The sequence below is a fragment of the Cervus elaphus genome, chromosome 7 (genome assembly GCF_910594005.1).
Source record: "Cervus elaphus chromosome 7, mCerEla1.1, whole genome shotgun sequence".
Taxonomy (NCBI): domain Eukaryota; kingdom Metazoa; phylum Chordata; class Mammalia; order Artiodactyla; family Cervidae; genus Cervus; species Cervus elaphus.
In genome coordinates, this window is record NC_057821.1 from 21,274,735 (window position 1) to 21,418,913 (window position 144,179).

The window sequence follows — 144,179 nt, forward strand, 5'->3', positions numbered from 1 at the left end:
TGAAATGGGATATGGAGGTCTCACAACAGTGCCAGGAGACTTCCCTGGTGGTCCAGTGGCTAAGACTCACACTCCCAATGCAGGGGCCCAGGTTCCATCCGTGGTTAGGGAACTAGATCCCACATGCTGCAACTAAGACCCAATGCAGGTAAATAAATAAACAGGGCCAGAAGACAGCTTGCTTAGTCAGGAACTATAGCATCTACTGGCATGGGTCAAAAATAGAGCAGAAAGAAAGGTGGAAGAGTAAGAGTGGGAAACAAGAATCAGATAACAAGGGTTGGAGAGGGGTCACACACTGAACCATGCATGCCTTAGAATCATTGAATTTCAGAACTGAAAGTGACCTTAGAACCTGTCTAATTTAACCAGCTCACTTTACAGTTAGGAAAATTTAGCTCACAGGGGTGAATGGATTTGTCCAAGGTCTTAGAGCTGTCAGTTGATGGAAACTCCACTTGCAGGAAATCAAATTTTTTTCTTTATATCAAGAAGTTTATGATAACATGCAAAAATGCTTGATATATTGAAAGTTACAATAGCATGATAATGTACTATGATAAGATCATAATAAAATAAAATTAACCAAGAGTCAGTGTTGTTCCCCTGGTCAAGATACCATTATTACTATATGTAGGCTTTTTATCATTAATGGCAGTTTTCTCTGGTACAAGGAATTAAAGGTACTTTTTTTCCTTCTAGTCTTCTGTGTTTTCATTATAATCACTTATTTCTTTCACAATCATTAAAAAATGGTTTACCCGTTTGATTTACAGTTATTGGTCCCTGTTGAGTTTTTCAGAGGGAAACAGTAAATTAGATAGTCTAAAATCTCATTTTGCAATGTGGAAAACTTGGCAAATTTCTTTTGGCTGCTATTCTTAGGGAAGTCCATTTTAACATTATGTTTCACAAAGATTCTCGGATACCTTTTCTGCTCTCCAGTTCCCAAAGCACTAATACACAGTGACCAATGAGACAGAACAAATTCCTGTGAGAGAAGTGTCCTTTCCATGTCAGTCATATTACAAACACAAACTTGGAGGGCAGGGATAAACTGGGGATTTGGGATTAACAGATACACACTGCTGTTTCGGCTGCGTGGTCACTTCAGTCGTGTTCGACTCTGTGTGACCCCATAGCCTGCAGCCTGCCAGGTTCCTCTGTCCATGGGATTCTCTAGGCAAGAATACTGGAGTGCATTGCCATTCTCTTCTCCAGAGGATCTTCCCAACCCAAGAATCAAACCCAGGTCTCCTGCATTGCAGGCAAATTCTTTACCACTGAGCCACCAGGGAAGCCCCACTGTATATAAAATAGATAAACAACAAGGACCTTCTGCATAGTACAGCAAATTATTGGAGAAGGAAATGGCAACCCAGTCCAGGATTCTTGCCTGGGAAATCCCATGGACAGAAGAGCCTGGCAGGCTACAGTCTATGGGGTTGCAAAAGACTCAAGACACAACTTAGCAGCTAAACAACAACACAGGGAACTATATTCAATATCTTGTAATAAACTATAATTGAAAATAATATGAAAAAGAGTAATATATATATATATATGTGTATATATATATATGTATCTTATTCACTTTACTCTACACCTGAAACTAACACAACATTGTAAATCAGCTATACTTCAAATTAAAAAAATATTTTTAAAAACACAAACCTAGGAGGATTCTGGGCTTCCCTGGTGGCTCAGATGGTAAAGAATCCGCCTGTGATGTGGGAGACTTGGGTTCGATTCCTGGGTTGGAAAGAACCCCTGGAGGAGTTCATGGCAACCCACTCCAGTATTCTTGCCTGGAGAATCCCCATAGACAGAGGAGTCTGGTAGGCTACAGTCCATGGGGTCACAAAGAGTCAGACGTGACTGAACGACTAAGCACAGCATAGTACAGGAAGATTCTAGAAAGGTAGTGTGTTCAGTTCCAGACCACCATCATAGAATGAGTTACATGGAAATGTTACATAGAAAAGTTACTTTTACACTATACTGTAGTCTATTGAGCGTACAATAGTATTATGTCTAAAAAAAAGCACATAGCTTAATTTAAAAATGTTATTGCTAAAAAAATACTAATCATCATGTGAGCATTCAAGTTGCAATCTTTTTGCAAATGTAACATCAGAGATGACTGATCACAGATCACCATTGCAAATATAATATTGAAAAAGTCTGAAACATTGAGGGAATTACCAAAATGTGACACAGACATGACATGAGCAAATGCTCTTGGAAAAACACCACCAGTAAACTGGCTTGATGGAGAGTTGCCACAAATGTTTGGTTTGTTAAAAAAAAATAAAAATCTGTGAAGCACAATAAAGTAAAGTGCAGGAAAATGAGGTATGCTTGTAACAAAATATATATACTCTCTACATATTATGTAGGATATAATACATTCTATATAATAGAGCATAGTGTATATAGGATAGTATGGAGCTTCCCAGATGGCACAGTGGTAAAGAATCTGCCTGCTAATGCAAGAGACACAAGAGACTTGGATTTGATCCCTGGGTCAGGAAGATCCCCTAGAGTAGGAAATGGCAACCCCCTCCAGAATTCTTGCCTGGAAAATCCCATGGATAGAGAAGCCAGGCAGGCTACAATCCATGAGTCGCAAAGAGTCAGACATGACTGAGCGACTGAGTGCAACATACAGAATATAGTATAATATGATACAGTCTATATTATGTAGTATATAACACAAGAATTACATATATATTTTCTAGTTTTACTGAGATGTTGACATGTAACAACTTTCAATTATGTAGCACGATATTATCATTTGTAGTCACTCTGCTGTATATAACATCTCCAGGATTTATTTATCCTGTAACTGGAAGTTTGTAACTTCTGACCGCCTTCATTCATTTCCCCCACACCTCATCCCCCGAGGCTGGCAAGCACCAACCTGTCCTCTGTTTCCATGAGTTTGGTTTTTTTCAGATTCCACATACAAGCGAGATCATACGGTAGTAATCTTCCTCTGTCTGACTTATTTCACTTAGCACAGTGCTCTCAAGGACAACAACCATCACAGTGCTCTTCCCCTCCCTTCCTTCTACCTGTTGCTACAATGCTCATTGTCCTTTTGATCCATCCAGTTGAAGGTGAGATCTAACTCCGGCTTTCGAGACAATCACGAAGCCTGTCAATGGAGTCTGTCTACCCACACTGACCCCTTCTTACCCAGGAGGTGTCATGGTGATCCACCCTCTCTTCTCCGATAGAACCCTCCTCCTGTTCTGTGCTGCCCATCAACTTCTCCAGCATCAGGATTTGACTCTCTTAACTTCCCCCAAACCAAGGATTTCATACATCACAGCAGACCATTCTGCATCTCTCCACTCCAACCCATGAGCATGTCCATGGCAAGGTCCTGATAAGAGAACTTTTTTTGTTGTCATTTTATCATTTGTTACACTGAGGCTACTGTTAACATGTGGGGACAAAAAGAGCCATGATAAGTCACTAAAGACATTTAGGGGCAAATTACCCTGTTTTAGGTTTCCCAGGTGGCGCCAGTGGTAAAGAACCTGCCTACCAATGCCAGAGACACAAGAGATGTGAGTTCAGTCCCTGGTTTGGGAAGATCCCCTGGAGAAGGAAATGGCAACCCACTCCAGTATTCTTGTCTGGAAAATCCTATAGACAGAGGAGGCTGGTGGATTACAGTCCGTGCGGTCACAAAGAGTCGGACACGACTGAACTGCACACACATATACTGTGTTTAGCAGAGTTACCCTGGATGTCAGACCAGGGAGTAGGTGTTAGGGCAGAAGGACTTAGTTTTCTGTTTTTCTTCAGGTTCTTGCTGATGATGTGTGATTATTCCTTTCATGTGGCTCTGGGCTATACCTGCTTGGTAGGGAAGAAAGAGTTGAGTTTGGAGGGAGAACTAAATTCATTGCTAACTCACTCTGTGGCCCTGGACCCAGTTCTTAATGTTTCTCACTGTGCCTCAGTTTCCTCATTTGCAAAATGGGAAAGGCAATATCTACTCTATGAAATTGTTGTTTAAAGCACCTGGCATTTAATAGAGGCTCAGAATATGATGACTCATGGCCGGTCTCCTTGTTCTGAAACTCCATCCTTGCTGCCTCCTTCTGAAGCATGAGGGAGACATGAACACACACGTTTGGGGGACCTTGGGCAGACCAGGCATGGTGTCCACATTCAGAGGAACACCCTAGGGTGTGGTGACCCTCTTGTTTTCCTTTCCCCAAATCACTTCCCCCTCTGGCTTCCTGCCACTCACTCCACCCCAGGGTCACCACACAGCTTCCTGCCAGCATCCTTGCCCCTCCCTGAGTCCTCTCAGGGCAAATATGTCAGTGCTCTGTGTTGAGAAATAGGACTTTGAAGCCCATCGGGTGCAGCCAATAGCCATAAAAAGCGCTTGGTCTGGATCCATGTGGCAAACAAGGGGCACCAGAGTGTTATGCAGGCAAAGAAACCTCCATTCTCCCTTTCCTTTTTAATGTGTTCTATTTGCAGAGTGCCATCCATAATTGCTTAATAGTTATCGTCATGGACCAATCTCTTCCTGCCCCAGACTTCCTCACACTCAGGCTTTCAACTCTTGAGACTCCAGAACAATGAAGATTGATGTCTCCCGCCCCATACATCAAAGTTAAGAAGGCAAGTCCTCTGGCTTCCAATATGCCTCTGGGGACATTTGAGCTGTTCATCTGGTTTTATTTATGGACGCAGAAAAACAGCCTCCCTTCAGTTGGGAGGCCCAGCACTGCCCAACTGAGTCTTCATTGGCCTCCCTCCTTCAATCCCCTCATGTTCCCCCTCTGCCGTGGTCCGTTCTGCCTGGGTGATACTCAACTGACCCTTCAGGCTGACTGAGGGTCTCTCGTGTAGATGCCTCTACAGTGGAGGTCGGCAACCTTTTTTTGTAAAGGGCCAGTTAGTGAATATCTTAGGCTTTGTGAACCAAGAGACAAAAATCAAAGAAATCATGTAGGTACTTATGCAGTCCTTTCAAAGGTAACTATATTTTGCTTTTATGAATTTCAGTTTTGATTTCTGAAAGTTTTGAGCCTCCCTCCTACCCCCTTTGCTCACAATAATCTCTTTCCTCATCTATTTGATTGCATCTTTTCTTTGGTAAGCATACTAAATATACTTCAATTTATTCTCTAATCAATAACCGAATAGTTGAAGTAGACGTCAGCCCATGTCTGTTGTCTGTTTTTCCTGCTTGTCTCATGGGGCCTTGTTTCCTCAAGTGCCCTGTGATTCTTTTTTAATTGTGAATTCCACTTTCACGGAATTTTAGATCTGGGCATCGGAATGGTCTGTGATAAAGGTGATTCCTTCAGTGAGGATTTGATTTGTTTCCAGACTGAAAACCTTGGCCCACATTAAAACTATAAACCGGGGTTTTTCAAACCACAGGGAAAGTGTGAATTTGGCTGCAAGCCTGCATAAAGGTTAACTGGTTATAAATTCTCAGCTTTTTCCTCCTGTTATCCAGCAGCTGTTAAGGCAGGCAAATTTCTTTTCTATCCTCTTCAGTGGGCAAATGGAGTTGCAGAAATTCCAGGTTTCAATTGTCACCGAGGAGATATCCTTTGAGGACAAGGTACTTTATAAGAGGGTCTAAGCATATTATAAAGCAGAGACATCACTTTGCCAACAAAGGTCTGTCTAGTCAAAGGTATGGTTTTTTCCAGGGACTTCTCAGAGTCCCTGGTCTTTGTCTCATGTAGGCTGTGCAGATATTAAAACCAATTAAAACCTGGGTCACTTGAAGATAGAAAGATGCCCCCAGGGGAGCCTTCAGCTTAGCCACTCACTTATCTCTCTGCTTCCTCATTTATTTGTTCATTTTGCCTCTTACTTTCCAATCAGCATATGGATGACTTTTGAAATATTTTTAAAAATATTTATTCAGAAATTATAGGCATTTTAAATAAGAACATTTTTTAATATCCAGGCCCCCATGACCTCTGGTACATATCTTGAAAACTGTGTTGTGCTGTGCTTCGTCACTCAATCACGTCTGGCTCTTTGCAACTCTATGGACTGTAGCCTGCCAGGCTCCTCTACCCACGGGGATTCTCCAGGCAAGAATGCTGGAGCAGGTAGCCTATCCCTTCTCCAGGAGATCTTCCCGACCCAGGAATCGAACCAGCATCTCCTGTATTGCAGGCGGATTCTTTACCAGCTTAGCTACCAGGTAACCCCCTTTGAAAGCTCTAATCTCCCCAAAATATGATTTCAGTGGTACCAGCATTTCAGATGGTCTCTAGTGATGCTACCTGCTGGTATAATTCCCTTCCATGTTGTATCAAGGATGGTCTGCATTACCAGCAAAAAACTGCAGAGGTGATGCTTTCAGAAACTCAGTCATAAAAAGCACCAAGCTTCCTATTCATGCCTTCTTTCTTCCATCACTTATTCCAAGGGAAATCAGCTGTTTTGTTGTGAGAACATGTGGAGAGATCCTCAAAGCAGGCCTCTTGCCCACAGCCACGTGAGTGAGCTTAGAATCAGACCCTTCAGCCCCAGTCGAGGCTTCAGATGATAGTACCTGGCAAATATCTTGATTACAAACTCATCCCATCAGTTCATGCCAAATAGATGGGGAAACAATGGAAACAGTGACAAATTTTACTTTCTTGGGCTCCAAAATCACTACAGATGGTGACTGCATCCACGAAATTAAAAGATACTTTCTCCTTCAAAGAAAAGCTATGACCAACCTAGAAAGCATGTTATAAAGCAGAGACATCACTTTGCCAACAAAGGTCTGTCTAGTCAAAGGTATGGTTTTTTCCAGTAGTCATGTATGGATGTGACAGTTGGACTATAAAGAAAGCTGAGTGCCAAAAAATTGATACTTTCGAACTGTCATGCTAGAGAAGACTCTTGAGAGTCCCTTGGACTGTAAGGAAATCAAACGAGTCCATCCTAAAGGAAATCAGTCCTGAATATTCATTGGAAGGACTGATGCTGAAATGGAAGCTCTAATACTTTGGCCACCTGATGTGAAGAGCCAACTCATTAGAAAAGACCATGATGCTTGGAAAGGCTGAAGTCAAAAGGAGAAGACAGTGGCAGAGGATGAGATGGTTAGATGGCATCACTGACTCAATGGACATGAATTTGACCAAACTCAGGGAGATAGTAAAGGACAGGAAGCCTGGTGTGCTGTAGTCCTTGGGGCTGCAAAAAGTTGGACACAACTTAGAGACTGAACAACAACAACAACAAAAAGCCTCCAGCCAAACCTACCCAGCAAAAGCAGCGCCTGAATTCCTGACCCTGAGGAGCTATGTGAGATACAAGTTTATTGCTTAAAGCTGCAAAGTTTTAGGAGAATTTACTGCCTAGTAACAGATACCATGAGTTCTGTCCTACCTGTAATTCCAAAAGTTTAGAAATAGATTATAGCAATATGTCCAGAAATTCTTCATTTCAATGTACCTCAGTTATGTGGGTGGGTTCATATAGTAATGGGCTTCCTTTGTGGCTCAGCTGGTAAAGAATCCACCTGCAGTGAAGGAGACCTGGCTTCGATCCTTGGGTGGGAAAGATCCCCTGCAAAAGGGAAAAGATACCCACTCCAGTATTCTGGCCTGGAGAATTCCATGGACTGTGTGGTCCATGGGGTTGCAAAGTCAGACATGACTGAGAGACTTTCACTTTCACTGCATTTTCATATAGCCTGGAGAATTCCATGAACTGTATAGTCCATGGGGTCGCAAAGTCGGACATGACTGAGAGACTTTCACTTTCACTGCATTTTCACATAGTAATACCTAACCCCAGATTCTCTTATGTAGCTAACTAGTGCCCACTGGATGTTACATGCATGAGATGTAGGATGGGGAAGTTCTGCGGAAGAGAACCTTGTGCTCTGGAGTGAAGACTATGCTTCAGAAGGGCTCGTTGTGTTTGGGGAACTAGTATGGGTGATGCTATCGAGCTACTGAGGTTGCTGAGGTACAGCCTCTCCACACACCATCGCTCACACTATGTTCTCTGCTTGCAATCCTGCCTGGTCTTCTCTGGTTTCCCCAGCCCTACCCAATCTTCACTCATCTCAAGTCTTATATGGTATAATCTTCCGTAGCTGTACCAGAAAAGGGTGATTGTCCACTCTCTCGGGAGCCCCTGCTACTCTCACAGTCCACAGCACTTGGGCAGAACGGAGCTTGAACTGCCTACCTTCAAAGCTACATTTGAAATGTGCAACCGTTTACGTAGCCCGTACCCTAGAACCTGGAAGAGTAATCTGCACATTGTAGGTGCTCTATACAATGAGGCTGATGGAGGTCCACTTTGGGAATGGTGTACCTCCCAAGAAAAGTCTGTGACTATTGAGCTGGTCAATGCATGTTTTATTCTCAGATTTCCCTTGTGGCCCAGTAGTTAGAATCTGCCTGCCAGTGCAGGGGACCCAGGTTTGATCCCTGGTCCAGGAAGATTCCACATGCCGCAGGGCAACAGAATCCATGAACCTCAATTTTTGAGCCTATACTCTAGGGCCCATGCTCCAAAACAAGAGAAACCATTGCAGTGAGAAGCCCAAGCACTGCAACTAGAGAGCAGCCCCCAGTCACTGCAACTGGAGAAAGCTTGCAGGCAGCAGTGAAGACTGAGCGTAACCAAAAAAAAAATAAATAAAAAGAGATTTTATTCTGCTAGCTTTCTCACTGGTGAAAGGGGGACACACTTACAGAAAAGTAAAGAACTTTTCAAAGCCACAGTGAGCGGTCAGAGTGTGCCATGCCCAGTCGCTCAGTCGTGTCTGACTCTTTGCGACCCCATGGACTGTAGCCCACCAGGCTCCTCTGTCCATGGATTTTTCCAGCCAAGAATATTGGAGTGGGTTGCCATTTCCTACTCCAGGAGATCTTCCCAGTCCAGGGATGGAACCCTCATCTCCCGCATCTCCAGCAGACAGATTCTTTACCACTGAGTGTGGTAAAGAGTGTGGTAATGTAAGCCCATTACAGGATGTAGGGTCCCTCTACTAAGGGACCCAGCTGAGGGGGCTGGGGGCTTAAATCCAGCATCCAGTGCCCTCCCCAAACCCTTGTGCCAGCCCCAAGGAAGAGGCACATTTTTGTAATTCATCCACCTACAAGGTTCCTTTGGTAACGTACACAGGGTGTTCAGTGGATAGCAGGGCCCTGAGCACTCCACAGTACAGAGTGGCATGGTCATGCCAACCGTATCCTGCCCTTAAGTATAAGCCCAAGGGCTCTACCCTTAGAAATCCCAGGATCGGCAAAGAGGCATCAAAGAACCAGTCCAAGCAGGAAGCTGGTTCTGTTCCTTGCACAAACGGTAAAGAAGTGAGTGTTATTTGCTCTCTTCCCATTGTGAGTAGCAACTAACATTTGGCTCAGATGGTAAAGAATCCACCTGCAATGCCAGAGACCTGGGTTTGATCCCGGGGTCGGGAAGATTCCCTGGAGAAGGAAATGGCAACCTACTCCAGTATTCTTGCCTGGGAAATCCCATAAACAGAGGACCCTGGCAGGCAACAGTCCATAGGGTCGAAAAGCGTCGACATGACTTAGCGAGTGACACTGTGACTGACCATACCTGGCTATGACCTTCATTTAGGTGCCTTTTCCCCGGCTAGCATTCTTGTAAGTTGTCACATTACTCTCTCATGACTCCTGTTTATTCTCTCTTTTCTGTTTGTTTTTAGTGCTCATTTGTTTCCCAGTTAAACCAGTTTTGAGTGTTGATATTTAATACATCTGCTTTTAATAAACCCTCGGGGGTATTTCTATTTGTGCCAAGAGAAGAAAGTCAAATAAATGGGCCTTACAACTACCACTTGAATGAGCTGCTGATGATCCCAGGGACCTCTGGTTCCATAGCGTGGGTGCTCCTTTCCACCTTCTTTTTAAAATCTTCCTGAATCCTGGTACTTCCCTGATGGTCCAGTGGCTAAGACTTGCACTCCCAGTGCAGGGGGCTGGGGTTCAATCCTTGGTCAGGGAATTAGATTTCACATGCTGCAATGAAGACCCAGCAAAGCCAAATAAATAATTAAATATTTTTGAAAGTCTTCCTGCATCCCATCAGCAGTGTCCTATGGCCAAGAGAAGATACTTCTTATTGTTTAGTCATTGTTGTACCCAGCTGTTTTGTGACTCCGTGGACAGTATCCCACCAGGTTCTTCTGTCCATGGGATTCTTCTAGCAAGAATACTGGAATGAATTGCCATTTCCTTCTCCAGGGGATCTTCCCAACCAGGAATCAAACCTACATCTCCTGCATTAGCAGGTGGATCCTTTACCACTGAGCCACCTGGGAAGCCCTGAGAAGATACTTATACTCCCTTAAATTACCAGAGTATGTTCTGGTTTACTTATATATAAATGAACTGACTCAACTTGTTCATTTTCTTCTTGAGTAAAAACTCATTTCAGGATGAATATATTATATATATGAAAAGGCAAGTGGACAAACTTTCGTTTCATTTATCTCATTGGAGCTAAATAGCTATTCTTTTTTGAAGTAAGTAGCTCTTAAATTTTGGAATATATTTCTGCTGCCCAACAATATTATTGTGAAAATCAATATTTCTCAACAACACCATCATCCTCATTAGCACATACAAGGAAATTCTATGTACCAGGCACTGAAATGATTTCTCTATATGCATATATCTTTCAGTTTTTGCAACCACCATATGAAGTTTATTGCTATTATTACAATTACTACTAGTACTGTTCTGTGCTTAGTCCTTCAGTCATGTCTGACTCTCTGTGACTTCTTGGACTATAGCCCGACAGGCTCCTCTGTACATGGGAATTCTCCAGGCAAGAATATTATTATTTTACAAATGTAGAAATGAAGCTTCAGAGAAGTTAACTTGCTCAAGGTCACAAACACACAGCTTGTAAGTGGTACAGCCGGCACTCAGAACCCAGCAAGCCCACTCAATAGTCAACATTCCAGCAACATTTACCGAACACCTGCTAAACCCACCATGATTCTAGGCACCAGGTACCCAGTGGTGATCAAAACAGGCCTGGTGCCTAGAAGAGCTTACAGTTGAGTGGAGGAGACATATTAAGCAAATAAACATGCCAATTTTGCTTACAGAATGAATTTTCATGGAAATCATGAGTGCGAGATTGTGTTACGCCTCATTTAGCAATCTAAAAAGCCCTGAAATTCTCCAAAATGAAACTGGCCAAAGATCACAGTCCAAATAAGTAGGCCAATGGTATTGAAAGAAAGATCAACTTCAAATTGTAGATCATTAATGGCACATGATAATTTTCTTGGCAGGGAAGTCTTCCTAAGGTGCCCTGAAGTCACGAGAAAAGGGAGAAGTGAATATAATCAGGGAAATCTTTAGACTAAAATGGAAAGAAAAAGAAGACAAACTCAATGGAGCACAAAAAAATGAATTGTATAGCCTCAGCCAGCTCCCATTCTGGCCTGGAGAAAGATGGAGTGAAAGAGTGAAGATCAACAGAGAAGAAACAAGTCTCTGAAAAATGGGGTAACTTGCTGTGGAAGATTAAAAAAGAAAGCAGTGTAAAGTGAACTTAAGTGGGGGAAGAATCACCAAAATACCTTTTTAAGAACTCTTTTCACACTGCAGGAGAGCAAGACATGTTACTGCTTCCACCTCGGCACTTCTGAGCAGTTGTGTCCACATTTCCACAGAATGTACTTATAGCTAGGATTGATCCCAGCAACTGAGACAAATAATCCTTGACTACAAATCATAGAAAACGGGCTTCCCTGGTGGTTCAGTGGTAAAGAATCCACTTGCCAATGCAGAAGTCACAGGTTCGATCCCTGGTCCAGGAAGATTCCACGTGCCAAGTGGCAAATCAGCCTGTGTGCCACAATTACTGAGCCCGTGAGCCCTAGAGTCTGTGTTCCACGAGAAGAGAAACCACCACAAGGAGAATCCCAGGCACCACAAGTAGAGAGTAGCCCCCGTTTATCACAACTAGAGAACGCCTGTGTAGTGACAAAGATCCTTGCACAGCCAAAAATAAATAAATAAATAAACACTTTTTAATGTGCAAAACTTCCAGGCACAAATACAAAATGTTTCTAAAAATCATTAAAAAGTTTAAGGGCCCAAGTTCCACCAGTGGGGACAATGGGAGGTGGAGGTCAAATTAGTCCATGTTTGATCCTTTTGTCTTATGACCTAATAAACAGGCCGAGAGGACAGCAGTACAATTGCAATGGCTGTCAAAAGCAATTAAATTAGAATCTCTGGGAATGGGGTCCAGCCATCAGTCCATTGTACATATGGGTTGATTTAAAACGTGCAGCCAGAGTGAAGAACTACTGGCTTTGGAGAAAGAGCCTGAGGCTTAGAGTCAAGAAAATGGGTTTGAATTGCAGCTAATAGTTACCAGCCTTGAGGCCTTAGAGTGAGTTACTAACCTCTTTCATTCTCTTTCCTCATCCACAAATTTGAGATAAGCACAGAAATCTATGAGCGCTTGTGAATATTCAATGGGACACTCTAAGTCAAGCATCTCAGGGTGCCTGGTAGAGGGGCCAGTAAAGTCAGGGAGAGTGGGTTTTGCACTTAGCCTAGTAGCGCTAAATACCTGTCAGACTTGAGTGATTTTGCTATTGGCCCCTCATCCAACTGTGCCTGGGTAATTAGGAGAAACCAGAACGACTTATTTCTTCTCCCATCACACATACACACACACACACACACACACACACAAACACCACATTACACACAGTTAACACTTTACACACACACAAAAGGCAATAGTATCTAAAGAAAGCTGCAAATAATTTCTAGCTAGGGAACAAAGCACCTAGGATCTGGGGAAAGTGAGAAGGAAGTAAAATATGGTCATAATGGGCTGGATAAGAGCCTATAGTATCTTGGGGAGCTATAGAAGAGTCTTAGAATAAGAGACAAAGAACTGACATATTAAAAAGCCAGACAAGTACATTAGCCTGAGAGACAGACATACTTTTGACTTCAGATACTGGAAAGAAAAGCCAAATAAGTTAAGATGTCTCTTTAAAGGATGACTGGGATCCTTTCTGCATTTTTCTGATTTGCAACCAATATATGTGTGCTAAGCCATTTTAGTCGTGTCCAACTCTTGGTGACCCCAAGGGCTATAGCCTGCCAGACTCCTTCATCCATGGGATTTTCCAGGCAAAAATATTGGAGTGGGTTGCCACTTCCTCCTCCAGGCTATCTTCCTGACCCAGGGATCAAATCCATGTCTCCTCCTGTGTTGGCAGGCAGGTTCTTTACCACTAGCGCCCCCTGTGCAGCCCCTAAACGAAATATAATTGTTTCCTTTATATAGCCCTTATCATCTATGATAAAGCAGTAAAATGGTTGCTGCTAAACTCAAGCTATCAACTCTGAATATGTTTCAACATTAACAGTAATAGCAACTAACAATTATTGAACATTTCCTATGGATTGAATACCTGCTAGGCCCTTTACATACATTCAGAGCACAGAAGGTAGGTAGGAGCTAAATAAAGTATCCTGTCTTCTTCCCATTTTACAGACATGAGTGGGTAGCTTGCTAAGGCACACATAGTTAGTCTAGTGATAGGAACACAACACATTCTGGCCCTCTGATTCCAAAGCTAAGGCTCTTAGGAACCGTACTCATAACTGCTGGTGGGACAGTCCCTTTACTTACCAACAAGGATTTACCAAGCAACTCCTTGGAGGAAGAAACGGGAGGATGCAAAGATGAATGAGACGAGCTTGCTACTGTCACATCTTGTGACATTCAGTGAAGGATCCAGAAAAGTCTACACCTATCTGTTAAAAAGAGTCAGGGGTGAGGGGCTTCCAGATACACACACACAATACAGAGTGCTCAGTTAAATTTTAATTTCAGATAAATGACAGAAAAATTTTAATGTAAGTTTTCCCCCTTATAATATTTGGGCCATATTTATACTGAACAAATGGACTCTTTGTTTATCTGAAATTCAATCTTCACTGAGCATCCTGTATTATACCTGGCAACCCTGCTGTGTAATAAGTTCAATGGCAGAGATTCAAAGCAGAAATGCAGGAGAGAAAGAGCTCTGGGAACAATTAAACCCAAGATATGAAAATTGACAAAGAGATGGGACACTGAGATAACCCCGAAGATCACACCTCTTTGTGCGGTTAAGAAGGGCTCACAGTGGTATTTGCACTTGACCTTAGAGGTGACCTTAGAGTCTGTCTTCCTTGATGGTTCAGTCCATAAAAAGTATGCCTGAAATATGGGAGACCTGGGTTCAATCCCTGGGTCAGAAAGATCCCCTGGAGAAGGAAATGGCAACCCACTCCAATATTCTTGCCTGGAGAATCCCATGGACAGAGGAGCCCCTCCAGTTCATGGGGTCACAAGAAGTCAGACATTACTGAGTGACTAACACTTGCACTTTCACTTAGATGTGAATATGGTTTGCCTTGTGTGAAGGAGCAGAGATACCATTTCAGGCCAAGATAATGGTATGAGCAAGGGGGGGGGGGGGGCTGGGAAAGGTCAAGTTATAGACCTATCTAGTTCAGAAAAATGGATTGAGCTGGATCAGAAGCCGGGTTTTTCTGTTTCCAGAGCCCATGCCTAGGACATTCTATCAAGTGAGAAAAGACACAGGTCTCATGGGGCAGAAGCCAGTGACAACAGTTGGCTGGGAACAGACTGTCCAGGGACTAGACTGCCAAGCTGAGTCCTATAGGCTTAATTAAGAATAACTCAGTGTGAGGAAAGATGCAACCATCCAAGGACACTCCGTGCCCAAGCTCTAGCAAACAGACGGATGCCAGAACCTTTGGGACTGGGGGCCAGGAGAGAGGCAGGGCCACAAAGCTGGTAGCTGGCCAGAAGCTGTCTGTCCCCACCACTCCAAACTCATACGCTCTGTGGACATCCTCAGGACCTCTAACGTGGTGTGACTGGGGACCTCAAGCAGGCCTATGCCATTTTATTGGCCAAAAATACTTTTGGCTCCAGCTGAATATCAGTATTCCAGGTACCGCATTCATTTAGCACTTATTTTCAAAAAAAAAAAAAACTACCACAGTGGCCTCTCTGTTGTAAATCAAACAAAAAGACAAAAGCAGTTTAACGAGCTCATCCATGATTGTGCAGCCTTTGCAAACGCTTTTCTGATGAGTAGCAGGTCAAGAAGCAACAGTTAGAACTGGACATGGAACATCAGACTGGTTCCAAATCGGGAAAGGAGTACATCAAGGCTATATTTTGTCATTCTGCTTATTTAACTTATATGCAGAGTATATCATGAGAAATGCTGGCCTGGCTGAAGCACAAGCTAGAATCAAGATTGCTGGGAGAAATATCAATAACTTCAGACATGCAGATGACACCACCTTTATGGCAGAAAGCAAAGAAGATCTAAAGAGTGTTTTGATGAAAGTGAAAGAGGAGAGTGGAAAAGCTGGTTAAAATTCAGAAAACTAAGATCATGGCATCCAGTCTCATCACTTCATGGCAAATAGACAGGAAAACAATGGAAACAGTGAGAGACTTTATTTTCTTGGACTCTAAATGCAGATGGTGACTACAGCCATGAAATTAAAAGACTCTTGCTTCTTATAAGAAAAGTTATGACCAACCTAGATAGCATATTAAAAAGCAGAGACATTACTTTGCCAACAAAGGTCCATCTAGTCAAAGCTGTGGTTTTCCAGTAGTCATGTATGGATGTGAGAGTTGGACTATAAAGAAAGCTGAGGGCCAAAGAAGGATGCTTTTGAACTGTGGTGTTCGAGAAGACCCTTGAGAGTCCCTTGGACTGCAAGGAGACCCAACCAGTCCATCCGAAAGGAAATCAGTCCTGAATATTCACTGGAAGGACTGATGCTGAAGCTGAAACTCCAATACTTTGGCCACCTGATTCGAAGAACTGACTCACTAGTAAAGACCCTGATGCTGGGAAAGATTGAAGGTGGGAGGAGAAAGGGAAGACAGAGGATGAGATCATTGGATGGCATCACCAACTCAATGGACATGAGTTTGAATAAGCTCCGGGAGTTGGTGATAGACAGGGAAGCCTGGCATGCTGCAGTCCATGGGGTTACAAAGAGTTGGACAAGACTGAACTGAACTGAACTGAACTGAACTGAAGCTGGTCATGCTAACAGTCATTCTAACCTTATCTCGGCCACAAAAAAATGCATCTTTTCACCCAATTGTTCTACCTGCGGGGGTGAAGGAGGCCAGGAAGGGCAGGGGAGATTTTGGAGAGGGGGTGGAAGGGGCCCGGGGCAGGAAACATGGACAATTGTGCCTTGTGTTTTGTCTACTCATTACCAATGACTCATCTGAGAGCACCTGATCGTTGGGGCCTGCATGCTGACCAGGTTTCTCATCCTAAAGAACAAACTCACTGACCACACAGACATTCACAGGATACTTATGCCTCTGAAGCTCTGGAAAGTTAGAGAATTCACCCATGATAATCATACCCACGATCTCAATGTTGAGGAGATTTGTGCATAAAGTGCCTGGGGGTGGGGAGGTGGGAGGGTGGTGGAAAAAAAGGATGGGAGGGATGAGGGATGGAGGGTCCTTAAGGAAATCGGATTTTGCAGGCAGGGATGTTAAACCTTTCTTTAATTCTGATGTCAAACTCACTTTAAATGTTTTTACCCTGACCACTGTGCAGCTCAAAGACACCTGTTTAGCAAAACTTATGGGTACAGCCTTGTAGACGGTGCCACCCTGGAGCCTCCCACGCTGTTCAGCCATGGTCAACCCCACCCTGTTTTTTGACATTGCCGACAATGGCAAGACCTTGGGCCCCATCTCCTTTGAGTTTTTGCAGACAAAGTTCCAAAGACAGCAGAAAATTGTCATGCTCTGAGCACTGGGAAGGAAAGATTTGGTATAAAGGTTCCTGCTTTCGTAGAATAATTCCAGGATTTGTGTGCTAAGGTGGTGATTTTGCACTCCATAAAGGTGCCAGTGGCAAGTCCATCTATGGTGAGAAATTTGATGAGAATTTCACTCTGAAGCATGCAGGTTCTGGCATCTTGTCCATGGCAAAGGCTGGCCCCAACACAAATGGCTCCCAGTTTTTCATCTGCACTGCCAAGACTGAATGGTTGGATGGTAAGCACAGGGTCTTTGACAGGGTGAAGGGGGGCATGAATATTGTGGAAGCCATGGAGCACTTTGGCTTCAGGAATGGCAAGACCAGCAAGAAGATCACCACTGGTGACTGTGGACACAGATCTAATAAATTTGACTTACATTTTACTTTAAAGCAAACAAACAAACTTATGGGCACAGAAACCAGAGAGTACAGCATATCTAAGGACAGAGCCTCTGGGGACTGAATTTAGAGTTTTAAGAGCCCTCCTAGGCCCAGTCTTCCCCAAACCAAACATTCTTAATTTTCCTTTCCAGCATCCCTGGGAGACTTGGGTCGTTGAGGTACAGTGACCTAAAGTCCCTAAGAGCTGGGTTTTCTAAGTGTGGGAAGAGATATTACAGAGGACTTGCCAAGACACATGGAGACATTTCTTCCACCCACTCTTGAGCCATTCATCAGTCTGATTAACCCCTTTGCTTTCTGGGTCTTTAGCCTCCAGCCTCATGACTCATCCATCAATCCCTACTCTCTCCTCTACAGACACCACCACCTCCTTAAGTTGTGAAATAGTGGGTAAATAAGGAAAATGACTAAGATATCAGAGCACCAAGGACGTCTATACTACTCAAACTGATTAGAAGGTGATGGCCTTGGGAATTCACTGAAAGAAGGAGTAGAGCCCTTGCCTGCTCCTCGTGCTCTATGGCAAGAGAAGGCAGATGCTGAATTAGGAAAACGGTGTCCTTATTCACACTCCTCTTCCAATTTGTCATGTGACCTTGGGCGAGTCACTTCTGGTGGGCCTCCATTTCTTCATCTAGACTGATATACAAGGCACCTCATTCTGTGAAGTTCTAACATCACCCAAGAGAGCCAGATATAGCATCACACAGCCTGAATGCATCACCCTGGTTCCACCACTTATTAGGGAGATGAGTCTGGGTAAAAGAATTAGCTTCTCTGGGTCTCATTGTTCTTATAACTAAAATAAGGACGCTAATAAGGTCTCTATCCATAGGCTTATTGTAATGATTAAATGACCTAATATGAATTATACCCTTAGCACAGTGCCTGTCACATAATTAGCACTTAATAAATATTAGTTATTGTTGTGGCAGGTTAGTGATTCTCAAAGTGTGGTCCCTGGACCAGCAACATCAGCTTCACCTGGGAACTTGTTAGAAGGCTCAAGAAAATACTCAAGGCTTCCTTGGTGGTCTTCTGGCTAAGAACCCACTTGCCAATGCAGGGCACATGGATGGATCCCTCGTCCAGGAAGATCCCACATACCAAGGAGCAGCTAAGCCCATGTGCCACAACACCTGAAGCCCACGTGCCTAGAGCTCATGCTCCACAAAAGAAGCCACCACAAGAAGCCTTCACACCGCAACTGGAGAGTAGCCCCCACTCACCACAACCAGAGAAAGCCTGAGTGCAGCAAGGAAGATCCAGCACAGCCAAAACACAAATCATAAATATAAATCTTCTTAAAAAAGAAATGACAGTGCTCAAGTCCATCCCAGACTTTGTGTCCCAAGAACTCTGGGGGTCTGGAACACAGCAATCTGCGCTTTAACAAACTCTCCAGAGGATTCTGATGCCATACGTTAATGTTTGAAGAACCATGGGTGTAGATGGTTCTAAGATCTCTTCCAGTTCTAGAATTCCATTATTTTCTTCAAGTGTAAAAACATTTATCCAAGGCCCAAGGAAATCATTATTATTCACCCATGTTTTTCCACAAACATTTGTTAAATCTCTCTTTAAACTGGGGCCTGGGGATGAAACAAAAAATAAGACATAGCTGACCCCCTAAAGTCATTTATAGTTAATCTCATGACACTTAATTTATAACTTTATACTTTACAAATTTATTTGTGAAATTCCCTTCATTTGTTCATGGATACCTGAGTTTCACTATATAAAGATATACAGTGTCATTTTTTCATTAACAATCTTTTATCATTATCCTCAATTTACAAATGACGCAGAGAAGTTGTAATTATCTAAAAATTGTGTGGTCAGAAGTTTATAGAACAAACAAGGGACTGTGGCACAGAACAAAGAATGTGTTCTTCAGGATTAAGAGCTTAACTTCAATCTATGTCCATCAGTTACTAGCTCTGCAGGCTATAAAGGCAAATAATATCTTTTTAAAAATGATTTTCTTGTGGTTATCATTTGAGGAAGATGTTAGCTAAGTGACCTTGAATCTCTTTAATTTCTTCATTCTAGAACAAGATTAACAATATGTTAATAATAGTGACAGAATTAATAATTAACTTGTCATGAAGATTAATATGATTACATGTGATGAGATGTTTGAAATGGCATAGCATATGCCGTTGAAATGGCATATAGATGTCCAATAATAGATCTCAGTCTGAACCTAGTTCATAATTAAGTATCATTGATGAGCATAGATTTGCCTTTGTGGTGTTCAGTTCATTTCAGTTCAGTCACTCAGTTGTGTCGGACTCTTTTCGACCCCATGGACTGCAGCACGCCAGGCCTCCCTGTCCATCACCAACTCCTGGAGTTTACCCAAACTCATGTCCAGTGAGTCGGTGATGAAACCATCTCTTCCTCTGTTGTCCGCTTCTCCTCACGCCTTTAATCTTTCCCAGCATCAGGGTCTTTTCAAACGAGTCAGCCCTTCGCATCAGGTGGCCAAAGTATTGGAGTTTCAGCTTCAGCATCAGTCCTTCCAATGAACACCCAGGACTGATCTCCTTTAGGATGGACTGGTTGGATCTCCTTGCAGTCCAAGGGACTCTCTAGCCTTGACTAGATGGACCTTTTTTGACAAAGTAATGTCTCTGCTTTTTGATATGCTGTCTAGGTTGGTCGTAACTTTCCTTCCAAAGAAGAAGCGTCTTTTAATTTCATGGCTGCAATCTGATATACAAAATAAATGGTAAATCAGTAGTTCCAGAAAGCTACAAAGAGTGTCTCATTTCCACTTTGTCTTTTCTAGAATTCAAGTGATCAAGATATTCAGAAGGCACTTTGTACTTCAGAGATAAGTCGGAGAAGTAGCTGGTGTTTATCCAAAAGGTTTTCTGATTAACCAGACAGACTACAGATTCCGGAGAAATTTCACCCCTTTTGTTTAAAATCCAGAACCTTCCCTCAGCTTAAATTGCAAATGAGATTCCTTGCAGTTTCCTAAATTCAGTTCAACATGTATCAAAGACCATGACGGACTGCCTTTGAAGTTCACAACTTCTTCAATGAAGAGGGCTCACTTGGAGCCTAGAAACATTCTACACCTGGTGAGAAAGATAGCAACAATCAATTCGTTGATATGTAGCATTGTGTCTGCTTTTTGTTTAACCACTAGAGCTATTGAAGAATTTTTCTTGAATCTCTTCAGGTTGAGATTTCAAATGTGAACCAAGATTTCACTGCTTCGGTAAGTCCCAAACAGGGAGGAAAGGATTACTAAAAGTCTGGTCTGTCATTTTACATCTTATCAACAGATGGGGACATTCCTTTTACTTACTGAATCATACTTCTCCAGGCACTAACTCTCTGTCCTGTTCCTTATCCTTTCCCAGCCCAAATCTAAGAGACTTCGCAGTTCCTGAATCAGGTAAGCTTGGAGTTCTAACAAAGCAGTATTGTCCCTGGTCTTATGATATGAGATAGCAAATCGAAGTAAGAATGCTGTGAGCACTTTGGTGTTGAAAATGTCAGCTAAAGGCAAATGCATAACCTAAAAGTTGCAAGTGAAATTTTATTTGGTAACCTTATTGAGAACCCAGCCCAGGACTCAGCCTCTCTGTAATTGGCATATGGTAAGTGCTCCATAATTTTCCTGGAATGAAGACTGAAGGTAGTATATGACAGGTGACAAGTAGGTTGTTCAAAAAATAAGACAAGAAGAGTTAAGAGTTTGAGAGAAGGAGGCAATCATAGTGGACCAGAGCATCCAAACATCCTCAATTTATGTAAGAGAAAACCAAGGCACAGAGAGATTAAGTATGTTGCCCAAGGTCACACAGCTAGTAAGTGGTAGAGATAAGATTTGAATCAAATTGTCAGGTACCAGACCCCAGGCGCTACCTGTATATACATTTTGTATTTTAACTGTTACATATTTAATTTGCAGAACATAAAAATACAAATATGAACCAGTGATTTCATTGATATTGCTGTTTAGAATGAGGATAAGAAAGCAATGAGTCCATTTAAGGCAGAATATTGAAACAGACATTTCTCCAAAAAAGACATACAGATGGCTAATAAACCCATGAAAAAATGCTCACCATCACTTATTATTAGAGAAATGCATATCAAAACTACAATGAAGTATCATCTCATACCAATCAGAGTTGCCATCATCAAAAAAATCTACAAACAATGAATGCTGGAGAGAATGTGGAGAAAAGTGAACTCTCTTGCACAGTTGGTGGGAATGCAAATTGTTACACTCACTATCAAAAACAGTATGGAGATTTCTTTAAAAACTAGGAAAACTACCATATGAACCAGCAATCCCACTACTGGACATATAGCCTGAGAAAATCACAATTCTGAAAGATACATGTACCCCAGTGTTCATTGCAGCACCACTTACAACAGCTAGGACGTGGAAGCAACCTAGATGTCCATTGATGATGAATGGCTAAAGTCGTGACATATATACATAATGTAATATTACTTAGGCATAAAAAAGAACAAATTTGAGTCAGTTCTACTGAGATGGATGAACCTAGAGTCTGTTATATAGAATGAATAAGTCAGAAAAAGAAAAATAAGTATCATGTATTAATACATATACGGAATCTAGAAAAATGGTACTGATGAACTTATTTGCAGAATGGCAATAGAGACACAGTGCCTGTGGACGTAGCAGGGGGAGGAGAGGGTGGGATGAATTGAGAGAGTAGCACTGAAATATATACCATATGTAAAATAGAGAGCCAGTGGGAATTTGCTATATGACACGGGAAGCTCAAGTCGGTGCTCAGTGATGACCTGAAGTGGTGGGTGGGGTGGGGTGGGGATGGGAAAGGAGTGGGAGGGAAGGCCAAGAGGGAGGGGACATATGCATACCTACAGCTGATTCACGTTGATATATGGCAGAATTAATGTATGTATAGCAGATATAAAGTGATTATCTTCCAACTAAAAATCAATAAAATTTTTAAAAAGAAAGCATGAGTCCATTTAAAGAAAATAATAGGAGAAGGGTGGTTGTCTGAAAGATCAAAAATCAGCAAGGGGGAATGCTAATGATTAATGAATGATTATTTTTATGAAATGTAATTAACTATGATAGAAGGTAACAGAGCTGTAAGTTACATATCTGTGCAGATAGTTGATGAAATGCTCTATATCTTCAGGTTGACCTGACTCAGTGAAAATGTACTGACTGGGTAAACCTTGTTAACTGTAATCTTAAAACCTTTCATTCCACTGTCAGTGAATTCATTTACACTTTGGACCTTGGGCTTAAACACTCACCTATTTCTTTCCTTTTTATTTCTTTGCACTTAACTTTCTCTTTAACCTAGTTATTTACCCTCTCAAGTATAATTTGAGATTATACCTAATTTCTCCTACATCTCAATCAAGAAAGCTCACATTCTGATTACCTTCCACTCCACTGTTGCTTCTGGATCATCTTTGCACAACTTTCTACCTTCTGAGCTCAATAAACTCTTCTCCCTTGAAATTCATGTCAGATTATCACTTTCTCTCCATCTTTGTCCTGCTATCTACCAACTTCCAAGTTATTTTTCCACATTCTGAAGACTATAACCACAGCAATATTTGAGTGTGACTGCCTTTTCCTTCTGGAAAAATCTCTTCGTCTGCTCTTTGCTGACTTTATGTTCCTCCACTGAAAAGGGGAGATTTCTTCAAGGCCCTTCTCCATTTACTTTCTCTTCTCTCCCTGGGGACTTTCGAATCTTCAGCCATTACCTCTTTTCAAAATGTCTCTCAACTCCACATTTCTTTTCAAACCTTTTCTGAGCTACAGGCTGGAATTTCCAACTGTCTCTTAGCAATGCCTCCAAAGTATCCTTCCTATCAACTCAAACCATATAGAAAATGATCTCACTCTCTTTCTTCTAATCCTGGCTCTCCCTCCGCACTCCTTGTCCCAGTGAATGGTAGTGACATACAAGAGAAAGAATCCTCTCTGTAATCATCCCTTAGCATACTTTGATCACTGTGCATCGTAAGTGGATGATCATCTTACTGTCCTTACAGTTGCTCGACCAGATTATCTTGTGTTTCACTTCTCTAGTCACACTGCTGCTGCTGCTGCTAAGTCACTTCAGTCGTGTCAGACCCTGTGTGACCCCATAGATGGCAGCCCACCAGGCTCCCCCGTCCCTGGGATTCTCAAGGCAAGAACACTGGAGTAGGTTGCCACTTCCTTCTCCAATGTATGAAAGTGAAAAGTGAAAGTGAAGTCACTCAGTCGTGTCCGACTCATAGCGACCTGATGGACTGCAGCCTACCAGGCTCCTCCGTCCATGGAGTTTTCCAGGCAAGAGTACTGGAGTGGGGTGCCATTGCCTTCTACACCCGTTTATAGGACAGACTACTAGACTAATGCTAAACAGGGCATTCTCTAGCCCAGGTTTTTTTCAAGGGTCAATTTTGTCCATAGAGTGGAGTTAAAACTTTTTTCTTTGAAAGCCAAGAATCTCCCCCAATCTATTTTTCCCCTCATCTCTTTCTATATGCACCCTATTTTAACCAATGCAGATTTCTTGATGTCACCTGAATAAACCATTCATTCATTCATTTAAGAAGCATTTATTAAGAGCTTGGTATTAGCCCACCACTCTCCTAAGTGTTAGGAATATAATGGTGAACATGACTTCTGTATTTAGATTTAAATGATACAATTATTGAAAATACAGTGTTGCAGTACTGATCTAGGAGGATATCTGAGTACTATGGGCATTCATCTAGAGGCTGCTGACTATATAGGGGCAAGATTTGGGGAGGAGGTGGGTAGGGAAGATTTCCTAAAGGAAGTAATAATTGAGCTGAGGGACTTCCCTGGTGGCCCAGCGGCTAAGACTCCAAGCTCCCAATGCAGGGGACCTGGGTTCTATTCCTGGTTGAGGAATTAGATCCCGCATATGGTAACTAAGAGTTTGCAGGTCACAACTAAATATCCCTCATGTGTCAATGAATATCAAAGATCCCAAGTGTACCAACTAAGACCCAGTGCAGCCAAATAAGTAAAAAATATTTTTTAAAAATAATTGAGCTGAGATCTGAAAAGTAAGTAAGAATTATTTGGGGAACTTCTTTGGTGGTCCAATGGCTAAGAATCTGCCTTTCAATGCAGGGGACTCAGGTTAGATCCTAGACTGAGAAACTAAGATCCCTCATGCCACAGGGCAACTAAACCCATGTGCCACAAGTAGAGAGACGCCCGAGCACTGCAACTAAGACCCAACACAGCCAAAAATAAATAGATAAATATTTTAAGAAAGAATGATTTGGATATAATATGAGAAAGGAGTGTCTATTGCAAGAGAAGAAAATGTATATATAAAGAATTGAGGCAAGAAGGGATGGCCAGAGAAAGGGAACTGAGAATAGAGTTTAGGGAAAAGACAGAAACATATAATGTTGTAGAAACCAAAGGAGGGGTGAAAAGGCAAGAATGGGCAATGGCAGCCATGTTACCAAGTGGTCAAATGAGATGAGGATTAAAGAATATCCATTGGATTTGTTTGTTTGTTTGTTTGTTTGTTTGAAATTTGACCAACATTTGTACTTTAGTTAATAACACTGTATCACTTGTTAATTTCTTTTTTTTAAAACAATATTTCTTTATATTCTCAATATTGGATTAGAAGTTTAAAGCCTCACGCAGATTTTTTTCAAAAAAATCACTAAGATAATCAGTTTTCTAGGCTTTCAGCAGTAATATGCTATGCTAAATCACTTTAGTCACGTCCGACTCTTTGAGACCTTATAGACTATAGCCCAACAGGCTTCTCTGTCCATGGGATTCTTCAGGTGAGAATACTGGAATGGGTTGCCATTTCCTGCTCCAAGGGATCTTCCTGACCCAGGGATCGAACCCGAGCCTCCTACAACTCCTGCATTACAGGCAGATTCTTTACCACTGAGCCACCAGGGAAGCCAAGATGCCAGAATAAATGTACCATATCAAAGTTTTGAGTGGATACAAATTAGAAATCTACCTTTCTATTCATGCTTAGTCAAACAAGTTGCATGAAAATTTCATAAATTTTTTAGTGAGGCAGAAATTCATAAGTTTTCTAAAATATATACATTATACACACTGTTTATATATATGTATACAGAAGCTTTTCTACTACACTTGATAAAGGCTTGAGAAAGAACAACCAAAAATGAGAAATAGAGAAATTAGAAAACATAAACTAAATGAAATGGAAGCACTGAATATGAAATAGAAAAAGTGAAAAAAGTTAGATAAAAGTAAAAGATCATCATATAGTCCAGTTGTTTTTATTTTTTTTTATTTTATTATTATTTTTTTTTAATTTTTTTATTAGTTGGAGGCTAATTACTTCACAACATTTCAGTGGGTTTTGTCATACATTGATATGAATCAGCCATAGATTTACACTTATTCCCCATCCCGATCCCCCCTCCCATCTCCCTCTCCACCCAATTCCTCTGGGTCTTCCCAGTGTACCAGGCCCGAGCACTTGTCTCATGCATCCCACCTGGGCTGGTGATCTGTTTCACCATAGATAGTATACATGCTGTTCTTTTGAAACATCCCACCCTCACCTTCTCCCACAGAGTTCAAAAGTCTGTTCTGTATTTCTGTGTCTCTTTTTCTGTTTTGCATATAGGGTTATCGTTACCATCTTTCTAAATTCCATATATATGTGTTAGTATGCTGTAATGTTCTTTATCTTTCTGGCTTACTTCACTCTGTATAAGGGGCTCCAGTTTCATCCATCTCATTAGGACTGGTTCAAATGAATTCTTTTTGACGGCTGAGTAAAATTCCATGGTGTATATGTACCACAGCTTCCTTATCCATTCATCTGCTGATGGGCATCTAGGTTGCTTCCATGTCCTGGCTATTATAAACAGTGCTGCGATGAACATTGGGGTGCATGTGTCTCTTTCAGATCTGGTTTCCTCAGTGTGTATGCCCAGAAGTGGTATTGCTGGGTAGTCCAGTTGTTTTTAAACATGGCTGCTCATCAGAATCATATCTGGGGCTTTGGAGAAAAAAACGATACCTGGGTATGGTATTTTTCAAAAAATTCCGAGATAATTCTAATGTGCATCAGGGTTTTAAAAAGTGATTATAGGTTTTTCTATTAAATGATAGTTTTAGTCATAAGGGCTTCCCTAGTGGCTCAGACAATAAAGAATCTGCCTGCAATTCAGGAGTCCTGGATTCGTTCCCTGAGTTGGGAAGATCCCCTGGAGAGAAAAATGGCAACCTATTCCTGTATTCTTGCCTGGAGAATTCTATGGACAGAGAAGCCTGGTGGCTAGAGTCCATGGGATCACAGTCAGACACAACTGAGAGACAAACACTTTCACTTTTACTTTAGTGATATAGAATTCTATTATTTTCTGTTAACCAATGATAATACAATTATTGAAATGAATAGTAGTTGCATAATCACAATAGTAAAAAATGTTTGTCAGTTTTCACAATCAATAGTCAGTCAAAAATAAAAGATAATTACAATTGCAAGCCATAATGGGGACATGATTAACCTAACAATATAAAATAATTACATACAATTTCAGGGATCAAGCAAAGTGACCTAGTGAGTGGACGTGCATACATACACGTTTTCATCCACCCAGCCAGTCTATGTCTTTTGGTTGGTGCATTTAAACCATTTGCATTTAAAGTAATTATCAATGTGTATGATCCTATTACAATTTTCTTAATTGTTTGGGATTTATTTTCTGTAGGTCTTTTCCTTCTCTTGTGTTTCATGCCTAGAGAAGTTCCTTTAGCATTTGTCATAAATCTTGTTTGGTAGTAATGAGTTTTAACTTTTGCTTGTCTGTAAAGCATTTGATTTCTCAATCCAATTTGAATAAAAATCTTGCTGAGTAGAGTATTTTTGATTCTAATTTCTTCTCTTTTATCACTTTAAATATATCATGCCATTCCCTTCTGGCTTGTAGAGTTTCTGTTGAGAAATAAGCTGATAACCTTATGGGAGTTCTCTTAAATGTTGTTTGTTGTTTTTCCCTTGTTGTTTTTAATATTTTACCTTTAATTTTCTCAGTTTGACTATTATGTGTCTCGGTGTGTTCCTCCTTGGATTTATTCTGCCTGAGACTAAAAGTGTCCATTGGATTTGAAGTGGAGAAATCACTGATGACCTGGCCAGAAGCCCTCAGAGCAAGTGATGCTGACAAAAGTTCGATGACAGTGGAGAAAGTGAAAGGGTTAGTCGCTCAGTTGTGTCTGACTCTTTGCAAACTCATGGCCTGTCCATGGAATTCTCCAGGTAAGAACACTGGAGTGGGTTCCCTTCTCCAAGGGATCTTCCTGACCCAGGGATCAAACCTAGGTGTCCTGCATTGCAGGAAGATTCTTTACCATCTGAGCTACCAGAGAAAAATAAATTAAAGGTGAGGCATTGTAATTACAGACAAATCTGAGGGAATTCAAAACCCACTACATCTTTATGTTGTATACTCCTTTATACCAGTTTTCTCCTCTCCTGATTCTTTCCCTATTTTACCTATACTGTCATCCCCAATTCTCTTCCTGTTGAAAGCTTAGCCATTTTTTTTTTTTTTTTTAAGATCAAACATCAACTTATCTTGAGCTGCTCTGTACTCCTGGCAATTAAGACAGATTGCTCAGTACTTGCTACATAAATCTTTGCTGAATTAGCCAACTGTCCCCATCTCATCACATGGAATTCCCCTTGTATGTCTGTTACAGCACTGGCTTTTTATTACCTCATAATCTATTTAGTCATATGTGCTTGCCTATATAACCTGACTATACATCTTGATGACCAACTAGCTATGCATCAGTCATCTTTAAGCCTCTCATAGTTTCCAAGCGTGTTGGGCGGTGTCATCATCCAAAGTGAACTCTACTGACTGCTTTCTATATTGCGTTGATATAAGCACATGCTATGTTTGGCATGATCTTTGTCCTTGAAGACAATGATTTTTAATGGTACCTATAACCTGAGGATTTGCTAGACTTATCCTTAATCTCTCAAAATCTTTCCACTATTATTCACATGTTTTACATATTCTAAATTCTGTAAAGTTTTGTCAAATTGGTTCTCTGTATGAATTAATACAAGCCAACTTTTCAATTCGAGGAAAACAGCCCATTCAGCTCTTAAGCTCAGAAGACTCAAATAGCAGCTCATTAATGAAGTTAATACTCACCTATATCTCTCATTCCAAAGAACAACATAGGAAAAATTAACCCAAGTCAAAATAAAAAAATGACATTGAACTTTTGAATTTCTAAGCACTGAAACCAAAAGAATAAGTCATATTCTTAAATTCTACTTACCTCATGAGTATGAGTATTTGAATTTGGCTAAGTTGAAGAGGGCAAGGACCACAGAGTGATAAATGGATTTATTATGCTGTAGACAGAAAGATTTTCAAAAACTTTCCCCAAAAAACTTAGTAGTTGGGGAAATTAACAGCTACTTAAACTCTGTTAAATTCATACAATTGACAAACTATAGTTTTAAAATATTTTAAAATTTCTATTAGGCGTATTTCATAATTCTTCTAAAATAAAATTTGGAACTTTTGTCCCTCTCAAAGCTACACCTTTCACCTCATTTTAAAGACAAAGCACAGAATAGCCAACTCATCTCTAGGTCACTTAATAGAATTGGGATTAAAGTCCAAAGCTCTATTCCATTTTTTTTTCTTTTTATTGTAGCATAGTTGCTTTAATGCAATGTTAGTTTCTGCTGTACAGAAAAGTGAATCAGCCATACATATAGCCCCTTGTTTTGGGATTTCCAAAGCTCCATTTATTTAGGAAATGAATTTCAGAAGTAGTGATGGCTAAATGTTAGTGTCTGACATAACTAGGTAGTGAGAATCCAGGGGACTGCAGTATTACTCTTGGTTCTTTTCTCTTGGTGTGAAATGATTCATACCTTTAAAATGAGAAGGAAGGAGAATTCCCTGGTGGTCCAGTGGATAGGACTTGGTGCTTTCATTACCACGAACCCAGCTTAGATCCTTAGTCTGGGAACTAAGATCCTGCAAGTCGTGTGGAGTGACTGGGGAAAAAAAAAAATGAGAAGGAAAATATCCATGTTGTCCAAAATTCCTGGAAGACTCAATAACTGGAAGAATTTCTTGTACTGATTCTTAGTTACCCAATTTCTACTTGCCCCCAGAGTGCTTAGGTCAGAGCTATTTTTTCAGTTTCCAGAGGCAGAAACAAAAATAGTTCGGAGAAGCCATGTGATTCTGGAGTAAAGACAGGTAAAAGTTCAAGTCAGAGTCAAAATTCCTGGAGTATCAAAGGAAGAGACTGCCTCCAAATACTGAAGGTTGACTAGACATCCAATTAGTAGAGATTTGATTAACTGATTGCTTGTTTAGCAGAAGCGAGACCTCAGTTCCCTGGGAAAGACGGCAGGTATCACCTGCCATTTATCATTGGCCGTGGCAGTGCTGGCCCAAACTCAGGAGATCTTCACATCACTTCAGGAACAGTGAGAGTTTAATGTGGAACCAATCGCAGTCTCAAGGGGCTGTGCATTTATAAGGTGACTGACCTAGAGTTACGGGTACTATTAATAGCCTCAGAATGGAGCAAAGTTAATAAATCCAATGCTAGAAAGAACTACAGAGCCTAAGAAAGAGCAAAAACATCCCCAAGGAATTGACATCCAATCTCCCTTATTGTGCAGCATTTCTGTTACATCGAGGTGACTAGATGGTGCTGATTTATTTGGTCGAAGAGTCCATCAAACAGGTAAGGCAATGCGTGGTGGCTCCAATCCAGCTCTTTAATTCTGCCTTGTCCTCCAGCTTAATACAACAGCATTTATTAAGCATGAACTTTTACTGAGCACCAATAGTAAGACACTAGACTGTCTTTTTCTCCCTTGCCTCTTCATTGAGTCATCTCTCTATCCATCCTCTATCAATCTCTTTCTCTCTCTCTGTCTCTCTGTATGTGTTTCTGTCTCTCTCTCTCTCTCTCACACACACATACACACAGTATGGCTAGCAATTTTTTCTGCCCACAAGAAAACCATGTTCAGAGTCTGTGAGGCATTGCTTGAAGCAGTTGTAGGGAGTAGAACGAACAAAAGAACCTCAGCTCTCAGGAAAGGTATTGGCTGCAAAAACAAACTAAGCTCTTGTCAGTGCTCATTTCCTCGTGGCTGTCTTAGGATTCCTGGGCAGTGCTAACTCATAAGTAAGTCACTACAAGGAGCTCACCTTCCTCAGCAGCTACAGATACAACCTGGACCCGCCATTCCGGGTGCCAGCTGTTGAGCTCATCCCCAGCATCCTTGACTGATGCCTCCTTCTCTCTCCTACATCATCTCCCACTGCCCATGAACTCTGCCTTAGACAGGCAAGCCCAGGCTCATCTGAGACCCCATCTTTCTCACATGCATCTTGGCCTGTGTTCTCCTGGGAAATCTCCCTGAGTCCATTCCATGTACCAAAGCCTCCAGTCCTTGCATCCGTGCATCCAGAATCACCTCTACAAAGCTCCCCTGAGCCTATCAACTCCTATAAAGGAGGACCCTTGTACCACTGACAGCCTGGCCCCTCTCTGGGTAGTTATCACATAAACCTCTCTGCTGGGCCAGTCACCTGTCTGTCTTAGCCAGACTGATACCTTCCTTCAAGCTAAAACTCTGGCCTGCCCTGGTCTGGGACAGCATCGTGGGTCATGCCGGAGTCTTGAGGACCTGGGATACCCATCTCCTACTGCGGGTGAAGAATAGCGGAGAAGAGGATCTGGCTATTCAAGGAAAAGGGGTAGATCCAAGGGTTTGGTAGACTCTCTGACTTAGGGACCACATGAGCCCATTAAACATATAAAATTTCCCTTAGCTTTGTCTCAACCTAGGGCCATTACATGATGCAGAAGGATCCCAGTGATAAGGGCATGGATGGTACCTTCATAGAAGCTTCTGGGGAGAAGTGTGGTTGAAATGCATCCTCTTGGAGAGAAATGAGTCAGAATCACAAGAAGCAGAGATGTGTGTGTGTCTATGTGTGTGAGCACATGTGTGACTCCTGTTTGCAGAGGTGGTTCCTACACAAAAGTGGCATTCATGTGCCCTCCCGGGGCAGCCACAGCCTTGGTTGGAGCCAGGACTCTGCCTTCACCAGGGAAGACGATGGAATGGTCCTCAGGGGATCCAGAAGGATGGAGCTGGAAAGCATTTAGCAAGACTTGCCCACAACCATTGCCTAATGAATTAGGACCTGGGGATGATGCTTCCCAGGTGGCACTAGTGATAAAGAACTCATCTTTCAATGCAGGAGACAAAAGAGACACCGGTTCGATCCCTGGGTCAGGAAGATCCCCCTGGAGAAAGAAATGGTAACCTACTCCAGTATTCTTGCCTAGAGAATCCCATGGACAGAGGGGCCTGGCGAGCTATAGTCCATGGGGTGTCAAAGACTGAACGACTTAGCAGGCAGGCACAATGATGCTGAGCCGGGACCAGACTCTGACTGAGTGAGGCCGTCAGCTCAGACTCTGTTCCTGACTTTCATGGGGTGGGGTAGAGATGCCCACTAGGGCCCTTCTTTGTCATCTGTAAGACACCACCAATGACTGACAGGAGGAGGCATGAGACTCATGCTCTCGTTAAGTCACCCTCCCAGGCTTGGCAGCACACAGCATCTTTCCAAACCTTGCCCCTGGAAGCTGGCAGTGGAATTTCTTCCCTGTGGCACCATGTGAAGGAGCCAGAGACAGTTAGAGATGGTTCCAAGGAGGGCAGTGAAAGAAGAGGCGGGCGTAAGGGCTGCACAGAGAGAAGGGGTGTGAGACGAGCCACAAGGAAGCTGAGGTTCAACCCTGGGCACGTGATGGCAGGGGCCAAGTTGACCGATGCCTTGTCCCCTCTCTGCAGGGGCAGAGAGCCGGACCAGGCAAGGTCTGGGAATGGCCTCTGAACACTCCAGCCTGCTGAATCCTTTGGTTCCTGGGACCTGGAAGTGGCGGGTGAAGGGATGGAGTGGAGGCAAAGCTGGCAAGTAGGATGAGTCCCAGACACACCCAGGCAGAGTCTGGGTGTGTCCCACACACACCCAGGGAAGACCATCCTTCCTAAGGAGGCTGCTGTCACTGCACCTGGGGGACCAGCGCTGGGCCAGACATCATACTAGGACCCCTCCTTTGGGACTTCTCATCAACCTTTGGCCTGAACTTGCCTAAGACTGAGACATCCTGTGCCTCAGCCAGCCTAATCCTCCTGAAAAATGCTTTCATCTCACCCCTCCCTGGATCAGATCACTCTCCTGGCTCCTGACTGCCTCCTGTTTCAAGTCTCAACTGCTCTGGACCCTGGCAGGTACCCGCAGTCCACCCCCTGCCTCCTTGCCATCCTCAGATGCCTCCCCTCCCTGCACACTACTCTGCTTGCTCATTCCTGACTGCCCTTCCCCGTCTTCTCTTACCCAGGACATTCTGTCTTCTTTTCTCCCTGCCTAAAAATAATCGGCTTATCCATCCCAGGGTGTCTTGGACTGACTTCTCCCATGCGTCTGGCTTCTTTACCGATTCACATGGATCTCGCTCTTCTCAAAATGTCATTGTAACAATCCAGCACACACCCCGGAATGTAGATTCTGTGCTCTGGGAAAAGCCCACGTTGACTCCTGGGAAGTGAGAAGAAGAGTCAGTGGTCTGACTCCCAAGTCTTTTGGGCAGGTTCACTGGGGGCATCCAATAGTCCAAATGATACCTTTATGCCCATTAGAAAGGGGTGCCCCCAGACTTCCTGGTGGTCCAGTGATTGAGACTCCGCCTGCCAAGGCTGTTTCGATCCCTGGTCCAGGAAGATCCCACATGCTGCAGGGCACATAAGCCTGTGTGCCACAGATACAGGAGTCCACAGGCCCTAGAGCCCGCGCTCCACAACAGGAGAAGTCACCGCGATGAGGAGCCCTCACACCACAACCCGGGAGTGGCCTCTGCTCACCACAGCCAGAGAAAGCTCATGCAGCAATGGAAACCCAGAACTGCCAAAAAGAAAGAAAGAAAGTGGTGGCCCCGTTTGTACAGTGGTACACAGAAGGCCTGGTGCCAATCCCTGGTCTGCCGCCCTGGCAGTGTACCCTGAGGCAAGTCCTCAATTTCTATCAGTCTCAGTTCCCCGTCTGTAAAAAGGAGACAATCGTGCCTATCCCACTGGGCGGTTCTAAGAGTTAAGTAAGAAAACTGATACAAAGTGCTCAGCATTTGCAAGCATGGATCCCTCCTGTCAGCTGTTACTGTCAGGAGCCTTCACTGCCTCTTTGATGAGCTGCCTCCAGAAAGAGGAAAGGGCATCAGTCATTGCTCAAGACAGCCACTGTTATATCTGCCTCCCTTTCTTCTTTTTCCTTTGCGGTTATATCACCGCATTTTGTAATGGGCAACTTCAAAGACCCTGGAGCCAAAAATAGTATATGTGAGGAGTTAGAGGATCAGATTTAGCCTAAGGTAATCCAGCCTTCAGGTATACAAGAGAGAGAAAAAGGTAACCTCTAAAATGGGAGAAAGGGAGGGAGAATGTTGTCCCTAAAGCCAGTATTTGAGAACAGGAAGGTAGGAACACAAATGAAGTGGGTGTGGAAAGCTAGGCAGTGTAGGGTTGACTCAGGCACTTCTTAATGATTAAATGAATCGGCTTTGAGGTCTGACACCATAAGGCTCAGATCTTCAATTTACCCCTAACTCGCTGTGTGATACTGAATAAGTTCCTTAACTTCTCTGTGCATTAAATGCCCTGTCTTGGGATAGTAGATGAATGGATTGATATAAGGGAGATAGCGTGGTAAGTGTCCCCACGTTCGGTGGATAATTAGTACATAAGAGGCCCTTTGTGGACTCCCCTCAGAGAAGATATCTATGCCCACTTCTCAGTTGTGAGACCATCTCCTCCAGAATAAACCATCCACGAACTGAGCCAGGGTTCAGGACAACCAGGATTCAGACTGAGGAGGAAGAAGGAAACACAGAGACAGTTGCACTGATCACAGTAAATACGTGATGTCTTGTCAAGTATCCGACACATTAACTTTTGCTGAAGACATGTATACATATGCAGTTAGTGCATCATTCAGCTTGGTAAGCTACTTAACCAGAGCAGAACTCACATTCTCCATGAGGATTTATTTTGTATTGTTTATTATGAATAAACAAGAGCATAAAAGTTTCATAAACCCCAGGGTGTTCATTTCCCAGATTCAACAATAGTCCACTCATGACCAGACTTCTTTCATGGATAGTCCACCCTCTCCCTTCCCAAACCCACATTATTTTGAGGCAAATCCAGAAGCAGCATATCATTTCTGATGAGATTTTCTTTTTTTAAGGAAAGGAAGAAGGGACATATACCATTTACAAACATTTCATTTTTCCTAAATCAAGGCATGCATGGCACTGAAGAGGCAGGTTGAGCACAAAGTGACTAGTTGTAGTCCTTTTAAACTGATTTTCCGCTTTATATTTACACCCTGTATTTATTTACTAACTTTTTTTTTTTTTTTGTCCATGCCTCTTGACTTGCTGGATCTTAGCTCCCCAGCCAGAGATTGAATCTGGGCCACAGGAGTGAAAATGCCAGGACCCAGTCTGGGGCTGAGTGTGGCTGAGTTTTGAAGAGTAAGAATGAATTAGCCAATAAAGCAGATGGAAGGCAGTGGAGAATGCAGGAGGATTATTTTAGGCAGAAGAAACACCCTGACAGGGGTCTATGAAGAAAATTTGGGATCTATTTGGGAAACTGCAAAATGTACCATGTAGCTGGACCAATAAATTTGAGTGGCGAGAGGGGGAGAACAATAAGGATTATAAATGTCGAATTAAACACAGTACAGTCGTTGGAGGATAGTACGGATTGGTTGGGGTGGGGACTGGTTAGCTTAGAGCTTGTGGGAGAAAGGAGACCTGCTATGGTGGAGACACAGCTAAGATGCACTCTGCAAGCATCTGGAAGTCTTTTCAACTTCCACAGCATCTCCTGGGAAAACATGCTCCCAAGACTAGCATATCTCTTTGCTGGTTTACTAAAGACTTCCTCCCACAAAGATTTTTCCTTGATTAAGAACCTACTTGTTAAAGTAGCCATGATACCCAAGCAGACACATTTATTTTGTTTGCAAACATTTGTTTTCCCTGAAAACATTTTCAAAACAGAAGCTAGACTAGATCTTATTATTTTTATCTATTTCTTCCACTTGGAGCAATAAAACAGATGTTAATTAGGATGTGTGCTCAGCTGCTTCAGTTGTGTCCGACTCTTGGCGACCCTATGAACTGTAGCCCACCAGGCTCCTCTGTCCATGGGATTCTCCAGGCAAGAAAACTCGAGTGGGTTGCCATGCCCTTCTCCCGGGAATCTTCCCGACCCAGGGGCCAAATCTGCGTCTCATATGCCTCCTGCATTGGCAGGTGGGTTTTCTACCATTAGTGGAAAGGCAATAATGTAGATAAATCACCTTTGTGGTGGTTGTTTTGATTAGATTGACTGTATCTGCATTGCACCTGTGGAAATATATTTGGAAATAATCACTTTGTAGTCTAAGAATTGTTTAATCATGCAGCTGAGGCTTTCCGTTAGATTTGTAGAACTTGAAATCTAGAGTTGTCAGTTGACTGCTGGATTGGAGTGCGTAGATAATTATTTGCCGTGGAATCATCTATTCTGTCATTACTGCCCCAATTTGCTTGGCAGTTAAAAATTCCACACTTTGCACTTGAGTTGTTGCACTTGACTGCTTTTAGAGCTCAAGGGCTGGATGGATGTTTTTAAGTTTCAAGGGTCATGAATCTGAATGCCGTGAAGTATGCAGTAGAGTGTTTTGGAGTGAGAAATGTGATTAAATGACCTCTAATGTTCCTTCTATTTATGTAATACTCTAGTACTTGGACCATACAGATCTAGAGCTATGAAATTTAACCATATATACGTTGTTTTTTTAAATTATCACTTTTACTGTTCCTTAAAAAGGAAAAGGTTAATTTCTACCTAAGAATCCTAGTATGGTCAAAGGGAGACCATATACCATGAGACAAGTGGTGTTTAAATGGACCCCCTCCCCTTGGGGAGCTGGCAAGGAGAGTCAGAAGTGGGTTGGAGTTAGAATTAAACTAAATTTCAGAAAGATGACTCAATGACCAGTTAGGTGGAAGTAAGAGTGGCCACATTGAGTTCGAGTTTCATATTTTATGAACTGTGGATTCAGGGACCACCAAGAATCTTGTTCCAGGACAGTTCCACTTCCCCTGCATCCAGCTGTAACTTCATCTGCACTCATTTGCTCCCCCTTTGAATCAGAGGCTCACTCCCCCATCTTCCTCATTTCTCATGATTTTTATGCTCTGATTGTATTGTCTTGCTTGGTTCTGTGAGTATCTGTTCACTCACCTCTCACCTTCATCCATAATGCAACTGTGCTCCCAACTTCAGGGATAAATCCGATCTTGGAAGAAGTAGGTCTATTTGGGGAGTACTTAGGGCTTTCCTGATGACTCAGCAAGTAAAGAGTCCATCTGCAATGCAGGAGACACAGGAGATGCGGGTTTGATCCCTAGGTCAGGAAGTTCCCCTGACAGAGGAAATGGCAACCCACTCCAGTATTCTTGCCTGAAAAATTCCAAGGACAGAGGAACCTGGCAGGCTACAGTCCAAAGGTTGCGAAGCGCTGGACATGACTGAGCGACTAACCACACATGCAAGGCACACGCTGAGCTTAAAATCCCTATCTTTAAATCTCCCCACTCTCAAATCATCATGAGGGGGGTTTCTACTCCTATTTCCAATCTTTGAAGGGCTGTGTGCCCCATCCATGTTGCTGGCCTTCTAGGTACTAACATCCTGCCCTCTGGACATTGACTCACCACCCACTGTGCTCCTGCTGGTGGCCACCACTTGATTTTAAACTGGTCGGCCTTGAAAATTGTCCTTGACCCACAAGTTCTATTTTAGATCCCTGGGACACAAACCCTCTGGGACCTGCCTCCAACTATTTCTCCCAGCTGGGCTCCTACGTGAACTTTCAGATTCTGTCTTGACTCAAGCTAGGCTCATAATCCATAGTCCATAATTCCCTAGTCTATCCCACCCACTGCCAGGCCTACGACCCCGGACTTGGTTTCAGGCCAGGGAGAAAGTAAAGGTGAAATGTCTGGCTCTGCTAAAACCTTTCCTCAGTTATCAGCTCCACATGGTCACTTTCTAATTGCTATTCTCTCATCTCAATTTTCTTTCTAGTATGTCTGAATCCTGGTCTCTGATCCAGAGCTTGACCTGACCATGGTAACAGTGTCTGTCTTATGTCTCTTGCTTCCTTGGAACTCTCAGAGCCTCCTTAGCCCTGGGATACGACCTTACTCTGATAGATAGCTCAGATGTGCTCAGACCTTCCTGGTCATTTTTTCCCTTTGCCAGGTCTTAGTTGTGGCAAGCAGGATCTTTGATCTTCATTGCAACACACAGAAATCTTTTAGTGGTGGGGCCTTCATTATGGCATGAGGGATCTTTAGTTGTGGCACGTGGGATCTAGTTCCTGGATCAGGGATCGAACCCAGGTCCCCTGCATTGGGAGTGCGGAGTCTTAGCCACTGGACTACCAGGGAAGTCCCAGACCTTTCTGGTCTTAACCAACAGCAGCTATAGGTTAAGGACTTCTGACCCCAAACCCAGTGTTCTTTCCGGGATGCCACAATGTTATGATTATATCAGTGCCCTAACTTCCCACCTGAAAACCACAGGCTCCCTGGATGATGTCCAAGGTTCCGTACAAAGGTAAGGGCTACAGTTTTGCTAAAAAAAAGATTGAATTTACTTGAGATCAGGGTAGGTTAGCTGCTGCATCTACAGGACTAGACAATGAGATTGATACCCTAGTGGCCCAGGTGTTGCAAAAGTCTGAGATTCTATGATTAAATCAGTGCAGCTTTATGCCTCATGATATCTTATTTCATTTCTTTGAAAATTGGTAAACCTTCAATCAAATATATATAGAAACATAAATCAGAATAATATCACTTCCCAAGTGTTCTTGTTTAATTATACATTCATAACATCCCTTCCCAAATATTCTTGATTAACCATACCTTATATATTATGCTCAAAGCCACAAGAATTGATTAGTTGCACGTGGGTTCATCAGAGCAATTAAGTCATAAATTGTTGCCCCAACTGGACCTGATAGTGTATACATTCCTAACAGTTATATAACATGTTAAAGCAGGCTTATGGGTCCTAAAGGGCTTCCTAGGTGGCTAGTAGGTAAAGGATCTGCCTGTCAATGCAGGAAATGCAGATATGGGTTCAATCCCTGAGTCAGAAAGACCCCCTGGACGAGGAAATGGCAACACACTCCAGTATTCTTGCTTGGAAAATTCCATGGACAGAGGAGCCTGTCTACAGTCCATGGGGTCACAAAGAGTCAGACATGATTGAGCATGCACGCTATGGGGCCTAAAGCAAGTCTGCAGAGTTGAGTGGGCCTGGCGATAGCAAGATTCCCAGGTTACCTCCCTGTAAGATTTACCCATCAGATCTGGGGTAGGGCTTTAGAAGCACACTCTTCATTCAGTCTTATATCAGCAATTGTCCAAGCTGACAGCATCGGCATCTCCTGGGGAGCTTTCAAAAACACTCATGTCTGGGTCCCATTCCTGAGATTCTGACTTAACTGGTCTGGAATTTAGCCTGGGCGTTCGATTTCTCAAAGCTCCCCTGGCTGATTCCACTTGCTGTAGGTTCTGACCAGGATTGCCTGACTCTGGAAATCTCTTTGGATCATCTCTCCTGTGGAGTGGGTATAATCTTCTCGCATATCAGTGCTACTCTTTGTAAGCCTCCTTGAATCCAAAGCTTAATCTCAGACTGCTCAATGTGATCTGGTGACCAGCAGCATCCAAGTCCAGGAATCTACCCCCACCCCCAACAGCTGAAACAAAACCTGCACTCTAACAAGATCTCCAAGTGTTTCATTGCTTATTAATGTTTAAGGAACACAGCAAAGTGGCCTCAAACGATGCATTTCTAAAAGCTCCCAGATGGTGTAGTTGGCTGGTCTCCGGTCCACAGAGTCAAGAATCTAAACTACTTTTGTCAATGTGGCCCAATGAGGGTGTCCAGAAAAATTGTGGGGGAAGCTCATTTCCCATGTCACCACAAATCTCCTGAATCAAACTCTCTGGAAATCTGCCTTGTTAACAACCTGGTTCATTCCCAGACAATGCTTACTTACACAAAGAGGAGCACTGAGGCATGTCCAACATCTCCCCAGAGTGGGAATCATTCTCTCCTTTGAAAACCAGCCCTCTCTAATTGTTCCAAAGCTCCCCTGCATTTAGCCTAAATTGGCCTCCAGCAAACAGTATGACTCTCTAAAGAAAAACAAACTGTCCCTTCCTTAGCCTTTCAGATTACCTAAGACAGTGTTTCTCTTACCTTCATGGATCTTCATCATCAAGTGTAGATTTCCCAACAATTGCTCCCTTTCCTGTTTCTTACTCTCCTGGTTGTTCCCTCCACCCTACACTGGAGACCTTCCGGTTTCCCAGACCCCTCAAAGTAAGGCAGCTCCAACCAGAGAGAAAAGCTCCAAGGTGAGCAACATAGTATATGAATCAGATTATCGTTAACTCTGACCAGAACATGCTGTGGTTTTTTATGCTGTTTTTTAATAGTGCAACTAGCCTTTGCTTTTTTTTAAGAATAGCTATATATATATTAATTCAATATTAAGCTTCTGAAATCCCAAAAAGATGGGGTATAGCTTATTCACTTTGCTGTACAGTAGAAACTAACAACATTGTAAAGCAACTATACTCAAATAAAAATTAATTTTTAAAAGATGTTAAGCTTCTGTTTAACCACAATTCCTATGTTCCTTTCCCCTTGCGTCACCAACAGCTGCCAGGCCATTCCTATATTTTCACAATTATTTATTCACCTTAAGTATAGCATTTTTCCCTACAGTGAAAAAGTGAAAGTGTTAGTCATTCAGTTGTGTCTGACTCTTTGCAACCCCATGGACTGTAGCCCGCCAGGTTCCTCTGTCCATGTAACTCTCCAGGCAAGAATACTGGAGAGGGTAGCCATTCCTTTCTCCAGGGGAACTTCCCAAACCAGGGATCCAACTCGGGTATCCTGCACTGCAGGCATATTTTTTACCATCTGAGCCACCTTATTTATTCAACTTAAATATAGCATTTTCCCTATAACCCAGTTCCATTTCATCACCATGATCTCTGACAAACGAGTTCTGGTTCTAGTACTGAATAAACAGTCTCAGATTCAAGTTGAAGTCTGATTGCTACAGCTCTTCTGTTGGTCCTTAAGCAAGTTCCTTAGCCTTTACAATAAAGCCTATTTTTAATCTATAAAATGGGCATAATATTTCCTATCTTATAGGATAAATGTGAAAAGTCAATAAAGCTGTGTAAATAATAAGCAAAAGCATCCCCAAGATATGAAGAATTTACACATTTAATAACCACAATGCTGACTCATTCATTCATGTTTTCCACCCCCACATAAAATAAACAGTGCTCCTGAAATCTTCTGAGAAACAAACAAAAATCTGTCTCTACCACCATCCAGGACCCATTCTGGTTTAGCTTTTCCTTTTGTGAAGAGTGTCTGTGCTGTTGACAAAAGAGGAAGGGAAACCTGGCCCAAGAGCCATGAAACCAAATCCCAGGATGGCTCTCTAGAAACCAGCCACATGGAAGTACACAAAAGCGGAAAACCCCTTTCATGTCACTGACACGGGTGTCAAAGTGTTCAGACTGGGCATCTACTTCCAATTTCTTACTGAAAGAGGAACTCAAAGTTGCTGAGGCTTCTGACTGTGGGAGTTCCGTAGAGCCAGGGTTCCCAAGCTAAGGGGGATATGCAGTGAAACATAAAATATAACATAATAGATAAAATGTAAAGTAATATGTACCCCCCCCCCCCCCACATAAGATGTTACCCTGCCATACTTCCCAGAAAGTTGCCCATAGTTATTCAGGGGCAACGGGGCTTCATATAGAAGTTTATGAACTTATATAGACTCGCCCATCAGCATTAGTTTCCTAGATGGAAATGAGTAAGAAGCATGTAGTCCAAGGCCTAGTCAGCAGTTAAACCTCTCCACCTCCAAATCCTCACTTCTTAAAACAGAGACAATCTCAAAAGCAGAAGCCTCAGATTCACCCCTGCAAAATCAGGAAACGCTTGGTCACCTTCAATGCTTGGAAGTCTTTCTCTCTGAATTTCCGTGTACTTTTTCAAACACAAATCTTTGCTAATATACATGATTCACAAAATAGAAAGGCTAAAGTTTTAATTTTTTTAATTTTTGAAATGCTTCTTTCTTTGGTCGTGCTGGATCTTAGCTGCCTCCCATGGGATCTTTCGTCTAGGTACGCAGACTTCTCAGTTGTGGCGAGTGGGCTCTCTAGTTGTGGCTCACGGGCTCCAGGACATGTGGGCTCAGTAGTTGCAGCATGGGGGCTTAGTTCCCCAACCAGGGATCGAACCCAGGTCCCCTGCATTGCGAGGCAGATTTGTAACCACTGAACCACCAGAGAAGTCCCTAGAAAGGCTGAAGTTTTTAGAATATACTTTTCCAAGAGACTGATCAAAGAGTTCTGCCTTGAACACAGATAAGACAAGGATTAAACATACTCCAACTACTCAAGTAACAAACATCTAATATTTATTAATAAATTAGTACACTTGAAGGCATTTTTCTGATATCAGTCCCTCACCATCACACCCACAAACCCCACCCACACAAAGGGAGTCCACACCACCTTTGCATTAGAATCCATCAACTGAGCATCAGACAGCACGTCTATAAATGGGAGCAGAGTTGCAAATATATCAGGTAAGAGTTCTTACAGCGGCAGCCATTTTTAATTAAAGTGATTGAATGAAGGAGACCCACCAAGACCAAGGCCTTGAGGGCGGACCGGACCTATTGACTATGTGTGTATAAAAAACAAGACATCTTGTCAAGCAAAGCTGGGCAAATTCCCTTTGGAAAAGGTGCCAGTTGTCACCAGCACTTCAATTGTGACTTTCCAAAGTGCAGCAATAGGTTCCAGTACAGCTCAATCCTTAAAAGATAAAGTTCAAGTTCTTTGGTGGCCTGGTTATCAAGCCACTCGAATAGCAAAGTCGTGATGGCTTGTGAGGACTTCATGTCTCCAGCCCAGAGCAGATTAGCGTAAGGGGAGCACAAGTAATCAAGCGTTCAACACGGTGTCCAGGTGAAAACCATACAATCAGCAACAGTGTGGTCAAGTTTCAGCCATGAATATGAACTATCCAAAAAGGCATATTAGAAAGATAACTCAAAATCTAATTGCATTACAGTAACTCAATGGGGGGTCTTACATTTCTCGAACCCTTAAGAAAATCCATAAATGACGAATAATAAAATAGTAATAATAAAAGCAGAAGTGGATTTTGAGACACGAAGACGGCTTATAGCATTCATAAGATGCCATGACACTTTTAAGAAGAGCCTCACAATCCAGTGTGTGAGAAAAGCCACACTGCATTTGTGGTTCATTATGTGAATTTAAAGTGCACAGAACAATTTTGAGAATACATACAAAGGCAAAACAGAGAAAATAGGGACCCTAAAAAAAAACTTCAGTGGTGGATATTCTGAAACAGTTGAAAAGGCTTATATGCTAATTTCCCAGATGGGTTTTTAAAAAGAAAGAACTCAAAGCACTGGCCATATACTCCGTTAAACACACACGCACGCGCGCACACACACCAAAAAAAAAAAAAAACACCCCACCCTGCCACTAAATTGAGTAATTTCCAGAGTGCAGTATTCCTCGTGTTCTACAACAGGTCGGGAAGATGACTATAAACAGAGTCCAGGAGGGTCTGGCTGGCTTCCTGGCTCTTGACTCCAATGATCTCAAACAGCCGATCCAGCTTGTCCTCGGCCTGAGGAATTTCTTCGATCACCCGCAGCTCCTCGGGGTTCAGGATGTGGAGCATGTCATCAAAAATAGGCTGCAAGTCGCAGGGGTCCAGGCGCACCTGTCTCAGCACTGTGTCCTTCTTTTCTGCAGGGAAGGGAGGGAAGGGGACAGCTGTCAAGGGACTGCGTTAGGCAACGGGAGAGTTAAGGTGACAGTGATCCTCGCCCCAGGCTGTCCCCACCCCCGACAAGGTGAGGGAGTGAAGCTCTGGCACATTTTAAACAACACGGTGGGTTTTGCCAACATTGTGCATAAGATAACAAGCAAGACTGGCCTAACAGAGATCAGACAAGGATCTGCTTGATTGGGTTGTTGATGGAACATGACATTTGCCTGGACTCAAGTGACTTCTAAGTTCTTCCAAAACTCAGGAGGATGCTGAAATACTTAAAAGAAAGAAACGTTACCACTTTTCCGTCTGTAGCATGTGTTAGTAAGAAAAGACCAGCCCAGTCTTTCCCCCACAAACATTCCAAGTTAATAATTGGCTTATCTGATTTTCTAATTATATTGTTATATTTTGGGCTTCCCTGATAGCTCAGTTGGGATAGCTGCAGAACCTGTCTGCAGGAGACCCCGGTTCAATTCCTGGGTCGGAAAGATCTGCTGGAGAAGGGATAGGCTACCCACTCCAGTATTCTTGGGCTTCCCTTGTGGCTCAGCTGGTAAAGAATCCACCTGCAATGTGGGAGACCTGGGCTCTGGGTTTGATCCCTGGGTTGGGAAGATCCCTTGGAAAAGGAAAAGGCTACCCACTCCAGCATTCTGGCCTGGAGAATTCTGGCCTAGAGAAGTACATGGGGTTGCACAGAGTTGGACATGACTGAGTGACTTTCACTTTCACTTTGTTACATTTCAAAAGTAAACTTCTAAGAGCCAAGGCACATAAATAAGAAAATAATGCTTGCTGGGTTATATCTTAAAATGGGGTAAGAAACTAAACTATTATTACCGTTATAAAATGTATTCTCTAAAAGATAATATGTACCAAATTACAAACTAAAATATAAATCTTTATAAGAATAGGTATATGACTATATAAAGTACAAAATATAAATATGTAAAATAGAATATATTTTATAAATATGTAAAATTTAACAACATAAAATATAGCCCTTTCAGTAAAATATAACTGGTGTTACCCAACCTAGGAAATTTCTAACAAAAGTCATCAATATAGTATACCTGTTAATTCCCTACCCTGCTATTCAGAACTGCTAGTAGCAAATTATTTACCAAATGCGTCAGTCCAGAATCTTTAAAACTTTATTTGCAACCAAGTTTAACAGAGCGAATTTTAATTTGAGTCAATAAAACCTATACTCCAGACTCTCAAGATAAGTTATACTTTAAATCCCTGTGTTCTACAAGCCTGGTAAATAATTTGCAAAAAGGAAAAAAAAAAAACTCTGCCAGACTACACGTTATCGGACTTTCCCCGAAACACTTGATAGCATCATGAGGACTAAGGGTGACCGATACTCCTGGACACAGCCCCCGGCCAGACAGTCGGGGCTGTAAAGATTTTCTAGGTGGGTCCCGGATGGGTCATGACATAGTTTCTCACAGGCTAGCCTCACCTCAGAGTCCAGGAGGTCATTCAGTTCATCCTGCTCCTACTGGAACGAGGAACTAATAGAGGGAGAGATCCCAGGGGCTGTTCTGGGGGAGGATTAAGAACGAATGCGGGTCGCCAGCCATCTGTACCTTTGGTAATAAAGGAGCCGTTCCTGCTCAGTGCGGAGGAGCCGCTGGAAGTGGAGTCACAGCGAAGGAGGGGCTCAGACTCATCCACGAAGAAGCCCTTATTCTTGTCCAGAGGGGACGGTTCCACCGTCAGGAGCGTGGAATTCTCAAGTTTCGTGTTGGGGCTGGGGATCGGGCTGGGGCTGAGCGGGCTGGGGTTCATGGGGAGAGCCAGCTTGTCAGTGTCCAGCTGTGGAAAGAAACAAGCCATTGTGAACTACAGAGTCCAAAATTACAGAAATTTTAATGGACCAGAATCTGAAAAGGAATATATATATGTGTGTGTGTGTATATATATATATACATATATATATTACTGAATCACTGCTGCACACACCAGAAACTAACAGAATACGGTCAATCAACTCTACTTCAAGTGAAAAAAATAAACATAAAATTTTTAATTAAACAATTATAGAGAAAAATGAAATTAAGAGCCCTTTCCAGACACTTTTTGTTCCACTTAACATTTTATAGAGAAATCCTCCCATTTTGACAGTCCATAACTTATGTTATTGCTATCTAGCAATACATACACATACACACATACTCATAAACCCTTCAAAATACACCTGAGGGTTATGTTTGAAGATTAAAAATGAGGAATTATGTGTATATCAAGCTGTTACCTCACAGGAGTGTAACTAGACAAGAAAGTGAAAAGGAAAATCCCCAACCTAAATTATAATTTTGTACCACTGGAAATAGTTTAGATAACATACAGCATATTCTTGTCTGTTTAGAGATGAATTTGTGTGCCCTTAAAATTCATAAGTTGAACTCTTAACTCCCGATACCTCAGAACATGACTGACTATTTTTGGAGACAGGACCTTAAAGAGGTAATGAAGGTACAACTGGGCCCTCATCCAATGTGACCAATGTCCTTATAAGAAGAGACGAGGACACAGACACTCAGACGGGAAGCCACATAAAGACACAGGGAGAAGACAGTCATCTTCTACACCAAGGAGAATCAACACTACCAACATTTCTATCTCAAACTTCTAGTCTTCAGAATTGTGAGAAAACACACTTCAGATGCTTAAGCTTCCCTGTCTGTGGCCCTTTACCATGGCAGCCCTTGCAAACGAATATACCCTTCTCTTTACAGGTAAGGAAAATGGCCCAGAGAAGATAAGTGACTGTCTTTAGGGCACTCAGCCAGGAAGTGGCAGGACTCAGACGAGACCTTGCATCTCCTGATTCCCACTTCAAACTAGCTCTGGGACTCAATAAAACTGCTTCAAAGAATGAGAACAGGAGAACAGCAGAGGTAAAAGCAGCTAGAAAGAGAAAGGGAGGACCACCCCTCTGAAACCAGTGGATGGGCTCTTAAGGATGTAGTGGAGACCATGAAGCTCACATCCCAGGGTGGGGGTCAGAGAGACAATCACAAGAAAGCCACCAAACAAGATGATTTCAGATAGAGACAGTGAGCATCATGACCACTCTGGCTGGACATCGAGCCTGGATTTTAGGGAGGCAAGGATCAACGTGGGGAGACCAGGTAGGATGATGCCATGGTGGCCAGGTGAGGTATAAACATAGCTTGTACCAGGATGCACAGGGAAGATGGGCAGACGTGACAAGTAGTATCACCCCATTTTGCAGGTGAAATGACTGATGCCCAAGAGGGCACACAGATCCTGGGAGAAAGCCAATGTTCAACTCAGCCCAGCTGGATATCTCTACTTGCCCTTGTCATTTGACACCATAGGTTAGAAATGTGGCAGGCACTGGTGGCATCTCCCAGTCGGCTGACTTATCTTTTTATTTGCTCTTCTGGCTGGGAGGGAAATCTGGGAGCCAGGTGGCCAGATGACACAGGGCAGGGTTCAAGGGATGATGTGTGCCCTTCCTGGAGCTGTTAATCACCGCTCATTAGAAACCTCATGACTCATCTCCCCGCATGTCAAGCGAGACATTTTCAAGTTCCTCAATCAGGAGGACACTGACCTTCATTTCAAAGCATGACGCTGACCAGTGGTAAAATGCACAAAGAAAAGCAAAACTGCTTCTTTTACAACCTCTGAGGCATGATAAATTCTTGCAACTGAGTGCAGATTCTGAAGACCTCTGATGATGGCACGTCTAATATCCCAACAGCATCTGTCCCCTGCACAAACCACCAACATCCTACTTCTGCTTCCAGAGCAAGCTTAAGACTTGGGTAACGTATGACCACCAATCCCCTTCTGATCCACAGACAAGCTTTACAGATAGCTTCTTTTTTTTAATGTGGATCATTTTTAATGCCTTTAGTGAATTTGTTACAATATTGCTTCTGTTTCATGTTTTGGTTTTTTGGCCCTGAGGCATGTGGGATCTTAGTTCCCTGACCAGGGATCTAACCTGTACCCCCTACACTGGAAGGACAAGTCTTAACCACTGGACCACCAGGGAAGCCCTTATAGATATGCTTTGAAGACCTGAATTCATTAGGCCTTGGCATGCGCCCCTCCTCCTTGAAAATGCACATGGCCATTCATGCCAGTACATGTTTTTTATTCACTCAGTTAGACAAAGAACACTTGTCTACACTCCAGTACACGGATAACCCAGTCAGCCAATATATAGTGCACTATTCTTGCTTTAAACAGAAATTCCCACCCACAAATCACATGCCAACAGACTAAGAAGTCCACCCACCTATTTCCTGAACTCAGTTCATTATTTAATTTTCCCCCCATTTTTACCAAAGGATCTTATCAGTGGAAAGTAAGCACATGATTCCCAACACAATTTGGAAAGACAGAATGCTGAAGCAGTGCTGTCCAATCATTAGCGGTGAGTTGAGTGAATGGGGAAATGCCACTAGGAATGGTTTTAGCATCTCCACAATAGCGCTCACAATCACAGCTAAAGCCAGAGACCATCTGACATACATCTTTCTAGAAAATCTGTTTTGCTACCAAGTAGAAATATCTGTTGGAGAAGGCAATGGCACCCCACTCCAGTGTTCTTGCCTGGAGAATCCCAGGGATGGGGGAGCCTGGTGGGCTGCCGTCTATGGGGTCGCACAGGGTTGGACACAACTGAAGTGACTTAGCAGCTTAGAAGAGATATCTGTTACTAGACACAAGATACATAGTAGCTGGTTGCATTCCAGATTTCTCTAGAGTTTTCTCTAGAAAAAACCTCCCCTAGGAACTTACTTCTTTCCTCCCTTTGCTTTCCTGTTGACTGTATCTATCAAAATTGGTTTGCAACACTGCAACTCAAACAGTGTTATCACCTGTGCTTTCCCTAACAAGAAATTGAGGCTTGGACTTCCCTGGTGGTACAGTGGATAGGAGTCCACTGCCAAAGCAGAGGACACGGGTTTGGTCTCTGGTCCAGGAAGATGCCACATGCTGTGGAGCAACTAAAACCTACGCTCGACAAATACTGAGCCTGTGCTCTAGAGCCTGCGAGCCTCAAATACTGAAGACCATGCTCCTAGAAGAGAAGCTACTACAATGAGAGGCCTGAGGACTGCAACAAAGAGTATCCCATGCTCACCGCAACTAGAAAGCCCCCATACAGCAAGGGAGACCCAGTGCAACCAAAAATAATAAATAATAATAAAAAAATAAGAAATTGAGGCTTCAGGATGTATGTAATAATTAATTCTTTATCAGTTCAGAAAGTTCACAGTTCAGTATTGAGTTTATAGCAAATAAAGAGCACTTATAAAAAGATTCAGGTACTAAAAAAGAAGACAAATGCTCTAAACAAGAAAGCCAGGTGTCTAGAGAAACAGGCTATATCCTCCTGGAAAAGATCTGAACATAAACTTATCAAAATATTCACAAAAGAGATCCTGAGTAACTTAGTTTATTCCTTTTTCTTCTTTAAGCTTTCCAAATGCTCTACAGGGACATTAATTTTTTAAAATTAATTATTTTATTGAAGGATAACTGCTCTACAGAATTTTGTTGGATTCTGTCAAACCTCAACATGAATCAGCCATAAGTATACATATATTCCCTCCCTTTTGAACCTACCTCCCACCTCCCACCCCATCCCATCCCTCTAGATTGATACAGAGCCCCTCTATAGGGACATTAATTTTTATAATTAGGAAAACAATGTTATTTTTTAAACATACTCACCACTGATAAGTGTGTTTTCCCTCTGTTAACTTGAAAGCATGGCTGTAAGAGTTCTTATTTTTATTGATAGCCAAGGAACAGGACAGCTGGTAAATCAATCATCTACTTGACTGAGCACCTCTCTCTACTTTTCTTAAGCGTTCATGGGTACAAAAGGACAACAGTCCTCCCAACTTATTGCAGTGAGGCAAATACTGACTTAACGGCCTCTGGGAAAACTCGGCCAGTAAAGGCAATGGATCCACCAGATAGACATTTGGAGTTCCTTTGGAGAAACTTGAAAAGTAGAGTTGTTTTTGCTCTATAGCCATGAGGTAATCATGCTAACTTAGAAGACTCAGTTGAGAATTAAGGGTTAGACAGTCAGACAGGCCAAGAAGGGGGAGGAAGCAGGGATTGTGAGAAAGAGCTTCCCAAGTAGCCCAAATCTATATGGGTCTATTGTGTGAACTTCAAGAGCACACGATGTATTTTGGCCAAATGAACCCCAAGTGTTCTCCTGATTAGTTTCCACGCAAATGCACTTTGTTCTTCCAGATACTGTATTTGCTGGTCCAAACTGATAAGAAAAGAGAGATAAGTGGTTCACCGTACTTGACACCTGAGTCATACCTACAGCTTCACTGCTGACTACTTGCCTTTCTGATTTACCAGAACCACTAAGTACAAGGAACCAACCAAATAAGATTAGGTTAACAAGCTACTGACTCAGGTTTGTGGGCTTGAATGTCTCTGGGTTACAGAGGCTTGGGCAGCGTTGATGAGAACAATGATGTAACTTGTCCCGGGTCGCACTGGAAAGAGCAAATTCTAGTTTATCCTTGCAACCCTCTCCTCCCTCCCTCAACCAGCTCCCCAAAGCCACCTACCCATTTTGGGTATGCAGTCAAATCACAATCTGAAACTGAACCTCAAAACTCACTCCCCTCTTAGCATACATACACTACCAGAGATAAAGCAGATGATCAACAAGGACCTGCCATGTAGCACAGGGGACTCAGTCTTCTGAAATAACATCTACAGGAAAAGAATCTAAAAAATGATATCACAATATATGTGTATATATAACTGAATCACTTCGCTATACACCCAAAACTAACACCACATTGTAAATCAGCTACACCCCAATGAAAAATTAACTCTCCTCTTTTAATATCAAACCAAAACTCACTTCCCCTGTTGACTGGCCTTTCCTAGGAGGACACACTGTGGAAGCCTGAAGTGTTGCTCTAGCCCCCAGGGATGGTGGAGCCGTGGATGCAGAAGGTGTAATTATGGTGAGGGTGGTAAATAAACAAAACGAGGGTTTGAGAAGACTTTTTTGCTTCTCTGCTATGATGGAACAGCATCCCTGAGGATCCTCTGCAAACATGAAAGGGTGGAGGACTCCAGCCCCAGGAGCCTTCTTTTCCGCATGTTTCATGATCTTCATAGTCAACTCCTAAGAATCAAAGTCATACCAATCCTGGAACGTCATGGCAAGGGAAGAAAAGAAATCTATCAGTAACTAGCTGTGTGGTCTTGGAAAAACTTTGTCCCTTTTCAGACCTGTTTCCTCATTTCTAAAAGAATAAGGTTACTCTAGGTCATCTCTCTTCACATTGTCTTACTTATTGTTTGCCTCACTACGGGCTCTTTCGTCCTCTCCCCTCAGCACCTGCAGACCCCCCAACTCCCTTTGTCCTTCCAAGTTACTCCCACTGGTTCCTCAACTAAGGTTTAGCACTGAGTTATTTTCAATTACTACCCAATTACGATCTCCCCGTGGTTGTACAATCTGTTTTCATAAAACTAATTAACAACTTTGATGCATCAGTGATCTCCTGAAATGAAGCCTTAATTACCCAGCCTGAATGCCCTTTGCCAATCTGCCAAAATGGTTCAACTTAACCCCTTGGCTCCTGGCATCACCCAGTCAGATTCCATAAGAGCCTTCTCTCTCCCCTCTGTAGCCAAATATGCCTGATAGAGTTAAGGAGAAAGCTCCTTACACTCAAAAGTCTCCCTTCTAACTGAACTTTACCTCCTGATCTCACCCAACACTTAGAAAAGAGGAAGAATTCTTATGCCACATTTGCAAAAATTTCTATCACTTAAAGATGGTTTTCAAAAATACATTTGCTAAATTCAATGGAAACTAATTGTTATTCCATCTGAGTTGACCAGCTTGTTACTCAGCTCCAGTAAACAAAAAGGGACTTAAAAAAAAAGTCATCATCAATGCTCAGCTAAATGATGCAACATGAATATACGGAATCTATTTGATGCTAAGGTAGCTCTTATTAGCTCCATTTTACAGATGAGCAAACTACGGCTCAAAGAGGTTTAAGTAAACTGCCCAAGATTACAGAAACCACTGTTCTTTTCTCCAAAGCTCCAGATGTGATTCTAATGAGCAGCCATGTTTAAAAACAACTAGACTATATGATGATCTTTTACTTTTATTGTTTGTTTCACTTTTTCTGCTTCATGTTTAGAGCTCTCATTTCATTTACGTTTTCCAGTTTCTGTCTCTCTTTCTTCTGTTGTTATTCTTTTTCAAGCTTTATCAAGTGTAATAGAAAAGCGTTTGTACACACAAATACATAAACAGTATTATAATATATATTTTAGAAAACCTCTCCATTTTTGCCTAACTAAAAAATTTGACATTTGGATTCCACCTGTTTAACTAAGTATGAATAGAATGCTAAATTTCTAATTTACATTCACTCAAAATTTTGACACAGTTCCACTTATTCAGGCATCTAGTGTTACTGTTAAAGGGCTAGAAAGCTTACTATTTAGTGATTAAAAAAAAAAAATTGAATGAGGTTTGAAACTTCTAATCCAAGTCTGAGACTACACTGAAATATTATGTTGTAAAACAACAACAACAAAAAAAACAGGAAATTAACATGTGATACAGTATTATTAACTAAAATACAGATTTTTATCAAATTTCACTCACACAAAAATATGATGCCACAGTTACATTTAAAATATATTTTAAAACTGTGAGCTTCCTTGATATCTCAGTTGGTAAAGAACCCACCTGCAATGTAGGAGACCCCAGTTTGATTCCTGGGTTGGGAAAGTCCACTGGAGAAGGGATTGGCTACCCACTCCAGTATTCTTGGGCTTCCCTTGTGGCTCAGCTGGTAAAGAATCCACCTGCAATGCAGGAGACCTGGCTTCGATCCTTGGGTGGGGAAGATCCCATGGAAAAGGGAAAGGATACCCATTCCAGTATTCTGGCCTGGAGAATTCCATGGACTGTATAGTCAAAAGAGTCAGACACGACTAAGCGACTTTCACTTAAAATCTGTGGTTGTTTCTTAGAAAGTTAAACGAAGAATTCTAAGTCAGCAATTCCACTTTTGCATATGTATCCAAAATAATTGAAATCTGGGAATAAAACAGATACTTGTACACCAATGTTTAGAGCAGCCAATGCCCAACAGTCAAAAGGTGCAAACAGCCTAAGTGCCCATCAACAGGTTAATAGTTAAACAAAATGCTGTTTATACATATAGGGAATATTATTCAGATTTTAAAATGGAATGAAATTCTGATACATGCTACAACATGGATGACCCTTGAAACTGTTAAGTGCTGAATGAAACAGACCAGACAAAAAAGATTAAAAATTACATGATTCTACTGATAAGACACACATAGAATAGGCAAATTCACAGAGACAGAAAGTAGAACAGTAGTTACCGGAGACTGAGGAGCAGAGATCATGTGTCATTATCATTCAACGGGCAGAGAGTTTCAGTTTGGGATGATGAAAAAGTTCTGGAGATGGATGATGAAGGTTGCACAGTACTGGGAATGCACTTAATCCCTCTGAATTGTACACTTAAAAATGATTAAAATAGTAACTTCATGTTATGTATATTTTACCACAATAAAAACTTCAAAAAAAAAAAAAGATCAGGTTTGGTCTAGTTTCCATCCAAGTTAATCCTCTTTGCTGAGTCGTGTCATTGCCTGTCTAGACTCACTGTATTTACAGATACTGACAAACCCTATAAACTCAATACAAAGACATCACATGATCACAAGGAGCTGCTCTGCCCTGACCATCAGACTGCAGGGGCCAGAGGACCTATAACTCAATGGCAGATCTTGCACCCCGGCTGAATGGCTGCCCGGAGATAAAGATGAGAGATTATGTAAATACCAGGTACTTCAACTGTGACCAATAACCTTGTTTTCTATTAGAAAATATTTCAGATCCCAACAGACCAGTGACTACTTAAAAAAACACAAATTCAATTTCCACTAAAGGTCTATCTCAAATGAATTACAGTCACAAATAAAGAGATAACTACAACTATTTAAGGATGATGATATTATCTCAAGCTTGTTTCCCCCACTCTCCCAGCTGCCAAGATCAAATTAAATTTCATGACCTTTGATAGGTCTATGTAGGTATGTAAGACTGGGTTCTGATAAAAACGAGCACTTTCCTCCTTACTGTACAAGTATGTCTTAATACTGGAATCTATGTGGTTCCTATTATCTGAAAGGAATTCAGATAATAAGAAAGGTTTTGTTATCCAAAGTTATGTGGTTCCTGGACTTCAGATCTAAATAAGGGTTCAGATAATGATGGTTACCAGCCCTACCTCCTCAAAACATGTACCTGAATCTATTCAATTCCTAAGTTCAGATACTAAACAATTCCTGTACAAGATGATTTCTCCCTTAAAAAAATATCCCACCTCGAATAAAAGGGGAAGGTTTCATTAAAGTCCCTGCTTATAGGAAACAATGACTTTATTCTTCTGAGTGTGAATTCTTGTTTCAGTACAATCCAGAGAAAGGGGTCGTGAGAAGAAGCCAAGTTTACTCAGTAGAAATTTTTGCAAACATAAATAAAAAACAGGAAATTGAGAAGACGATGATTCCTAAACATTTAAAAGAAAGGCTGGCAGTTCTAAGAAATTTGGAGGCAAGTCTTACAAAGAGAAATGTGGAGTGGAAATACACACACACACACATATACATAGATAAAGCAAAGATGTCAAAACATAATTTGTTGAATCTAGGTGGTACGTTATGCATGTGTGTTGTACTATGCTTTTATTTTTCTTTGTTTCCTGAGTCTTTTTTTTTTTTAAAGTGAGGACAATAAATACACAAAGAAGGGCTATGAGCCAAATAACCTGAAGGCAAAAATTCCCCCAAATTTTCCTAAGCTTCTGATTGTTTAGTGCTGTGTTGATCTTCCTTCTTACTTCTCCCGCCCAACCCAGATTATAGGAAAGGGAAGCAAAGAGGGGCTTCTACTGCATAACTAGGGGACAGAGCTAACATTTAAATCTAAATCATCGACTGGCAAGCGATGATTGCCACTAAGACACTGGCAATGACTGCAGCTAAGACACTGCAGCCTTAATGCTTTCTAGATCTCCTTTCTAGAGGTCACGAGATGGAAGCAGGAACAGAAGTACAATGTCAAGATGCCAAGACGTTCAGGTTCCCTGGGAACCCCCATGCTAGACAAGAGAGGTGGCAGAGTTGAGTGAACACTAAACTATGCATTTCCCAGGTAAGCTGCAAGCCAATAGCAGAAACTGCAGAACAGACTCACCCACCCTCAGGAAGCTCTCAGGATTAATTTGACTCAAACATGCCAAAACCACTGGAGTATTATTTTGAAAGACACCCTCAACCCACCCTAGATCTGTCCAAGCATAGAATAATTCAAGAACTGTGTTTCAACTGCAACCTTACTTAAGATTCTATATAAACATCAGCCCAGGTTATATAAGCATCACCAACTCAATGGACATCAATCTCAGCAAACTTCCAGAGACAATGAAGGATAGAGGAGCCTGGCGGGCTACAGTTCATGGGGTTGCAAAGAGAAAGACACGGCTTACCCACTGAGCAACAACAGGTAAGCTGGTCATGGTGAGTTTTTCCTTTAAGCATCTCAAGCCCCAGTCAAGGCAGTTGCTATAGTCTTGTATGTGGTGGTTTAATTGCTGAGTCTGACTCTTGCAACCCCATGGACTGAAGCCTGACAGGCTCCTCTATCCATAGGATTTTCCAGGCAAGAATACTGGAGTAGGTTGCCATTTCCTTCTCCAGGGGATCTTCCTGACCCAGGGATCGAACCCAGGTCTCCTGCACTGCAGGCAGATTCTTTACCAACTGAGCCACCGACCAGGGAAGCCATCTGTATATATAGTGTTATATATACATGCCATTTGCTAATACTGATCTTAAGAGTTCATTTTAAAACTGAATGCCAAGGGCTAAAAAACCACCCACATTTAAGCCAAGGTGTGGTTGCTAGCTAATCCTTGCCTTAAGCAAGAGAACTTAAGAGAATTGGGTGCGCAGGGTAACAGCCACAGGAAGCCACGAGCAATGCGGTATAAAGCTGCCAGAGCCGGTAAGAACCAGCTGGCTCTGGAGCGAGGGGAGGAGGGCGTGGCCGCCCAGCTGCGGAGCGCGTGTGTGTCTGCAAGCTGTCCAGCCTGCTGACATCAAGCCTGAGCTGACTCACCAACCGGCTTTCTCAAAAAAAAGGAAGTGAGGAGAGTAAGTCAGGGGGCTCCCTGAGCTCAGAGCTGGAGTCAGCTCACAATCAAACACACCGCCCAGCCTTACAAGGGCTCAGCCCCATCATTACAGGAGGAGTTGGCCCTGTTGGAAATGACAGGTTTCCCTAAACCTCACTCAGTGAGACCTATTGCTCATTAGTAAGCCTTTCCCACACACACACACACAAAAAGCCTTTGGACAATTCTAATCACGAAAAAAAACGATTGCAAGAATCATAACCTTGCCTTAAGACAAAATAGAAGTATCTAACTATATAAAAGGAGGTCCTGTGAATTTAAAGTTTGCCAGGTACCTGTTATTTAAGACCTGGATGGAGACTTATTGGGCAGTAGCTCTGACCCTTTAATTGGGGTGCATTAATCCCATGGTAGCCTTTCCAGGTGGCATGCTTAGTCATGCTCGATTCACTGCGCCCCCTTGGACTGTAGCCCACAGGCTCCTCTGTCCATGGGATGCTCCAAACAAGAATACTGGAGTGGGTTGCCACACCCTCCTTCAGGGGATCTTCCCAACCCAGGAATTGAACCCTGGTCTCCCACATGGCAGGCAGTTCTCTGCCATTTGAGCCACCAGGGAAGGCTCCCCAGGTGGCGCTAGTGGTAAAGAACCCACCTGCCAACGCAGGAGAGGTAAGAGACGCGGGTTTGATCCCTGGGTCAGGAAGATCCCCTGGAGGAGGGCAACGGCAACGGCAACGGCAACCCAATCCAGTATTCTTGCTTGGAGCATCCCAGGGACAGAGGAGCCTGGTGGGGGACGGACGACTGAAGCAATTTAGCAGGCATGCAGGCAGGCAATCTTATGGTATTGATCCACCCAACCAGAGACTGAGGTATTGTTCCAAAGGGCCTTTGGTAGCTGCCAGTGAGTTATTTTAACATTTGTCTTGAAGTTAATAAATGTTATAATGAAACAGTCTACATGATGCTAAATAAAGGCTTTAAAATGGTTTTTTTTTAGAAGTGTGGATAGAAAATAATTTCATAAAAACACATGACCTTGAAATAAGAAGGCTCAAGCTGATCTTTCTGACTCAAATTTTCTGAACTTCCCAAATCTGATTAGTGTCATTTAATAAAAATCTTAGTTGAATTTATGCCATTAGAATTAGACTATATGTGGTACACAATGCCACAGGTACAAAAGGGAACTCTGAAAATACTTTCCCCTCACTAATCAATAATGTCAGCTTCTCATTTTCCTTCCAGTGTTAACTGTTACCAACTCCCCATGTATTCTTCCAGAACAGTCTACACTTACACCAATTTAGTAGGTACATCTATTCTCCACCCTATTCCAGACCTTCTCTTTCATCCTTTACAAATTTTTTTTACAATATGGTGGCAGAGTTTACGTCCATACTGTTCTGTACCTTGCACTTTTTTGTTTAAAAATGTTTCTTGAGGTTAGCACATAAAGAGCTGACTCACTGGTTTTGATAAATGCGTACTGTTCCACTGTATGGATGTTCCATAGCTTACATAACCAGTTCTCTATTGAAGGGCATTTGTGTCGCTTCCACCTTTTTGTTCTTAGCAAGCGATGCTACAATGAATAATTTACCTGTACCATTCTGCACATATGTAGGATGTATGTACGGATATACGTAGGATGAGGTGGAGGAGGGGTGGACTGAGGGGTTGGGATTAGCAGATGCAAGCTACTACATAGAAAATGGACAAACAAGAAGGTCCTACTGTATAGCACAGGGAACTATACTCAATATCCTGTGATAAACCATAATGGGAAAGAATATGAAAAAGAATGTGTATATATATATATATATATATAACTGAAACACTTTGTTGTACAATACAAATTAATGGAACATTGATTTACAATATACCTCAATAAAGTACATTTTTAAAAAGAATGTATGTCAGATGTATTCCTAGGAGTGGACTGTACATAGGTCAAAACACATGTACTTTGGTACATGCCAGATGGCCCTCCATTGGGGCGGGCTCATGCGCACACCCATTCGAAATGGATACTGTTCCACCTTCTCTATTCCCTTCACAACACAAGAATGGAGTTATACCTTTCCCTCTTTGCCAATCTAAGAGGTTAACATTGCATCTCAGTGCAGGCTTCAATGTGAATTTTTCTATTTTGAGCAAGGTTAAAAAAAAATCACTATACCTTTAAGAGCCTTCAGGATTTCTTTTCTGTGCATGGTCTTGTTCACAAACCATCCATTTTTCTTTTGGATGGTTGGTTTCTTAATTAATTTGCAAAAATTCTTCATTATTAAAGGAAATTAACCCTATATTGCAAACAACTTTCCCAGTTATTATTTTGTCTTTGGTTTGTATATGGTGTTTTCTGGCTTATATACATATTAAGCAGTTGAACTTTTCTTGTATGGCTTCTGTGTTTTATATCATCCTAAAAAGACACTTACTTATTGTGTGAATAAGTGATTATAAAAACAAAACACTTCCTCCATCTCTTTCCCTAGTACTTTTTTTCCCTAAGCCATTTTATTTTTTTTCCCCTAAGTCATTTTAATGGTTGGTTGTTTCAGCCTGCCCCTGACTCAGCCCAAACTGTGGATAAATCAAAGTTTCTTCTGTAAAAAAAAAAAAAAAAAAAATTAATGGGGAAATCAGAAATGACAGCTGTCTCTCCCCCAAGGAAATGGTGAGGAATAAGCAATTACCAGATACTGCTAGTGGTAAAGAACCCGCCTGCCAATGCAAGAGACAAAAGAAACTCGGGTTTGATGCCTGCATTGGGAAGATCCTCTGGAGAAAGGCGTGGCAGCCCACTCCAGTATTCTTGCCTGGAGAATCCCATATTCAGAGGAGCCTGGCGAGCTGCAGTCCATAGGGTCGCACAGAGTTGGATACAACTGAAGCGCCTGAGCACGCACGCACAAGTGATCAAAACGATGAAATTAACTAGTGTACAATAAAGCCTACTGCTGACTGAAATATAATTCCTTAACAGTAAGTGTATATGCTTTTGGCACTTGGGTTATAACAGATAAAGAGACAAGTCTCATGAACATAGGATGGAGAAGCCAGGCCAAAACTGAAAGATATTAAACTCTGTCTGAATATGAGTTTTGGCTTTAAAAAAACAAAATATGACATCTAGCACTGGTAATTCATGGAGAAAACAAGCTTCTTTTCACAATATTGATTCTGTTTCTCTCGAATGCACTTTTTGAGGAAGCCAGTAAGGATGTGGATTAAAGGGGCAGAAAATAGTTTTACCTCCCACTCCCCATCTTTATCATCCACTGATAGACTCAGCCTTTTCTGAATGTAGAGACACCGTCCCAAGAAAAAAAGAAAAGCCCATTTCAAGTCCTCTGTATGGCCATTTCACAGAGGATGTTCCAACATCTGGCTCACACATGCATCCCTCCTGTAAAATGCCGGCATCGTGAGCGATGATTCTGTTTCTGTGTGTTTTGGTGTGTGTGTGTGTTTTCTTTGTTTTTCTATATAATTTTGAAAGGTCACTTTTCATTTACAGTTATTACAAAATATTGGCTATATTCCCCATGTTGTACAATATATCCTTTTAGCCTACCTTACACCCAATAGTTTTACCTCCCTCTCCCCATCTCTATTTTGCTCCTCACTGCTTCCCTCCCAAACCGCTAGTTTGTTCTCTATTATCTGTGAGTCTGATTCCTTTTTGTTGTATTCACTTGTTTGGTATATTTTTTAGATTCCACATATAGGTGATTTATATAGTGTTTGTCCTTCTCTGTCTGACTTATTTCACTAAGCGTAACACCCTCCAAGTCCATCCACATTGCTGCAAATGGCAAAATTTCATTCTTTTTTTTAATGGCTGAGTGGTATTCCATTGTATATGATGTGTGTTTTCATTTAGTATCTCCAGTGCCCAGTACAGACATTGAAACAAAATGGGTGTTCCTTTAATGTTTGCTAAATAAATTGCTTTTGTCAAACCATCCCATCTTTAAAGGCTACTAAAGGGACTTCCCTGGCAGTCCAGTGGATAGGACTCTGCGCTTCTACTGCAGGGAACACAGGTTCAATCCCTGGTTGGGGAACTAAGATCTTGCATGCCACGTGGCGCAACCAAACAAAAAAAGTCATTAATAAAAAGGTAAAGGCTACTAAAAAATATATAAATAAACCATGTGTAAGTATGTGTGTGTTAGGGAGGGCGGGTATACCCAGTCCCAAGATCCCAACAATCTGTTTCCCAGACTTTTCTCTCTATCACCTGTACTCTTCAAACGCTTTAACATGTCTGAAATTGGGCTGTATCTAACAGCTATAATTCACGATGTTTTCATTGCTTTCTTAATGGTAACTACAATAATGGTACATACACGGCTGACACAGTTTTCAACAAAACACAGAAATATATGTTAATTCTAATACCTGTTTCTCATAGGGCCATGAAGCTTGCTAGATAAAAGCAGATGCAAAGCACCTAGACAGTGTTTGGGACACAGCAGATATGCGGCAAACACTGGTTCTCTTTCTCCATAACATGCATTTATAGAAAGTAGAGTGCTATTGCTTGAGTCAAAAAAGGAGTGTATGGAATTCAAATTCCAACACATACAACAGTAGCTAAGACCTACTGAGCCTCACTAGTAGATGTCAAGGACTGGGCATGTACAAACATCTCTACTATTTACATGCTATTTCACCAGATGTTTGTAAGAAAAGCTCTAATTGTTGGTTATGTCAGCTCCTTTTACTAGTTCTTGGAGATTCAAAGTTCCAACTCCTGCACTTGATGTGAAGTGAGACATTGAAGCCTCATTCTCGTACCTTTCCTATAACAGAACAATGAATGTTCTGATAAGCTTGCTACTGAACCAAATGAAAAAAGATTCTAAGTAAAATACATGTTCTTCGTAGAGTCAAAAGTTTGAGAAGACCTTAGTGTAAAAAAACAGATGGGGCTCCCTGGGCAGAAACCTCATGAGAAAGTCTTGGACAAGAAGACTAAAATATAATCTTGAAAGAAATTAGAGTCTGTCTTAAAAAAAAACAAAAACAAACTTTCAAATAGAAATATATACATCTATTCTTATTTTCTAGGTATATTGTGGTGGGTTGAGTACCTGTATCTTCTGATGCTATAATTCCTCATGCATACTTCTATTATAACATTTGCCTATCCCACTAAATTGTCATTATTTGCACACGTGTCTCCATCTCGGTGAGTGAGCTGTTGAAAGGAACACACCTTTCTTCTTCACATAGTACAAGGCACACAGCTGCTGCTCAACAAAAGATTGTTAACTAACTGAATGAAACCATGGAGTATGACAATAAGTAGAATGGCCTGAAATGTCATCAAATGTCTAAAGGCTTCTTCATAGGCCTGGCTCCTTTGTACACAACCACCACCTTAAACACGACCATCGCTCAAAGCATCCGGCCTACTGTGTGTCAGCAATGCCTTTAGTGTCCCCTTCTCACCACACTGCAAGTTCCCCAGAACCCACAGTCACACTCTGCAAATTAAGTAACTTGACCTGAAATGACCCTCCACGCAGTGGCCACCTAGCAGAAGTCAGGGGCTCGATGCACGCCAGTTTAGCTAACATCTCAAGGCCTTAGGACAGTAATCCCTGTTTTCTAAGAGACGGTCAACTGGCGAGTTAAGGACAAATCTGAAAAGACAAAAAGTCAACAGTTAAAAGGTACAGCTGGTATATGCCTCCATTTGCCCTCACTATATTAAATTTCTGAAAAGAGCTGCTCTGAGACAACGTAGATCAAGACAGCTGCATCCTGTAGCTGATAAAAAAAAAAAAAATCAGTAACTACAGTTCCCTTTTCAGCAGAAGCAGTGGTACTGTCCTCACAGACAGAATGCCAGTGCTCATCATCTCACGGTGAAGATTCTCCCAGTGGATTATACAGAGCAAAACCACTCAGTCTCCAACACAGAGTCCACTATGGCTGAGAGAGAGAGAACTCTGTCCCTGGGACCGAGGTCACCAGTGTGGTTTCTGGGAAGAATTAATCCGAAAGGATTAAGAATTTCTAACAAAGAATCATTCTACTATGTAGACATTAACCACAACAATACTGGTTTCAGATTCACCAATTGGTACATTACAGTATGGTTTTAATCTAGCTAATCTCATGAAAGGAGGGAGAGAGGGCTGAGACACCCCAAACCCTCTGCCTGATCAACACCAACTCCTTATATTTGTGAATCTCTGGTCGAAGCAGGCAGCTAAAGTAATCCTTTATACTACTTTAAATGATTGTGGTTGTTTTTAATATGATCATCCCTTTTTATTGAAATGCAGTTGATTTACAACGTTGGTTTGGTTTCCAATGTACAGCAAAGTGATTCAGTTACACAGATACATCCTTTCTCATATTCTTTTCCATTATGGTTTATTACAAGATATTGAATATATTAATAGTTCCCTGTGCTACGTGATAGGACCTTGTTTACCAGTTTTAAATGTACATAAAATGCCTTTTTCCTCCCTTTCTCAAAATGAAACTCTAAAGGAAGACTGGCAAATTCAAATTACCACGACTTCTGAACCTAGCTGGTAAGCATCACTTTCACACCCTACTTTTTTACATCCCATAGTTTAACAAGCCATTATCTGATTTAATGCTATAAAAAAAAAAACAAAACCACCATTTGAATTCCCATTTTAAATAGAAAAATAGGAGTCAGAGAAATCATTTGCCTAAGGTTTCCTACAGAGAAAGAAGCAAGTCCAAGATGAGAGGGGAAAGAAAGGAAAACAAGTACACTGGGTAAGCCTATTTGAATATAAAAAGACCCGGGCGGGGTGGCCGGGCGGTGAGGCCGAGTGGTGAGAAACACCAGCAACAACAAAAAAGGAAACCTAGAAATCCAGTTGCTCAATTTTGTATCCTTTTTCTGACAGCCCTTGAAAGAGCAGGCTTGTCTACATACACCATCCCCTTTGTTTCTTCACTAGAGAAAACATTCCTGCCAGCCTAGGAACACTCACTCAGGCAGTTAAAGAATAAATATTTACAACTAGCTGGAATTTCCAGTTCTTGGGTACTGAACGCAGATGGCAACCCTCATGCTCAATCGTCTACCCATCAAGCAGTCTTGAACTTGGCCGTCTCTCCCTATCCGACACGGAGTAACCCTTGGTGTCCAGGATTTAAAGAATCTATTGATATGTAAGTTGGAGCTAGTCAAGAACATTCTTCCATCTCTCTTGCCTCTAGAGCCTGGGAATAATTGCAGTGATTCACGGTAACATTCACCAAGGGCTTTCTCTGGGTCACACTCACCTAATTTCACAACAGCTCAGAGGACAGGCATTAAGGGTTTCCCATTTTATTATGAAAAAACCAAGTCAGTGATGCCAAGTATTTGACCAGTGATACATTGCCGGGACAGGAATTTAACCCGGTACACTCTTCACACTGACATCCTGACTTGGCGTCTTTATGTTGATAAACTGCACACTCACAAATTCCCTCCCTCCTCCCTTGGATAAAAGATGTTCACCTTTCTTCCCTTCAACAGTAGGTTTTTCTGACAGCAATGACTCTGTCTTCCCTGTCTTTGCATTGCCCAAAGTGCCTGGCATAACAGTGCCCATGCAATTTGTTATGTAATACAGATTTAAAAATAAAATTGCATCCTCTCCCTTGCTATTTAGCAGGGGAAACTTAAACTCGGGCTAGAAAGTACTGAAGGAAAAAGAACTGTCAAGCTTAAGTTCCATTTTCCAGCTCGCCTTCAAAAACAAAGCCCAAATAATGCAATTTATTTTCGTCAGTGGGCATTTTCCTGATGAAGACAGACAGAATTTATTGCTGGAAACCAACACTAAGTATTCTTTGGGCCAAAGAAAAAGGATCTCAGGCAGACATGGGGAATGAGCATCAGAAAAAAATCAATAAGCAGGTAAATCTACACGAAGTGTGACCGTGTAAAATTATAATAATTATGCCTTTGGTAGGCTAAGAAATGTGTAGTGTTAAAATGTATGACAGTAAGTCAGAAAGAGAAAAACAAATATATAATATCACTTATCTATGATACCCTGAAAAATAATACAGATGAACATATTTGCAAAGCAGAAATAAGAGACACAGGCATAGAGAACAGACATATGGATACCATGGGGACAGACTGGGAGACTGGGACTGAAATATATACATTACTGATGTTGTTTAGTTGCTTGAGTTGTGTCTGATTCTTCGTGACCCCCTAGCCTGTGGCTCACCAGGCTCCTCTGTCCATGAGATTTCCCAGGCAAGAATACTGGAGTAAGGTTGCCATTTCCTTCTCCAGAGGATCCTTCTGACCCAAAGACCAATGAGTCTGTATTTCTTGCATTGGCAGATGGATTCTTTACCACTGAACCACCAGGGAAGCCCATACACTATCGATACTACGTATTAAAATAGATAACTAATCCGAAACTACTGTATAGCATAGGGAACTCTACTCAGGGATCTGTGTGACTTAAATGGGGAAGAAATCCAAAAAAGAGGGGATAAATACATACGTATAGCTGATTCATTTTGCTGCGTAGCAGAAACAAACCAACACTGAAAAACAACTATACTCCAATAAAAATTATTACTAACTTAAAAAAATAAAATGTATGACAACAAAAACACAATACAAGAGAAGGATAGATATGTTTAAAGTCATTCAAGGCTGTTGTGTTGTCCGGAAAATAATAAAAAGTACACATTTATAAAATAGTTCATAATTTAACTGTGTGTTGTAATCTCTGGGGTATCCATGAAAAGTAAAGCAAAAAAAAAATGTGTACCTAAGAAGTTAATGAGAGGAAAAGTAGAATAATAAAAACACCTTATTAACAAGGAAGGGGGGAAGAGAACAGATAAGACAAATATAAAAAATAATAAGATGGTACATTTATACCCAAATATATGAGTAAAGAAAGCATTTTTAAATTACATTAAAAAATGTTACCACACTGAAATTTTCTAAACAACAAAACTGTTAGAATAGATTTTTTAAAATCTTCAATATGTTTACTTACAAAAGGCTTTCTTTATAAGCCAGGGGGAAAAGAAAAAGTAAAAGGATGGAAAAAGACAACATACAATTTGGAAAGTTGTATTAGGCTTTTTGTTTTGTTTTATAAGGAGTTCAGTAACTTCCAACTACTGTCCTTTGCTGCTTCTCTCAAAGTTCACACCTGGGAAGGAAAGAATAGAGATGATTCTGGAAGGCTGGGGTCCATTTTGATATTGAACTTGAAGGAAGAGCGTACTGAGAAACTCAGGCCACATTTCAGAGAAGGAAAGAGTCAGGCAGGTGAATGAATAAATAAACTGTGATACATCCAGACAATGAAACAGCACTAAAAACAAATCCGCCATCAAGTCATAAACAGACATGGAGGAAGCTTAAATGCAGATGACGGAGTGAAAGAAGTCAATCTGAAAAGACAAAACACTCCATGATTCCAACTACACGACATTCTGAAAAAGGCGAAACTGTAAGAGACAATGAAAAAGGTTAGTGGTTGATGGGGGGGAGGTGTGGGTAATGGGGAAGAAAGAAATGGGTAAACCACAGAGAATTTTTTGGCCAGTGAAACTATTCTGTATTTAATGGACATGCATCATTTACACAAACCCACAGGACACAAACAGCACCAAGAGTGAACTCTAAGGTAAACTATGGACTTTGGGTGATTATGATATGTCATTATAGGTTCCCTCTTGGTAAAAACTCTTTTGACTGATACCCCTGATACCTCTCTTTTGACTGATACCGATGATGGTGAATGAGGGGGAGGCGGTGCATGTAACTTCCCTCTCAATTTTGTTTTAAACCTAAAACTGCTCTAAAAAATGGTCTTTAAAAAGATTCAAAGAACAGTACACCATCAAGTAAATTGTACTTATAATTTGTTAATGCATAATTTTGTTTTAAAGTCAGACTCTGGATGTGTTTAATACAAAAATGGCTAATAGGCCACCAAGGTTAATAATGGACCAGCTGCTCCTGACAGAGGTAACCAAAAGGAACACCAGGGCCAATCCTCTGAGTGGAACATAACACAGGTGTTCTCAGGCTCATAAACAGGGAAAAAACATTAACCATTTTAAACACGACACACAGAGTCATTTTTACACATTAAGAGCCCATTAACTCCTGGGGCAAAATCTCAAATCGCCAGCAGCACCACCATACACACAGAATACAAATCCACCAGAAAATGGAAAAACTAAGTCTCAATTAGGCCCCCTGTGTTCTCTGATTCTCTTGTTTGACTCCACAAATCTCAGAGATAAACTAGGAACAAGCTGCACCATTAATAAGAGCTGGCAACCAGAAATCCATGCTCACTGGCTATTAAAATTAGAATCAGAGCTGGGCCCACAACACTGCCAGACAATGATGGACATAATTAAAACATGGGACAAGAAGCTTCGGCCTTCTCAGCCTCCATCCTAAAATGCAGGCCACACTAGAACCAAGGGGAAAGCTACAGAATGCTTTGGTGCTACTGTCTCTTAAAAAATAAACAATAAAAAATAGATACTAGAATATTTTTTATATATGGAGGAGATATGAACAAGGAAAAAACTACTCGCCCTGACATGCAGTCTCCTCCATGGAGTCTGCATCTTTGGGCCCACCTTTCCCAGGACCTAAGACATAGCCTGGAACAAAGCAAGTGCTCTATTGATGGAACTCAATGGAACCATCAAAGAAACATACCAAGGTCACTTGCCAAGGTCACTCGGTGTAGACCATACTCCACTACCATCATTACCACCCCCAAAAAGAAAGTACCTTAAATACTAGGAACAAAGTCTAAATGATTGCTGAGTGTACACAGAGAAAGAGGAGACAGATATGCAGAAACCAAAAATGAAGTAAGTTTTAGGCAAATCTGACCCAACATTGCAAACCTCAGCCAGTCCTCCCAAGAAAGAATGGATTGGCACATAAACCACTGTCGAGCGGCTCTTCCTCAATTAAAACAAGGATACTTCCCTTTTTTCAAGTTAGCACAGTAAAACAAAGCCCTACCTATCTTTCTTGTGGGTCCTTTCAGCTGTCATTTTAAAAAATGTTTTAAATCACAAAATAATACTTTCATTATAAAAAATAATTTTAAAAATCAATTCTAATTCTACCTCCTAAATTTAATAGCATAATATTAGCATCTATGCTTTTTTATTTTCCTATGTTTATATTTGTTTTTCCTAATGAGAAACCTTCTTTTGAACCCTTAACAATACCTCATGATCATCCTTCCACATTATTAAATATTCCATTTAACCAAATCCTATCACTGCATCAATTATATTTTCTCTTTTTTGGAGGCAATATCAAGGTGATCCAGTGACTTATTCCCAAGTATCTAAATCCTTCTTCAATCTGCTGCCTGCCCTAACAGTTCTTTCCTTAAAGCTGACACTCCAAGGAAGCACAATGTTTTGCCTCCTGAGTCCCTGTGTTTGAACTGCAGTTATTTTATTTAATTGGAGGTCAAGCATCTCCCTTTTCTTTCCCAAAATCCAGCTACTCAAAGCCTTGTTTTAATTGTGAACCATATTTAATTGAGATGGTTTTTCAGAAAGTCACAAGACACCGTGTGTGCCTTTGAACGTTTACTCCTGCCTCTATTAGTAAATCTTTTTTTCTGAACTTCCACATTTCAAAGAAGTTAAAAATACACCAAGATTGTAAAGCAATCATCCTTCAATTAAAAATAAATTTAAAAAAATATACTAGGAGCTTTAAAGACTACCTTCAGAGTCAATTAGCACCAATGAACTTTTATCCAGTCACTTAGATAAAAGATTCACCTGATGAATGTTTATTTCAATAATGAAGAAACACTACACTGCTAGTATAGAAAGATGAAGGCATTTGGATGTCTTAAATATATAAAATTGAGTCCCTTGATATGCAAATGTGGTGCAGAATGATAGCAGATTAGAGTGGACCAGAGAAAAAACTCTCTCCCTCGCTCTTTTAGGTAATAAGTTTGGACCAATGGAAAAGTACACAGGCAGAATGGTCTCTTTTAAATTTTAAGTGGGTTTTATCAAGTCTCAGCGGCAGTGTTTTTCTTTGAGAATACACTGCAAAATGTCAATCAAAATCTGAGAACTATGATTCAATAGCCAAATCTGTAGTTAATTCACAGCCTTTTGGAGAAGTACCTTATGATTATGGAAGGGCTAAGTAAATACATCATGACTGTAACTGTGCTATGCAGAACACCTTCAGTAGGTCAGGCATTTTATATACTTTATTCCTAGTCTTAATGAACTTGGGAGACAAGTGAGAAAACAGAGACAGACAAAATTGAAGTGAAACACCCTTGGTCACTCAGCTAGTGTCAGAGCCAGGCTTCCTATCCAGTGCCTTCTGATGCCAAAACCCAGGCTCATGGACCAATGACTATAAATAAACCACCCTCCCGGTCCCCTCAGTTTCATCTGAGACACTGATTGGACAAGCCCAGGGAGAAATATCAATCTTGTTACTAAACACTGCCAGCCCCACCTGCATCCTCAGGGTTACCTGGGGGTAAGGCAGAGTCTTCTTAAACCACATCACAGAAAACATCCGCTGGAAGTGGAAGGGAATAGAAAAAAGTCTTTCTTCTTGCTTTTGTTCAAAGTGTGTTATGCAAAATGAAACCGTAAATGGGGAAACAAGGAATAGATCTAGATGTACAGTCTGATGCCAGAATCTATCCCAAAGGCAAAGATTCTCGGTTTTGTACATTAGAAACACTTAACAGAGCTTTTAAATATACTGATTCCTAAAAGTACTCATTCTGAGTCCTGTTCTCAGAAATTCTAATTTGGTCTACAGTGAGGTCCAAGTACCAGAATTTTTTAAAAGTTCTCTAGATGATTAATGGAAAACCACTTAGAAGCACTGCCCCAGAAGAGATGTGCCCGAGAACACAATGACACCCCACTCCAGTACTCTTGCCTGGAAAATCCCAGGGACAGGGGAGCCTGGTGGGCTACCGTCTATGCGGTCGTACAGAGTCGGACACGACTGAAGCGACTTAGCAGCAGCAGAAGAGATGTGCATGTGTTTCAGTGTGCGTGTGTGTGAAGCTAAATAGCAACAAGCAGCTCTTGTCTCTTCTGACATATACCTGGTAAAATCTGGAGCTGAGGGACCTAAAGGTTAGTGGGAAGGACAGACAGCTGGGCTGCGTTACCTGGGCCGTATCCTCCATGAGGCCCCGGATCTTCTCCACCACATCGTTGCGCCGGTGCTGGCGCAGGGCGCTAATTAACTGGGCCAGGCTGGCCTCGGGGCCCCGGATGGTCCAGTGCTGCAGCGCTGCGTAGGCGCGCTCGTGGTCCGCCGTGTACCCGTTGGAGAAAGCGGCCACCTCCCTCTCGCTGGCATTGCACAGAAACTGATAGATATCCTTCCACTGGCTTCCCACTTGGGCTGCTACCAGCTTCAGGATGTCAATACCTATACCAGACACAAAACAAAATAAAAAACAAATACAGAAAGGTGAGGTCTTTATAGAAGGCCGTTCTAACAAACTTAAAAAAGCATGCTTTCCCATGCTCTAGTCAAGGGAATGCAGTGTCTTCTAGAAGCACTTGGCATATGCCGCCCATCCTTGGGATGAGTTAGCCCCACTCCTGCAAACGTCACCTGGGGAAAGTGGAACCGAAAGAAGGAGCAACCTGGAAGAATAATAAATCGCCCCTTAAAGATGTTTTGAAAGCCAAACTCAAGGTACTCAAGGTGATTCCTTTATTTGCTGCTAAAAACTGGAACCAAATAAAATAGAGGCTCCCAGATTAAAAAAAAAAAAAAAAAGATGACTTCATGAAATCTAAAAAAAGGTAAGCCACAGGTTCAAACTGCAGTGGAGTTAATCCAGCACTGTCTGGGTAAAGGGTGTTCAGAGTCGAGGCTATGGTGTCCAATACAAAAACTGACAAACACCTATCTGATCCAGTCCAATTCCTTCTCATGCTTTAAAATACTATACTCAAAAGGCAACTTTCTCATCTATTAATATTCAGTCTCCTAAGTTGACTTGCACAGTTATAATGAAGACAACAGCAAAATGACAGTATAATAACAATAGCTATCATCTTCCAGATATTATGTGAAGGCATTAGCTCCTGGAACATTTTTATAAAGTATTAACATTTCAATTGTCTGGGTTTAAAAAAAAAAACAAAAAAACAGAAAAGTAAGATAATTTGCCCAATATCACAAAGATAAGCAGGTTGGATTTTGAACCCAACTCACAGGATACTGAGTCATTCTAGCTCATTGGTTACTTGTAAATCCGTCAGTGTGGGTCTGTAGTTCCCAGACCTGATGATCAGAGTGTGAAATGCCAAAATCAAATCCTGAGGTCTGATAACTAGGATAAGCACCTGGCATCCACCCGCTGTGAAGTAGGGGCTTCCCTGCATGGCAAAATTTGGTGTCCTCCTCTATAAGGTACATCTCTCTGCAATTATGCATTGGCTTTGCCCACATTTATTCAATATAACCCCGCAATAAGGACTCTGGTAGTTACTACCATAGGTGAATGAGTCCTCGGAGTCAACACCATATCATTCAATAGCCATACTCACATGCCCAGATATCAGAGTTATTATAGCTAACAATGTCTTGGCTAACTGTAGCTAGCAAAGATGATGTGGTGTATGTATATACAGGGGAATACTACTCAGCCATAAAAAATGAAATAGTGCCATTTGAGCAACATAGATGGACCTCAAGATTATCATACTAAGTAAGTCAGAAACAGACAAATAACATATGGTACCAACTAATATATGCTATCTAAAATATGACACAAACGAACGTAGTTACAAAACAAACAGATTCACAGATGTAGAAACAAACTTGTGGTTTCCAAAGGGGCAAGGGAGCGAGGGAGGAATTAATTAGGAGTTTGGGATTAGCAGATACAAACTATGATATAAAACATAGATAAGCAACAGGGTCCTACTGTATAGCATAGGGAACTATATTCAATACCTTGTAATAAACCGCAATGGAAAAGAATCTGAAAAAGAATATATATGTGCAAAACTGAATCACTTCAGCGTACTCCAGAAACTACCACAACATTGTAAATCAACTATACTTCAATTTTTAAAGTAAAAACCTTGAAAAAAAAAAAAAAGTCTTGAAAACATTTACGACTCAAAAAAATAAATAAATAAATAAATAAATGGAGTCAAGTTCCCAAGTGAAGCTTGAAGAAGAAAGCAAAGGAAAAAGTGAAATTTTCAATTAACTAGAGGTTAGTCAGGAGGGAAAAAAAAGAAAAAAAAAAAAACACGTTTTTTGCTCCAATCAGTTGTTGAAGAAAATATTTATAAAATAAACTATCCTTTTTTGCCTAAGAAGAGAGCACTAAGAATTCCAGAAGTGTCCTTGTAAATCAAAGACTCTGTGGTTTGCATATCCGTGGAAACCCTTCCTCAATCACACCATGCCACTGAGGAAGATGATTTGGAAGACTGTGGGAATATCCTGCACCAATCCCCTGAAAACGGTTTCGGAAAGTAAGTGCCTGGTAGCAGGCTGCTTTCTTGAAAACTGTAAAAGTGGGATACCACACTTTGAGAAATGACTGTGCTTCTCACACTATTTTCCCTGGCAGTGTGAAATACACTTGAACTCATTGCTTTTTAGTTTTCATAGCAATATTTAGCCAGATACATAGCTTTTGATTTCAAGTAAACAGACTCCTCAAAAAAAAAAAAAAATCCTATTTAAAACCCCACAGGTAACTTTCAGAAGCAACCAGTTCTTTGTGGTTGATGTAGTCGAATCTTCCAGACACCAAAAGGCATCTTCGTCCCTGAATCTTAATGTAGGTCAATTTGAGGAAGGCCCACAGTGTCTTGCATGGAAACATGACTATGTTTTCTTGTACGTGGGACCTTTGCTTAAATCTTCATGATGCCAGTGACAGTGTGGCTTTGGGCAAACCACTAACTGTCATGTTCATTTCCTCATTTGTACGGTGGAGATACTCAGGACAGTCCCTGGGGATGAGCTGATTAACATTTTCTATAGAGTCGATTTATTTTTGGAAGTACCCCATCATTATAAATGCTCCATACACTGGGCACTACAACTAAAGACAAAATGCATTTCTGATGCAAACATGCAGGCTTTATGGAGTAATTACAGAGTTTAAAAGGCTTACGCTTAACAATAGCTCCTTCTTCCAAAAGCCAGCATTTATACTTTTTTTTCAGCCACAAAAATTACAAAAAAAAAAAGAAAACATGAAGAATGGGTGCAATGAGATTTTCCTTCAACTAAGATTGACTGGAAGCTAAATTTAAGGACCATGAATCAGGTTTCACCTTATTCTTCTACTATGTAAACATGGGAGTCAACTCATGTGAACCAGCCTGGCCCCTCCCACTGTAGAGCGGATACAGACAAGATGGCGGAGGCAACCACTGGCTCTGGAGACCCCAGCCTCTCAGCCTAGCACAGGATCGCAGACCCACCACAGGAGAAGACCAGTCTGAACTAGCCCAGGACTCTAGGTGCACCTTGCCCCCAGTCCCACCATCGCCACCAAAGAGAAAAGAAAAACCTGCAGCGTATTTCACAAGTACTCACTGGGCACTCACTGTTCACTGTGTTTGCTGAACTGAAAGCCCTTGTGAGATTTTAAGACGAAGAGTTTAGCACCAAGAAAATGAAGTCAAGCCGATGGAGCACAGAATTTGATGGGATCTTAAAGTGTTCTTTGTTTAGAAAAAAAAGTTTCAGGCAAAATCAATAATACAAGTATAAGAAAAGCAGTAGAATGATTAACTGAGATCACTGTCTCTGAGGAGAGGGGACTTCAAAGGTATTCACAAGGTTCAACTTCCAAAGCTGCTTGGTGGGAGAACAGGTCTTTGTATTTTATTACTGTATTTGATATTTATTTTTATTTTGCTACTCCTTTTAAAGCTATATATGTTATATATATATATAAAACACTTCTACAGACACGCATTCATATATAACTCATATATGCACATACTATTATGTGGAATATATAAATTTTCTTTAAGTGTTTAATTTTATTGGTGAGGAATCTCATGGAGTAAGATTAGTGACGTGACCAAGTTCAAGGCTGCCTAGCTAGTTAGTGGCACCTCTGCTGCGGATCATATGGAATGTGGTGTCATAGAGGAACATTATTATTCGCTTGAATTCTGCTCCTAGGGCACAGTCCACATATGAATGCACTCAGGGTTGGCCATGACGTGTGTACTTCTTCCTGGCCTGTTATTACTGACCAAGCAGATGCTGGGAGTTTTTCTCTGAGGATACCAACTGTACTTCTTTAAACTATCGTCCCTTAAAAAAAAAAAAAAAAAGGAAGTTTCAGCAATCTTTTTCTGTACAGGGCAAGAGTAAATACTGAGAACTATACAGTCTCTGGTGCAGGTTCTCAATTCTGTTGTTAGGTGACAGCAGCCGTAAGCAACACAAATGAGCCCATGTGCTGTAGTTCTGCCACCTCTGAGATGGTAGCAGTTTAAACTGCTTAAACAGTTTAAACCAGGATGTACGGAATGAAAACAGTGAAGAGACGAATGTGTTTAGCATAAGCTTTTTGCTGGTACTACATTCTCATCATTTAAAAGACTGAAGTATCAAATGGCAAAAAGACTGAGAAAGCACTGTGTTAAAAGAAATACACACACAAAAATGAAAGTTCCTACCCCAGTGATTAACATCACTGTGAAATGCTAGTGAAACTGAGACCAAGTCTCTGCTTGGCAGGGTGCCCTGGTCATCTGTCCATCAGAGTTCTGAGAATTTTCACTGAAGACAGTTACTATGTGTTGAATTCATCTTAACTTGTTTAGCCGAACTTCTTTTTCCTTAGGTTGAAAAGCAATACAATTGTCAGCCCATGAAAGTCCTGATTGATGGGCAATGAGGTTAACTTCGTTTTTCTTGTGTTTCCAGGTCCTGGAGCTCTGGGGAACCGTAGAAGTTTCTAAAGAAGTCACTGAAGGAGTCAAGTCCTATAAACCAGGGGCTGTACTAGCCAGAGGCTGCATCTGAGAAGGTGGTCCTGGCTCAAGGGAAACAGCTTGTGACTTTTAAGGTGCAAGTAGCAGCAAGATCACAAACTTGCTAATCCCAAGATATGGTTTCAAACTCTGTAACTTGTTAGTTGTGTGACTTTGGGGCAAATGACTTCTAAGATTTCAGTGTCCTCATCAGTAAAATGAAATACCACTTCTGATCTCATAGGCCGGGTAAGGAGATGGATGGGGTCAAGTGTTAAAACCAAAAAGCACCCTGGTTCTCCTTCCTCTGTCTCTTCCACTTCTGGACCAGAGTCACTGGAGCAACGAATCTGGAAGGTGGGAGGAGTTCTACAAAGACAGAGGCTGTTAGCACCAGGATCACAGTCACTGAACGATGAAGCCAGGCTCCAGCATCCCAGCCTCCTGGGTTTCTTGAAATCTCTCTAGTATGTGTCCAAAGCGGCATCATTGCACAAGACAATAGCCACCCGCAGAAAGGGATGGGTGAAAGGTCAAGCCGCCTCCCCTACCACGTGCAGGGCATCAAGACAGCACTCAGGGGCTCCCTCTTCTGAGTGAGCAGACTGCCCAGCTCCACCCTGAGGGAGCTCAAGAAAAAGTCATGAGGTTATCATGAAAGACACAGTATTTTCCCAAACATCATAAAACCCTGAGTTAGATATAATCTGGATGACAACCTTCACTGGAGGCTCATTTCTTTTAAAGCTCCATGTCAATGCCAGTATGCAAAAAAGGGTTCGTCTGCTTTTAATAACAACCCGGACTGACTTTTATAAGAGAAAGTATCAAAGCTCCTTCCTTTTGGAGATAAACATCTGAAATGAGTGCCATCATTAAGAAGCTACAGTAAAGCCTTCCCTGGAAGACACGAAAAATGGTGATGACAGAGCTGGAGGAAAGAGAGGTTGTGTGGACCCCACGATACAGCCCCCTGAATTTCATGCCATACAACCATGAGGTGCAGGAATGAGTACATCGAAGGGATGAATGTGTTTAGTATAAGCTTTTTGCTGGTACTACATTCTCATCATTTAAAAAGATTTCCACTGCATCTCCCATCCTTGTGAAATATATAGCAGTTCACATTATCCTTCTAGAAAAAGAAGTGGAGGAAGAGGAGGGACAAATGATGAAAAAAACTCTCATGGAGGCAATTAGTATACAAACTCTTCCTGGGATAGATGACTCCACACTTATCCCTGTGCTGGTTTCTACACACACACACACACACACACACACACACACACACACGCTGTGGAAAACAGGACACATGAGCTACTTCACCTCTACCCTCAGCCTGACTCCTCACCCCAAACATGCTCTTCATCAACACATGCTGTAATCTCAGGTTTGCCAACAGCAGACACAGGGCAAAGAGGGACACAACACATAAAATGTTTGTATAGAGCAATGTAGGTCAAGTTCAGAAATCTGAATAAAAGCCTGGCTTTAGCATTCCATGATGCCCTGTACAATGATCATGTTCTCAGAGATGCCTTTTCTGGACATCTTTTGCCTGAGCCCCGTGCCTGCTCTCATCAGCATGATCCCCACCAACTCCCAGAACCTAGCAATAATAAAAAGTACAATGAGTATCTCTGAATGAATGAATGAATGGGAGCCATTTTGTCATCCCATCCCTCTTCCCTAAACTGCTCACCCCCACCATTTATCATCCCCTTAGTCTGTAACTTAAACCCCTGAGAAGGTGAGGGACCAAAGTCTATCACATCCTTGCTGTGTGGTCCAGCCAGATTGACAATCTTTATCATGACCAGAAGTTAGGCCAACATATGGCTATCAGTGAGGGAAACCCAGGCTTCCTGGCACAGGAAACCAGCTGTTGTACAAGAACCTCTCCCTCTGCCAGGGGTTCATGGAGGGTGGTCCACTGTTTGTACATCAGAGCCCAGAGCTCATGAGGCAAAGAGGTCCCACCAGGGTGAAAACCTCCTCCAGAGATAAGCTATCCAAGCCACAGTCTGTCTGGCCTGATAATACAGTAAATGCTCCTAAAAGCAGACACCCCACACATGAATGTGTTTTGCAGTAACCAGCATGTCATAGGATGGTTAGAACATGCTTTATCGGGACTTCCCTGGCAATCCAGTGGTTAAGATTGCACTTCCACTGCAGGGGGCACAGGTTCGATCTCTAGTGGAGGAGCTAAGATCCTGCATGGTCAAAAAAAATAAAAACACGCTGTATTTACAGTGATCACTCCCAAAAGCATCACACAGAAAACTGCATCATCCACGCTAGGAACTTGGTTTGCCCCAAGTTAAAAATATTCCTTCCCTGTGGAGGTAAAAAGCTGGGGGAACTGTTTTGATTTCATTTGAAACCCTAAAGTGGTTTCCAAGGCAGAATTCTATCTTGTTGAAGGTTCAATGGGCAATCGTTACAAGCTCAGATGAATCTAGGGAGCCACTAAAAACCACCGTGCAAAGGTCTCGCGGTTAATGGAGGAACTGTTTACCAAGGGCAAACTCTGTCAAGACAGTAGATGCTTTTCCAGATGGAAGATATCAATTTCACTGATGCTGTGAGGACAACTAATAATCTTTTCTTTCATTTCTCAGAGGAACACACACACAAAAAAAACACAAAGCCAAAAATGCCCTCCTCCTTCATCCTAGCCTGTATCTGAAGATGCTGATTTATTCATTCAACAAAAATGCATTGAGCCCTTACTGAGCATCAGACACAATTCTGATGGCACTGGGCAGTGGCAATGAATGAAACAACACAAAATCCTTCCCTGAAGAAGCCTACATTCAGTTGGGGGGTGTGGGAAGTAATTAAATATTCCATGTGTTGGACAGCCAGGAGAGCTAGGGAGGAAGAGAGCGGAGGGAAGGTGATGGAGCAGGCTGGGCTGCAATTTTAGATACGGGCCTGCTCCCCGGTGTCTCAGAGAAGGGTCCACTGAGCTAATCAAGCCCTAGAGGTGAGGGAGCGAGCCCTGTGGAGGGAATACCAGATGCGAAGGGAGGAAGGGTGTTGATACGTACAATGAAGGGCAGGAAGGCCGGTGTGGCTGGAGCAAGTGAGCCATGGGGAACATGGTGGGCATTGGAGGCTGGAGATGACTGGCTGGGAGGGAAGCACAGATCACACTGGGCCTCCGGGCTGCTGCTGTGCATGCAATGGAAAGTCACTGGGGTCTTTGACTTTTCATTGACATGGATGACACTATCTGACTTCCATCGAACAGGATCACTCTGGCCACTGTGTCAAGAATAAACTAAAAGGGCCACAGGCAAAAGCGGAGCAACCAGTTAATGTCAAGGCAATGATTCAAGAGAGAGGTGACAGTGGCTTGGGCCAGGGTGGTGGTTGTGAAAAGGAGGGAAATGGTTGGCTTCTGCATCTCTTCTGAAGACAGAGCAGGTGGGATTGGCTAACAGATCAAATATGGGGTGAGAAAGAAGGAAAGGAGTCAGGCATGCGTGCGTACTCAGTTGTGTCCAACTCTTTGCAGCCCCATGGATGCAGCCCACCAGGCTTTTCTGTCCTTGGAATTCTCCAGGCAAGAATACTGGAGTGGGTTGCCATTTCCTACTCCAGGGGATCTTCCCAACCCAGGGATGACTTTAAGGTTCTGCTCTAATCAGGGGGAAGACTGGAGGCGCCATCATCTGCATTGGGTAACTGATGTGGACTGGATGGTTCAGGATTCAGATTGTCACATCTGAAGTGGGAGGTGCCTATTGGACATCTGGGTCCGTCAGGCAGGTGGGAGGAATTCTGTCTGAGTTCAGGTGCAGGATCCAGGCTGGGAAGATGCACTTGGAAATGAGCAGCGAATAAATGGTATGTAAAGCCATGGGTCACCCAGGGATGGAGCCTGCTCTCCATTATTCAGAGGTGGGGTCCAAGAGGAGGACCTAGCCAAGGAGTTGAAGAAGAAACAGCCAGAGTGGTGGGAGGAGACCCAAAGGAAGAAAGAAAGGAACCCAGGGAGCCAATAGGCCACAGAGGAAAACTCAGAACTGAACAATGCAGTTCAAATCATGCTGTCACACTTCATGGAAAAGAGGCAGGATTGGGGCTAAAACATTGCCACCATATTTTAGACATTCTAAGATATCTGAAAGCACTCTTTAAAAATTGAAGTACAGCTGATTTATAATGTTTCAGGTATACAGCAAAGTGATCCAGATATATAGACAGGCAGACAGATAGATAGGTACTCCTTTTCAGATTCTTTTCCGGCATAGGCTATTACAAGATATTGAATATAGTTCCTTGCGCTATGTGGTAGGACCTTGTCGTTTATCTATTTTATTTATAGTGAAACTGTAAGTCACTCAGTCGTGTCCGACTCTTTGCGACTCAATGGCCTCTATAGTCCGTGGAATTCTCCAGGACAGAAAACTGGAGTGGGTAGCCTTTCCCTTCTGCAGGGGATCTTCCCAACTCAGGGATCAAACCCAGGTCACTCACACTGCAGGTGAATTCTTTCCCAGCTGAGGCACAGGGGAAGCCCTATATATAGTAGTGTGTATCTGTTAATCCCAAGCTCCTAATTTAGCCCTCACCCATCCCTTCTGCCTTTGGTAACCACACATTTGTTCTCCATATTGTGAGTCTGTTTCGTAAATAAGTTCATTTGTATCATTTTTTTAGATTCCACATATAAGTGCTATGTTTTTAATCAATGCCTTTCCATAGCTCAGTTGCAGTGTGTGTGTGTGTGTTTGTGTGTGTGTGTGTTTTCTTACTGGAGTATAAAACAACAGTGCATCCCACAATCAGTGGCATCTTTAATTTGACAAAATATAGTAAGAATTTTTTTTTAATTTATAAACTTGAACCCACCTACTTTTTACAACTTGACATATTAGCAACCCAACACATCAAATTCTGTACACACATTGCAAGGGTAACAACTAATTACTCGTGAAGAACGATCAACAGAATTCTAGCAACTCTTCCTCCTCTGCAAAATCTGCTTACATAAACCTGACCAGGTTGATTCAAGGACACTCACTGGTAAGGGACTTTTTTCCCCTGCTTGTATTTTAGCCCTACGTGGTGAAAATGCTGATGTGTTTTTCCAGTATCCCAAAGAGTTTAAATTCAAAAACTGTTAGTTAGATAAATGAGAGACTAAAATATACATCGAAAATAAATATGTTCAGTAGCTCAGTCGTGTCTGACTCTTTGGAACCCCAGGGACTGTAGCTAGCCAGGCTCCTCTGTCCATGGGATTTTCCCAGCGAGAGTAACAGGAGTGGGTTGCCGTTTCCTCCTCCATAAAACATAAATACCTGTCCTCTAAAGCCTAGAGGAAGAAGTCACCATAGGGTGGGCCTGGGGAGGACAGCAGCCTTCCAAGGGCAAAGGCCACACCTCCCTCCTCTCTGCACGAGGTAATGCTTTTGAAGTTGTCGCGGTAAGAGGCTTTTCTCCTGCAACGGCTGTGTGTGCTTTATAATTCTCAAACAGCCTAGAATCCACCAAAAGGTGCCGTCTGCTGGAAATAGCATTACTGGAAGCAGAGGTGGCAAAGACAGAGGGTGGGGTGTGGGGGACTGGAAAGCAGCCCGCCTGTTCCTGCCTGTTCCCTGTGAGATGACTGCAGCCCTAAGGACAAGCAAGGACCGGGCAGCCTTGTCAATGGAAGAATCTGCTCCCTTCAGCCCGGCTCCCCGGTGTTTACACTTCAAGTCTGTTTCCCATAGGAAATTTGGCCTGACAGACAAGATGACTGTCTGGAATCTGGAGTCCAGGAGGCTTCTGGCAAAGGAAGGAGGGTTTCTTGGTTGCAGCTGCTGCTGCTGCCATCCAGGGCTGAGAAAAATCACGACCAAGTTCAACAGATGTGAGTTCCTATGAGCACAACTCCGTCACCTCGGACTTCTATGAAACAGGTTTTCTGTTTTCCAAACGGCCCTCAGAGCCTGCAGCCATTGGGTAGCTGGCTTGAGAATGCTTCCATTGCAAGCAATCCAAGGAAAAGGGAAAAGGAGGTAATCGGAGTGGCTTCTGTGGAGGCAAACTCATTACTGATGACAATTTTATAGTTGTTTTATTTCAGAACAAGTTGGGTTTTGCTAAAGGAAGTACATTTTTCTTGATTGGGCATGGTAAAAAAAAAAAAAAGTCAACCACAGAAACCTAGAAATTTCTAACACTGGAAAAATTAAAATCCAGATTTTTCATCAATCCAGACTCTGAGAAGCAGAGAGCGGTGTCCAGAGTCAGATAGGTGGCTGAGTTTAAAACCTGGCACTACTTCTTTATAGCTGTGTGACCTTGGGCAAGTGACTCTGCACCTTGGTTTTCCCACCTGTAAAATGGCCATGGTAGTAGCTCACCTCATAGGGTTAAGAAAATTAAACTTATAAAAATGTTTAGAACAGGATATGGCCTTCAGTAAGGATGATAGCCCACCAGACTCCTCTGTCCATGGGATTTCCCGGGCAAGAATACTGGAGTGGTTGCCATTTCTTTCTCCAGGGCATCTTCCCGACCCAGGGATCTAACCAGAGTCTCTTGCATCTCCAGCATTTGACAGGCAGATGCTTTACTGACTGAGCCACCAGGGAAGCCCAAGGATGGTACCAGTCTTTGTTAAAGGAAAGTAGACAATAAAAACTTAATGGTGGCAGAAACCTTTCTTATAAGGTTAGAAAATTATATTAGAAAGTCACAGTTTATTTGGGTGATTTGCACCCCCAAATCACCTCAAGATCTTGCCTGTGTGGGTAGCAAATACCCCGTAGTCTCACTTCAGAGAAACATGTAAAGTGGAAAAGCACTTATTATTGAATTCCTAATGCACTTCATTTGTTCTTCATTTCTGAACATTGCTTATGGTGGTTTTAATAATTCAGATGAAATGTTGTGTCATTCCTGAAATCTGATTGAAGAGTATATTAATGTTGTCCAGATACATCCAGGGCACAGCTTCCAGTTACTCAGCATCTGTCCCCAACCAACCTCTGCAACTTCGGGGAAATATTTATGACAAAACACCATCACAATTCCATTCCTACAATGTGATTGTTTCTTACTACTTCCCCTGGAAAGAGGATGACGCCTGCAGAGTTGTGAAACCGGGAAATGGTCTTCCTTCATAAGCCCAACAAAGACCAATTTGATCCAGAGTTGGACGCCTGGTCTGGGAGATCTCACATGCCACAGGGGAACTAGGCCCTCTCTTACTGTTTCCCCTAGAAAGAGGATGACGCCTGCAGAGTTGTGAAACGGGGAAATGGTCTTCCTTCATAATCCCAGCAAAGACCAATTCGATCCCGAGTTGGACGCCTGGTCTGGGAAGGTCTCACATGCCACAGGGGAACTACGCCCTCCTCCACAGCTACCGAGCCTGTGCTCAAGAGTCTGAGAGCCGCAACTCCTGAGGCCCGAGTGCCATGGAGCCTGTGCTGCTCAGCAAGAGAAGCCACTGCAACAAGAAGCCTGTGCATCACAGCTAGAGTACCCCTGCTCGCCCCAACTAGAGAAAGCCCTCGCACAGAAACGAAGGAAGATCCTGCACAAACAAAATTAAATAAATGAATAAAAATTTGAACAAAGACCAATTCTCCCACACTGTCCCAAGCCCAAAGGAGTACAGTGCCAACTGGCCAAACAGAAAATTGCCATGACTTTAGAAGTGAAAGAAACATATAAAACTCACAAAATGCCACAGCATTCTCAGTCTCCCTTCCTCCTGGCCACATAAAACCTCATCTTGAGTTTCCAGTGCTAGGATTCCATGAAAGTAGGGTAGTTTTGTGGAATTCAACTTTAAAACCACAAATCCATAAAGGGTGAGAGGAACCCCCCAAAAAAGAGGCTCTTGTTGATGAGAAAGGTGGGAACCACTAGCCTGGCTTCAGAGTGCTGGGGTCTACAGGGCATTCAGGAACACGGCACCACCTGCTTAAGGTGAGCAAGGGTAAGTGAGGTCTTACATGACCTCTTATACAGAACACCCAGGACTAGGCGATTTTATCCTCACCCTTATCCTTCTGAACAATTCAGTGTGAAATGGATAAGGACCAGAAAATGATCTTACTATGCAGGATTATCTGCTGCCCAGAACTCACTGCAATCAGATCAACAAGGCATTGTTTCCAGAGGCCTCTCTGAGCACCTGGAATGGTTTTTCTGAAACAGAACCTCTCTTTGTTATGGGATTTTACCTGAGTGTACCTTTGAGGACAGCAATTTGGAAAGAAGAGATCTTCCTTTAAAAAAAAAAAAAAAAAATCTTAAATATAAACCTCCCAGGGCAAAATCCCGGGGAAAAAGGTTAAACTGCTGAAAGAGATAATAACATCTGAATGAGATGACTGTGATTTAGCTGGAAAAGCAGATTGCTGAAGCTCTGCTTCCTCAGAAGGTAGGGTCAGGTATTGTTTGATTTGGCACTTCCATTCTTTCTACAAAATAGGATTGTTTCAAGGACACAGACATAGTAGTTTACAGGGTTACAGTGGTCATAAAAACGCCTAAGATCATTGTATTAAATTGCTTTGTGTTGCTGGACTAGATTTACTTCTATAATTTCCTGTATTCTCAAGAACTCTGAAAACTACACCGCAAGAGACTTTCAGAAATACAGCTGTCCATAATCTATCCATAAACACAGCTACTGAAAGAATGGAATCGCTCTTTAATTGAACAGGATGGGTACGTTGTTTTCTGCTAACTATATATATTAGAACAAAGGTTCTGCCTGGCCGCTTAAAGGACAATTTAATGAAATATCAGATCTTAGGCAAGATCCAATATCACAGGAAAAAGTATACTGTCTATCACGGGCCTTTTACTGGGTCAGTTGACAACTGGGGAATATGCATGATAAATTAAAATATTGTATCCATGTTAAACTTATTGAAGTTGAAAACTGTGCTATTCTTTAAGAATATATCCTTATTGTTAGGAAATAAATACTAAAGTATCTGCCATAAATGGTCATGAAATGGTTCAGAAAAACTATTTTATGTCTAGTCCTCCAGGCTTCTCTGTCCATAGAGTTCTCCAGGCAAGAATACTGGGTAGCCATGCCCTTCTCCAGGGGATCTTCCCGACCCAGGGATTGAACCCAGGTCTCCCACATTGCAGGCAGATTCTTTACCATCTGAGCCATCAGGGAAATTACCTATATATTATATATTATGTTTCATGACATTTTATACATAACTAAACTACCTGGCACATTTTATAATATAAAACATATATATTTTTATAGAAAAAGAGCAAGCAATAATGCAGAAGGGCAAAATGTTAGCAATAGGTCAACTGAGGACACGAATATAGATATTCTTTGTACTGATTTTGCAATTTTTTCGTGTTTTTGCAATTATATCCATATAAAAATAATTTTTTTTAAAAAAGGGAGAATTGGAGTCTTCCTTCTTCAGCTGCCAGCAAAAGGCTGTTTCATTCAAGTCTGTGCAGGCTCACCCCAAGTAGGAAGTTCACCCCATTCTTTCACTTGGTTTGACATTCACAAAAATTAGCAAAGGGAAATAAAATGAGTTGTTTTCTTAAACCTCCTCCATATTTCTGATTATAAGTGTAGCATGGGCTTATTAGAGAAAATTTAGGTAAAAAACAAAACTAATAAGGGAAAAATCCACATAAACACCACCAAACTGAAAGAAACTTCATTGTCACTTTGGCATATTTCCTTTCTGAATTTATTCCCAAGTTTTAAGATAGCTAAGATTATATTATATAAAGTGTGTAGTATGGTGGCTTTTTCTACTTTAATCTAGTATAAATGTTTTCCCATGTCATGGGTAAAAAAAAAATAAAAACTTCATAATCCTCGACCTCAACGTAACATTCATAGTCATAATATGGATATGCCACAATTTACTTAATCATTTCCCTAAAACCAACCCTTTGATTACTTTCGGTTTTTATTTATTATACATGATGTTGAATTAAAAGTTCAAGATCCTTGGGTTTAAATTTTTTTGTTTTAGTATTTCTGGTTTGTATCTTTATGATAAATTCACAGAAATAGAACTGCTGGGCCAAAGAGTATAAGCAATTTTAAGACTCAATACAAAAGGTCAAACCACTTTACAGGAAGTTAAGCTTTACACTTTTATCTTTAAGGAGAAAGGTCCTGAATGGGATTGTCAAAACGTGGGCTGAAATCTTATTTAATATTAAAGAAATGGAAGTTTTACTGCCACAGTCTGAAAACTTCAGTCTTCAGATCACACTTAGCTACTGGGACAAGTTTCACAAGCTACGTTTTGCCCTCCAAAGAGAAAAAACTGAAATATTCCAGCCCACACTCATACATACTGTAAAAGATAGGGTAAAAGATATGGGGCCAGCCTCAGGTGATCAAGATATACTAAGCTTGGGTGGCTAAAACCCAAAAAACCTTCCTATCTTCCCGACAAAAATGAGATCTTAAAAAAAATAAGGGGGGAAAAAATACATGTGGGTAAAGTGATACGAACCTAAAGGCAAGGTTCAAATTCGAAAAAGCGCCCTTCAGACAAGTTGCTTTTTTCCTCCCTCTATTTTCTCAGCAGGCTCATCAGGAGATACAGATTCAGTCCCACCTTCGCTGAAACAAAGTCTGCCTCCCCTGGGTCAAAGCAGCCAAACCTCTCTGAACTTGATCCCCTCACCTGTTAAACAACAAAGTCGAACAAAAACCCTGAAGGTCACTTTCGCGTCTCATTTGGAAATACTGTCCTTTAAATGCCCAGGGGAACCAGGATAGATGAGCCATTCTCTCCGAACATTACGACATCGCATGCTAACCACCTGATTTCTCCTATCACAACCAGATCAAACAGCACTTGGTATCAAAAGAGATTCCCAAAACTGTGGAATCTCTTTTCGGAACTAGTTTGGCAGGCTCACCGTGGCCATTGCAGTAGTAGATCCACTTCTCCCGGTTCTGGGTGGGGGCCATGGATTTCTTGAGCCCCGCCTTTTCCACAATAGCACTGGGATCCTGCCGGGGCCCCTTCTTGAGCGTCCTCGAGCTTTTCCGGATGCTGCACACCACTATCACCACCAGCACCAGCAGCAGGAAAAGCACAATCATCCACGGAAGGTGCTCGTTGATGTCGAAATGCTTGTGTGGGTTCTGCCTGGGGTGGCCCCTCTTGAGGCCTTTGATGGGAGTGCTTGACTTCTCACCCCCAGTGGCCTCCATGGACGGCAGCAGCTTCAGGATGTGTCTGTGGTGGGGGCCTTGCTGGTGGTTCACTACCTGAACGCTGGGGAGGGTCTTGTTCATGCCCTCCTCCCCGCTCGCTGAGCTTGTGTTTTCAGGGACTGTCCCTTCCTGGATGCCACTTGGCACCTTTGGTCTAACAGAGGCAGAAGAGTTGGATTCTGTTGAGTTGATGCCTAGAAAAAAAAGAGTAAGGAGGGGGGAAGAGCTTTTCTATATGTGGGGTATCTACACATTCCCTCCTTTTCCTAGTCATCTCCAAACCAGGTCAGATAATCCAAGAAGAGATGACCTATGGAGCTTTAGAATAAATGATATTGTACATTTTCACAAAGACCTTGACAATGCCTTTACGTGAGAGGTTAAAACTCAGCTTAACAGATAAACTCACTTTCTCCTGCCAACAGCAAGGGAATCCTCAGGGACCAAGCACCTGAGCTTCACAGAAGCGTCTCCTGTGCTGCACCTACTATGTCAACTCTTAATTGTTTTGATTATTAGAAAACTACTTCCAACTGAATGCCGCTGTCTTTTAATTTCTTTATTCTTCCTCTCCCACCAACTGGCTATTTCATGATGCCATGGTAAAACGGAAAACATGACTAAGATAAAGGAAAGAGTTCAAATGCCAATCTAAGTTGGACCAGAGAAAGGTTTGGTGGGATACTCGGTGAACAAAATAAAGCAGGACTTCCTTAGAATGTGCTAGTAATAGAGAAGCAAGATTTGGGCAGGCAGCTTAGTGGACTGCTTTCAAAGAAGATTCCACAAGCAATTTTCCATTAAGGAGTGAAAGCTAGGGATTTCAAGTCCCGAGAGACAGGACCTGACCCCTGAGGAAACCTGGAGAGATCACAGGAGCTCTCTGAGGAGGCTGCTTCATTTCCAGCAGCGGTTGTGAGAAGGCCTTCCTTATGGGGTCTCATCAGAAGGTCAAATAATAACCACACGGGAGGAGCTCGCTGGACAGCTTTCGGCCATCATCTCATGAAAATTAAACTCAATCATAAGGAATTTGAAAATAAAAGCTAAATGTTATTCTTGCCTGAGATTCAAAATGATTTCTGAGGAAAACTGGGATATACTTGATGAAGGACATAAAGTCCTTTGGGAAAAAAAGAAAACTCTTTTCCAGATGTGAATGCTAGTTACCTTAACGTGACACAAATGTGCTTGTTCCCTGACACTCCTACCTGACCTTCCTTTTCTCGGACTCCCTCGGATCCAACATTCATTTTTCCCTTCCAGATGTCGTGGTATTTTTCTCCCCTTCTCCTTCTGACCTTCAGTCTGTGGCTCCCCAGGACTGACTGGGTGTTAGAAAACCTTCAATCCGAAGGGACCTTAAAACAGCCAAATCACTCATTTATGGTGTCATATGATTGACAAGTTTGTGACCTGGGCCTGCAGAAGTTCAGTGATTTCCCTAAGGCTACACACTGACCTTGTTTCTCCTGGTTCTAATTTTCTAGCTTGATGTCACCTAGTTCTCAGATATTTTACTCCTCTCTAATAGCTCACACTTCTGAGTCTCAATGTTTCCTATAGGTCCATAGGAGCTAGACTTTAAGTAGCCACAAAAGGCACGCCCCCATCTTCAAGGGGTGACTTGGGAATAGACAAGATGGAGAAAGCATCATGGGTCCCAGCCCATTCTTGGTACCGCTCCACAGGGATCGAAGCCTTCCTCACATACACAATTCACGAGGTTAAGTTACCTTTGGGAATGAGAGTGGAGGAAGGGACATCGTGGGGTTCCGTGTGCTCAGGGCGGGAAAGGCTGGTTGTGCCAGGGGAGGGCGGGGCGGGGCTGGAGGAGGACGGGAGCGGGCCGCAGACGTTGTCTGCCTCCTTGGTCCCCGGCTTCATCACCACCATGTTCTGACTCAGACAGTCTGTGTACACTCTGCATCTCATCACACTGGAAGGCACATCGGAGAAGGTCCCCCGAGCACACTGCTTGCACCGCACGTCCTCCATCTCTGTCCCCTTCTTCCGCACCCCCCAGCCCACGGGGCACACCGTGTGGGGGGCACAGCTACCATTCGACTGGAACATGCCAGGTGGGCAAGAGCATTCGCGGTCAGTCAAGGCAGTACAAGGCAATTTCTCGATCATCGGCCAGGGGCACGGCTGACTACACGCGTGGCATTTCTCGATGCCATTCTCATGTCGGGTAAAGGTCCCCGTGGGGCAGCTGCTGCAGACACGCAGGCTTATGTTGGTACAGTGCTCGGACACGTAGGTTCCTGCCGGACACTTGTCACAGGTGAGCACCTGGCCGGTGACGCGGTCGACGTGGTGGTATTTGCCAACGAGACTTGGTGCCTTCTGCTCTGGCTGAGCCCTGGTGGTACTGAGGAATCCAAGCTGAAAGAAAAAAAAAAGAGGGGAAAGGAGGAATAAAAGCTAAGACGATGTTACACAGGAAGAGGAGAAAGGATGGGACAATCCCTACCCGACCATCATCATCCCCATTAAAAGTCTGACCAGTTCTGTGCCATTTTTTTTTTAAATATTCATTCATTTATTTGGGGTGCATCGGGTCTCAGTTGCAGCTCTCAGGTTTCTAGTTGTGGCACACAGGGGCTTAGTTGCTCAGTGGCATGTGGGATCTTAGTTCTCAACCAGGGATTGAACCCAAGTCTCCTGCGTTGGAAGGCGGATTCTTAACCACTGAACCACCAGGGAAATCCCTGGCACTGTACCCTTTTAGAGGCTATATCATAAGAGAGAGAGAGAAAAACAGACTACAGTTCCACAGGGGGCCTGATCTCCTGGCTGGAAAGTTTTGGTTTTGTTGCCTGACCTTTGCCTCAGCTTTCTTTTTTTCCATCTGTAAAATGAAGCTGCAAACTGATTATAAAATCAATGGAGAATATGAATATGAAAGCACTTTGGGACTCATATTAAAAAGGCTACACAGCAGATAAAATCTTAATGCAAGAGGAAAGTAACTTGCCGAATAGTGTCTTCCTGCTCCAACCCAAATGTTGAGACCTGGACAAATCAGCTGAGATGGCAGGATGACAAATATTCAAGCTGCTACTCCCATAGCAACAGGTGACCCAACTGGCGTTAACCAATAGACAAAGTGTGATTTTTTTTCCCAAAGGTTTTGTCTTTACAAAGCTAAATGGTTTTTTGTTTTTATTTTGTAAATCAGAGGCAGGCCCTTGGTATCCTGAATGCGCTTTAAACAACAGAATTAATGCTTTTTAGATGCAACTCCTGTTTGTTGAGGCCATGATCAATGGAGCCTGCAGCCACCTAAGAGCCTAAGAAGAAAGCGTGGGAAGGAGGGCAGTTAAAGTTCAAAAAAACATTTAAGAAAGTTCCCTATAAAATGTAAAAACAAACTGAGATGATGCCTAAAAGCTGATGTTACAGAAAACATCTAAATCAAGAGACACAGTCAATGAAAAAACCTGAGGCTGGTTCTCTATGATCGAGATTCTTCCGTCTCTCCTTGATACAGGGGAATTAAATCAGAGCTTCAAACAAAGCCTCAACTGCAACAACATTACTCTGAGAAGCTTTTTAGAAATCCACATCCCCAGCCCATCACCTGAGATCAGGTGGATCTGCAATGGGGCCAGGAATCTGTTTTGGTCTGATTTGGTTTTTAAGCTTTCCCAATGATTCTGATCCCCAACTAAGTTTTGGACTTCCTGAAACAAGGTGGGCCCCCTTGGGCTCTAATCCCCTGTGATTCCCAGAACCACTTTGGAGACAACCCAGCTCAGTTGTCAGATCCTTCCCTCCAACTCTCACCCAACCTGGCACTTCCTATTGTTTTTTCTTTTGGCTGTGCCGTCTGGCCCATGGGATCTTAGTTCCCCAACCAGGGAGAACCCTAACCTTGAACTGGGAGCATGAAGCTTAACCACTGGACCACCAGGGAAGTTCCCTTATTATTTTAATATTGCTCTTTTAAAATCATTATTTATAACAAAAATAAACATCTTTTTTAACTTTTTCTTTTATATTGGCGCATAGTTGATTAACAATGTTGTGTTAGTTCCAGGTGTATAGCAAAGTGATTCAGTGACACATATATATGTTATCTATTCTTTTTCAAATTATTTTCCCATTTAGGTTGTTACATAACATTGAGCAGAGTTCTCTGTACAGTAGGTCCTTAATGGTTATCTATTTTAAATATGCAGTGTGTACATGTCAAACCCACATTCCCTAACTATTCCTTGTAACCATCCTACTAATTATGAAATAGAGTGAAATGTTTAAGTCTCTGCTCAAAGCCACCTACCCCCAGAGAAACACTCTATTATGGTATGCATCTTTCCAGACCATTTTCTGAACATTTACACATAAAACACACATACATGCTTTCACTTGGCCAATTCGGCTACCTTGGGTTTGGGTTTGGTTTACATATATAAAGGGGAAAGGCCATACCCACTATTCTATGACTTGTTCATCTTCTAGTACTGCATCACTGAACTCTTTCCACATCACAGCACATAGGCTACTTCCTTCTTTATAGCAGTCAGGTACTCTGACAGCAGGGATATGCCTTTGAACATGCACACGGTAAGGAGTTCAGGGATTCTTCCTACGAGGACATGTACATTGCTTCCCTGTCCACGCGTCAGTGTACCCATGCAGCTTTCTATAATCCATATTTACCTCCTTCCCTTCCCACTCCACCCTAGTTTCTCTTTTCTTTCCTTCTCATCCCAAATAACAGCTACAACCATGCTATTCTCAGTCTTTTAAGAACCCCTTTCTTCAAGGACCAAAGAAGCCACCATATAACCCATAACTTGGAACCTCTCAGGCCTTCTCTTCTTTACTACTATGAATTTACTAGATAGGTATTTTCAGACCGTGGGAGGACCAGACCTGAAAGAAAAAGAATACCTGGGCAAAGATTTAGAGAATGGAAGACTTGTGTTCTTGTCCAGGCTCTGCCTTAAGATTAATTCCACCTGGGTTTACATGCTTGTAAAATTAGCAGGTTGGACTAGGTTGTATTCAATTCAAGGTGTATTCAACTTCAAGGTGTCTGTGATTGTCAAAGTTCCACCTTCTCCAGAAAGCCTTTACAACCATTCCTAGACACTCGTTCCAAGCCAATGAGCAAACTCATCACATTTCCTGTTTCTTTTGTTCATCATGTTGGTGCCTAATTACATACTGCTTTGTAATGTTAGTTGATGACTTCCAAAGTGTATATACTTATCTTCCCATAATGATTATAAGCAGCTGGAGGCCAGGGACAACCACGTAGATTGCATTTCCTCCCTTGCTCAACCACCTCAATGATGAAGACCATGGAAATGATAAACAAAGCATCCTCTGAGCCAAGGATCAGCAAACTACATCTCGCATGCCATCTGTTCCTATAAATAAGTTTTATGGGAACCTAGGCATTTATTTGGGCTTCTCTTGGTAAAGAATCCACCTGCCATGCAGGAGATCCATGCATGGGGTTCAAGCCCTGTGTCAGGAAGATCCCCTGGAGAAGGAAATGGCACCCCATTCCAGTGTTCTTGCCTGGGAAATCTCATGGACAGAGGAGCCTGGCGGGCTACAGTCCATGGGGTTGTAACAGTTGGACACAACTTAGTAATTAAACAACAACTACAGACGTTCATTTAGGTATTGTCCATGGCTGTTTTCATGCTATAACGGCAGAGATGGATAACTGCAAGAGACCATGTGGCTGCAAACTTATCTGCCTCTTTAAAGGAAGAAAAAAGCTGACTCAGTTATACATATATACACATTCTTTTCCATATTCTTTTCCAGTATGGTTTATTGCAGGATATTGAATATAGTTCCCTATGCTATATAGTAAGACTTTGTTGTTTGTCTATCCCCGATTCCTTTTTTTCCTATATGACAACCATCATCCTGTAGTTATACATTCATCTGTTTAGTGTGTCTTCCCCTCTGGACCACAAGCTCCATAAGGATAAGAATAGAATCTATGTTATATGCTGATGCTCTCCAAGCCCTGGAGGACAGTATTCAATACATGGTATACCTGACCAGGGGGTGTTGGCTAAATGAATGAGTGGATTTGTAGACCATAATTAATCAGAAGCAGCAAAGTAAAGGGTGGGAGTGGAGGAGGTTGCTGGGGATGAACACAGGTATAAAAGCAAGTGACAGAAAGCCAAGATGCCTCCACCACGTAGCTACCATATCTCAAACAGGCTGACACCCTTCGTGTAAGGGTAAATATTACAGTTTCACCTCTAAAGCCCCTGAGGATATCATTCCATTTTCACAGAACCTTAACTGGCTTATAAGAATTATGCTCTGGGTGGTGTTTAAGATGACAAGAAAAGTAATGAAGAGTTTAAAATAGCTCTCATTTCATAAAAAGATTAGAGTAACTTGGTGATTAGAATGGTAAGCACTATAACAAGATTATTCTCCAGAAGTCACCTATGTCCCATCCTGATCTCAACTTTAGCTATTCGAAAATGTTCATCTTCTTAGAGGACGCTTATTTCAACAACAATAATGATAGATGGACAAAAATCGGTGTACCATTCCACACTGCACAGGATACAGAAGCACGACAAATACTTACAAACTGATTAAAAGGGAAAACCCAGGACACAAAGCACCTTTCAAGGAGGGAAGGTCTCCACACTCACCTTGATGATGTGCATCACACCTATCCTGTTATATCACTCTTACTCTAGGACACAGAGATGGACCCAAGAAACACCAGATGTGCTAATATATATCAGAATGCTGACGCTTATTTTTGTTTGTTTGATTTCCTTCTTTTTTTTAAGATTTTTTTTTTTTTTTTTGATGTGGGCCATTTTTAAAGTCTTCAATGAATTTGTGACAATACTACTTCTGTTTTCTGTTTTGGTTTTTTGGCTACCAGGTATGTGAGATCTTAGCTCCTCAACCAGGGATTAAACCCACACCCCCTGCATTGGAAGTCTTAACCACTGGACTGCCAGGAAGCTCCTGATGCTTATTTATCTTTAACAATTCTTATCCCATGACCTCATCCTTCTAACAAATGAGAGAAAGAGCCTGTGCAGTTTCTAAGTAAATGTGTTTGTCATTCTTGCTCCCTATCAAATCTCAATCACTTTTCATAGAAAATGAGCAAACTCAAGGCAGTGATAAACTTTTGTCTATTCATAATGGATCAGCAGGAAAACTGCTTGTGAGCTTACTATAGAAAAATTGTTAATACTGCCTAAAACTAATATGTCAAAAGGAATCTCAGCTTCCTTGGATATGATAACTAAGGGAAACAAGTTATTCCTGAGATGGTAACTATAAAAACATGGTGAGGATAAAACATACTAACAGGGTCTTCCCTGGTGGTCCAGTGGCTAAGACATCACCTTCCAATGCAGGGGTTACAGGTTTGATCTCTGGTCAGGGAGCCAAGATCCTACATGCCTCTAGGTCAAAAGCCCAAAGGTAAAACAGAAGCAATATTGTAACAAATTCAATAAAGACTTTAAAAATGGTCCACATCAAAAACACCTTTAGAAAAATAAAACATACGAACAGATGCTCATGTGGCAAAAAGCCAGGCAGAGTAGAGATACTCCCAGAAGTTCTGACCATTTTATTTTCCGCAGCACATTAAATTTGTAATCATAAGGCACTGACTGCTGGGAATTCTAGAGATTTGAAGGGAGAAAAAGAATGTACCAAGAGAAAGGTGCCAAGCAAAAACCTTCTGCAAAGCAGAGAGAGACCTGTTACCAGTTACGTTATATAAATTTGGCCGACTCTGGCACCGTCTACTATCCTCTTTGATTTAAAAAGCCTTCTGTTGCTAAGGCAAAAGCAGGGACTGCCGTTCAAGCTGGCGAATCCAGAGACAGCTGAGGCTAGAATGTGCTGACGACAGGGCCGGAGGGAGGCAAGCTCAGAGGAGGTGGAAGGGAAAGGGAAAAAAAAAAGCAAGACAGAACCAACCCAGATGCTGTCTCCCCTGGAACCTATAATGCAGGAGAGTGTGTGTACTCAGCCTTCAGGGGCCTGGACCATAGAAACACATCGCCCTCCACCCATCATAATATTGTTGTGTCACGTTAGTCGCTCAGTCGTGTCTGACTCTTTGTGACCCATGGACTGTAGCCCGCCAGGCTCCGCTGTCCATGAAATTCTCTAGGCAAGAATGCTGGAGTGGGTTGCCATTTCCTTCTCCAGGGCATCTTCCCGACCCAGGGATCAAACCTGGGTCTCCTGCATTGAAGGCAGATTCTTTGCCATCTGAATCACCAGGGAAGCCCACCCATCACCCATCACAACAGTTCATTGTATAGGCTAAGACCCCACTTACGTGGAGAAGCCAAGTTATAAATAAGACGGTGGTGAAGGTGAAGAATTTACAGAACCCTCACTAAACCTGGCAAAACTGCCACCACCAGCCATGGCAGCAACTCTAGCCTGTATAAACAAAACCTAATTTAGCCTGAAGCATCTGAGCAAGCCCGGCTCTACCAGATTCTGATGGGGGTGCGGGGGAGGGGGAGAGCAGTTTAACCTGTGTCTCCATTTCTTCATTAGTATAATGGAGATAATAATAATAATACAATTAAATAATAAACTAAAAATAATTTTTATAATAATACAATAAAAGTAATACATAAGATCACAACCCTAGGATTGTTTTCACAATTGTTACTACAGATAAGAGCAGGTGAAACAGTCAGGACACAAGGTAATTCTTCATGAATGTTATTTTAATCATCATTCCTTCTATTTATCATCATACTCTAGCTTAGCTTCAGTCCCTTGGGATTACATTAGACAACTTTTCAAAACACTCCAATTAAAACACAAATATCCAATAGAGAAGAAACTAGTGGTTACCAGTGTAAAGAGGAAAAGGGGAGAAATGATATGGCAAAGGGGGAAAAGGGGTTATTATGGAACTATATGAAATCATATATAGGAGGGACTTCCTGGGTTGGGTGGCCCAGTGGTTAAGAATCTGCCTTTCAACACAGGGGACTCGAGTTTGATCCCTGGTCAGGGAACTAAAGATCCCACATGCCTAGAGCAACTAGGCCTGCATGCCACAAGAGAAATCCAGGCAGTGCAACTAGAGAAAGTCTGAGTGCCACAAGGAAGAGCCAGCACAGTCAAAAATGAAAAATAATTTCAGAAAAGAAATCATATGTATGAAACTTCTGAAATTTGCAAAGCACTACAGAATTTAAAGATTCTTTCATTCAATAAAAATAACAATAATCCCTGTTTTTTTACAACAGTAAAGTAAAGGTGTAGCCTCCTTTTATTTAACACAACAACAACAACAATACACCAATAACCAATTCCTGATAAGTGTGTCAAAGCCTCCAGATTTTTAAAAAACTATAATCCTAAAACATACCCTACTAGGCTTGGAGCCCGCCACAAAACCAAAAATACAGACTGCATGGCAAGGAGGTAAAAGAGAACCAAGAACCAACTGGCATTTCCAGACAGATTTAGAATATACAGTACCAAGCAGATGAGCAAACACAGGAGGAGAAAGGATTCGTTATTTGTTGGTACACTGTAGACGGATGGAGGGAAAGTTAAGGAAACATTTTCCAGAGGGAATTTTCCTGATCTTGTCCCACAAGATGTTGATGATTCTAGGGTCTAAAACATGGGTGAATAAATCCCAGCCAGCTCCCTGCTTTTTTATAACCCGCAGGCTTAAGGTTAGTTTTCCCATTTTCAATAGTTGGGTTAAAAAAAGAAAAATCAAAAGCAGCATAAAATTTTATGATACATGAAAATGATTTGAAATTCAAATTTCAGTGTCCACAAATCAAATTGACTTGGAACCCAGCCACACCCACTCTTCTGGGCATTGCCTACTTCTGCTTTCAAAGCACAGAGGCAGCTCTGAGTGGTGTCCACAGAGATGGTAGGGTCCACATGGTCAGAAATACTATCTAGCTCTTTACAGATAAAGTTTACTAACCCCTGGCCTAGAAGTTTAGGAAATTCTCCTCACTGGCATCTTCTCTTGGAGAAGCACAATTCATGGCAACCTCATGAAGGCTGCAAGAGGCCCAGCCCAACCCAGGAGGGCTGCAGAAAAAGGTGACTTAGTTGAACCCGAGACTTCCCAAACTTATGTGACCATGAAATCCTTTACTCACACCAGGAGTACAAACATCCTTCACAACACACTGATGTAGTTCTCACCACCAACATGATGCTAAAGTCCAGAAATGCCAACAAACCCAACATTAATAAGATCAAATATAAAATTCAAAGTGGAACTTTCTTGGTGGTCGAGTGGTTAAGATTCTGGGCTCCCACTGCCATGGGCACAGGTTTGATCCTTGGTCAGGGAACTAAAATCCCAAAAGCCTTGTGGTGTCACTAAGAAAAAAAAAGAAGAAAAAAAAAAAAAAGAAGAAACTAACCAAAATATTTGCATTATAAAATATAAAATCATTAAAAGTAGCCTGGGGAAAAACTATGCCATATACAGCTAATAAAAGCTTATAATCGAAAATGTAAAAAATTAACACAAAGCAGGTTAACAAAAATTGCTCTCAACAGTGGAGACAGAATAATTATAAGGATAACTTGTTTACTCGATAAATAGTGTCCGACTCTTTTGTGACCCCATGGACTGCAGCCCGCCAGGCTCCTCTGTCCATGGGATTTCCCAGGCAAGAATGCTGGAGTGGGTTGCCATTTCCTTCTCCAGAGGATCTTCCCAACCCAGGAATCAAACCCACGTCTCCTGCATTGCAAGTGGATTCTTTACTACTGAGTTTCCCATGGATAAATTGATAATATCCCTTGCAACTATTGAAATGCAAATTTGCACAACCAAGGACCTTTACATATCTCTATTAAAGCAGCATAAGTAAATTAAAATAAAACTTCAATGTTGGCCAGCTTGTGGGGTAGTAGGTACATGTATAGGTTGCTGGTGACAATCTTAATGAATCAGTCTTCCTAAAGACAATCTGGCATCATGCAGCAAGAGCCATAAAACGGTTCATTCATTTCCTGTGACCCAGCAATTCCACTTTTGGGAATACACATCAAAAGTACCTCACTTTTGGGAACAACCCAGAAGAAAAAAGAGCAACCGGTTTGTATAGAGACAACTCTCTCAGTGCTGCTTGCTTGCAGCAGGAAAACAATGAGAACAACAACCAAGTGTCCAACGACAGTAGGATGACTCAACATGCTGCCAACCAGAGAAGAGGCTGGCATAAAAACTGGCAGCCAGGAAGGTTGCACGGACATGAATCACAGCCCCTCAAATTCACATCCAAACTTTGGGTGACCCAATCTTATCTGCTCCTTCCCCACCCACCACTTGAAAGCAATCAGACCATCAGAGACTCAACTCAAGAACCAGGAAATCATGGGACTTCCCTGGTGGTCCAGCAGTTAAGACTCCATGTTTCCACTGCAGGGGGCATGGGTTTGACCCCAGATGAGACAAAAAAAAAAAAAAAGTAAAAAGTAAAAAATAAAATGTTCTTTGTTAGTAAGTCAAACACCCTTGAGATATAGATCAAAGTACTGAGACTCAGATCAAGCTCCCACTACACTCTATCTTGTCCAGAATGAATGAACTGTTAAGTTTAGAGCAAAATCCTTATGGAATTCATTCAACAATCATTTATTGCTTAAACACTGTGTGTCAGGGCATTGGGCTAGAAACACAAAGATGAACAGTATGTTGTCTGTCATCTGTAAGAAGCTGAAAAGGCCAATAACATTGGCCCTGAGCATGCTGTATGCGGAAGCATACCTAAACCTCATCTAATCGGGTCTTTCTCCTGGACCAGGTACAGAAGATTTCAACCAAAGAAGAGAGAGGAGCCATGGACTTCCAGAAGTAAAGAGCAAGGAGTGACTAACGACCAGTTAGATTATTCTGGGAACCTATCACCATCTGCCTTGAGTTTTTTCCTCCTCATCCTCTTGCCTCTTTTAATCCTGGATATGCTGACCCGGCCATACCTAAGGTGATATCTGATAATAATCAGAAAATAATAATCCTTCTCAAAAGGGTTCTTTGGGGAATCAGAATGCCAACCTCCTTCCCAGGAGCAATGATAAAATTTCTTCTCACCTTCTGCCTCTCTTTAGTCTACTCAGCATCTACAATCTATGAAAAGACATGTTGCAAAGCTCCCTTAGGAGAGAGCTCTACGCGTGATAAACCGCATACAAACATCTCACATGAGACGAGACTGTGCAAATCACAGAGCTCAACCACTTTCTAAGAGACCTGAAGTGAAAAGTTAACAAAGAAAATACCAGTAACACATGATGCAAGCCTGTGGACTGATCCTGTACAAATAATCAGGCCGCAGCAAAGGAAACCCTGAGAGGTCCTCGAGTTCTCAGGATGCGTTGAAACTAGCTTGCTATGCAGAATTCATGTCATACTGTTACTCGCTAGGCAAATATTTTTCAAAATGACCCCAGGAGCAGGAAAGCACAGCATCTATTCCCTATTTATAACATTTCAATTTGCAAGAGCATCTTTCCATCTTAACTGTGGAACCATTGCCAGTCAGAGTCACACCAGAGGAAAATGCTTGCCAGTGGCTCCACGCCCTTCCCCTTCAATCCGCACACACAGGTTGCTCTTAACGTTATAATCAGCCCTTTTGGCTAAACTTCCACATGCCACCATGGGGTAGAACCGCTCACCCAGTGGAAAGAGAATGTTTGACTCTTAGGTAAAAGTATTCCTTTAACGGGAAACAAAATTCCAGTAAATTAAGGTTGCTTGTGCCCGACCCACACCCTGAAATAAAGAGCAGTGTGTATGCAGTCAGGCTGACTTAGATCTGAATCCTCGCTCTGGCAGTTGCCGATTTCTTGACCATAGCTTCTCCTAAGCCTCATTTCCTGTAAAATGGGGCAAATGCTACTGCCTCATGGACTTGAAGACTCTATTGAGATCATCTGTAGAAGCTATTCAACACAATGTCAATAGTATGTGCTCAATAAATAGAAGCTTGATAATAATCAAATCAATGATTCATCTTAATATTCCTCCCCTCTACCAGGACCAAAGCCTCTTAGAGCCACTGCTGCTCATTTGATTCCAGAACCCATCTCACTCCTCTCCTCCCTGCTAAATCCATTCAACTCAGGCTCCTTTTTCCAAAACTGATTTGCAAATGGCTCCAAGCGCCATACCCTAAAGACACTTTGAGCACAACTTTCCCACCACGCAAGCACCTGTCATCTTCACGGCCAGGGTGCTGACATGTGGGATTTTTTCCAGAATCCAGGAGGAAGGACTGTTCCTGGCAGTCTTCAGCATCTCTCAAGGAGAGTGAGATCACGGGGCTTCCCTGGTGGTCCAGTGGTCATGCCTCCATGCTTCTAATGCAGGGGGCATAGGTTCGATCCCTGGTCGGGGAACTAAGATCCAACATATCTACTCATTGGTGTGGCCATAAAGAAGAGAAAGAAGAGCGAGATCACCACTGCTCTGAAGCAACAGCCTAAACATCTGTGAGCCCCGTGTTTCTACAGCCCCCGTGAGCGAGCAGATACTTGCTGACATCAGCCAGTTCCCTTTCTACTTACAAGGTCTGCCCAGCTCCTCTCCTCTCCTGGGCTCAGGCTGGACATGGAAGGTGGTGTGGAAGCCAGGTGGCAGCACATAAGCCAATTTAGGATGCCTGTTTACTTTCTGGTATTTGACAAATATAAACACTGGGGCATGGCCAGTATTTATTCACCATCTCGCCCCTTTCCCAAAGAATCGCAGCTCAGCAGCTGCTACTCCAACTACAACGCCCAGCGTCCTACTAATGCTAAAGGGGGATCCAACTTGGGGACCAAGGTAACGCCTCTTGCAGCTTCAGTTTTCATTCTGTCCAACAGACATTATCTGCGCCTAATGCTCCAGACCGAATCCATTCCAAATGGTCATCAGGCACAAGCCCAAAGGCAATGAGAGACTTCTGTCACTGAAGAGAAGCACCTGAATTTTCCAGGAAGTTGCCAAGTGATCTGGCATCACCAAGGCTTTGCCAGGCCTGCTTGGGGGAAGAGGGCCAGAAGAGTCAGTGCTTCCTGGAAAAAGAGGTACTGCAGTTGACAAAAAGTCACTCAATTACTCTGGCCCTGGAATAATCTGATGATGCCTCTGACCATTTCCCATTGCACGCACACACACACAATTAATAAGTTCCCTTAAGCCGATTATAGTTTACATGCTTTGCAAAGGGCCGGATGAGCACAAAACCGATCTGCAACGTGTCCCCGGAGTCTCTAAAGAGACTTTACCTCTCACCCTCACAGTCAAGAGTAAGGCTGAAAAGTGACGTCTCCCCATTCTGATCTACAAGTAGACAGCATGCAGAGCACCTGCTGAAGTCAGCTTGAACCCACGCCCATTCACTCCATCCACTTGGAGAAAGGGGCCTGCTGCAAATGGTGCTGGAAAATACAGTATTAACTGTGCTGACCACCTCCAGCTGGGAAGACTGTGTCCAAATTTAGCCACCCTAAAATATGCAGTTTAGCAAGTTGGTAGATCTAGGCCGGCTTGCTCCTGGTATTTTCTCAACTTTGGGTAGGATGCATTCCATGACAAGGAAATGTCTTCTTGCTGATTTGATGTGCCTCTGTGTCTTCTTTATACTGTAGGTTTGTTTATTTGTTTTGTGCTGGGCTTGTGGCAGATTCAGCCATGTGCCTTTAGAAACAGCTGAGAATTCAGATGAAAAAGCTCAATCCCACCCTATACAGTTTGACAACAGGGATCGGAGATTCACATGGTGTGTGGGAAACCCTGCCTTCCAGGACAGATGAGCATACCTGACTTGTGCGATCATGAGTCATTTTCTCTACCAAGACTAACAGAAGTTATTCTGAGACTACAAAAATTTTTCTTTTGACTTTCAGACCAAAAGCCACAATTTCTTCAAGTGTTGTTTTTTTTTTTTAAGGTTTTGTTTTTCTATATGGACCATTTTTTAAGCATTTAGTGAATTTGTTACAATATTGCTTCTGTTTTTGTGTTTTGGTTTTTTGGTGGTGAGGCATATATATGGGATCTTGGCTCTCCAACCAGGGATCAAACCCTCACTCCCTACGTTGGAAGGTGAAGTTTCAACCTCTGGACCTCCACAGAAGTCCCTCAAGTAGTTTAAAGATACTAACATCCATCACATTTTGTGTATTACTTTGAGTATAGTACATTCATCTGTGGGTTCTTTCTGAAAGTGTGAAACTTAACCAGTACTATTGATAGCCATGTCTGTTTATACACCATATACTTTGTACCTGTAGGGCAAGATTCAAGTTCTAATTCATCCCTGGGTTCCCTCTAAGAAGAACAGTGCCTCTCAGAGTAAGCGCTCAATGTAGGTTTGTTAACATGAAAAAATAATTCACTTCCCCCATCTAGGCTGTTTTTCCCCTCCAAGTTTTCCCTTGCAGCTTTTACCCTCTAGGACTGTGAAGTTCAGGTGCATATAAAGGAGAAAACCTTTTGGATATAACAGTAGCTCTAATTCAAAGTTCTCCTTGAACTTGTCACTTAGTTTAGAAGCTATTCAGGACTTCAGCCCCAACCAGCTACTCTACACCAATCTAGTCAAATAGCCAAAGTCAAATGCCAGGATGCTAGATGACTAACTTTAATAAGGAAAGGTCAGGAGACAGCACCAAGACATTCAGTCTCAACAACAGTGACAAACACCCCCATGTGGGACTTTCTAGGCAAGCACTCAGCTGAAAGCTCTTACAGTAACTGTCCTTCTATCTGGAATTCATAATATATGCAGATTAGTGGTTTCTAAAATTTCAGACCTCATTCCCTTCTCAATTACATCTCCTTTTTCTTCTGTCTGCCCCACTGCCAACATTCTATCTGTCCAGTCAAAGCAAGCTCCTTGAGGGCAAGAGACATCTCTTGTTGTGAGCCCACTCTAGGGCATTTCTTAACACTGGCACAAACCTCAAGGTCTCATTCATCTGCTCTCCAGATTTTTGGCCTGAAACACACAATATTTTGCCTATCAGTGTGTGGTTTACTTTCCAATATCAAGCAGACATCTCAACGCATCAGAAACAGAAGCGCAAGCAGCAAGAACGCTTTCCTCCAAAGGCATTCATGCAATTCTCAATAGTGTCCTGCAACGAACCAAACCACCAGCCTCAACTCTCCCCCAGTGAGTCTTCCTTATTGTTACATTTCCTCACCTGGCAATTTGGAGTTGGGAAACATGCAGAGTGGCACAGCAGGGAGGCAGTGAGTCGTGAGAGGGAGCCAAGCGATCCTGGGTCCCAGCGCCAGTGCCCTCAACACTTGGGAGCTGGGTGGCTCAGGACGGCCAGTGAGTTTTTGCAGTCTCCATTTTCTCAACTGGAAAACAGAGCTCATCCCACCGGCTTCGCAGAGATGTTGGGACTAAGATAGGTACTATCTATAAAGCACCTGATACATACGATAATCATGCTATATGCTGTATATATATTACATAAAAGACTTTTTAAAGCTTACAGTAAGTTCTCTTTCAGTTAGCCTGTCATCACAAGAAAGAATCAAAAATGATGACAGTACAAGTATTTTCACCCTAAAAGAGGAAATATTTGAAAGAAGAGGAGTAACAGAAAACCGCTATGAAGGCACTACCCCACCCCTCACTGGCCCCAGTGTGCCTTGAGCATGCTGCCACGTGGACCTGAGCTGCAGTACCTGAAGTCTGTCATTTTCACAGGGCCAAGAATCCCAATGGGATAAAGAGTCCTTAAAACAATGTCATGAAATCACCATTTTTTTTTTTCTAGCCACATTATACAGCATTTGGGATTTTAGTTCCGTGACCAGGGATGGAACCCGTGCCCAAGCATGGAGTCTTAACCACGAGATCATCATTTCATATGCTATCCATGCCTGGGCTAAGGACTGTAGCTTGTAGCGCGGGAAAAATAAAAGACATTGCTTCCCCACCCTGGTGACCCCTGTCCACCCTCTCAGTTTCCCTTCAGGACAAAGGGGTCAACCCCAGGCCACTCCATGAACTGCAGTGGAACTTTTCTATCATAATTAGCAAGAGAATAAGGACTCTCATTTTAGTTAATGCAATCTCAAGATTGCATCTAAGCTCCACTATAAATTACTTAAAAAAAGGCAAACTTACTTTCTCAAGTCTTCAGTTGCAAATCCAGTGCACAATTTTTTAGGTCAACCAGATTTAAAGATTTCATAAAAGGAGCTGGGCTCTTTCTCTGGAGGTTAAAGCAACCTATGCTTTGATTACACCACAACCTTACTTTAAGCATCTCATGCAGAAATGTAAAGTCAATGAAATATTGCACAGAGTTAAGACTTAATGCAGGAGTGGACTCCAAGGGGAGCATAGGTGTACAGCAGTAGATCCAAGACAGACAAGGAGGCAGCTTGAGGATAGACCTACCTCCACTGATATTAGGCTCGATGTTTCCCAGGACTTAGATGGGCTTCTCTTCACACGGACTGTCCAATCCATGCTCACTGCTTTCAAGGACCCTCCCAGCCTACTGCCCACCATCCACCACCCTTGTGTCAAGGACACAAATCTTGACTTTGCCACTGCTATAGAATGGGCAGAAAAGGGTCTTTGAAGGGAGCCTGGGACCTGCCTCATTATAAATCCGAACAGCACCAAACTTTTCTTTAGAGTCTCTCTTCCCCTTTAAAACACACCCTCGCACAGGGAACCAGAGTGTCTGTAGGATGAATTCCCAGGCCATAGCAACTGCAGTGCCCTGGGATCTAAGAGATCTTGGTTGGCCGGGCATTAAGCCCTTTTCGGGAAGGAGACAGAAAGCCTGCCTCTCCCTGACACGGCCTTGCCATGAAAACAGGCTCTCGTTTTTTTTGTTTTTGTTCGGTTTTTAGCTAAGAATCTCCATCCTCCCGGCGGACACAGAAAGATAAGCACGGATGCTTATGGTGGCTCATGAGTTTGATCTCAAATCAATTTTCTTCTTCCACCTAACTCATCCCATCCCCCCGCCAACATTTGGCAAGGCGGGGAAGGGATGTGGGGAAGTTGGGGACAAGTTTTGGGTCGAAGGTGCTTTCAGGCTTTGGCCAGATAAGAGATGGAGAGAACTGGCTACATACAGGGCACGCCCTGGAGCTGAATGCAGACCGGGTGCAGAAGGAAGCAGCTCCACCCTCCATGCTTACCTGCCCGGCCACAGGTAGGCGAGGGAAGGGGAAAAACGGGGGGAAATTCCGCTTCCTTTATGGTGGGCTCTCCCCTTCCCCCACTCAAGTGTCAGCGCGCTGGCCGCCTGGCTGGGAGCCGGGGCTTTGGGGGCGCCTGAGAGTGGGTCTCAGGGTTCCTTTTTGGGCGTGCCGAAACCGGGACCCACCCAGCCAAGGCGGAGAGAAGAGGGAAGTGGGCCAGGCGCCCGCTCCGAAGGCGAGGCGCCGAGGTACCCGGCGTTCTCGGGGCCGGCGCGCCCGGGTCCCGCGCTCTCCCACTGCAGTAGCATCCCGACATGACACTGCAGCGGCAACAAAGCGGCGGCCGCCGCCAGCCTCGGCTCCCCGGCCCCACACCCCGCGGAGGGGGTAGCGGCTGGTGGCCATGGGGGTGCGCCGAGGGGATGCGGGCCCCGGAAGGGCGGAGGAGGTGAAGAAACCCTGAAATGCGCAGGAAGCTGAGTGGCCATCTCCAGCGCCTCTCCCGGCGCAGCCAGACTGCAAGGAAAACAATTCGCCTTCATTCCGGAGTCGGGCTGAGCTCTGCGGCTCCCCCAGAACGACCCGATCCAAGCCCTCGGGTCTGTTGCCTGCCCTCGCTCGCAACCTCCCCCGCCCCGCACCCAGCACCCCCGAAGCCCCGGCCCCGGGACCCGCCCCGCTCTCAGAGCCCGGCGTCCTAGGCTCCCGCGCGGCCGCCGCCCCCGGCTCCGTCTACCCCACCCGGAGCGCTCACCAGGAGAAGGGAGCCCGCGATCATCGTGGCTCCGGCGATGCGGCTGCAGGAGGCCGGGGCGGTGCTGCTGCTCGTGAAGGTCCCCATGGCTGAGCCCGGGGCTCGCAGGGCGCCCGGGGCGCGTGGCCCCCCGGCAGCTTGAATCGGCGGCTGTTTCTGCCCAGCGCCGCATCCACCGCCGCCTCCCGAGCCGGGAGCCCATCTACCTCCAACACCCCATGTGCACTGCGGCAGCCGGACGGCCGGACACAGGAGGGAGGCGGCAAGCGAGGCTCCGGGGGCGCTTAGCACCTGCCCAGCTGCGCGGCTGTCCGGGCGGGGAGAAGCAGCCGCTGCTGCAACCCGCACCTCCCCGCGCTCTCCTCCGACAGCGGCTGCGGAGAACCAGGGAGGAGGGCTGGGCGCGAGAGAACGAAGGAACAACTTCCCATAGCGAAGCCTCCGGCCGCTGCCAACCACCCTCCTCCGCTGCCCTGACCGGCCGGCGAGGGACTGAGTCGGGTGGCCGCCGAGCGCGGGGAAACACGTGGTGGCGCCGAAGGGGCGGGGAATCGGCCCTTTGTGATGTCATCGCGAAGGAGGCCGGGCTCTTTGTGCGAGCAGAACCGAGGCGGTCCAGAACAAGCAAGGAGGTGCAGGATGCCCCCTGCCGTTCGCTGAAGAACTTGCAGCTGCTTTCTGACCCAGGGAAAAACGTTGCGAAGGTATGCACACCCTTGACCCAAATTTCCCTCTTTTTACTAAGATGATTCTCAGTAAGTTGTTTTCTGTGACAGACGCCTTTCTATTGTTTCTGGCTCGATGAGTAAGACCAGAAAAAAACCAAAAAGCATTTAGATCAACGGTGTGCCATAAAGAGACCAGCGAGTTGGTTCCCAAACTTAGCTGAGCTTTAGAATCACCTGGAATGCTTAAAACAAACTTTGATGCCTGCTCCCACCCTAGAGATTCTGCTTAAATCGGAATAGAATGTGGTCTGGGAGTTGGGTTGTTTTTTGTTTTGTTTTTCACTTCTCCAGGTGATTTGGGGAGATTTTGGAACAAAATTTGAAATCCTCTGGGTTAGTGAATGCAATTAAGGAAATCCAGACTAAAGAATTCCAAACCTGGAGTCCACAGAGGTTGTATCCATAGATCCAGAGGCCTTGGAAACCCTGAAATATGTAGGCAGGTGCATTTTCCTAAATAAAAGATCCAGAGCTCTGAATCAGTTTATCACAGAGATAAGAAACACTCTCCCTCCAAAAACATATTAAACATTTTTGAGTTGAGTTCCAAATGCCTTTGTGGGACGTGGGTGGGTAGAAAGGGAGTTAACACACTGCCTCAGAAGTAAGAGCAGCCAGAGCATTCCTGGGCATAGTTGGCATCTCCTGCGTTTCTGAATGTGAGTGAGGACCTGGCATCCCTTTCATCCCTTTCGCTGTCTCACTGGGGGGAGGCAGAGTCTCCTGGCAGCACCACCATTTCTGGTGCAGTGTCCATCTTCTAGGTTCTGACAGCATGTGTGTGCTCAGTTGCTCAGTCATGTCTGACTCTTCTCAACCCTGTGGATTGTAGCCGGCCAGGCTCCCCTGTCCATGGAATTTTCCAGGCACGAATACTGGAGTGGCTTGCAATGTCCTGCTCTACGGGATCTTCCCCACCTAGGGATCGAACCCGTGTCTCCTGCATCTCCTGCGTTTACAAGCAGATTCTTTACCACTGAGTCTCTGCCAGCACAGGGCACACTATACTGAAATTATCTCTTTGGCCATCTGGTTCACACCACTCATTCGTGAACTCTATGGTGCTGGACTTCTCCTACTTTCCTTGACCCCTTCTACTTAAAGATAATACACTTTCTCAATTATCTGCTTCAAGACTCAATACGCTACCTCTGAAGGTAACCTACAAGGGAAAGGCGTAGCCGCCCGGCTAGTTCAGTCCGTAGAGCATGAGACTCTTACAAGGGAAAGGCGCCAACTATTTGTTTTCTTATTAAAATCTTGTGCTTTGGCCTTTGTACTATGCACACTTGAAAGATGCTAAAAATTAATCTGAGGATTAATTCCAATCCATTCTTTCAAACATCTGCCAGTAAAGAAAATGATTGTCCATAAATATTAGAGCGTAATGTGTACCGTCTGGTGAAAATCAAAGTTCCAGGAAACATTACTACTAAATATGGAATTTGGGGGAGAGGATGATGTTTGTGCTTGAATTTCTCAATCTAGTTCCAGAAGGTGGGAGATGCATTGTATCTCCATAGATAACAGCTTCAATTATTTCTTCAAAACTTCAAAATGACTGGGCAGTGCCATCGTAGGTCTTGTTTATGGAATTCCCTCGTGGTCCAATCGTTAGGACTCAGCACTGTTCTGCAGGGGCTTGGGTTCGATACCTGGTAAGGGAACTAAGATCCCATAAGCCGCCTGACAAGGGAAAAAAAAAGTCTTGTTTAAAAGAAGTTGGGGAACTTCCCCGGTGGTCTAGTGGTTAAGAATCCACCTGCCAGTGCAGAAGATGAAGATTTGATCCCTGGTCCGGGAAGCTTCCACGTGCCTCAGAGCAACTACCCAGAATATAAGACTACTTTTCCCAGTCTCCAGTGAACCTACGTATGACCGAATGTCTGGCCAAGCAGAATGGCCATTCATGTCTTCTGGGAAATATTCTCCCTGGCTAGACCTTAATTGTCCATCATCCCTCTCATTCAAGGTCATGAAGACCTGCTATTTCTCTCCAAATTAATTGTAGTTTAATTTTGTCTCTGACATTTTTTTTCCTCCTTGCTCCCACTCCAGTATTCTTGCCTGGGGAATCCCAGGGCCGGGGAAGCCTGGTGGGCTGCTGTCTATGGGGTCGCACAGAGTCGGACACGACTGAAGCGACTTGGCAGCGGCAGCGGCAGCAGCTCCTCCTCTATATCCCTTCTACTCCTGCCCAGACGATTACACAGACTTCATCATTTTTGTCTCATGTTTTGCCTGGACCTCTCAGTCCTGCAAAGGAAACTCTTCTTAACATCCTAAGGATAATGAACATTTTAGCACCTAAATCTGATTATGTCCTTCTCTCACCAAAAACCCAACAAATATTCCTCATTATTCTCAATTTGACGTGCAAAGGCCTAATAAAACCATTCATTCTGATCTTGGTTTATAGTTCAATCCTCCCCATGGCTGCAAGTTGAGTAAACATATACAGATAAGGCACTTGGAGCCTTTACTTCCTACGTCCAGTTTCATTCCCACTGCCTGCCAGTCCCTACAAACCCTAGATTCTTCATGCTAATTCCGCTAGATCATTGTGTTTCTTACCTACCTTGTCTTTGTTATACTTCCGAGTCTTTGTTAGGTTTTGTTTTTTTTTTTCAATTCACCTCTGCTTATTGATTTCCCATGAATCTACCCTTTGAGACCAACCTCAAGTGGTACCTCATCTAAGAATTCTTTCCTAACATCTTCTTTCACCTTCTATACCCCTATATGGAAAGACACTTGTTCCTTCCTCAAGATTTTAATTCTACATGTCTCTGTTATAGCATATATGACATGACACTAGTTAGATTTCCTGTCTGTGTTGCTGGCCAAATTTTGAGCTCTATGGGCCAAAGTCTATGTCTTAATCATCTTCTATCTCCGTAGTCAAGATTCAAGATATTGACTTGGCTCAATAAATGTTTGTCGAGTAAAACATAATTGAAAAGTTTGACAAACCATGGAACAGTTAACACGCCTGATGTACCTTTTCCTTTTCCAAGCCTTAAATCAAACATCCTGAGCTGTGTTATACAAATAATAAAAGGTTTAATTTGTGTTTTGTTAAAATGCCATGTCCTGGGCTCGGGTTTAAGTGTTTTGTCCTCAGCTTTGTTTCCTTAAACTAGCTCATTTAAGAACTTGTTCTTCTTGGGAACTTCCCTGGCAGTCCAGTGGTTAAGATTCTGCACTTCCGATGCAAGGAGAGGAGTTGATTCAATCCCTGGTCAGGGAACTAAGATCCTACATGCCGTATGACACAGCCGAGAAATTTTTTTAAAATAAATTTAAAAAAGAACTTGCTGTTCTTTGGCTTAAGAAGGAATATCAGCCATTCGGCAGCACATTGCGATATTAAGCACATGGGCATGATTTGATCAAGTCTCCACAGAGACATTCTACAAAGAAGGCATTCTTGCGTAAGATCAAACGGGAATAGAATTGCAAAGTAGGGATGGTTCTGAAAGCTTCCTTCTCTCTTGGATAGTAAGAGAGGGATGATTTGCTAAGATAAAGTAGCCAATCCTTTGAAGGTATAATACCTTTGTTTCAATCTTGGGGACAGTGAGGTAATTAAATTAGCTTCTTTTTCACCTGGAGCACTGTGAAAGGTGGCATTGACCTGGAATTGTCCATCATTCATGTGCGATAGGAGTTCTCACCAGTAATGTTCCCATTTTGCTATATGCTTTTCCACACAGGGCCCCAAATAATTTCTCACTTCATGGGTGAGTTGATGAGAAAGTTCAGTTTAGTTCAGTTCAGTCGCTCAGTCGTGTCCAACTCTTTGCGACCGCATAAATCGCAGCACGCCAGGCCTCCCTGTCCATCACCAACTCCCTGAGTCTACCCAAACCCATGTCCATCGAGTCGGTGATGCTATCCAGCCATCTCATCCTCTGTCGTCCCCTTCTCCTCCTGCCCCCAACCCCTCCCAGCATCAGGGTCTTTTCCAATGAGTCAACTCTTCACATGAGGTGTCCAAAGTACTGGAGTTTCAGCTTCATCATCAGTCCTTCCAGTGAACACCCAGGACTGATGTCCTTTAGGATGTACTGGTTGATGAGAAAGTAGGCCTCACTTAATAGTTTAACCAAAAGACAATAGATTTGGGAAGTTAACAAATATGGGATCAAATCTCCATTACTGCTTATTCATTAAGTTTGGGCAAGTACCTTCAACTTTTTGAGTTTATTCATTTTTAACATAGTAAGAAATATCTCCTAGTGCTGTTAGGAGGAATAAGTAAGATAAAATATGTAAAATTACCAGCACAAGGCTTATCCTTTACTATGTACTCAATATTCCTTCTCCAAGTTCCTTTTTTTTTTTTTCTGAGAGGCTTATCTGTTATAACCTATGGTAATTAGAGAAGAAACAATAGGTTGGAAAATTTGAAATTTACTCCAAGAGCCGTTAGAATGGGAGTTAAGATGGATAGAAGATCTGCTTACTCTGTTTATTATATGAATTAAAAAAAGAAAAGAAAAGAAGAATTGCTTACTCTGACATGATGCAATGTAGTGTCAAGAGAAGTGGAACAGTCAGGAGATTTGATTTCTGGTCTCAGTCCAGCTGCATAGCTCACCTGCTGAGCCAACGCACGGGAGATGGCCTCATAGTTACTGACTGCTGGTTGAAGAAGATCCTTTGGATAAATAGTTACTCCAACACCTCTCCTGAGCCATTCTCTCAGCTTTTATAAGTGATAAGAGCAGCATTAAAAGCCTCTGACAGTGTTTGTCTGCACCTAATGTATGTTGGAATGAATTTTAAGGTTAACTTAATATATGTCCTATGAACAGATTGTACCCCCCCCCATATCTATATAATAGGCCCTCACCAGCCATCTTATACAGGGTACCTAGAATAGTCAAATTCACAGAGTCAGAAAGTACACTGGTAGAGGCCAGGGGTTGGGGGTGGGGGGGAGAGGATGGGAAGGGGTTAATGTTTAATGGGGACAGAGTTTCAGTTTAGGAAGGTAAAAAATTCGGGAAAAGGATGATGGTGAGTGTTGCACAATAAGGTGAATGTACTCAGTGTCACTGAACTGTACAGCTGAATATGGTTAAAATAGTATACTTTGTATTATGTGACTTTTACCACAATGAAACAAAAACATTTTAAAAAATATAAAAAATGAAAGGGGAGACCTTGAAAAAAAAAGAAGCATCTGAAAAATGGACAGAGAAGCAAACTTTTTTAGAAAGAGAAAACTGGACCCAGAATCATTTAACTGATGGAAATTTAGTCAATATAGCCATGGTACCACCCAATTCACCGTCCCTACACAGCCTGCCTCACCCCTTCAAGAGCCCAAAGGGGTTTTTTGCATGATTCGTCCTTGGTGCCCTATCTGCATCAATTGATCTAAGGAAAAAGGGATTTTTTTTTTCCCCCGAGAAAGAATTTTCCCTTCTGATTTGATCTTTTTTCACTTTTATTCTTTACAGCACTTACTATATATAGTATTTGACAGAGTGTGTCTTATAGTTCTTCTTGGAATTTTAAATGTTGATACTTTCAGAAGTATAAATGTTAAAAACTTTAAAAACTATTTGAAAGCTTCATTTTTTTTAACTTTTTCAGAAAGTTGCCACATTTTTTAAAGTTTTGAAAAATTCACATTTAGTTTTAATTTTTGTCCCTCTCATTGAAGTTAGCAAATATTTGGCAAAAACAAACAAACAAAAATTAAAACATTAGTCATTCAAAATTCACCAAAGTGCATAAAGGTAAAAAACTTGAAATATTAACACTTTCAAATGATTTTTTTGTTGTTTGTAACATATACATTGGTGAAATAATGAAAGGCTTAAAATCACTTTTAACATTTGAGGGACATTCTACACACACACCTTATCTTAGACTCAGTTGAACTAACTTGCTTGTATCCGAAGTCAGTTTTAAAGCAGCATTAATTTTGTTTGGAAAATAATCATTTTATGGAAATATCTTAAATATTCAAAAGCCTTAAGAGTAATCAACAAAGTGGTTGTCAGTTTGTGAGATTTTCAGCCATCTCTCTTCACAGCACTGAAACTAATATTAAATTAAAAATTCATAATGGTGAATACAATGGATAATTGCATCTTAATGTAGTCTGTTTTAGAATTGACTTATGAACAGTGTTGTTTGAAAACCTATCCTTCTTTCATGTCTATTCCCAAATCAGTTAGACTCTGTCTTTATTATAGAAACAGTTACTACTTTTAAAAGTAAGGATTGTAAATTATTTCACTGGTAATTTATGCAATTTTTCTCTTAGAAGTAATTGTAAAAATGAGTTTCATTTTAAGGCGTTAAATTCTTGTTTTCCTAATAAGTATATCTGTTTACAAACAATTTAAAAAATATTTTTAAATAACTTCACTTTAATTTCTGTCGCCCCCTTTTTTTTTGGCCATGCAGCATGGCTTGTGGGATCTTAGTTCCCCAACCAAGGACTGAACCCAAGTCCTTGGCAATGAAAGTCCTAACCACTGGACTGCACGAGAATTCCTTATTGCTTCCTTTTGAAATTCTCCTGTCAGATGCACTGAACACAGAGGAATTTGCAAGGTAGATAGAGCACAGAATTTAGGGATGGGAAAGCCAGGGATGGAAAGTGGAGTGTTATTTCTGTCAAACTCAGAAAAAGGTATAACTTGAAATTTCAGGTCATACATAAACTCTTACTTTGCATGATTACTCGGTGCCAGACATTTTTACAAAATCATACTATAATAATCCTATGAGGCAAGAATCCTTAATCATATATTATAGATGAAGAGACAGATTTTCAAAGAGGCAAGTGACTGGTCCAAGCTCATATGGCCAAGTGATAAAGCTAGAATCCTACCCAGTTGCTTAGCAATGACACCTGTTGGTGGCAGAAACTCAGATCTAATTTGAAAAATGCAGCTTTATTCAGTTAAAGAATCTGAGACCAGAAAAGAACTTGAGATCCATCTTCCTCTTACCTTCAATACTCACTGAAGACAGCTCTCTCAGTTTACTACGTACACTGCCCACAGCCATTAGATAGCCAAACAATTGAAAGTTTAAAAAAAAATTTTTTTAACTTTTTGATCCCCTTCATCCATTTCTCCCATCCCCACCCTCCACCTCTGGCCACCACCAATCTGTTCTCTGTATCTATTAGCTTGCCCTTTGGGAATTTTGTTTTGTTTTGTTTTGGGGGCTTCCTTGGTGGCTTAGATTAGTAAAGAATCTGTCTGCAACATGGGAGACCTGGGTTCGATCCCTGGGTCAGGAAGATCCCCTGGAGAAGGGAATGGCTACTCACTCTAGTATTCTTGCCTGGAGAATTCCATGAACAGAGAAGCCTGATGCTTTGCAGTCCATGGGGTTGCAAAGAGTTGGACATGACTGACCGACTAACACTTTCACATATGAGAGAGTCGTATGATATTTGTTTTTTTCTGTCTGACTTTTTTCACTTAGCATAATGCCCTTCCATGCTACTGTAAGTGACAAGTTTTCCTTCTTTTTTACACACATACTACAGTTTCTTCATCCATATCCATCCATTGGATGGACACTTAGGTTGCTTCCATGCCTCGGCTATTGTAAATAGTGCTGCGATGAACATGGGGGTACAGATATGTTTTTTGAATTAGTGTTTTCATTTTTCACTGGAGAAAAAGGCCCCATTTCTTTCCAAACATAAGAGGGAGAAGCAAATCCTCTGAAAGAACCTGTCAAAGGGTGGTGACTCGGATCTCAGGGCTTTGGAAAGGATGGGGCCCTTTGTCTCTCACAGGAAGGCTGAGCTGGTCCCACGCAGAGGCTGGGATCTTGAGAAGTGAAGCCTTGCCCAAAGTGAAGACTCTCAGGGCCTTGGAAGAGTGTAAGAGGTCGCGATCAGTTACACCTTCAGGGGATACAGGCGGGCTTCTCAGTAGAGATGACACATGAGGAGGGCTTTCCTGAAGGGCAGCATGGCTCTACCTTTGAAACAAGAGACGGACATTCCACCAGAGGAGCAGCCGAGCAAAGGCATGAGGGTCCTCCAAGGCTCTCCGTGGTGTGGCCCCTGGAGACCCATCCACCTTCACCTACCAGTCCCATCCAACCTTACTCCTCTCCAGCCACACCTACTTCCCTGCTGGTTCTCAAACTCACCTTGCAAGTCCTGTCCCAGGGCTTTTGCACTTCCTTCCCTTCTCCCCTATCGATCTCTTCCGTCCTTCCTCACTCCTCACTTGCCACCTCCTCCGAGACGTCGCTCCAACTCCTTTCTTTTTTTTAATAACTTTTATTGGAATGTGGTTGATTCACTATGTTGTATTAGTTTCTGCCGTATAGTAAGGTGAGTTAGTTATACATAGACGTATATCCAGTCTTTTTTGTTTTAGCTTCTTTCCCCATACAGGTCATTACTCCAGCTCTTCTTTCTAAAATAGCAATCCATGTTGTTTTCTGCACTCTTCCCTGTTTTATTTTGATCAGCATTTTTCTCTACCTGGCATTGTGTTTCATCTTCATGTGTTTATCTTATCATACTCTGTCTCCCTCATAAGAATTAAGCCCTGTGCTTACCAAGCATTTTCCTCTAGCTTCTTAGCAGACTTGGAAAGAGTCCCCTTTTCTGAATTGACCTTTTCCCTCTGCCTAAGAATTCCATCACCTACCCAGAGGGCTTTGCATAAAAACTCTTCCCAGCCAGAGTAAATGTTCCTCACAGTTCATTTTTTAATGCAAAGGAGATTGTCTTATCCCCATTTAACCTTTGCTATCTTTTTTCTTGGACAGCTGTCTCAAAATGCACCATTCTTCCTCTCCCTTGCCCGTCTATGGCCTGGCCTGTATCGGGTTCTCTGCTGTAATACTTAGGACCTGTTTCAGATCTGGGACTTAAAATGTAAAGTGGGACCCAGTGCCACAGTGATGCTTTTCTCCAGACTGACCAAGCTGTTTGGATGCAGACTCATAGTTGGTGGAGGGTTGGGTATTCAAATTGAAACTTAGAACTGTTGGGTATTTGATTTGAAGCTTACAGTGAAAGGGAGAGGGGAGGGGATGGAAGTTACCTTTTAAAGGAGGGCCTCAGAGATGGGTCCCAAAATGTATGCTCAGAAAGTGGGGATGAGGGGACAGATTGTCATCCGTGTCTGTGATAGGAATTCCTCCCCAAATATCCACATCCTAATTCCCAGAACCTGGGAAGTTTACCTCATAAGGCAAAAGAGACTCTGCAGATGTGATGAAGTTAAAGATCTTGAGATGGGGAGATTACCTGGGGTTGTCTGGTGGGTCATAAATGTGATCACAAGGCTGTTTATAAGAGGGAGGTAAGAAGGTCAAAGGATTGAGGAGTTGTGATGACAGAAGCAGAGGTAAGAGTGATATACTTTGAAGATGGATGAAGGCTATGCGCTCAGGGAAGTAGGTGACTTCTGAAAGTGAAAGTCACTCAGTCATGTCCGACTTTTGGACTATACAGTCCTTGGAATTCTCCAGGCCAGAATACTGGAGTGGGTAGCCTTTCCCTTCTCCAGGGGATCTTCCCAACCTGGGGACTGAACATAGGTCTCATGCCTTGCAGGAGGATTCTTTACCAGCTGAGCCACAATGGGAAGTGACTTCTAGATGTTGAAAAACACAGGGAAATGGATTCTTCCCTAGAGCCTCCAGGAGGAACCAACCCTGCTGACAGCTTGACTTTAGCTCAATGAGACTGATTTCAAGGTTCTGATTGCACAATGATGAGAATAAATTCGTGTTTCTTTAAACCTCCTCTTCCCTCCAAAGAAAAGACTGTAAGGACTGTCAGCTCCCAGGGTGTCCCCTGAATTTAATCAGAAAGCCACTTTCATGGCATCATCATCATTATCATGGTCCTCACCATCCTCGCCCTTAGCACCCTTAGGATCACCATCTCTGCTGACAGGACCTCAGCAACAGTACTGACTGAGCTCTTGTCATCTACCAGGTTCCTTGATAAGTGTTTTATCCATATTATTTAATTTCCTATCTATAATAACTCTCCATGGAAGATACTATTATTTCCCTTATTTGAGAGATGAAGAACATAGAACTGAAAGTTAACTTTTTGCACAGAAGTTTTGCAGACTTTCTACCAGGTAGCAATGCACTGTTTTCTTATTTCATGGTTTTGCCAAATGGTGCTAAACAGGGTTTGAGATTGGAAGTAGGGGAGCTGGTGGGGAAATGGATCTGATCCCTTAGTATATCCCTTTCTTAAATCTGCTCCCCTTTGAGGGATGTTTGGTGGGGGAACAGACATCCCATACCAAGTTAAGATAGCGTCTTAGTCCCTGATCCATGACTCTGGCTGTGGGTCCCTGGAAGACACTCCGGTAATAATAATAATAATAATAATAATCACCATTTTCAAACCTACTATGTCCCTAAACTTCACAACTATCCTGCATGGTCTGTTATGACTGACATAGACAACAAAATAAAATCTTCGCTACATTAAAGGACTTTCAGGCTTACCTAACTAGTTAGGAATTGGCCAATCCAAAGTCAAAATAAAGTTGATGTCACAGTCCACACTGCTTCAGTGATACTAGGCCAGTCTTTTTTCTTTTTTTTACTGCACTGTGTCTCCCTTGCTGCCCGTGGGCTTTTTCTAGTTGCGGCAAGCAAGAGCTCCTCTCCAGTTGCGGTGCTAGGCCTTTTCATTGTGGTGGCTTCTCTTGTTGCAGAGCACAGGCTCTATTACATGGGGTCAGTAGTTGCAGCACACAGGCTTAGCTGCCCGAAGGCATGTGGGATCTTAGTTCCCAGATGAGGGATCAAGCCCATGTCCCCTGCATTGGCAGGGGGATTCTTAACCCCTGGACCACCAGGAAATTCCCAAGGCCATTTTCTAATACTCATCTCCCACAAACAAAGCATATCTTGAGGTTCTGTTGGGTTTACATCCAGCTTTGGCTTCAGTATCTGGTCTTGGTTTAACTGGGTTCTCAGTGGGTGCTATGATTACAGTGACTGAGATTTCTGCAGAGCTGGGCGTTTCATAAATGGTGTTCTAGCCTGTGAAACCAGATCACAGCTATTCCAACCTTGGGGGTGGTGGCTTGGCTAGCTGCTTGCTCAAGCAAGCCTCAGGATTTCACTGTGAGATGGTCGTGGGTTCCAGGGATGAGGACGTGGCCATCTTTTATTTATTCAGCTAACTCAGCAGGTAATGCAGGTGAACTCAACCTTGGACCAGGCACCCTGGTCCCTGCCATCCAAATCTGGCTTTGGATTCCACACCTTGTCTTACACTTTGTCCTCTTGTCATAACTGACCAAACTCTACAGAAATTCAACAATAAATAGTTATCCAGTGTCTGTTATGTGCCAGCCAGTGAGGCTCTGGATATTCCAGAGAACTGACTCTCCCATCATAAATGGGAAAAAACAACAGATAAAAAAAATAAAATAATTGCAAGTTTTGGTAAGTTCTACAAAGTAGCAACATCCTTAGTGATATGGGCAAGAACTCTCTGAAGAGGTTCTTCAGAGAACCTGAGTCCAAAGGAAGAAAAAGGGGCAAGATCTCATGAAGATTGTGAAGAAGAGTATTTCAGACAGAGAGTAAAGCCTTTAAAGAACTTAACCCCTTCCAGGCACTGAAGGAAGGGGAGAATGCCAAAGATGGCCGATGGATGGTCAGGGCCACACCAGGTGGATGCTGGGGGCTTCCATAATCCTCTGGATGTTATTCTCAGTGAAGACCATTGAAAGGAGAGGACGGTTTAAGCTGAGAGTGAGACGTCGTCAATGATATTAAAGGACTGACTTGCCCTCCAAACATTAACACAAGTTCGAGCGCCCAATGCACAGTGAGGCCAAAAAAACTTTAGAGTTTGAAGCAGAGAAAGGTTTATTGCAGGGCTACAGGAGGAGGATGAGTGGCTCACGTGCTAAAAAGCCTCCAGCTCCTCAAGGGGTTTCAGCCAAGCATTTTTAAAAGGCAGGTGAGGGAGGGGGGATCGCAGGGTGTGTGATCAGCTCGTGTACAGTTCTCTGATTGGATGATGGTGAAGTGGCGGGGTGGTATCTCTGGGCTTAACATTATCAGTCCTTAGGCTCCAAGAGGCCTGGGGCTGTGTGCTCCTCATCAAGTAGTTACATCTGCCATTTGGTCGGGGGAGAGGAGGTTCACATCTGCAAGATAACTCAGGAAACGTGCATCAGGTACTATCAATGTGATCTTCATATCAGGTACTTCAGAGAGGAGCTAAAGCAGAGGACGTGGGGAAGGCCTGTCCCAGGAAGTTGCACCAACTCTGGTTGTGCATTTCTCCAACGGAGAAATGGAGGACAAAAAGCAAGCCACACCTCAAAGCAGGCTCCCGCCCCTTGCTGGAGGGAACTGAGTGTTCACTCAAAGATGTTTCTCTGGACTTGGGAAGGGGAGGACTTGGAAGGCCTTGTTCCCAAATCTGACACTGCAGCTTCTTTACAACTCAACCTCAAAGATAATTTTCTTTTTCTTTTTCTTTTTTTTTTTTTTGCCTTAAACATCATCACACTGTTTCACTATTTCCCAGTCTGGAAATCTATCCTAAGGAATAGTCATCAGTGCAAATAAGGATTTATTTAGGAGACTTATTTGTTGTTGTTTAATGGCTAAGTTATGTCTGACTCTTTTGTTACTGCACGGACTATAGCCTGCCAGGTTCCTCTGTCCATAGGATTTTCCAGGCAAGAATATTGGAGTGGGTTTCCATTTTCTTCTCCAGAGGATCTTCCCAACCAAGATCAAACTTGCATCTCCTGCATTGAAGGCAGATTCTTTGCCACTGAGCCACCTGGAAAGCCCTAAGAGACTTATAGCATCATTGCAATAGTGAAAATTTGAAAACAGCCTAAATATCTACCAAGAGGGAAATACTATAAATTAATTAAAATTAATATAAATATTAAGAATATAAATACATATATTGTATTGACACAGTATATTGATACACACATCAATATATTGATACATACATTCTCATTTTTATTTGAAGCATTGAAATCGAGCAGGATCCTGTGGGGCCCTCTGGGGTACAAAAGCATTTCCATATCCCCCATTTCTTTTTTTTAAATTATTTATTTTAATTGGAGGCTAATTACAATATTGTAGTGGTTTTTGCCATACATTGACATGAATCAGCCATGGGTGTGCATGTGTCCCCCATCCTGAACCCCCCTCCCACCTCCCTCCCCATCCCATCCCTCAGCGTGGTCCCACTGCACCGGCTTTGAGTGCCCTGTTTCAAGCATCAAACTTGGACTGGTGATCTATTTCACGTATGGTAATATACCTGTTTCAATGCTGTTCTCTCAAATCATCCCACCCTAGCTGTCCATCAGCAGATGAATGGATAAGAAAGCTGTGGTACATATACACAATGGAAGATTACTCAGCTATTAAAAAGAATGCATTTGAATCAGTTCTAATGAGATGGATGAAACGGGAGCCTATTATACAGAGTGAAGTAAATCAGAAAGAAAAACACCAATATGGTATATTAACACATATATATGGAATTTAGAAAGATAGTAACAATGACCCTATATGCAAGACAGCAAAAGAGACACAGATATAAAGAACAGACATTTGGAATCTGTGGGAAAAGGCGAGGGGGGCATGATTTGAGAGAATAGCATGAAAACATGTTTGTAGAAAAAGGCTTTACTCTCCTAGGCCTTCCCTGAGTTCCAGATTTAAGCAATTGTTAACTATAGAAGTGAGGGAATGCAGAAACAAAGGAAAAGCAGTTAAGAAACAACAGTGTAGCAATAAAAGAGAGTCCTCCTCCCTCCTCAAGGGAAATCCTTAACAATCTGATAGGAATCTTTGAGTCCATTTGCAGGAACTAAGGCCCCCACCCAGGTGGGGGAAGGTAACTACCTGCTAAAACCCTAATTGGAACCAGAAGGTAGAAGATTGAGATTCTGGGTAACCACCAGACAGAAGGAAGTCATCCCCCTCCAGCTTTCCTCCACCAAATACTGCCTAAAAACCCTAAAAACCACTGGGAAGTTCAGGTCTTTTGAATACAATCCACTTGTTCTCCTGCTTGGCCCTGCAATAAACCTGTCTCTTCCCGAACTCTGCTGTTTGTGTGGCCTCACTGTGCATCAGGCACTTGGACTTGGGTTCAAGAACAACAAGTGTAAAATGAATATAAAAATTAAAATATTTACAAAAGTAAGTATTTTTGGAAATATCACCCAGTCCCTAATAGGCATTCTAATAATATTTGTTAGTTTAAAAAAAAAAAAAATGTTACTGAACAAAGTTCATGTGCCTGACATGCAGAGAAGCCAAATAAAGCAAAAAGTCAGAGTTTGGAGCAGAGGAAGGTTTAGTGCAGAGCGAAGCAAGGAGACCGAGTGGCCCATGCTCAAAAACCCCAGACTCCCCAATGGTTCAGGGGGAAAGTTTTTAATAGGCAATATCTGGGGTGAGGGCTGCAGGGTGTGTGACTTCCTTCTGATTGGTTGTTGATGAGGTAACAGGGCGGTGCTCCAGGAATCTACTCAGGCCTGAATTTGCCATCCCATCCTCCACCTGGGGTCGGGGGATGGGGGGGTTGGTTCTGCAGAGAAACACAGAAATATTGTTTCATATATTCCTTGAGCCAGAACCAGGACCCTGCCCCAAGGCTGCACTATTATTTCTTGACCATTCCTCCCTTGTTTCTGCATCCCCTCTCTTCCTTGATCAGCAACTGTTCGAATCTATCCTTTGGAACTCAGGGAAAGTCAGGAGGCTGAATGAAGTCTATTTCCTACAAACAAGAAACAGGAGACACGGAAAGAATTTGTACCTGGGAGCCCCACAGGTTCCTGCTCTCCAGGGTACCTGAGAATTAACTCTCCAGGGATACCTGAGAATTAACTTCAGGTCCATAAATGACAACTTACCTCCGCCTTGCAGGAGAGTGCAATGAGTAATGAAAAGTTAGAGATTTCTTAAATTAGAAAATTTTCCCTTACATAGGGACTTTCCTATCCTTCACCTTGTATCTTCTAAGCCTCTTATACAGCATTAAAAAAAAAAAAAAGCATGCTTTTAGAGCATAAAATGTGTTGATTTTTGCCTATCTTGACATCCCTAATCTGGGCCATGTCCAGAAAATTTATTAACTTCTGAATCTTCATCAGTGAAATTAAGGTGGTGACCAGGGAGATAATATGTGTAGAAGGGACTAGAAGCTATATTTATTGACATGAAGAATAAATTACTGTGTATATGGTAATTGGAGTAGCCCTGGGAAATTTGCTCCCTTTCAAATCTTTCCTTGTAGCACAGTCTGAAATGCCACATTAGAGAGTAATTTGTTCAGCTTAAGGCATCGTTAAAATATAAATACCCAGGAAGTAGACAAAGCTGTTCTCAGTTATAATTAGTTTATCGAGTCTTTTTCAATAACTCCAGGATCTGAGCCCAGGCCCTGCTCTATGGGAGAGTGAATGCCCCGTGGGGCAGGAGATGCTAACATGGCTGGTGAGGAAGAAACACACAGGACCAGGGAGAACCCAGGGCAGTCTGACATGAAGAGGAGGGTGTGGAGTTAGATCCCTAAACACATGGATTTAAGCCCTACCTGGGGCACTAATAGTTAATGGGAGAGGGTACATGGAGAGGAAGTTCAATACTGCCACCAACAGGCCTGTCTAATGGAAGCAAATTACTGCCACCCTGGGCACAGGCGATGGATCCCAGGACAGATGATCCCTAGGTGACAGCTGATAGTCAGGTGACTATCTTTGAGAAGGTCTGACCCAAGAATATCGTCCATGAAGAATAACTATGAAACTAAAGGAGATGATCAATTCCAGAACCAAAAGTCTTGGAGGCTTTTTTTTTTTTTTTTTTACCTTACCATATGACTTACAAGATCTCAGTTTCTGACCAGAGACTGAACACCTGGTCGGTGGTAGTGAAAGCCAGGAATCCCAACCACTAGGCCACCAGGGAACTCCTGTTAAGGCAAGATCACGTGTCCAACACACCGTGAGGCCAAACAAACTTGAAATGTCGGAGTTTGGAGCAGAGAAAGATTTATTGCAGGGCCCTGTATGGGAGACAGGTAGCTCATGCCCTAAAACACACTGAGTTCCCCACGGGTTACCGGAAAACACTTGTAAAAGCCAGGAGGGGATTGTCGCAGGGTCTGTGATCAGCTCGTGCACAGTTCTCTGATTGGCTGATGGTGGGTAGGGTGATGTTACAGGAGTTAACTTTATCAGTCTTCTGGCTCCAGGAGGCCTGGAGCCATGTGTTCATGGCCCTCAAGTAGTTAACATCTTCCACTTAGGGAGGTTAGGGGATCACATCTGCCAAACAACTCAGGAAAATTGCATCAGGTTCTTCAGAGAGGAGCTGAAGCAGAGGATGTGGGGAAAGCCTGTCCTGCAAAGGCCCTGGGGGTTCCTGCTCGGTTATACTCCCTCTCCACTTTAAAGGCTGGACTGAGAGACTTAGCAATGGGTACAAGCTGATGATCTGCAGAGACCTAGCAAGCAGAAACTACAATCAGGAGAAGCCAAGAGTCAGCATGAGCTACAAAAAGACCAATGAGTTTTTTGGATTTTTTTCCCCAAGTTATTAACCTAAAGCAGCAGAAGTAGCAGGAATAGCAGAGGCATAAATAAGAGGAGTGAGACTGTCTGTCACCAGCATAACTCTTGGGAAGGACTAAGAATTTGCTGATGCTGGGGGTGGGGCTGGATGCCTGGGTTCTGTGCTGTATTAACCCCTGCAGAACCCAAAGAATGTTCTAGCATCCATAAAGCATGGCTGGATGACCGATGGGATTGCATCTTGCCTTTTCTGCTTGGACTGGGTGGACCAGTCCTACCACATACCCACACACTCCTCTCCACCACACACACACACACACACACACACACACACACACACACACACACACACACACACACTCATGCATATCCCCTATCGATGGGAGATACCAAAATAAGCCTCTCTTGGTTTCAGCTCCAGAGTCCGGTTAACTTGAGATGTTTCCTTGAGCCTGTTTTTTTTCCAAAATGAAGAGCTGAATTTCACTAGACAGTCTCTAAGATCCCATCCAAATACTGCCTATAGAATTTTATGAATCCAACTAAGGTGTGAAGAGATTAAGGTTTGTTGTTGTTCAGTCACTAAGTCACGTGTGACTCTTTGAGACCCTGTGGACTACAGCCGGCCAGGCTCCCCTCTCCTTCATTGTCTCCCGGACTTTGCTCAGATTCATGTCCATTGAGCCGGTGATACTATCTAATCATCTCATCCACTGCTACCCTGTTCTCCTTTTGCCTTCAGTCTTTCCCAGCATCAGGGTCTTTTCCAATGAGTCGGTTCTTCTCATCAGGTGGCCATGTTTTTATTATAATGTGTTCTCCCACACTAAGGGAGCTAACATCTAAAAATTTATCTCTTCTTCACCATGGGCTTTCCTGGTGGCTCAGATGGTAAAGAATCTGCCTGCAATGTGGGAGACCCAGGTTCTATCCCTGGGTCAGAAAGATCCCCTGAAGAAGGGAGTGGCTACCCACTCCAGTATTCTTGCCTGGAGAATTACACGGACAGAGGGGCTTAGCTGGCTACAGACCATGGGGTCCAAAGAGTCGGACACAACTGAGAGACTAATATTTTATCATGGAAATCCAGTAAATATTGTGGTTTGTCATGGCAAGACAACAGGAGAGAGCCTGAGATAAGTGGTGTGGCCGGGGAGGCGGCAGGAAGGGCTTAGGAGTGGAGAGATGGAGAAGTAGAAATTAGCTCAAAAGACAGGCTGAGAGGCAGAGTGGGCTGAAGCAGTCAGGACTGAATTAGGAAAGCTTGAGTTTTGCTGCTTTCAAACTAGTCCTAATTACATTATTTGAGTGTATGTAATGGGTCTGGTGCCTTTTCTCCAAATGATGTTGACACATGTCTGCTCAAATAAATTAATGCTCCCATCACTATGGACTCATTTGGTTGGGAATGACAAGACACATGCTGACTGGAATAGAGACGAGGAGAGAGCCCAGCAGTGGGAGAGAGAAAGGCAGAGACATTATACAATTGATTAGACCTTCCCTTTGCCACAGAATAACATCCAAACTCCCAACTATGTGCCTTCCTGGCCCTGCTTTTGTCTTTGCCTTCCCACTGTGCATCCTGAGCCAGCCATATTAAATTTCCTAGTGATTTAGTTCTATTTCATTTTGTTTCTTGCCTTTGTGCATCCTGTCTTCTCTGCTGGAAAAGTCTTGACTCCCTTACCTATGCAGTGAACACCTATTCTTCCTGCAAAACATGAATCAAAATGATTCGTATCATACCAAACTCTGATAGGGCACAGCCCTTACTATCTCATCCATGACTATATATCCAATGGCTAAGGAGTGTCTGGCACTTAGCTAGCACTTAGTCATTGTTAGATGGGTAAACTGATGGACAGATGGGAGGATGGATGGATAGGTGGATAGATGGATGTATGTGTGGGTGGGTGGATGGATGGACTACTCATAAGGCTTTGCCTTCACCCCTACAAATCCCTTTGCAAATCTTTCCTTTCCTGATGTCCTTTTAGCACTTAGTATATAACTTTATTAGGTGTTATTCCCCAGAGACTAAAGTTTCCTAAAGGGAAGGTATCATGCAACAATAGAGGCAGAGAGTAACGGGGGTGAAAGGAGGAAGAGATCTGCTATTTATAATCACAAATTTCCCCTTACCAAGGCTGGATTCTGCAAACAGAGACCCCTTACTGTGCGACTGAGCTCTCAAATAGCCAGTGAGCCTGGAACCTGGGACCTGCATACCTTCTCAGAAAGCAGAAAGAAGAATTTCAAGAGGTGCGGGGAAGAAAGGAGGAAGGTGGTGTGACTGGGCATCTGTGCAGGGACTGAGCAAAGTCACAGTTAATGATAAGGCTGGATGACTGGAGATTAGAAGAGCCTGCCTTTCAGCTTTGTAAACCCTCCCTAAGTCCCCTTCAGTCTTCAGGGAGTCCCATGTCACATACTTGGAGTGAAAGTTTCAACAAGGAAGAAGGGGCGGCACCTAGAATTTTCCCAGGTGAGTCATCAACCTGTGAACTCAGGAAAAACAAGAGTTCAGATCAGAATACACAGGAAGCCTCCCAAGAATAAAGTCATCTCAGGGTGGACTTTGAATTCCCACAGGGCATGGAGTGAGTTTCAAGGCAATCATGTCTGAATATTTGGGAACAGGGAAGATTCAGCTGATGGCTAACTCCTGGAAGAATGAACAAATTTGTAGAGGAAAGGGAAAGATGTGAATATGTATAACTTATTTTAAGCACAGAATCCCTTTTTTAGAGTCAGATGTTTATTTTAGAATCGATCTAAAAATAAATAATTGATTAAACTTAATTTTAATAATCTGATCTGACAGTTTGACATTTTCTATCAGCTCAGGGAGCAGAAACCTTCATGGGCTTCACAATATTTTATTTAGATGCTGCCTTTGAGGGAGGCTTAGCAGAAGCCACTGCTATATTTTTAGATGCTTTCTTAGCCCTCCTTTGCTTCCTTGGCAGCCTTGTTAGGTTGTTACAGTTGAGCCTTTCTGATTGCTTTTGTGCAGTGCTTAGTCGCTCAGACATGTCTGACTCCTTTTGACCCCATGGACTGTAGCCCACCAGGCTCCTCTGTCCTTGGGGATTCTTCAGGCAAGAATACTGGAGTGGGTTGCCATGACCTCCTCCAAGGGGTCTTCCCAACCCAGGGATCAAACACAGGTCTCCTGCATCGCAGGCAGATTCTTTACTGTCTGAGCCACCAGGAAAGCCCAAGAATACTGGAGTGGGTAGTCTATCCCTTCTCCAAGGGATCATCCTGACCCAGGAATCGAACCAGGGTCTCCTGCAAATTGTAGGCAAATGCCTGAACTGTAGGCTACTAGGGAAGCCCTAATTGCTCTTAGCCTTTATATTAGCAAGAGCTACATCCATGATGGCCTCTGGAATTTGCATTGTGAGTTCTTTTTTTTTTTTTTCCCCCTTCAGGCTTGTCCTTTTTATGCCTTCTTCTGGGGAGCGCTGTTCATTTTAGCTGCCAAGGATTCTTCTTGGAATGCCAACTTGCAGCTTGCATTATGAAACTGGAGACCCTTCCAGTAGGTCCTGGTGTAGAGCCTCCCATGTTCAGAGTAGACTGTATACCCTCGGAAACTGCAGAACTCAACCCTCCTGTGTGCGGCTACCAGGAAGTGGGAAAATGGCAAATAGAAGAATGGGGTCTTGGTGACTTAGTGCAAATAAGGAAATGAAGATGATACCCTTGTAATAATAAGTGTTACCCAAAATTCAGATTTTTACTCACGAACTGTCAGCAGAGTCTTTAGCTAAATTAAAAATGGAGGAAAATTCGTCTTAACCCCTCATCCATTTCTTTCCAGATGTCAGGCACTCTCCCAAAATCATTAGCATTGCTAAAGGACAGCTTTCATACCCCAAAAGACCTCCAAAGGAAGGAACTGCATGTGTGAGAAAAGGGAGGTTTTATGCCCAAGAACTTTAGGATTCTCTTCCTTTTCACTGGATCAACAGAATTCCCCGGTAGATCAAGGAGTAATTAGAGAATCCACCTTGCGTCTTCAGGCCCTTTCCCTCTGTATCCTCCTGCCCTGTATCGAGCACGCAGATGGACTTCATAACTAACCGTGTTCACTGTGTACAGAGTCTCCACTATCTCCCCCATCTTCCCTTCTCTGTGCTGAGGGTGCTCATTTAGGATCCTAGTATCTCCATCTTATCCCTGATCGACCTAACAATTTATCTCCTCTCCATCAATTTCCATCATCCATCAACTTGTCTCAAAATGCTGCTCTGATTCTACGCTCATCTGCACCTTATCATGAAAAATTAAGTCTTCAGGACTTCTCTGGCGGTCCAGTGGTTAGAACTTCTAGCTTCTGCTTCAAGGGGCATGGGTTCCATCCCTTGTCAGGGAACTAAGATCTAAAATGCCGCACGGTGCACCCCAAAAAGAATTAAAGAGTTTTTTCCCATCGGCATGTCTCCTGGGCTGCTTCTTCAAGTCTCTGCTTTCTTGGGTAGAATCTAGTCCTTCCTGTTCTCCAAACAAAATGCTTTTTTACAGGTTCCTACCATCAGAATTCCTTGCTTTTGTGTCTGTTTCCACACAAGATTGTGATTCCCCCAGGATAAAAACCATGCCTTAGTTCTCTGTGGCTCGCTAGCTCTGGCCCAGTGTACGCACTCCATGACTGTTGAGTGAATGATGGGCATGAAAGAAACGTTTTTAAAGTAATTGGGAAGCTCTGGTATTCAAAGCTCCCCACAATTTGGAGTGAGAGCATTGTAATTAGTAAAAAAGTGAAGATTTGGTAATAGACAACTCACGTTTCAATTTAATCCCTGTAACTGAGTAGCTGTGTTGCGCAAGTTCCATAGCTCCCTGAGCCTCAGGTACTTCCATCTAGTTGTTATGAGAAAGGGATGTAGGCTGCTGGGTTTCACATCCTGGCTTACCCTCCTGCCAGCTCTGAGATCTTAGGCAAGTTGCTTCACTTCTTTGTACTTCAGTTTTATGGGTATGCAAAGTAAACCTCAACAAAGCTGTTATATGAACTGAATACATCAAAATGGAACTGGATTGATTTATACATATGAAACAAATGGCCTCTGTATTAAAGCCAGATTATAATTACTTTAAGTACCTTTGAAAGCTAGAAGCCCTTCATAGAAGTTTGTATTTCATTAAAGGGGGTGGAGTCCTTTGGCCCATGTGCTTTGGCAGTCACGCTGGAGTTGGCTGAGTGATTGGCTTCCTGGGGACAACCACAGCATGGAAACTAGAAGGATACTTCCTATGCACTCCCACCATGCAGGGCACTTGGCACCCCCCAAAAAAGGGGGTGAATCTTGGAAAAATGAGCTGGTTAAATTGTTATATAGCCATGAAATCATCCATTTGGCTTAAGGATTTGAGACCAATTTCAGCTTTCAATATCATCCCTTACCAGCTAACCTATGTTTTTTAATTTTTAAAAGAAAAACATACAATCTTTAAAAACATCTTTTTAATCTAATTAATTTATTTGTTCATTTTTTTGACTGCACTTCACCTTTGTTGCTGTGCATAGGCTTTCTCTGGTTTTGGCTCACAGGCTCTAGAGTGCCAGCTTAGTTGGTCCGTGGCATGTGGGATCTTCATGGACCAGGGATCAAACCCATGTCACCTGAATTGTCAGGCGGATTCTTAACCACTAGACCACCAGGAAAGCCTTATGTTTTTTCTGACTGGGAGCAGTAGGATGAAATCGAACTATTTCTGTGGTTTGGTATATCATTCTGGGCCTATATGAAACTATGAGTTTAAATGAACTAGAAGAAAAGAATCCTTTTTGACTGTGGGTGTGGCCAGGTTATCTGGAGAAAAGAGTGATTATCTCCTTTAGATTTATTGGAGGAAAAGTAAAATGTCCAGCTCCATTTGTGGCAACAAAATAAGGAGCAGTTGAGTCATCGCTATGTTTGTGGACGGCAAAACAAAGGATCTGGCTTCGACTTGGTGACGCCCCCTTTAAAGGATACAGATAAATGAGTGTAGCCTCTCTGTGGCTGAAAATACTGCACTCAATTTTGTTTTACCTAAAACACCATTTTCTGTTGAGAATTCTGACTTTTTTTCTATAACTGATGGCCAGTGGGGATATTTTAAGAAAAAGGTGAGGGTCTTTCTCTCTTTCACCTCTTCATGGTACTTTAGTAATATGCAGCCAAGCTCCTGTTCTAATGAATGTTCTTTGAGGGAAAGGTCAGAAGAAGGGGAAAAAACCTTCACGCCCATATCTTCCGGGTGAGATAAAACTTACACCAGGAAGTGAGATTACTGATTAATCAAGACAGAAAGTTACCGAGTTGCACCTGCAGGTGTTGAGGAAGTTCCAAGGAGGGAGAGATCAACTGGGACAAGAGGAGTCAAGAACGAGGAGAAAGAATATGTAAATGTTGATTTGAGTGTCTGCTCTAGTTTTTTCATTTCTCACAACTTGAAAATTATGTATTACTTTCCCCATTCTGTTCAGGAAATTGCAGCACAGTGAGAGTTCAACCTATGCCCAAGTTCAATGCAGCTCATGAGCAACTGAATTTAGATTGGAGCCGAGGTTTGTCTGTATCCAAGGTCCTTGCTCATCCCACCCTTTCTTGAATCTGAGGCTTGAGGAATGAATATGAATTGGATGGGTCATGGTATTAAGGCCGGGGTGTTGCAGGAAGGGAGACTCCTTCCAGGGCCCAAAAGGGGTCCTTCTCTAACACTTGGAAATGAATTGTCCAAGGAGACACATGAGCTGACAAAGGAAGAGACTTTATTGGGAAGGGCCACTCAGGCAGAGAGCAGGAGGGTGAGGGAACCCAAGAGAACTGCTCTGCCACGACTCCCAGCTTCGGATTTTATGGTGATGGGATTCATTTCTGGGTTGTCTTTGGCCAATCATTCTGGCTCAGGGTCCTGCTGGTGGCACATGCATAGCTCAGCCAAGATGGATGCCAGCAAGAAGGATTCTGGGAGGCGGTAGGGCACATGGCATCTCCTTTTGACCTTTTCCGAATTCTTCTGGTTGGTGGTAGCTTGTTAGTTCTGTGTTCCTTAGGAAGACTTCCTGTCCTAAAATAACTTATGCAAATAGTTACTATGGAGCTTGGCCAGAGTGGGAGGTTTCAATCAGTGAGCTTCCCCTAAGAGGGGTGCTCCAGGGCTAGTTCAGTGGAAGGAAATATAGTTTGGACTGGTGTTTTATGAGGGCGAATCCTCTTTTTTTTTTTTTTCTTTTAACTTTGGAAATTGCTACATACAAATACGCCAAGGAGAGAGAAAGCATCACAGTGACCTTCTTCCTTTAGGAACTCTTCTGATGCCACAGAGTTTTGCCTTGACAGCTTTGCAGAGACAGTCCATTCCAGTGCTGGAAAGTTCCAACAGCCTCTCCATAATTTTATGAGCAGATGGCAATGTTTGGACCATATTTCAGGACTTAAAGATTTTGTCCAGGAATTTTTATTTTCATTTTCTGGCATTAATTCATATGATCTATGATAGCGTGCCTTGCTGAAATATTTTCTTTTTAAACTCTACCTTCCCAGTTTTGTCTCTACCTGACTGAGGCACTGGCCAGTTCAGACAAATAAATAGTCATTTTCATAATAGTAACTCATGCCTAGTTTTTACAAAAGTAATTCAAACTTTGATTTCTGCAGAAATTTTCAAAGTTCATCTCAAGACTTTATCTCCTTCATTCTGGCGCTATCTCTGTAAGGTAGACAGAATGGAAAGGAGAATCAGCAAGGATGGTTTCACTGCTAGTCATTCACACATATGTTATCTCATTGTATCATCATCACTAATATTATGGGCTCTCAGACACACAGACTAGGGCTAATAGGACCAATCATACTCCTTTTCTGGTGCATTATTGATGCCACCACCCACATAGTACCTTTTTAGTTTAATTCTGTGCATTTATTTTTGTCCTCTTCATCTTCCATACTCAATGCCATTTGTCACCTCCTCGCCCACCATTCACATTCATACTCCTGTTTTTAATGTCTATCATTCTATCATCCATGCGTGTAGTCACAAATTCTGTAACAATGAACAATAGGAAGCATTATTTTATGTTTTACATCAATTGCATTGTGATAAACATTTCACTGTGCTTTTAACTTTTTAGGTTCAATAGTATATTTGTGAACTGTCCTTCTTGATATATATATAGAGAGAGCTCCTTCTTTCTGATTTATAACCTGTATTTGATAATATGCATATGCCACACATGTTCATCCTTTCTCTGTTCAACTTTTAGGTTGGTTCCAAATCGTTACACTGACAAACATTAACAACAATGCTGCCATGAATTGTCTTCCCCTGTTTCATGTTGTGAAAGATTTTCTAAGGTACCCAAGCATGGAATTTCCTGGGTTATAGGCTAAATGTGTACCAAATTGTTCTCCAAAAGCTTATAGTCTTATCAGCAGTATGTGAGGCTTTCCGTTTCCCCATTTTTATCAGCATTTGACTGCCTATAACTCAACTTTTGCCCCCTGTTGAGAGTAAAATGGAAACTTATTTTAATTGCATTTTTTATGACTGCTAATGGGGTTAATTCTCTTCTCCTGAACTCACTAGCTATAAGAGTTTCCTCTTTCTGTGACCTGCTTAGGTCACCCATTGCCCATTTTTCTATGAGATTGCCCATCATTTTCCTGCAGATGTACAGAAATTCTTGTGTATTCTAGCTGTATATCCATTAACAATGTACAATATTTTATTAATAATCTATTTTGTAAATTTAGCCACCTGATGTGAGGAGCCGAGTCTTTGGAAAAAGACCCTGATTCTGGGAAAGATTGAGAGCAAGAGGAAAAGGGGACGACAGAGGATGAGATGGTTGGATAGCATCATCGACTCAGTAGACATGAGTCTGCATAAACTCTAGGAGAAGTGAAGGACAGGGAGGCCTGGCATGCTGCAGGCCATGGGTCACAGAGAGTCAGACACGACTTAGCAACTGAACAACTCTGTAAATATTTTATTTCAACTGGAAGTCTTCAGTTGACTTCCTGCCTATCACCCTTCCTCGAACAAAAACTTTTTAATGTAGTAAAAAGCAACAAATGTATCCCTTTACAATTTTGGAGTTTTGTTTAAAAAAAAAAAATCACTACTACTTGTACTTCCAGAATGGCAGCACAAGGAGTTCTGTGGATCACTCCACAGGATACAACTATAAATGGTGAAAGTTACATAAAATAGCCATTTATGTAATCAAAGAAAACAAAGGAACTAATTCAAAAAGATCCATGCATCCTAATGTCATAGCAGCACTCTTTACAATAGCCAAGACAGGGAAGCAACCTAAGTGCCCGTCAAGAGATGAAAGAATGAAGAAGATGTAACATATACATATATATATAATGGAATATCACTCAGTCATAAAAAGTGATATCTGCCTTTGTAACAGCACAGAAGTACTTAGAGGGTATTATGCTAAGTGAAATAAGTCAGACAGAGAAAGACAAATACCATATGTTATCACTTACATGTGGAATCTAAGTAAAACAAACAAACAAATATAACAAAATAAACAGGCTCACAGATACAGAGAATAAGCAAGTGGAGAGATGGAAGGGGGAAGGGAAAGATAGAGGTAGAGGATTAAGAGGTACAAACTACTATGTATAAAATAGATAAACTACAAGAATATACTGTACAACCCAGGAAATAGAGCCAATATTTCATAATAACTGTTAACAGAAAATAATCTGTAATTCTGAATTACTATGATGCATACCTGAAACTAACATAACATAATGGAGATTGTCCTAGGAGCAGAGAGCCATTGAAGAAATATTCATTCAAGAAAATACACTAAATCTCAATAATAACTACATGAATGTACACCACTGCTCCCTCCTTCCCTCACCCATGTCTCTTCATTGACCGAGGCTCCAATCCAAGGGGATGTGGCAAAGGAAGCTCCCTCTCCTCTCAGCTTCCAATCGTGGACAACAGTACCTCACCAGGAGTGACAGACCTCCAGCATTTCTCTCTCTTCCCTGGAAGAAATGCCATCAGCACCTCCTCTTGCTCACATGAATCTTAATTATTACTACTCTCAGTCATTTTCAGTTTTTTATTTTGTTATCTGACACCAAATCCCCTTGAGATGGGCAGACTGTGTTCATCCTCCCTCCTTTAAAGGTAAGGAAATCAAGGCTTAAAGATGTTAATACATATTAACATTTATAATAATACATTATTAACATTTATAATAATAAATCATCAATACTCAGTGATGTAAATGCTGCTAAATGTTTAGCAGGTTATTTAGGGAGGGACATGGATGAAGAAGCTCTGAATGATTTGTTATTATTCGCTTGCTCAATCGTGTCTTTCTCTTTGCAACCCCATGGACTGCAGAACGCCAGGCTTCCCTGTCCATCACCAACTCTCAGAGCTTGCTCAGACTCATGTCCATTGAGTCAGTGATGTCATCCAACCATCTCATCCTCTGTCGTCCCCTTCTCCTACTGCCTTCAATCTTTCCCAGCATCAGGGTCTTTTCTAATGAGTCAGCTATTCACATCACATAGCCAAAGTATTGAGCTTGAGCTCCAATTTCCGTGGTGTAAATATTCTCACTACAGCAGGTTTCAAGCTACCAGTAGGATGTCCCTGAACTTGAAACAGAGCAGAAATTGACCATGAAGAGGACTCTTGGAAAGGAGGTGGAAACTGATATTTCTGAGTATCTGTTATGTACTGGGTAATATGCAAGGTGCTTCCCCAACATCATCTTCCCTCATCATGATAATAAATGTTTGTGGTAGGTATTCATTATCCCAATTTTAAAGCTGTGGAAAATAAGACTTAGGGTTAGGTAACGTGCCCAAGGTTGTTTACTAATATATGGGATGATATTTTGGCGAAACCATTGGGACATCCTCTCTCCTTCTTCTTTTTTTGCCACATTATGTGGCATACAAGATCTTAGTTTCCTGATCAGAGATTGAACCCATGCCCTCTGCATTGGGAATGTGGAGTAGTGGACCCAGGGAAGTCTCTCCTTTACTTTTCAACTCTCCTCCTATATATTTAGGTTCTCTATCATTGACCTTTGTAAAAGTCATATTTTTACCTGGGTTGATATGCCAGTTCCCTCAAGGCTCTGCCCAAGACCAAAGTGACACCAGCTGGACTTACCAAAGATGCCTATAGCTGCAGGGTTGGGTCTGTGGTCAGCATCAATGCAAGCAGGATACATGGAATAAGACAGCATCAGTGGTGTGTCTGGGATAGGAAGAGAAGCCCATCAGGATGACAGAAATTTATATGTCATTTAAACTCATTTCCAGTAACCTCAGCTACAACAAAAATGAGTTTATAAGCAAGATGTTTCAGGGGAAAATGAAACCAAATAAGTGGGTGAAGGAGGCAAGGGACTATTTTTGAAGCAAAATTTCATCTTCAAAATCTAATTATGAGTCTAATTAGTAGACAGTAGTTTCTTCTAGCATGTAAGAGAACAGTTCCTACTTTCTCCCATTGGAACATACAACGATGTTATCAAACCTGACCTTTTCTCTCCCTGGAGTGTCAAAAACAATGGCAAGTCCTCATGACTGAGTGCTGCAATGCCTCGTATGGTTTACCTGTGTGTCTTCTAATTTTTAAAACAACTCAAGACATTTAATAGCATAGCCCTGTTTTGATCTTGGAAGTAAGACTTAGATATTTAAGTGACCTGCAAAGACCTCAGTTGGGATTCGAATCTGCGTCTACTTAATCTCCAAGCATATGATGTCTCCATCACCCCATCCTGAAACGCAGGACCCAGACCAAAGCTTTGCTTCCTCAGCTGCCTCTCTGGGGCCCCCTTTCTGCCTTCTGTTTCTCTTCTGCCCTGTTTCCTTGTGTGGCTGATCTATTTGATACCAATCTCAGTTCTGAAAGCTGGGTGAGTGGCCCCTGGCATGTGGGTACACAGATAATTAAAAGACACTTTCCACCTGTCCTGTGTTCTCTTAGGTGAGGTAAACAGCAGCTAATGATGCTTGCTGACGTCCAAGTCACAGTCCCAGGGAAAGGCGTGGTGCTCACACACCCATGTTATAGATCAGGCAAACAGAGGACTGGGGAAAGAAGCAGGCCTAATCAAAACAAACAAGCAGGAAGAAAAGCCTCACGCTTTGTCCTGTTGCCCCGTCCTTAGAACCTGGTCACATTGATTACCTTTAAGGTCATGTTATTATTCTAAAACTTGGTATCTAATGATCTAGTTCAGAACTTTTCCAGATAGACAAATTATCTGAGTCAGATGAATACTTTTTGCCCAGACTGTCCAAGATCTAGTTAATACAATTCTGTGCTCCATTTTATGGTAGAGAATGCACTACGTACCCATGAAGGGGACTTTATATATATATATACATTTTTTTTTTCAAAGATACCTGGAGTATGACAGTAGACTGCAGCACTGGAATACTTCTAAAGGTAGATGAGGGAACGCTTCCTGGTAAAAGAAACATTCACAAAGCACCCTGGGATCCATGGGGATGTACATTTTAGTTTCAAAATATAGTGGTGACATAGCCTGCGACATAAAGAATTTGTGAAATCAGAGTATGGGCTATTCTCCAGTGTGTGTCAAGGAGCCCGAAGACGTATGTTTTTATCCATCTGTGGTGACTCTGAACCATTTTGATTTCAGTGTCCTTGGGAACACCAAGTGATGCATGAGTCACTGATTCAACATGTTTGTTACGTATGTACCATGTACAGTGTACTCTATTACAATCTACAGATTCAATAGGGAACAGGACAGATGGTTCATGCCTTCATAGTGCTTACAGTCCAGGTGACAAGTGGATATTGTTCAGGTAATTACAGGAATGCTAACATTATTAAAGATAGCCACACCAGATCTAACTGGGCTAGAGACAGCTATAATCATTCCAGAGATATAAAACTAAGATTCGAGGATGTCATCACAGACCTAGAAAATCTGATTGACCTGGACTTGATCCATATTTTTCAGACTCCTGTATACAAATATAGGAAAATCAGGTTCAATTTATGTCGTTTTAATTGACTGGCTGTACCAGGAATATAACTATAAAATAAATGGGGAATTCACTTGAGGTCCAGCAGTTAAGACTCAGAACCTTTGAAGTGGGAATCCCAGGTTCAATCCCTGGTCAGGGAACTAAGATCCCAAAAGCCCCGAGGCACAGCCAATAAATAAATAAATAGAAGAGCTGTGCTATTCATTTGTAACATTGGGTCAGGATTCCAGGGCCTCTCAGAGCACAGTTGAGATCGGTATGTAGAGAGAACAGAATATGCTACATAGCCTGACTATAGCTCAGAATTGTGCTTGTCCTTCTCACTTCCTATCTAGTTAGGTAACCAAGTGGCCCTAACCTTTCCCCTCTCCAACAGCAATATTCCTTCTTTCTTTCAGTGATTCATTCAAAACATTATAAACCTAACGTTAATGCACTTCAATTTATTCAGTTAACAAACTTCAGCTCATGAACTTCACTTCAGTTATATATCAGACATTGTTCCAGGTCCTGAATATACACAGGTGAGTGAAACAGACAATATCTCTACGCTCCTGGATTTATAGTCTACAGTCTAGTAATCAATAATTATGTTAGGATAGCCAGTAGCCACTTTCTTCCCCAGGATAGCATAAAAAAGCAATTCAGGGGTGACTTCCCTGGTGGTCCAGAGGTTAGGATTTCATCTCCAATGTAGGGGATGCAGGTTCAACCCCTGGTCAGGAAGCTAAGATCCCACATCTTTGAAGCCAACAACAACAACAAAACAGAAGCAATCTTGTAACAAACTTCAATAAAGACTTTTAAAATGATCCACATAAGAAAAAAATCTTTAAAAAATTCAGAGAGTTCATGTTCCCATCATCTGCTATAAATTCTCTTCCCATGTTCTATTAATCTTGCCCATGGTCAGGGGTCTGTGGTTGAAATATTTACATAATGAATGAACTGAGCCATGTTTGGAAGATCTCCAAGCCCAGCTCTGTAGCCAAACTTCTGGTTAGTCCTTCAAGTCAAAACTAACAAATTGCTTGGATGGAAATAATAAAAGTTGATCAGACAAGGATATTTATTAATTATCTAAAGAAAATTCAGAGGAAAACAAAATGGAAGGCAAAGCTCTTGTCCTTGTAGAAGTACATCATTTAAATCACAAATAAAGCAGGCAGAAGTAACCCATGGATGGGTATCAACCTGGAACTCTAGATTTGATGACAAATACAAAGTTAAGAAAGAGTGAAATGCATTCAGTCAACAACTATTTACTAGGAGCTCATTAGACATCAATTTCTGTTCTAGGCACAGAGAAGAAAGCAATGCAAGTAGGCAGTATACGTGCCCCTGTGGCTCTTATATTCCAGTGGGAGCCCAAGGCAATAAATTACTGAATAAACCTTAATACAATGTCAGGTATCTAGATAAAAATAATGTAAGGTAAAGGAATATGACTTATTAAGGATATTATTTTATATCAGGAAGTCAGAAAAGCAGGGGACATGAAGTATGAGACATAAGAATGTCTGGGGGAAGAAAGTTCCTAGAGGGGACAAAGGCATGAAGTGTGGTTGATTGGCATTTCAAGAACCAAGATAAAAACCATGAAGATGGAAGGGAGTGAATGGAACTGCATTTTTCAGGCCTTGGTGTCCTTGCATTCCTCTAGTAATTCTTTCAAAAGATATTGCTTTGATATTCCATCTGAAAGCAGGAGAACATGTTAAAAACATGTTCAAACATGGGTGGCCATCCACCATTAATGGAGTTAATTATAGGAGCACGGTGGGGGAGTTTAGATTTAAAGTGTACATTGTTATCCTTCCCCGCTTTCTTATTTCCAAAGGCCTACACTGCAAGGCCCGTGGAGCAGAGGGAGCCATCCCCCTTGGTGAGATTTACTGCTCTTCAGAGGGCTCCTCCTTCTCGATATCCAATTCGTATTTAGGTATGCTTTTATCATTTTTTTTTTTTTGCTTTTATCATTTTGTGTGTGTGTGTGTATTTAGATTAATTTTTATGTTTTTAAATATTTTATTTATTTATTATTTTGACTTCCCTGGGTCTTAGTTGTGGCTCGTGGGATCTTCATTGCAACATGTGTGCAGGATCTAGTTCCCTGATCAGGGATTGAACTCTGGGCCCCCTGCTTTGGGAGTGTGGAATCTTAACCAGCGGATCACCATGTAAGTCCCATTGTGCCATCTTTGTGGATGGTATTTTACTGTTGAAGAACCGACTCGTTGGAAAAGACCCTGATGCTGGGAAAGACTGAGGGTGGGAAGAGAAGGAGGTGACAGAGGATGAGATGGCTGGATGGCATCACTGACTCAGTGAACATGAATTTGAGCAAGCTTGGGAAGATAGTGAAGGACAGGGAAGCCTGGCATGCCGCAGTCCATGGGGTCATAAAGAGTTGGACGCAACTGAGAGACTGAACAACAGCTCTTGAAATTTCTTCAGGCAGACCCTATTCATTTCTGTTGGCTCTGCAGAAGATGCCGGTGGCTAGCTCTCCCTAGGAACACATGTCAAGAAGTATCCAACCAAGAACCTTGACACACCAAATCATGTTCATGATCTTTGTAGCCCTTGTCCTCATAAATATAATGCTGAGTGACAACTTAACGCATGTTCGTCCTCACAGTTGGAAATCAAAGTCATAATGGTTCCTCTGGATTCCAGCTTCCCACGTTGCTGGTCACCTGAATTTAAGAAAAAGAAGTTGCTAGAATAACAGGAAAAGAACAAAGATGTCTGCGAGTGGGAATTCAGCATGCCACTACTGATGTGTTTTTAGGTTGTTAACTCAGTTCCAGAAAGGCAGCTTCCTCCTGAGCTCTATTGCTTGTACTGAAGGTCCTCTGACATTAGGAAAACAGTCAGTTTGGTTAAACTCCTGGAGAAAGAAGAATCTTTTGCCATGGATATGGTTTGCCTGATTTGGAAATTTTGGCACAAATAAAGTAAAAGTAGAACTGCATGTAAAAATAGCTAACTTGATCAAGGATTATAAAACTGTACTAAGCCTGTCCACTAAGCCTTAAAAATAGAAACAAATATCTGTTCTTTTCTTCATGTATTCTCAGTAAATCCTTACCATCCTATATCATTTTGCCCTGGTCCTCTTTTCTTCTTATGTTTCAAAGAAAAACCCTTAACCCATTGGTCTCATTCAGCTTAAGTGAGACCAGCTCTCAGAATTTAACTTAACTCAGCTCACAGAATTTTGTCTGTTCATTGCTACTTTACTCTGTGGAATTTTGGGAAGTAAAAACTGAGATTCTGCAAAGTCATGGCAATGAACTAGACCTTGGTTTCTCCCTCCCTAAGCTGACAGGTTTACTGGGATAAAGGCATTGCCTCTTCATGGACCTCTGTTTCAGCCCTTTCTTGTTTTGTTTTTGCTTTTTCCTTTTTCTTTTCTTTTATGACAAAAGTTAAAGAGCTAATAAACTGACACATAGTGCTTCTAATCCAGAGGCATGAAATAGGTTATCTTTAATCTGCACAGATTTCCTGACAGTATGCCAGTTAGGAAGTAATCAAATGGCCCTTTTTGCCTGAGGTTTTTAGATGCCATCAAGAACTTCTTGATCATGGAAATCCTATCATTTTCTTTGCTGACAAGATTAGAACTAGCAACCTGCTTTCCCTTATCAACAGATACAGTTGCTGTTTCAGCAACTTGCCCCTGGGAACAAATTCAAGCTAAGGCAGAGGTTTCTGACACCATGCTGCCAAGTAGTTATCGAGTAAATTGTTTTGAATTCGAAGTCTGCCTGCATATGTGGGTATTACCTAATATTGCTGCCAATTCCCTGAGATTATTCTCTCCAGCATCACCAATTAACAGGTGCTGTTGTGTTATAGGGCTTCCCAGGTGGCGCTAGTGGTAAAGAAAGTGAAAGTGAAAGTCTCTCAATTGTGTCTGACTCTTTGCGACCCCATGGATTATACAGTCTGTGGAATTCTCCAGGCCAGAATCCTGGAGTGGGTAGCCTTTCCCTTAGCCAGGGGATCTTCCCAACCCAGGGATCGAACCCAGGTCTCCTGCATTGCAGGCAGATTCTTTACCAAAGTGGCAAAGAACTTACCTGCAATGCAGGAGATGTAAGGGACATGAGTTCAATCTCTGGGGCAGGAAGATCCCCTGGAGAAGGGAAAGGCTACCCACTCCAGTATTCTGGCCTGGACAATCCCATGGACAAAGGAACCTAGAGGGTTACGGTCCATGGCCTCAAAGAGTCAGACATGACTGAAACAACTTAGCATGCTGTGCTATAGGATGTCCAGTCCTTTAGCAGTTTCCAGACAAATGTCACTCACACCCAGGCATTTTGTAACTCCAGAAATACCAATTAGGCCCTATCATGGGTTATCTTCTATAAGTTCCTAGTGAGTAAGTGAGGTCACTCAGTTGTGTCCAACTCTTAGCGACCCCATGGACTGTAGCCTGCCAGGCTTCTCTGTTCATGGGATTTTTCCAGGCAAGAACACTGAAGTGGGTTGCCATTTCCTTCTTCAATTAATTCCTAAGTGATTCCTTAATACCCACCACCCATTCTCCCTACCTCTTCTGCCCTGGAATGCTATGCACACTTTCCCTCTGTTATCTGCAGAATTGTTGCTACTGTTTAGTCACTAAGTCATGTCCAACTCTTTTGCAACCCCATGGACTGTAGCCCACCAGGCTTCTCTGTCCATGGGATTTCCCAGGCAAGAATACTGGAGTGGGTAGCCATTCCCTTTCCCCGGGGATCTTCCCGACCCAGGGATGAAACCTTTGTCTCCTGTATTACAAGTGGATTCTTTACCACTGAGTCACAAGGGAAGCCCCATCTGCAGAATAGTTGTTCTTTATTCAGATCTTGGAAATTTATTTCATTTTGAAAAATAATTTTAACCAAGCATCTTCTCGATAATGGTGGGTCTCACCCTATAACAATACCTGTACTGGCTACTATGAAAATAAAGACCCTCCAGTTCATGGTAAAAAGTAAAGAGGTTCCATGATGAGAGTGTCTGGGCATCTCTGTGAAGTGGTACCATATGGCTCTTTTTTTTTTCTAATATTAAATTTTTCCTTTGGCTGTGCCAGCTCTTAGCTGTGGCACTCTGGATCTCCAGTCTTCATTGTGGCATGCGGGTTCTTTAGTTTTGGCATACAAACTCTTAGTTGAGGCATATAGGATATAGTTCCCTGACTAGGGATCAAACTTGGGCCCCCTGCATTAAGACCACAGAGTCTTAGCCACTGGACCACTGGAAAAGTCCCACGGCTCTTTTATGTAAGACTGAATTACACTGAATTACAGAGACTTACAATCCAGTCTTTGAGGGTAACAAGCATCTCTTTCACTGGTTTGCCACAGCATCTGTAGCTCCCATCACAGTATTAAATAAATAAATAAATTGGTTTAGTTGCTAAGTCATGTCCAACTCTTATAATCCCATGGACTATAACCTGCCAGGCTCCTCTGTCCATGGGATTCTCCAGGCAAGAATATTGGAGTGCGTTGCCATTTCCTTCTCCAAATACATTGGGGGTATATATATACCCCTCTCAGAGTGTTTAAACATGTTACTGGAAAAGACCAGGCTGTCAAGACATTGGTGCAAATTATCTTAGCTGCCCCTTTGGAAAGATGGGAGAAGAGACTGAGAAAGGACACCAGAAAAGACAGAGTTGATTACATTATGGAAGGATTGGAAGAGAGTAATATAGTTACCTGAAAATTGAACTATTCATGGTAAAATGGGCAGTAATGGGGCAGCTCAGTAAGGAATGACTCTATTAGCTTGGGCTCTTTAGATCATAAGAAACAGACACCCAAATCAAACTAATTTAAGAAGGGAATAAAAATGACATGTATTGGTTCACTTATCAGGGAAGGATGCTGGGGCAATTCCCATGTCTAAGAAGTAAGCTGCAGAAATCCACTCTGAGGGCAGAGGGGCTCCCAGACACCAGGACTCACCACCTCCTTTTCCATCACCCATTCCTGCTTTTCCCCCCCTTGGTTTTATCCCCCACACAGTAGAGAAGCTGGCTTAGAGGACCCCTAGCCTTAGGCCCAGACACAGAGAGGATTTCTCTCCATTCCCAAATGAATTGCAAATAGGGCTCTGGTTAGCCTTGAGTGGGTCACATGACCATTACTGCATCCTGGGGTGGGGTGGGGGAGAAGCCCCACCAGAATAATAAGAAAAAAAAAAAAAAATGGAACAATTATCCAAAGAAAAGGAGTGCTGTATAAACATTATCCTCAGTGGTGAAAAATTGAAAGCATTTCCCCTGAAATCAGGAACAAGACAAGGGTGCCCACTCTCACCACTACTATTCAACATAGTTTTGGAAGCTTTGGCCACAGCAATCAGAGCAGAAAAAGAAATAAAAGGAATCCAGATAGGAAAAGAAGAAGTAAAACTCTCACTGTTTGCAGATGACATGATCCTGTACATAGAAAACCCTAAAGACCCTACCAGAAAATTACTAGAGCTAATCAATGAATATAGTAAAGTTGCAGGATATAAAATTAACACACAGAAATCCCTTGCATTCCTATATACTAACAATGAGAAAACAGAAAGAGAAATTAAGGAAACAATACCATTCACCATTGCAACAAAAAGAATAAAATACTTAGAAGTATACCTACCTAAAGAAACAAAAGACCTATATATAGAAAACTATATAACACTGATGAAAGAAATCAAAGAGGACAAAAATAGATGGAGAAATATACCATATACTGTGTTCATGGATTGAAAGAATCAATATTGTGAAAATGAGTATACTAAGCAAAGCAATCTATAGATTCAATGCAATCCCTATCAAACTACCAATGGTATTCTTCATAGAACTAGAACAAATAATTTCACAATTTGTATGGAAATACAAAAAACCTCAAATAGCCAAAGCAGTCTTAAGAAAGAAGAATGGAACTGGAGTAACCAACCTGCCTGACTTCAGACTCTACTACAAAGCCACAGTCATCAAGACAGTATGGTACTGGCACAAAGACAGAAATATAGATCAATGGAACAAAATAGAAAGCCCAGAGATAAATCCACATACCTATGGACACCTTATCTTCGACAAAGGAGGCAAGGATATACAATGGAAAAAAGACAACCTCTTTAACAAGTGGTGCTGGGAAAACTGGTCAACCACTTGTAAAAGAATGAAACTAGAACACTTTCTAACACCATACACAAAAATAAACTCAAAATGGATTAAAGATCTAAATGTAAGACCAGAAACTATAAAACTCCTAGAGGAGAACATAGGCAAAACACTCTCCGACATAAATCACAGCAGGATCCTCTATGACCCACATCCCAGAATACTGGAAACAAAAGCAAAAATAAACAAATGGGACCTAATGAAACTTAAAAGCTTTTGCACAACAAAGGAAACTATAAGCAAGGTGAAAAGACAGCCCTCAGATTGGGAGAAAATAATAGCAAATGAAGCAACAGACAAAGGATTAATCTCAAAAATATACAAGCAATTCCTGCAGCTCAACTTCAGAAAAATAAATGACCCAATCAAAAAATGGGCCAAAGAACTAAACAGACATTTCTCCAAAGAAGACATACAGATGGCTAACAAACACATGAAAAGATGCTCAACATCACTTATTATCAGAGAAATGCAAATCAAAACCACAATGAGGTACCATTACATACCAGTCAGGATGGCTGCTATCCAAAAGTCTACAAGCAATAAATGCTGGAGAGGGTGTGGATAAAAGGGAACCCTCTTACACTGTTGGTGGGAATGCAAACTAGTACAGCCGCTATGGAAAACAATGTGGAGATTTCTTAAAAAACTGGAAATAGAACTGCCATATGACCCAGCAATACCACTTCTGGGCATACACACCGAGGAAACCAGATCTGAAAGAGACACGTGCACCCCAATGTTCATCGCAGCACTGTTTATAATAGCCAGGACATGGAAGTAACCTATATGCCCATCAGCAGACGAACGGATAAGGAAGCTGTGGTACATATACACCATGGAATATTACTCAGCCATTAAAAAGAATTCATTTGAATCAGTTCTAATGAGATGGATGAAACTGGAGCCCATTATACAGAGTGAAGTAAGCCAGAAAGATAAAGACCATTACAGGATACTAACACATATATATGGAATTTAGAAAGATGGTAGCAATAACCCTATATGCAAAACAGAAAAAAAGACACAGATGTACAGAACAGACTTTTGGACTCTGTGGGAGAAGGCAAGGGTGGGATGTTTCAGGAGAACAGCATCGAAACATGTATATTATCTATAGTGAAAGAGATCACCAGCCGAGGTTGGATGCATGAGACAAGTGCTCGGGCCTGGTGCACTGGGAAGACCCAGAGGGAGCGGGTAGAGAGGGAGGTGGGAGGGGGGATTGGAATGGGGAATACATGTAAATCCATGGCTAATTCAAGTCAATGTATGGTAAAAACCACTACAATATTGTAAATTAATTAGCCTCCAACTAATAAAAATAAATGAAAAAAAAACAAAAACAAAAACTGGAAATAGAACTGCCATATGACCCAGCAATCCCACTCCTGGGCATACACACCAAGGAAACCAGATCTGAGAGACACGTGTATCCCAGTGTTCACTGCAGCACTGTTTATGATAGCCAGGATGTGGAAGCAACCTAGATGCCCATCAGCAGACGAATGGATAAGAAAGCTATGGTACATATACACAATGGAATATTACTCAGCCATTAAAAAGAATACATTTGAATCAGTTCTAATGAGATACATGAACCTGGAGCCCATTATACAGAGTGAAGTAGGCCAGAAAGATAAAGACCAATACAGTATACTAACGCATATATATGGAATTTAGAAAGATGGTAACAATAACTCTATATGCAAGACAGAAAAAGAGACACAGATGTGTAGAACAGACTTTTGGACTCTGTGGGAGAAGGCAAGGGTGGGATGATCTGAGAATAGCATCGAAACATGTATATTATCAAGTGTGAAACAGATCTCCAGTCCAGGTTGGATGCATGAGACAAGTGCTCAGGGCTGGTGCACTGGGATGATCCAGAGGGATGGGATGAGGAGGGATGTGGGAGGGGGGTTCAGGATGGGGAACATATGTAAATCCATGGCTGATTCATGTCAATGTATGGCAAAAACCACTACAATATTGTAAAGTAATTAGCCTCCAACTAATAAAAATAAATTAAAAAAAAGAAAAGGAGTGCTATAATCTAAAGAAGTTGGATGAGGAAGTATGGTAAGCAGACGAAACAATCCATAGCTGTCCCTAGCCTCCCAAACAACCCTAGATGGCCTGAGAGCAGGAGGTACAAAGAAAGATGGAGTGTGACAGTGATGCAGCAAAAGATGTACCCAAATATTCGAGCACAGCCCTCCTAGGCTACAAATAACACTAAAAATTTCTGAGAACAGAAAGCAACCACTAAAAGGCAGATGATATCGGGCTGAATGCAACATAAGATCCTAAGGAGAGAAATAAGCAAATTATGTATCCTAAAAGAGAGATGTCATTTAGATATCACAGAACGATATGATGGCTCAGTTCATCTTAGCATCTTTCAACTTCCCCAGTAAGGCACTCAATAGATGAATTTTGAATGCATGAATAACTTCATATTTCATATTTTCAGGTATAGCTTTCAAAGATGGATTACCTCAACCACTTCCATCAGGAATGTGAACCAAGAGATGTAATTTGGAAAAGTCAATCCTTGTCTCACAGCAGATTTGCACCTTCTGGGTACCTACCAAACTAATAACAAAACTTCAAATGCTACATTTTCTTAATTTTTTGGAAATTACGAAGCACTGGAAAAAAATTATATTTTAAAGCACTCTGATCTTTAATTATTTTAATCATACCATAGATGGGTAGCTATCCTTCTTTTTTCTTTTTAATGACTGTTCTCAAGCCCCAAATCATTCCAAGATAAAATTGCAGGAAAATGCCCTAGCATTTTCACCTTGTGAAAATTCTCATAGAAACTCATCTGTATGAGAAGGATGGATCCAAATGCCATGAAAGCAGTTGCTTTGTGGAGTCCCAGG

The 144,179-nt window shown here is 42.3% G+C and overlaps 1 protein-coding gene and 1 pseudogene across 1 annotated transcript; one reads left to right on the plus strand and one right to left on the minus strand.

Annotated features, from left to right (window-relative positions):
* The first annotated feature begins 16,741 nt into the window (after nucleotides 1-16,741).
* On the plus strand, nucleotides 16,742-17,333 carry LOC122696787 (annotated as a pseudogene).
* A 24,621-nt stretch (nucleotides 17,334-41,954) lies between these two features.
* On the minus strand, nucleotides 41,955-103,915 carry TNFRSF21 (TNF receptor superfamily member 21). The gene is made up of 6 exons (XM_043907670.1): nucleotides 103,782-103,915; nucleotides 86,589-87,240; nucleotides 84,552-85,046; nucleotides 68,837-69,102; nucleotides 44,970-45,198; nucleotides 41,955-43,346 (listed from the first exon to the last, which is right to left on the minus strand). Exons 1-6 carry the CDS (start codon nucleotides 103,866-103,868, stop codon nucleotides 43,117-43,119), a joined length of 1,959 nt encoding a protein of 652 aa, XP_043763605.1. The 5' UTR covers nucleotides 103,869-103,915; the 3' UTR covers nucleotides 41,955-43,116.
* Between the last annotated feature and the right edge of the window lie 40,264 nt (nucleotides 103,916-144,179).

Excerpts from the sequence above, each read along its gene's own strand:
- TNFRSF21 (XM_043907670.1), bottom strand. The coding sequence starts at position 103,868 with ATGGGGACCTTCACGAGCAGCAGCACCGCCCCGGCCTCCTGCAGCCGC. Across the intron at positions 87,241-103,781 it reads TCGCGGGCTCCCTTCTCCTG|CTTGGATTCCTCAGTACCAC; the intron begins GTGAGCGCTCCG and ends TTTTTCTTTCAG. Across the intron at positions 45,199-68,836 it reads TCATGGAGGATACGGCCCAG|CTGGACACTGACAAGCTGGC; the intron begins GTAACGCAGCCC and ends TTCTTTCCACAG.